The sequence below is a fragment of the Phodopus roborovskii genome, unplaced genomic scaffold (assembly GCF_943737965.1).
Source record: "Phodopus roborovskii unplaced genomic scaffold, PHOROB, whole genome shotgun sequence".
Classification (NCBI taxonomy): Eukaryota; Metazoa; Chordata; class Mammalia; order Rodentia; family Cricetidae; genus Phodopus; species Phodopus roborovskii.
In genome coordinates, this window is record NW_026125397.1 from 18451124 (window position 1) to 18595302 (window position 144179).

Below are 144179 nucleotides of genomic sequence, written 5' to 3' on the forward strand. Positions count from 1 at the left end.
TTTGTATTTGTTGCTTGAACTATTGGTATGTGTGTGACTGTCTCTGTGTGGGTATCTGCATGTGAGTGCCAGTGTCTGGAGACCAGATGAAGGAAGGTGTTAGATCCCCAGAGAATCGAGTTTCAGGCGGTATCGAGGAGCCTGAAGTGGGTGCTGGGAACTAAAATCAGGTCCCCTGCATAGGTGGCACCCCTAGCCGAAGAGTTGCCTCTCTAGCCACAACAAAGGCCTATTTTTCAATTTTTTTCTTTACTTTTTAATCTTATTTTTTAATGTGTGTAAGTGTTCTGCCTATGTATCTTCGCACCATGGTCATGCCCGGTGCCTGTAGAGGCCAGAAGGGGGCGTCCCAGGAACTGGAGTCACATGGTTGCCAGCCCCCAAGTGGGTACTCAGAATCGAACCCCATGTCTTCTGGAAAAACCAATGCTCTTAACTGCAGAGCCATCTCTCTAGTCCAGTGGTTCTCAACCTCCCAAACACGACCCTTTAATACACTTCCTCTTGTTGTGACCTCCAACCAAAAAATTATTTTGGTTGCTACTTTATAACCGTAATTTTGCTACTGTTATGGATCATAATGTAAATATCCGAGATACAGGATAGTCTTGTTCAATCCGTGGAAGATGTCACAACCCACAGGTTGAGAAACCCCACTAGCTCCGTAAATGCCATCTTCAAAATTTCAAATATGTGAGAGCTAAACAGAGAATTTATATTTTATTAAACATGACATTCCAAATTTGTATCTTTCCCTATAGTTACTGAGTAATTGGAAAGAAAAGGGGAAAAAAATCTGAATATAATTCTCTTCCAATTTAGGAGACCTTTGTTTGCACTGGCTGCCTAACCCACAGGTTCACGTAATTAGCCGTAGTTCCTGTCACCCTGTCCACAGCCCCATTCCCAGCCTCGCAGGGGCTGCAGAATTCCTAGGGATGATATATGTAACTCGCATCAGCTTTTTGTCCAGCTTCATGGCAGACTGAATGACTGGGAAACTCTTGGCAAGTTACTCTACAATTAGCAAACAAAGAGAAGAACTCAGTTCCAGGAACCTTAGATAAAAAGGTGTAGTGGCACACTGGAGGGTATTGATGATGTTTATTGTTCCTTCCTCATTTCCAGGGCAGACAGCTTGACGTTAGCACACCATACAATCTGAGTGAGGCGGTGAGTAATTACTTCTGTTGTCAAGAACTTGACAATTTGTGTTGAGTTTAAAAAAAAAAGTGTTGGTCTGTTTTATTACAATAAGACTCATTCCTAGATAAAACCTTATTTATTTATCTTTGGTTAAAAAAGTCTTGAAAATAGTGAGAAGTCTAAATTATAGAATTCATTAAAAATGAAACATATTAAAGCAGAAAAAGCAATGGACTAATATAACCCCATGATTTTGCCTACACAGCTGGGTGACTTGGGACTATGACTTAATATTTTATTGTGTGTTATCTGAGAAGGTTGGGCTATATAAGCTTGTTGTTCTAGTAATTATGTTTTGTGGTTTTATTACTTTTCTGCATATGTATTTATTCAGCAAATTGTTGACTGACTCAACAAACATATGTGGCAGACATTGGTCTAGGCAGATGTCTTGGGTTTCTATTGTTGTGAGGAGACACCATGACCACATCAACTCTTACAAAGAAAAACGTTTGAGACTAGCTTACAGTTCCAGAGGTTTAGTCCCTTATTGTCATGGTGGGTGGCACGGAGGCAGACACGGTGATGGAGAAGGAGCTGAGAGGTCCACATCCTGATCCACAGGCAGCAGAGGCAACTGTGTCACACTGAGCACAGCTTGAGCAAAGGAGACCTCAAAGCCCGCCCCCACAGAGATACACTTCCTTCTTCAAGGTCACACCTCCTCCAATAAAGCCACACCGCCTAATAGTGCCACTTCCTATGGGGAGGGGGGCTAGTTTCTTTCCAACCACTACAGCAGAAGAGGTTCACAGCTGGGACCTGTGTTTGAAGGAACCACAACTTTTTTGAGACACACACACAACTATGGACAAAAAACAGTGTTGTTATGGCGGGAAATTTAAGAGGACACACAGACTCAAAGATCACTTCATTTGCCTGCAAGGTCTTCAGATTAAAAGAGGAAGAGTTTTCTAGACAACTTCTCCCCATTTTAGGCTCTTTATCCTCTGAGGAGATTTCACAGTCTCGGGTGTATATGGGACAATGACGTGGGTCTGAGTTGGAGAAGGCTCAGTGGGGAAAGGTGCTGGCCACTAACTTGACCACCGGAGTTAAATTCCCTAGTCTGTTATGGTAGAATGAAAAAAAACTAACTCCTGTAAGTGGGTGCTGGGAACTGAACCTGTGTCTTCAGCAAGAGCAATAAATGCTCTCAACCACTGAACCATTTCTCTAGCCCTTTAGCTAAATATTTGGTACTACATCTTTAACATTTTCCAGAGTTGACAGATATTTTAATTTTATAATTGTTTATGCTAAAACAGTTCTTTGCATAAGTATGTAGTATAAAATGACGGAAACGTGTTTATGAACATTTTAGAAATGCTTAGAAAAATCTCTCCTAATCCCAAGTCAAAATTTAAAGACCAAACTTAGAAAACCTGAGTTTGTTTTTTTGACAGTTACATGCATATATATGATACATCTGATTATCTCCTCCCCGCTTTTCATCGCCCTCTCATCTCTGTTAAATCCCACTTCATTCTAACAACCTCTGTTCTAGATCTGTGACTTTTGGTTTGTTTTTTTGACCCATTTAGCGTAAATAAAACCAGCTATATGACTATTGGATTGCAACTATGCACTAGAGACTGCTGTAGTCTTGGGTGGGAAAAAAAAAAACTGAATCTCATTTGCAAACAATTCATCAGTGAGAGATAGGACCCCCTGAGCCCTCCTCTATCCATGTCTGACAGTTAGTGGACTCACTCATTCTTGTATATACAGAGTATAGGGATCTTTAGCTTTTTTGAGTTTGTGATTCCAATGGTTGTGTTACTTAGACATAGGGTGCTTTGAAGACATCTTCCTTATCTTCCAGCTCTTACCTTCCTCCCACCAGTGTTATACAATGTTTCCCAAGCCTTAGAGGGGATGGTATAAATGTCTTGTTCAGGGTTGAGCACTCATCTGTCAAGTATTCCTAGCCCATCGGACAGCCACGAGTCTCTGAATTCACTGTTAGCTGGAAAAAGAGGCTTCTGGGGTTAAGGCTGAGAATCACTTTTGCCTATGGATATAAACAACAAATATTTATAAGGTAGTTTGAAAGTATGTCAATTTAGCTAACAATATCCAATTCCCTTATAAGGCCTGTCATCTCTCCCACCATGGATTTTTGACCAGATTTACAATTATAGACTCCTCTTGAGTGAGCCTTAAATACAATTAGAAAGCAGTTGGTTGCTTCCACAACAGTAGGATCACTATTGCACAAGTGGTCAAATATCAATTTTCAAAATCAAGAATTTTAATATAGCTGACCATTGGTGACACACATCTTTAGTCCCAGCACTCAGGAGGCAGAGGCAGGTGGATCTCTGTGACTTCAAGGCCACCCTGGTTTACTGAAATCATACAGTGCAACATAGGCAGATGCTTCTAGAATCACCTTAGATTCATTAAAAATACGATTCTGAGTTAACTTTTGAGCATTTAGAAGTCTTTTAGTGTCAAATTTTTCATGACCACCCCCTCCCATTTAAGGGAGGTTACACCCCATAGTTTAAGAAGCTATGTTCATGCTGAAAGGTGGTGGCACATCTCTTTAGTCCCAGCACTTGGGAAGGAGAGGCAGGCAGTTCTCTTGAGTTTCAGGCCAGCCTAGTCTACAGAGTTCCAGGACAGCCAGGACTATACAGAGAGACTCCATCTCGGAAAAAACCAACAAAACAAAACAAAACCTAAAAGGAAAAAAGAAGCTATGATCAGGCAGAAGAGATGGATCTGCAGACAAAGGCACTTGCCACTACTGGCTGCTCTTCCAGAGGTCCTGAGTTCAATTCCCACCAATCAGGTGGTGGCTCATGACCACCTGTAATGAGATCTGGTGCCCTCTTCTGGCCTACAGGCATACATGCAGGCAAAAGGAAGCTCTATTATAGAAGGAATGGAAAGTGAAAGCATAAGCCAGATAGGAGAGAGCTGTGTGTCAGGTGTTAGAGTAACTTGCCTAGGAAATGAGAGTGCTGAATGCCAGACCTGGTAATTTGGTGTCCGTGTACAAAACAATGGAGAGGGATGAGTTGAAAGTAAAAGAAGGATGTATCCAGTCAGTGATGGCACACGCCTTTAACCCCAGCCCTTGGGAGGCAGAGACAGGTGGATCTTTTTGAGTTTGAGTCCAGGACAGCCAAGGCTACACAGAAAAACCCTGTCCCGAAAAACAAAACAAAGAACAAGCAAACAAACAAATGACGTGGCCAGATATTTTGTTTTTAAGATAAGGCTGTGTAGCCTTGGCTGGCCCAGAAATAGATAACTGGCCTCTGGGTCACAATGGTCTACCTGCCTCTGCCTCCCGGGTGCCAGGATTAGAGTCCTAGGCCATTATGACACATTTGGTTTTAAAAAAGAACTCTCCAAGGAGGCAATTGAGATGGGTCTTCCATGAGTATTTGGCAAGTTGTGAAGGACATATCAGACAGCTGAGAACATGAGTAGGAAGCCAGAGAGAGCTTGGCTAATAACCAGGTGGGTCAGTAGGCCTTGAGTTAGAGAATACATTTTCTTAATGTATTCGGGCTCCTGGTTTAGCTGGTTTAGGGTACTCAAGCATACACGTGGGAGAATGTGCAGGTATGAGGAATTCAGTGTGTCACATGCTGAATCCATAGTTACTCAGGTGTGGGTGTCTAACGCAGGAGTGCATGGGTGAATGGGGCTTGTTAGGAAGTCAGGTACAGTCATGGTTTATCAGCATGTGGCCTGGGAAGGAATGGCCAAGATGGTTACAGACACAGATGAAGCAGAAGCTATGGTCCATCAGCCCAGCAGGAGACCAGGACAGCTGTGGGAGGTCATTTGAGGGTAGCTTTAGGGTAAAAGCAGCCCAAAGTGAACAGATGCCACACTTGGTAATGTGGTGTTGATGTACAAGGTTGATTTACAACGGAAAGAGATGAGTTGACCAACCACTTTTGACATTCTGCCTGGTTGTAGTCCCTGGTTGTGAGTCTTGCTGGTTGTATGAGGACAGCTGGAGACCCATGATATGCTTGATGCCTTGCTGTCCTGGACTCGACTGCTGACACCTACCAAGTGGACAGGGTATTGGGTGTTTTCGGGGTGTCATCTTGCCCAGAGGTTAACTCCACTTTGTAGTGCTGCCAGCTTGCATTGAGCCACACCCAGGGCCCTGGCCTGTCTGTAGATATGCAGCTCTGATTAGAAGCCCCATTCACATCTTCCAGGGGGCCTTATCTTTGTCAATAGGTTAATATTTCTAAAATACAAGGTGGTTTTTCTTCATTCACGCTCTTGTCTTACTATCTCTTGCAGTGCATCCAAGGATGCCAGTTTTGGAACTCCGAAGACCAGGAAAAGTGTGCTTTAAAGTGTGTAAGTATTAATTATGGTTACATGTTTTTGAGACAGGGCCTAATGGAGCCCAGCCTGGCCTCAGACTCATATGTAGCTGAGGATGACCTTAAATTTCTGATCTTCCTGTTCTACCTGGAGTGCTGGGATTACCGTCGTGTACCATCACATCGGTTTATATGGTACTGGGGTTTGAACCCAGGCTAGCAATCTATCAACTGAACCACAGCCCACCTCCCTAATACTTTTTTTCTGTTAGTGAGCTAAATCATGACAATGAAATTTATTTGAGGATGTTAAAGTTGGACTTGGCAACCCATAACTGTGATCCAGCCACTCCAGAGGCAGACACAGGGGTGACTTAGTGTGAGAACCCAGGTTGGGGTATAAAATCATGAGTCTCCATAAAAAACAAATTCTTCTATGAACTGCTCACAGCCTTCCTTGGTGACTTGCTTGCAGTACCTCAGGTCAATATGACAGATATTTCCACAGAATTTGAAGAAGGACAGGCACTGGTCAGTGACATTATTGCAGTCTTCAGTCAAAGCTGGCTGGCTAGAGGCTGTCAGGGATCATCCACCAGCAGGGAAGTACCTGCCTGATAGGATGATCTCTGTCAGAGTCTCGGGGGTTAGTGCCGACTGCGGTGAGCAGGTTGATGGACTGATCAGTGACATGGTTACAGTAACTGAGGTGGAGCTTGGAGAGCAGGGGCATATGGCGGGTAATGCGCCGCAGGGAGGCGTCTGTGACGTTCAGGGTTTTTCTCCAAGCATGAGCTCTTGTATTCTATCTACATAGATCTAATTTATACCGTGAGTCAAGTAGAATAAATGTGTCCATAGCCTTCCTTTCCTTTGAAGTGTTCAGTTCTCACTGAAGCTGGTAACCGGGCTATTTTCTAGTTGTCATGTTCTGCATCAAAAAGTACCATTGTTGTATGGTGGTGTTTCCTAGATTTTCCCTGATGCAGTTTTACCTTTGTTGGAGTTGTATAAATAATTGTACAAAAAAAAAAAAAAAAAAAAATCCAAAAACTCTAATTCTTCATATATGTACTTTCATAATTTTTCTTGCCTTGCAGACCTCAGTCATAAAGGTTTTTTAAAAAATGCCTATTCCCACTTGTGGTTGTGTGAATTACAGACTCAAATTTTGCAAGAGTGTTTGTCATCTGGATCAAGTTATTCTTTCACGCCATTACACATTGCACTTAATTGTTTGTCTAGTTAAGTATTTTTACCATTAATGCCACTATGTAAGTTCTTACAGGGCATAGAGTACTTTGTCTTTTCTAGACCACATCTCCTCCACTGACCAGGGTGGGACACAAAGCAGGTATTAATTCTAGCTGAGTGCATGAGCCGCAATACCATTTGTTGCCAGGCAACCATGCAGGAAGCCAGCAATGTGGGCAGAGGAAATTGCTGGTCTTTGCTAGCTAGAACTCCTAGTTGTTTTCATTTTAGTTTGTCTCCCTTTAGCTTGGGTGAAATTCCCTAGCTTGGTTCATTACAGGCTGCCTCCCAGTTCATTGAGATTTTCTTTCTTTCTTTCTTTCTTCCTTTCTTTGTTTCTTTCTTTCTTCCTTCCTTCCTTCTTTCCTTCCTTCCTTCCTTCCTTCCTTCCTTCCTTCCTTCCTTTCTCTTTACCTATAAGCCCCAACATGATTTATTCTACAAATTTCTGTTTTAATCAAAATACTCTTTCTGGAAAAGCTGGACCAGGGATTGGGGAGATGACTCCATGGTTAAGAGTATATACTGCTCTTACAGAGGTCCCAGACTCAATTCCCAGCACCTACATCCAGCAGCTGACAACTGCCTGTGATTTCAGTCCCAGGGGATCAAATGCCCTCTTCTGAACTTCTTTTTTCTAATGATAATTTTTTAATTTAAATTTGAAACAAGCTTGTTTTACACATCAATCTTAGTTCCCATTCCCTTCCATCCTCCCCTGCCCCACACCAATCCCCTCTCCCATCCTCTTTCTGCTCCCCAGGGAGGGTGAGGCCTTCCATGGGGGATCTTCAAAGTCTGTCATATCATTTGGAACCTGTGTCTAGGCTGAGAGAGTATCCTTCTATGTGGAATCGGCTCCCAAAGTCAATTTGTATACTAGAGACACATTCTGATCCATTACCAGAGGCCCCATAGACTGCCCAGTCCTCCTAACAGACACCCTCATTCAGGGGGTCTGGGTTAGTCCTATGCTGGTTTCCAGCTATCAGGTTGGGGTTCATGAGCTCCCCCTTGTTCAGGTCAACTGTTTCTGTGGGTTTCTTCAGTTTGGTCTTGACCCCTTTGCTTATTACTCCTCCCTCTCTGCAACTGGATTCCAGGAGTTCAGCTCAGTGCTTAGCTGTGGGTGTCTGCTTCTGCTTCCATTGGCTACTGGATGAAGGCTCCAGATGGCTTATAAGGTAGTCATCAATCTCATTTAAGTAGCCTCTCCACTATTGCTTAGATTTTTAGTTGGGATCATCTTTGTAGATCTCTGGACATTTCCCTAGTGCCAGATTTCTCTTTAAACCTATAATGGCTCCCTCTATTGTGGTATCTCTTTTCTTGCTCTCCTCTATTCTTCTCCTGACTCAATCTTCCTGCTCCCTCATGTCCTCCTCTCTCCGCTCTTCTCCCCTTCTCTTTCTCCTAACTCCCCCTCCCCTCCCCCCATGGTCCCAATTTCCATGGGAGATCTAGTCCTTTTTCCCTTCTCCAGGGGACCATGTATGTCTGTCTCTCTTAGGTTCCTCCTTGTTTCCTAGCTTTTCTGGCGGTGTGAATTGTAGGATGGAGAGGGACTTTACATGAATCTCTTAGAATACACCTTATATCCTAGTTCCTCTGATGCTGTGAATTATAGGCTGGTGATCATTTGATCTAGGTCTAAAATCCATATATGAGTGAGTACATACCATGTTCCTCTTTTTGTGACTGGGTTACCTCACTCAGGATGGTTTCTTCAAGTTCCATCCATTTGAGTGTGAATTTCAAGGTTCCATTATTTTTTCTGCTGAGTAGTACTCCATTGTGTAAATGTACCACATTTTCTCCATCCATTCTTTAGTTGAGGGGCATTTAGGTTGCTTCCAGGTGCAGGCGATGAGGTCTCTCCCTCCTGGTGAGTATGGGACCAGGGTTCTCTTCTGGTGGGTGCAAGCGGGTTCAATACTCCGATGGCTCTCCTCTCCCAGTGGGTGGAGGTGGGACTAGGGTGCTGGCAGACTGGAGCTGGGCTGGTCCACTGGGAGGGGTTACCCCAGTACTCAGGAGGCCCCAGTCCTCAAGAGGCTCAGAGCAGAGCACCGGAAGGCTGGCTCCTCCCATGGATGGAGGCAGGTTCTCACTGAGATTTTCTAGTGGATAACTTGCTTAACCATTTTCCTAGTGATGCAAATATCATAATTTTTTTAAATGGGCCCCTGCATAACTTTTGAGTGCTGGGATTACAGGCATGTGCTACCAGGCCCAGGAGCCCCTATTTGTCATTGATTGTCAGTAGTGGGAACAATTTCAGTCGGAGAAAATGCACAGCTGAATCCCTGAAGTTATCGCTTTGTTCAGGATGTTAAGTAACTGTTCTTTCCTTTTGTTTTCTATGCAGAATGATACTTATGCCACCATTTGTGAGGTGAGTTCCTAATCACAAAAAACACAAGTGTGTGTTCTTAGACTTCAAAGGCTATTAAAAGGAAGATGAAGAAATTCTCAGTCATAAATGAGGGTCTAATCCCATTTTGGGACAGACATTTACTGTAAATCTATGTGTATGGGTAAGTCTTTATTACTATGCATGTGCATACACAACTTCATATATATACATAAACAGTCATCTTTTAATGTCTAAGGGGGACCAGTTTTAGGAATTCCCCAAATTAACAAATCCCTGTATATCCAAATCCGTCTTGAAAATGCAGTAGTATACACACAGGACTTCTTTACAGCGGCCATACCTCATCTCTATTTCACTTTTAATAGTTAATACAATGTACATATTGTAGAATCAGCTCACTTTCCCTCCTCCCTCTCCTCCTTCTTTTTGAGACAATATCTCATGCATACTGGACTGAACTCGAACATCCTCTGCAACCAAGGATAACTTTAGACTCCTGCTTCTACAGCCAAGTGCTGTTCCAGTCCTGTGCTGCCATGTTCGGTTTAAATAGCCTTTAAGATATCTTGTTCGTGAAAAAAAAAAAAAAAAAAAAAAAAGACAAAACAAGACTATGTATGCATTCAGTTAAGATGCAATTACAAATATTCTTGATTCTGAGTTGTGTGAATGTGCAAAATCTGCAGAAATGGATAACCTGAATACAAGGGCAAACTGTAACTTGTCTAGTCTAGAAGCCTGTAATTTTCTTTCCTGGAGCAAGGGGAGGCTGAGTCTGGCAGGGAGGAAAGTAGAGAAGAATGCATTCTGGGGTATCTCTGCTGACAGCATTTCCTTTTTCTTTCTTTCTTTTTTTTTAATGTTTACTTATTTATTGTGTGTTTGTGTTGGGTAGGTGGATGTGTGGAAGTTAGAGGACAACTCATAGGAATCGTTTCTCTCCTTTACCTAGTGGGGTTTGGGGATGTAACTCAGCTTCTCAGCTTGGCCACAATCTCCTTAAGTCAGGGTCTTGCTGGCCTGTGATTGCATTTTCTCTCTCCAAGCACAGAGCGCTCTATCATACACATTTACATTACATTACATGAGACCTCTCAGGCCAGGTGTGGTGTGATACATCTGTATTCCAAGCACACAGGAGGCAGAGGCAAGGGAATCACAAGTTCGAGGCCAGTCTGGTCTACAGAAATCCAAAAATAATTGGAACAGAACAAAACCAAACCTCAAAGAGAGACCCTTCTATCCCTTTTGTTCACCAGAGTCCTTTCCAACACTGAGTCGCATTTCCTGCTGCCGGCAGCCAGGCATCCTGGAATAAGTAGTATACAAGTTCCATCTAGAAGCTTTCGGTTCAGGGTCTGTGAACTGCTCTGACACAGCCACTGCATGTTCTCTCCAGGCTTGGGAAATGCAGCATGTTCTCACTTAATGTCTGATGATGCCTTGCTTTCTTGAGTGGGGCAGAATAGTTGACAGCATTGTGTCCCCTTGAAATAGTGTTTAAGCTCTCAGATTGACAGAAAGTTTATTCTGTGTTTCCCCTGGGGGGGGGGGTGAAAGGGAATAATGTAGGAGAAACAGGGTCACAATTTTCTTTTTTCCTCTTTAGAATGGCCTGCATTTCCAAGTAATACACATTTCTAAACAAAGTCTCTTGTTCCTTGGAAGAAAAGCCTCCATTTTATGCAATGTTTTTGTTGCCTCTTGGTTTGTGTCTCCTCTGCAGTGGGTAGATGGGCTAAATGAGCCTTCCTCAAACTTCCAAAGAGGATGTGACAAGTACCTGAACTTTTAAGTTAAACAACCCAAGCCCAAACCATGGTATTTGAATTAATCCTTAACTAAGCAAACCCAGGCTTATCGGGCTCTACTTCCTCTCAGTGCACAGCTCAAACATCTCAAAGTTAATATTTGCATTTTATAGCTCTTTCTTACCCCAGGAGGTGCTGTGTGCCTATCCTCGCCCTGAGACTGACAGCAGCTGCTCCTGGCACTGCAGTAATACACTCAGGGAGACTGAGCACAGCCTCGCTGGATGGAGTTTTACGTGTCCTTTCCCAACACGTTTTTCTTTCCTTTGGAGCTAAGGAAGACACACCTGTTTAGGTGTCTGTCGAGATTAGGCTGTTGCAGATCTTAAAAGTCGGCATTCCTATGAAGATATCCATTAGAATGTTTGGCTATTGTAGAAGCTGCAGTCCGTTTTTAATTCTTAGGGAAAACACAACAAATAGACAATCAAATGCATTTATCTTGGGCTGGAACTTTTAAGTTTCCAGCTCCTCAAATTTTGAACAAGATAAAAATTGATGTATTAAGCTCAGTGTTTTCTCAAACTATAGAATGACAGGGTGGTGGAATGAATTCAGTAAACTGAGAGCCACCTTCAGCAAAACGAAACAGAAGTTGGAATATGTAAGGACATCCTGCCCAGGGGTTTCTTCACGGCACGAGGAGAATGTTCTAAAATCGCATTGTGTTGATGATGGCACCATTTTGGAAATCACTGAAACCGGACAGAACGACCGTGGGCTTTACATGCTGTGGCTCTTTCTTGACCTCTGGGTTTTGAGACAGGCTTTTTGTTTCGCCCCTGTTTTTCGAGACAGTGTTTCTCTGTATATAGCCCTGACTGTGCTGGAACTCATTCTGTAGGCCAGGCTGGAGAGACAGGTTCAGGCTGCCTCAAACTTTTTGAGACGCTAAGGACGGCCTCAATTCCTGCCTTTACGTGGGGTGGGCTATAATGACAGGCACGGGCCGGACGTGCCCCACTTAGGAAGACAGATAAGGCTTTCAGGTTCCAGACGGGAGTTGAAGCTTATTGGCAGAAACAACAGCATCTCATCCCACGTGTCTTCCACAGAGGGAGTCCTGTGAGGTGGGCTGCAGCAAGGCAGAGGGAACCTATGAAGAGGAAGTGCTGGGTAAGACAACACTGATGACGTCATGGAGTAATCTCTGCCTCCTGGGGACCAATGAAAAGATAAGGCAGACCCTCTCACAACATCTACCCTCCTGCATCTCAATAGCATCGAAAATGATTGTAAATGAGAGTTGAGTGGCTCCGGACTGTAGACTGTAGTCCCCGGGGAGGCTGAGGTAGGAGGATTGCAGTGAGTTCAAGGTCAGCCAGGACTGCAGAGTGACATCCTGTGTCAAAAACAAAACACTACCTCTGCCAACATTTGTATATTAAAAAACAAAACAAAACCAAATTTGCAATTTCAAATGTTAAGGCCATGTGGATAGAGAGCCACTAGACTCTTGTAGATAAAATATAGAAAATGTGAAACATGATTGACATTTTGTCTTCAAGGTCAATATATATATATATATATATATATATACACACACACACACACACACACACACACACACACACACACAAACACACACACACACACACACACACACACACACACACACACACACATATATATATATATATATATATATATATATATATATAGGCTCTCAGTCAGGCAGTGGTAGCAGATAACTTTAATACCAGTACTTAGGAGACAGAGACAGGTGGATCTCTGTGAGTTTGAGGCCAGCCTGATCTACAGATTTGAGTTCCAGGATAGGCTTCAAGCTACAGAGAAACCCTGTCTGGAAAAACAAAACAAAACAAAACAAAAAGACAGACAGAAAAATAAATAAAGAAAGAAAAAAGGACAGGATCTCATAAGCTCAAAAGGCCTTGAATTTGATATATATCCAAAGAAGACCTTGAACTCCTGATCCTCCTGCTTCTTGGGAGTATTGGTATGCACCACTGCTTTCAGTTTTATGTGATTCTTGGGATCAAATCCCAGGGTCTCTGTGCATGCCAGGCAAGCACTCTCCCAATGCTCTACACACCCTGCCCAATCCCTGTTGGCTCAATGAGGGGGCACTCCACCTGGGACAGATTTGATATTGAGGAGGGCTGCTGTTTTGCTGACCTTTAGGATTCAGAATAATTTATCTAATGTGGAGTACATCGTTCAGCTAATAGTTACTCAGTAAAGTACTTACTGTGCACATGGCAACTCAGAAAAGACAGTAGGGGCTTGTGTTTAGAAGCCAGGGTTGGATGGGAATTGGTGGGAAAATCCTGGGTATGGCAGCTTCCTTGGCCCAATTTGAAACCAGGCTGTGTGTTTAAGTAAGTGCTTTACTCTGGTGCACTGATTCCCAGTGATGTCTGAAGAGGCAGCAGCAATTTGAAAGTCAACCTGGGTGTTGATGGCTGTCTCCAGTAATTTCCCAGAGCCTCCTCCTACCAGGGGATTTTGGCAGACTGAATTTCCTGACTCTTCTATGAAGAGCTGCCATTCTTGTTGCAGAGGCTAGCTTAGCTCCTTACTCCCAGTGGCTGTTGGGAATCAAGAGGCAAGTGTTTGTTGTCTCAATGTGCTCTTCACTTTAGTGTCTCATAAACACAAGAAACGGAAAACATTTCTGTAAAGGGGTAGAGGCGTAACTTTTTTCAGCTACATTATGAAAGTTACCTATAGATAAAAATCTATATTTGTGCTTTCCAAGTATTGCCCAGCAGCACCCCAAGATACCACAGACTCACCCTAGGGCATCATTGCACTCTCGGGGGAATACAGGACAGTTTCAGGCCTTGAGGATATGGGGATAGTGAACAGCTGTTGGATGCTGTTGGATCTGCTGCTCAGGGGTGGTTCGTGGCATAATGGTAGTCCCTACTATACTTTCCCCCGTGACTTCATTGTTAATAAGGCTGGTATTTTTGTGATTTCTAGTGTAACAAAAACTTGCCTAAAAAGACTCAGTGGGAGATGGGAGGCGACTATGGCAATACATAATCAAATTACATACTTGGAAAAGTTATGAAGCGTTCAAGGGGCACATGATTGCAATTAGCATACAGTAATTCTATTGTAAGGTCCTTTATGTGCTATTTAAAAATTTTAAAGTGCTTTTATTTATTTTAATTTTAAAAGATTTATTTTTCTTAAAAACACCAAAAAAAAAAAAAAAAAAAAAAAAAAAAAAAAGAAAAAGAAAAAAAGTTTTGCTTTAGCTGGGCTGTGGTGGCACACACCTTTAATCCCAGCACACGAAAGACCCACATGATGGAGGATTGCCTACCTGATCATAGTCACATAGTCAGAGGTTATTTATGAGGAACGTGGACTTCCTCCGTCCGTCCGTCCATCCGTCCCTCCCTCTTTCTTCCTTCCTTCCTTCCTTTCTTTCTTTTTTTTTTTTTTCTTTCTTTTTTTGAGACTGGGTTTCTCTGTGTAACAGCTGTGGCTGTCCTGGAACTTGCTCTGTAGACCAGGCTGGCCTCAAACTCACAGAGATCCGCCTGCCTCTGCCTCCCGAGTGCTGGGACTACAGGCGTGCAACAGCAGGCCCAGCAGCTTTATTACTTTTGGTTATGTGTGTATGTTGTGTCTGTGTGTGTGGGCTTGTGTATGTGCCCATGGAGGCCAGAGGGTCAGCTCCCCTGGAGGTAGAGTTACACCCATTGTGAGCCACTAGATGTGGGTGCTGGTGACTGAACTCAGGTCCTCTGTTAGGTTATCAAGTCCTCTTAATCACTGAGCCATCTCTTTAGTCCCTACATTGTGTGTGTGTTTGTGTCTGTGTGTGTGTCTGTGTGTGTCTGTGTGTTTGTGTCTGTATGTGTGTTTGTGTCTGTATGTGTGTCTGTGTGTGTATGTGTGTCTGTGTGTGTGTGCCTGTGTGTGTGTCCGTGTGTCTGTGTGTGTCTGTGTGTGTGTGTGTGTCTGTGTCTGTGTGTTTGTGCCTGTGTGTGTGTCTGTGTGTGTGTGTGTGTGTGTGTGTGTGTGTCTCCATGCTAAAGTGCGTGTGTGGAGGTTAGAGAAGAGCTTGTGGGTGGGAGCTGGTTCTCTCCTTTCTCTTTCTGGGGTAAAAGCAACAGCGTTGTTCATATGAAAATGGTTTGCTGGGGCTGAAGATGTAGTTTGCATGAAGTCCTGGGCTTGATCCCCAGTATCGAATAAAGCCGGCTTTACTCTGTAACCCACCCTGCCTTCTACACTAAGAAATGATATTGTCAGGACCTGCAGTAATAGTAGAATTTGAAAAATGCCTTGGGGTTCCATGCCCTGGATGCTTCTACTGTGCTGCAGACATGGTTTTGGCATCTTCTCCCATTGCCTGTAAGGAAGTGGGACCCGAGAGAAGGCTGGTTAGTCTCAGAGCGCCATGTTGCCCACCTGTGATACAAAGAGAAGACTACTTCGAATGTAATTCATTGCTCAGGTGTGTTATTTAGCAGACAGGGTATAGACAAAACAGTCATGCCCATCATCGGATGGAATAGTGACGGAAATGTGGTTCCCTCCCCAGAAAGCACGGAGTTTCCTACAGCACCCTTTGCGTCTTCCATTGGAAGTCACAATGTGACATTACGATGGAACCCTGCCAATATCTCTGGGGTGAAATACATCATCCAGTGGAAATATGACCAGCTTCCAGGAAGCTGGACTTACACGGAGGTATGCAAAGCTATTTTCTTATCTAAACAAAGACATTTTGTCCCCCGAATTATTCAAAGCTCCAAGATACCCTGCCCCTCTTATCTACAGTTTCGTTTTCCAAAGTTTCAGTCACCCATGCTCAAATATTATTTATAGTTTTCAAACACAGAAGCATTTAAGAAATAAAAGATTGAAGCCAGCTGTGGTGGTACAGGGCTATAATCTCATTACTTGGTGGGCTAGGGCAGGAGGATTCTGAATTTGAGGCCAGTGCTGGCTATATAGGAAGTCCTAGGCTAGCATGAACTACAAAATAAACCCTGCTTGAAAACCAAATCAAACCAAACCAAACCAAACCAAGCCAAGCCAAGCCAAGCCAAGCCAAGCCAAGCCAAGCCAAACCCACCAATGGTACCACCACCACTAAAACGGAGTGGAGGTTTTAAGTCACATGATTCTGAGGAGCATGATGAAGCATCAAGTGATCTTGCTCTAGCTCAATGGAAGGCCATCCTTTGGTTCAATGTACCCACACCATGTACACTAATCATCCATTAGACAGCCTCTACTGAGGTTATTGGGTTGACTGTCACAGGATGGCATCATGGTGCTTATATGTCAGATGTGATACTATCTGAGGTTTCAAGCTTCCACTGGGGGTTTGGGGAATATCTCCTGTGGATATTGAAAATGACTTGTTGACATTAATGCATTCTAGCATGGAGCACAGTGGCTGGATTAAGTGAACGTTAATCTCTGCTACTCTGGAAACCCTTTATGCCACATGTACACCATGATGATGCCATCGGCACAGCATCATACAACCATTCATGCTCTTTAGCTGCACCATCCTCTGAAGTGATTCCAGCTAGTGGGAAGGGCAGGAGGGAGAGTCTTGAAGGGGTTTGTTCTAATTTAGAAGAGCAGGTTTTAGTAGCCTTTCAGGATGGTCCCTTTCAGGAAAGCACGAGCAAGTTCAGGAAAAAAAAAATAGCCCATTGTACGAAGTACAGTAACATGCGACAATTAAAGTAAACCCTAGAGGTAAGTACCTGAAGGGGAGAATAGTGTGAGTGACGCTGACTGTCGTCCGGAAGGTCATTTCCTGGTGTGTGGCACATGCAGCAGGACCCGGGCAGTCCCATCTGCAGTCTGTGTCTCAGTGGGTCGTAGTGGTTGGACAAATGCTGATCTTTGCTCCCTCTTGGCTCTAGACTGTGCCCAAGCTCTCCTACGTGGTGGAACCCCTGCATCCGTTCACTGAGTATGTTTTCCGAGTGGTTTGGATCTTCACAGCCCAGCTGCATCTTTATTCCCCCCCAAGTCCAAGTTACAGGACTCACCCTTATGGAGGTAGGCGTGCAGATGCCATTTGGGGAGTAAGGACATTATTTCGATGTTTTGGTTGAATTTGTTTTTGTTGTAAGCGATGAAAGAAATTGATTTCTTCGGTATTCCGTTTAGTCTTTGAGCCCTTAATTGTGTGCCAGGTAATGTTCACAATTCCTCAGTGATCAAGATTATGAGCCCTGTTCTTGTCAAACCTACATGTGGGAGAGGGGAAACATGGTCACTCGTGAACACATAAATAAGGGGTGCTGGCTAGTTGCTTGACACAAACTAGAGTCACTAAGCACCTGAACTGAAGACCTGGTTACATTAGATTGGCCCATGGAAACATTTTCTTGATTAATGATTGATGTGGGAGGGCCCAGCCTTCTGTGGATGATGCCATTCCTTGGCAGGTTGTTCTGGTTGTGCAAGAAAGAGGTTTGAGCAAGCCAAAGGGAGCAAACCAGTATGTAGCGTTCCTTCATGGTTCATGCTTTACTGTGGTTCACACCTCAGGTTTCTGCCTTGGGTCCCTGCCCTGACTCTTTCATGATGGACACAATTGTAAGCCAGAACAACCATTCTTTATTCAAATATGTTTGGTCAAGATGTTTTTACCACAACCCTGACTCAGACAGAAATCGATACTAGAGAGTTGACAATTGCTGTGACAGATCCGGCCATGTTTTCAGAAAGGTTCTGGAAGGAGCTAGAACTTGGGGCTATTGAGTGTTCAGAGCTCAGTGGGCTGTTCCGTGGGAGCTTGGAGGATGAGAGTGTTGAGAGAGATACAGATAAAACAGGTCTAGCTTGTGAGATTTCAGAGGGAAGCAAAGACTCTATAGGAGCTCATTTTGAGACATTCTGAATCAAGAATTTGTGGCTCTGGCCCCTGGAGCAGAAGAATTGGTTTTGATGAGCACGAGACAAAAGAGAGACTTTTGCCCTTGGGACCATTGATTCTGGTCCCCGGAGCTGAGACATTAGTGGTGATGAAGACGAGATTGTCGCTGCTGGGGTGAAATCTTCTGAACAGTGTTTCTTCAGGGTCAGCACAAACGATGGTACGGAGGCCGCCAAGGCTGTACCTCATCCTTGCAGCCAGACTTGGAAATGTGTAAGAGTATTCTAGGGGATGGCATGATGAAGGCCATGGAGAGCAACTGAGGTTTGGCACTTTGTAAGGCCAGGGGACACCTCTGGTGAAAGTTAGACTTGTGGTAGATGCCCTAGGTTGGAAGGGGCAAGGAGAGATGTTGAGTCTTGGCTTCACGTGGCAGGAGCAGAGTCCCTGACGGAGAGCCCAGGCTATTAGTGAAAGTTCAGCCCAGTTGCAGCAGAGCCCCTAATATTTTGAGGATGTCAGTGCCGTGGAAAGACCATTGGGGGCGGCAGCATCTGTGGAGTAAGGAGGTGTGACACGAGAAGACAAGCTGTGTGACTGCAGGGGGCAGAGAGGGAGAAGTGGGCAGGTCGTTTTGCAGTCTAGAAGACTGTGAGTGAGACCCAGACACCAAGCACTTGACATTTTACAGGGTTGAACTTTGGTTGTGTTTGATTTGATTGTGACTATGCCCTGGCTCTTCCATCCTGGTGTAAGAAAATATTTAATCCCCTGCCCCCCCCCAGGAACCCACAGTTATGAGACACTAGTTATTTTAGAAAGACTTTGAACTTTAAAATAGACTTTTTGTTTGTTTGTTTTTATGAGATAGGGTCTTTCTATGTGTCACTTTCCTGGACCTCTCTAAGTAGACAAGGCTGGCCTTGATCTCATAGAGATCCACCTGCCAATTGAACAATCAACCCACTTAAGGGACAGCTTGAATTTGCAGAGCAGACATTTGTAGCCTGTCTCTCTCCATCCTGCCAGCTCCCAAATAATGACACAGAGACTTCTTATTAATTACGAACGCTTGGCCTTAGCTCAAGCTTGTTTCTAACTAGCTCTTAAAACTTAAATTAACCCATTTCTGTTCATCTGTGTGCTGCCATGTCGATCGTGGCTGTTACCTCCCCTCCTGCACGTCCTGCTCCCTCCGAGTCTAGCTGGTTATACTCCTTTTTTCTCTCTTCTGAGACCTCTCTGTCCCCAGAAGTCTCACCTAACCTCTTCCTGCCTTGCTATTAGTCACCCAGCTCTTTATTAAACCCACCATGGTGACGCATCCTCACACAGTGTAAAGGAATATTCTGCAACAGACATTGCTGCCTTTTGTTAAGTTTGTTAGCCGTGGAAAGATAGGGAGGCTGCACCGCATCTTTCAGGGTCACAATTACTATCTCTGTCCAGTTGAGCACCACAGTGAAATGGCTACTGCCGAGGGGCAGGCCCACATCTTCTCGTAGAGGAAGGAAGAGTTTGAGAAAGGGTTATTTACTAATGATTCCTGGGTGGTAGCTGTGGCGCCAGAAAACAGGGCAGTTGTACAAAGAAGTCAATGCAAAGAAGAAAAAGCGGCATAGGCATAAGGGATGCCTGAGGGTGGGACCCATTTTTGGGTGGCTGGGGTGGGGTCAGAACAGGACTCTCTGAGAAGGCTTTGAATGACTTAAGACAAGAATCTGTGCAAATATTCAGGAGTGAGTTTTCCAGGTAGAAGGAAGAGTAGAGACAAAGGATTGATAGCAGCGGTGAGCTCAGTGTGTCTGGGAAGTGCCCAAGGCGATTGGAAGGTACTGAGCTTGATGGAGAAGGAGATTAGATAGGGCAGGTATGCCGGGTCCCAGCCACACAAGAGTGTAGACTCTAAACTTGATGAGAAACACTGTAATCAGAGGCACTGACAAGCACTTAAGGGAGGTCAGGCAGAGCAGGGAGATGTTATTTCTAGAATGAAATTCCAAAGGCATTTGTCCAGAGGAACTCTCTGTCTCTCTTTCTCTCTGTCTCCCTCTCTCTGTCTCTCTGTCTTGGTCTCTCTCTCTCTCTGTCTCCCTCTCCCTCCCTCCCTCCCTCCGTCTCTCTCTCTCTGGGGACTTTGGAGGGCTGTGAAGGAGGCATCGTCAGGATTGTCAGGGCAGATAGTTATGCTAGTGAGGTACATCATTCTAATTCCTATGTATCCAAAGTCATGTCTTCATCCAGAACCAGCTAGGCCACAGCTCAGAGAGTAAAGAGCCCCAGGACCTGTGGCGGTGAGCTGCTGTTAATCATTGACTCTCCTGCAGACTCTCTTCTCTTGTGCATTCTTGTCTTCTAATGTACCTCCTCCGCACTGTTCACTTAGGTCTCCAGAGGTTTTTGGCAGCTCTTTGTCTAGAATATAGGTCCGATTCGAGTCTCCAGTAATCAATGTTATTTCCTAAGGCAAGAAGGAGGAAGATGCCAGAGTCTTGGTAGGGCTTAGGACTTAGCTACCAGCCCTCTGCGACATTTTCAGTATTAATCAGAAGATTTTATGTCTGTCAACCTTGGAAGCATCCCCCCTCCCCCATCATCCTATTCTAACTGCACAGAAATGTGCACTTTTTACACTCACCATGTTTTCTTTATCCCTCCAGTTCCGGAAACCTCGCCTTTCATCATGAAAATCGAAAGTTCAAGTCCCGATACTGTGGAAGTCAGCTGGGCCCCGCCCCACTTCCCAGGTGGACCTATTTTGGGTTATAATTTAAGGCTGATCAGTAAAAATCAAAAGTTAGATTCAGGGACACAGAGAACAAGTTTCCAGTTTTATTCCACTCTTCCTAACGCCACCTACAGGTAAGGGTTAAACGGTACAGGGAGAAATGACACCAGCATTAACCCAGGCTTGATGATTATCCAAGAAATCTGCTTAAAAATCAGTTAGGTGTATTTAGAGACGTGCCACTGACTCCATTCCATTGTGTTGAAGCTGTACCTTTTCTCAAATTTTCACGTGTGTGACATCACACCATCCTTAAGCAGAAATATTTTTCAGTATATTAAAGGATCCTTATAGATGTGAGGCAATAATAACCTAAGTGTCATGGCTGTAATTTGTTTATTTAAATCGAACATGGAAAAGTTAGGGTGGTAAAATCCTGTTAGTGGTGTTTTATTGATTAACCACGGGGGATTATTTTGTTATGGTTTGCTCCTCTGGCATTTACTAAGTGTTCTTTCAGAAAGGGGAGAAATGGTCATGTAGATAGCAGAGTTTGGCTTTGGACCTCAGTGACCCTGGACTGTTCTGTGGGGAATGCAAACAAGGATGTGATTGATGGTCGCCTCAGTGCTGAGCAGAGACACTGAGTAACTGGATCTATGCGCCGCCACACCATCCTTTAAATAGAATCTCTGTTGCTCCTATATTAATCTCATGTTCATAACATGCCATGTGAAACTCATCTCTCCACATTGTTTTCGGAATAGGTTTTCCATTGCAGCAGTAAATGAAGTTGGTGAGGGTCCAGAAGCAGAATCTGTAATTACCACTCCATCTCTAGCAGGTATGGCCTAGCCTTTTCCTTTTTGTTACCAGGGGATAAAGGTTGACTGTGGTAAAGGACAGAGTTAAGTGGCCATCTAGTAGACCTCAAGAGCCCTCCTCTTTATGCAGTTTTTCTTTTCCTTTTTTAATTGAAATTAGAAACAAGATTTTTTTTAACATGTCATCTTTATGCATTTTTTGGACCTGATAATTTTTAATTTTAAATAATTCTACATATTTGACAAGTAGAAAGTTCGATAGGCATTTGATATTAATGTTTTGAGGCTTAAAAATAGAATGAAAAAACTTTGCATTTTAAGAAAGGTGGCTTTACCAAATTCTTGGTTTTAGTTCAAATCACTAGATATGATTATTTACATTTGCAAATATAAGAGTTATACATACACTTTCCTATCCGAGACTTTAGGAAAAGAGAGGTATTATTATCAGGCATGAAATATGTCCAAAGGGAAAGCTAAATAGAGTAGATTAAGGTAGCTATGTGATTATTGCATACCATCCATTAGTTGTCTTGAAAGTGTCCATCACTCATGGACCTTACAACACTTTCACAGAAACAGGGTATCAGAGTTCTGTAGCCATTAAATATATTTTTCTTAAGAATTGTTTTCCTGCTTGGAAGGGAGAGAAGTGAAGGCAACGCCTTCAAGCTATCTTGTGGTAAGTAATGCCCAGCTTTGGTTGTGGCTGGATTACATCTATTAAGGAAATTCTTCTGTCTGGGGATAATGACCTAACTTCCATTGGAACAAGGATGTTGCAATGGCATACTACATCACGTGATATGTTCTCAGTGCTACTTATTGCCATCGTATTTCCTACCCCCAAACACGGATTTATGGGGTTATGTCACAGATGCAATACCTCTAAGTAACATCAGAAAATGGAATCAGTCTTAAAAAAAAAAAAAACAAAAACGCTATCTCTCTTGTGCTAAAGTACTGAAACCTTTTGTGTTGCTATAAGTATGGCTGGTCAGTCTGCCTGTAAATTATGTTTTCCAGTTCAAGAAGAAGAACAATGGCTCTTTTTATCCAGAAAAACATCTCTAAGAAAGAGGTCCTTAAAGTACTTAGTAGATGAGGCGCAGTGCCTGTGGTCAGATACCATACATCATAACATTACAGGTCAGTCTAACAGAGGCATGTCTCTTCACTGTAAAAGGAAATACTTGCAATTTCTGGATGGAAACTTCTAGAAGAGAGGAATATTAAAAATTGTTCTTGGATGCCAGTGCTACAGGAGTCCCATAGATCCACAAACATTACAGGACATTGCCAATGCTCTTCGTCACCCTCCAGAACTTGATGGAAGACGCTGTTTCTGAAGACACCTATCCATTAGTCAGAACATGGAGAAATAAATCACTGGGTAATGACCCGGAAGCTTTATCCTCGTTGGTAGCTTTCCTGTGCTGAAATGTGCTATGCACACTACAGGGTGTCTATAAGTGATATGACTAAGCAGTTGTACATCTGAACTCACAGTGGCTATGACCAAATGCACAAGACCTGTGCAAGATCAAGCCGGACAAATCCAGAATGGATAGAGAAGGGTACATGAACTCCTCAATCTGAATGAGGAGCCATCGCCAACTGATAGCTGCTGGGAGATGGCGAGTCAGGTTTTTTTTTTTTTTTTTTTAAATAATTTATTTTTATTTTATGTGCGTTGGCATTTTGGCTGATGTATGTCTGTGTGAGGGTGTCAGATCTTGGAGTTACAGACAGTTGTGAGCTGCCATATGGGTACTGGGAATTGAACTGTGGTTCCCCCCAACCCCCCAGTGCTCTTAACCTTTGAGCCTTGTCTCCAGCCCCAAGAGACACTTTCCTTCAATGACCCCTGAGAGGCTGGCTACCCATATTCTTAAAAGGCCCAATACCCATGCATGTACTAGTACATGGGGACTCAGAGGGCTTGAAAAATGAATACACGAAATTAGGAAGGAATAGTGGTTGGGGTAGAGGAGGAATTGGAGGGGAGGGAATGGGGGATGGATTTAACCAAAAACATTTATGAAACTTTTATATTCAAAAATGCTTTTGTGTTTGAGGATGTAGCCCAAGGCTAGGCCGTGAGCTTAAACATGTCTGAGGCTCTGGAGTCTTTTCAGTACTAAACAAACAACCAGACAACAAACCCACTTCGTCCCCATTTTTCCCCAGTGTTTCTAGAATTTAGTCTCTTGAATATTTGTAGACTATACTATTGTAAAAATTTTTAGTGTTTTTTGTATGTTATTAAAATACCCAACATATTTGCACATATAAGCTATGTGTACTAGAAGAATTCAGAAGAATATTTTTAAATTATAAGAACTTTATTTGATTTTATCAAACACTAAAGACAAAGTTACTTCAGTCAGAGTTTTTATGTCCTGTGGACATGTAACCACATGTATACACTTGCTTGGCTCTTCTAGGGATAGCTGTCGATGTCCAGCAGCAAGTGGTTTATTTCTCAGAAGGAACTTTTATATGGATGAAGAAGGCAGCCAACATGTCTGATATGTCTGATCTGAGAACTTTTTACAGAGGCTCAGGTGTCATCTCCTCTATCTCCATAGATTGGCTTTACCGGAGGATGTATTTCATCATGGATAAAATGGTTAGTCTGAGTGAACATTGCTAGCTGTCAATATTAGCATGCATGTTTGGTGGTAAACACAATTCCATCTCACTGACTGCTTACTTCAGATACTAGATTGGTAAGGAATCATGGATCTAGTTTTCAAGAAGGTCTAGCTTTGACCTAGTGTGAGCCAGTTCTGATCTATCATTAAGCCACTGTTATTTTTAGTTTTTTTTCCCCAATGGTTGCAAGTTTTTGTTAATGATAATTTATCTGCTTTAAGAAAGCTCTCATATTTGTGGTATCACTGTGTCAGACTGTCCATTGTGAGCAAAGTCCTCTGCAAGCATCTTTATATAGTAACCTGGATTTATTTTAATAGGTCTCTGGAATCTTTGAGAATATACAATCTTCCTGTGTTTCAAGTTTTCATTTTATAAGTGCATGTTTATTGCAATGAACAAAGGCTACCACCCCACCTGAACCTTAGAAACTTGTAAACAGCACAAATTTTAAAACAGTTCGGTAGCTGGGCGTTGGTGGAGCACAGCTTTAATCCCAGCACTGGTGAGGTAGAGGCAGGTGGATCTCTGTGAGTTCAGGGCCAGCCTGGTCTACAGAGCAAGTTCCAGGACAGGCTCCAAAGCAATAGAGAGAAACCCTGTATCCAAAACCCAAAAACCAACAAACCAAACGAACCAAGCAAACAAACAACTCTCCCAAAACAACTGGGTACCTCCATAAACCAATCAGCCAACCAAGTAACAAACAAAAAAAAATTATACTTACCTATTAATGGTACTAATAGAAATATAAACATATTAGGACATAAAACAAAAAGTTCTTGTTTTTCCAGGCTGAGCATTTCTGTATAGCCCAGGCTGGCCGTTATTCATGATCGTGAAGCCTCAGACTCCTCAGCCCTGTGACTATAGATGTGCACCAATGAAATTACCCATTAAGTGCTCTTCTTCTTGTGTGTTTTGTAAAGCCCATCGTGATTGCGACAATTCCAAGTACTGAACTGTTCAGCAAATACTTGTTGCCAAGATGAATGGAGGCATTAATCCTATTGGTATATTTTTGGTTTTCTAGGTATATGTTTGTGACTTAGAAAACTGCTCAAATTTTGAGGAAATTACTCCATTATCTATTATTGCACCTCGAAAAGTCGTGGTTGATTCTTACAATGGGTAAGTAAGTGTTAGCTTTGTAAATACGGATTCTCTTCCATTGGCAAAAATCCATGTAAAGCTTGATTGTCAGGGCAGCACTACAACACCGGATGAGACCAACTGAATGTCTCATTTCAGGTCAATTTAATTAAAATTGCTTTGGTATGTGATTGCTTCCTCTTCTACAGTAAACTATAGTTACATGGAAATGGCCTTTTGTTAGAGACATTGGGACCATGATTCTAGTCCAATACGCGACACGGCTTTACAATGGGAATCACAATGTAACTGCTCCTCCCTTCTGTGGCCACCCTGAGAAGCTAATTCATCATCTGCCTCTGGCTGAGCCATTCAGCTCCTTTCATCTTCTAGCCTGACTCTTACACGTTCAACAGGCTAGTTTAACAAGTAAGCTGCCAGCATCCACCCTTATGGGATAGTATTTGGTGATTAAGAACAAGTACACACCTCAATTGCAAGACTGCTTTTCCTGATGGGAAAAATGAACACACACACACACACACACACACACACACACAAACACACACACACACGAACCTCATTTGAGCTCAGCTGGGCTGAGCAGTTGCAGAGTGGAATGAATGAAGGTATTTTGTATATGTTAAATGTTCATGAATGTGTTTTGGCAAAAACATAGAAAGCTATTCTTCAGATTATTGGTCTTAAATTTGACCCAAACCCAATGAAGTCTTTACTAATAAGCATGTTCAATGTGGGTAAGATTAAACATTTTTCTTTGCTGTAGAGATAAATTTGCTTTCATTTTTAACTGTATTTATTTATTATGTATACACTGTTGGCCTGAACTCCAGAAGAGGGCACCAGATCTCATTATAGATGGCTATGAGCCACCATGTGGTTGCTAGGAATTGAACTCAGGACCTCTGGAAGAGCAGCCAGTGCTCTTAACCTCTAAGCCATCTCTCCAGCCCTAAAATTTAGAAATTTCTCTCTCTGTGTGTGAACACATGCCATGACAAGCACGTAGAAGTGACAGGGCACATGTGTAAAGGTCAGAGGACAATGTCCAGTGTTAGTCACCCCCCCCCTCCAGTGAGTTTACGACATGTCTCCTTTTTACTGTTCACCAGCTTAGCAGGCTTGTGGGCTTCCGGGTGGCATCAAGACTCTTGGTCCCACCTTGCCTTAGGAGCATGAGCATGCTCTTGCACCCGGATTTACTTGGGTTCTGGTTATCCAAGCAAGAGTCCTTGTATAGAAAGCAATTCATTTACTGAACAATCTCTCTAGCCTCAATAATTTGTTTTCATTTTTGGTTTGAATTTCTGAACTATAGAAACTTTTTGAGCTCAGGCTGGTCTTAAACTCACTAAGTAGTTGAGGATGACCTTGGAACTGCCTTTGTCTCCCAAGTTTTGGGATTACATATGTGTTCGATGATGCCTAGTTTTATGAGGTACTGGGAAACCTAGCCCTTTGTGCATGCTAGGCAAGCAATTTACTAACTGAACCACATCTCTAACCCAAATTATAGATTTATGAAATGAAACGAAACAAAACAAACAAATAAAACCCATAAGCCCTGTGGACTTTCTAGATATTTTCAAATAAAAAAATTTTGAGACAGGTTCTCTATGTAATCCTGGCTGGGGCTGGTACTCACTGTGTAGACCGGGTTGATCTTGAGCTCACTGAGATCTATCTGCCTCTGCCTCCTAAGTGCTGAGATTAAAGGCCACCATCTTCAGTTCTTCTATTGACTTCTTTCTCTTTATAGCTGGGTAGTACTACTAAGCAGCTTTGGCCACTTGATTGCAAAATGAAACATATATAATTATGATTATAATTGCCTGGCTTACTTATAGGTAGATATTGTTAAAAGTTTAGATGACTCCAGATACAAAGTAATTTAGCTAATTATAGCAAATTACAAACAGCTTAAATGTTTTGTTTCTTCTGTTTTTCATTCTCAATGTAAGAGGAAATTTATTGACAGAATTTGACTTAAGAATTTGTATATTTTAGAGGAAACATATTTAGGAATTCATGGTGTGTGTGTGTGTGGTGTGCGTGTGTATGTGTGTGTGGTGTGTGTGCGTGTGTGTGGTGTGTGCGTGTGTATGTGTGTGTGTGTGGTGTGTGTGTGTGAGTGAGTGTGTGTGTGGTGTGTGTGTGTGTGTGTGTGGTGTGTGCGTGTGTATGTGTGTGGTGTGTGCGTGTGTATGTGTGTGGTGTGTGTGTGTTCTTGTCTGTCCCTGCACTCGTAGTGACTAGGGTCAAAGCTGAGTGCCTTTATCATACTCCATGGTTTTTGAGATAGGATTACTCACTGAACCCACAGCTCAGCATTTTCTGACAGCCTTGCTTGCCAATGAGCCTTAAGATTTGCCTCCCCAGTCCCACAGGAGTAATGGTGTGCATATCCGTGCCTGGTCTTACATGGATTCTGGGATCCACACTCAGGTCCTCATGCTAATCTGAGAAGGGCTTTCCTCACGTGGCCACCTCCCTAGCCCTAACTATGTGCTTTGTACATAATATGCTTTCCTGTGAAATCTTTAAAGATACTTTTTAGTCTTAACTCTGATACCTCAAAAAGCCCTTTATAAGAATTATACACAATACAGGGTGGCGTTTTCAACCTTCTAACTTCTATCTGTCATCAGCTGGGCATAGTTCTAGCTTTGACCTCTTTCTCACTCCTGGAAGTCCTGGGATGCACGGTACTGATGTGTAGCAGGCTAAAGCAACTGGCCCAGAAGGTCAGGCAGTTGACCTTGCGCTGACTTACACCTGCCTCCTTTGGTCCATCTGCCAGGTATGTCTTTTATCTCCTGAGAGATGGCATTTACAGAGTCAGCCTCCCTTTGCCATCTGGCAGGCACACCGAAGCCGTGCGCGTTGTGGAGAGTGACGCGTTAAAGGCCTTTGCGGTAAAGCCACAGTCCAAGCGAATCATTTACTTCAATGACACCATGCAAGTCTTCATGTCCACGTTTCTGGATGGCTCGGCTTTCCATCGGGTGCTGCCTTGGGTACCCCTTAAGGACGTGAGGAGCTTCGCTTGCGAAAACAATGACTTCCTCATCACAGACGGCAAGGCCATTTTCCAGCAGGACTCTCTGTCTTTCAATGAGTTCATCGTGGGGTGTGACCTGAGTCACATAGAAGAATTTGGGTTTGGTAACTTGGTCATCTTTGGCTCATCCATCCAGCCGTATCCTCTGCCAGGCCATCCGCAGGAGCTGTCAGTGCTGTTTGGTTCTCAAGAGGCCCTAGTGCAATGGAAGCCTCCTGCTCTCGCCATAGGAGCCAGTAAGTGTACTGTGCTCAGGGTGACTCCTGGCCATCTAGAAGGGAGAGAGACACATCCATGGCTCAGTATAGAGATTCACTTTGGGGAGTCTGCATGTAGTCTTCAGCCAGGAGCAACTACTTAGCTCAAACAGTGTTTTTTTTTTTTACATTTGTCTTGCATTTATTATTAGCCTTGTAATAGGAGGGTCTTTATATTGTATTGGTAGATCCCAACAGAATAGTGCAGCCATTTTTGGACATCTGTTATGAGCTATACTGACTTTCTTAGTCTGAATGACATCGAGTCAGGAGGATAACACAGTTGGGCTGGGGGTGGGGCTTGAATGAAAGTCAGCAATCCCCTGCAGCTTCCTGGGCTTGACTCTCCATCTCTGGACAGACAGAGCTCACATGGTAGGAAGCAAGTGGGCTCTGGAGCTTTTTACTAGAAGAAGGGCAAGCGATTTCAGTCTGGGGACAGACGGTCTCTGTCACAGCAGCCTGACTCTGTGTTGCTGTGGAAGTAGCTGCAGACCAGGTGGAAATGGATAGTTGACGCTGTGCTTTACTATAGCTTTCCAAACAGAAGCAGTGGGCAGCTTCCCTGTGGATCACTTTCTTGCTAGCCTCTGATCCATCATTAGGCATCAATAGTTAATAAACTTGGACAATTGTTACTTTATGACACACTGATCATGCTTATTTGCATAAAAAAAACCCAACAGCTGAGAATGAGGGCTGGAGATGTAGCTCAGTTGACTGAGTGCTTGCCTAGCATGCACCAAGCCCTGAGTTCGATCACCAGCAGTGCACACATTGGACAGGCAGTGGATGCCTGTAATCTCAGTACTCAAGAGGCAGAGGCACAGTGGTTAGCAGTTCAAGGTCATTCTCAGCTATGTAAGAAGTTGAGGCTAGCCTTGGTTACATGAAGACGCCCTCCCCTCCCCCTCTCTCACATACACATTGAGAATGAATTGGCAGCTCCCCCAAGTTGATTTGACTCCTGGTAATTAAGTTGGAAATTAATTTTTTTTATTAAGAACCTGGTTATACCTACTAGTGTAATAGAGAACCCCTCTAACATGATATAGAGTCTACCTGGGTGACAGTCTACCTGGGCATAGAGGCACAGACTTCTGATCTCAGCACTTGAGAGATTACGGCAGGCACATTTTAAATTCAAGGCAAGCCTGGCTATATAGTGAAATCCCAACTTTTTTTTTTTTGTGTGTGTGTGTGTGTTTCAAGACTGTATTTCTCTGTTCTAGAACTTACTCTGTAGACCAGGTTGGCCTCAAACTTATGGAGATCACCTGCCTCTGCCTCCCAAGTGCTAGGATTAAAGGCGCCCACCATCACTTGACCAACTAAAAATGTTCTAAAAGTATACCCTCACAGCTTTACTTGTTGGAAATTCTTTCTCCTTCAATAGTGCTAAGAGAGTGACATGGGAGGTATGGGCACTGCTGTTGCCTTCCCATCAGACTGACCCTGTTAGTAGAGTAAGCATGACTGCTAATTACTCTTCATTTGAGATGGGTTACCCATCAATTTCTGAGACTCTCTTCATCTGCCCTTGCAGTGTCATCCAGGTTAATGACATTATTTAACTTTTTAGGTCCTTCTGCCTGGCAGAACTGGACTTATGAGGTGAAAGTTTCCACCCAAGACCTTCCTAAAGTCACTCACGTTTTCTCTAACCTAAGTGGGACCATGCTTAATGTACTCGACCTGCAGAGTGCTACAAAATACACGGTTTCTGTGAGAGCGAGTTCTCCTAAAGGCCCAGGGCCCTGGTCAGACCCCTCAGTGGGTACCACCCTGGTACCAGGTAAGACTACGATCTGGGTTGGGGAGTGAGTCTAACAAGGAGAGCCTTAGCCGGAGTGGCCTATACAAGTCCTCACTCCAAGTGTTATAAAGAGATAAGAATGAGGTGTGATGACCCCTTGAAGGCGAATTTTTAATCTGAGATTAGGGAATCATACAAATCACCGTGGATATTTATGTGTCTTTCCTGATGCCTTATACACATCAAGACATATTTGAAGAACTATACTTTTCTTCTTCACTGATTTCTTCTCAGTTTATTAAGACATAATATTTCTCACCTCTGAAGGTCTTAGAGAAAGAAGTTGAGGGGTCTGTGAGTGATAATGAATTTCATCATCTTGGCTCAAAGCAATTGAAGGACAACAGCACCATTTGTATAGTTGTTATCACCACTACTTCTGGGCTTTTAGAACCTAGCAAACAGTAACTGTAAGTAGTGAGGATGGTTGTGTGGACAGACCAGCAGTTCTCAACCTGTGGGTTGTGACCACTTCAGGGTTAAACAACCCTTTCACAGGGCCAGATATCCTTTGTATTATGTATTTACATTATGATTCATAACAGTAGCAAAATTACAGGTATGAAGTAGCAACAAAAATGTTATGGTTGGGGGTCACCGCAGCATGAGGAACTGTATTAAAGGGTCACAGCATTTGGAAGGTTGACAGCCACTGTGACAGACTGTGGCATGTCCATGAGTGTCTGGCATGGCATGTTAGACACTTAATGGTGGCAGCATCCCTCTTCATATTCAATTTCAAATATTTGCACAAAACTCAGAAGGACCTTTAACTGGATAGACGGTTCTACTACACAAATGCCAATTGCTTATCTTATTCTATAATATTTTTCAAAATGTTGATGTTTTAAAGAGTATGCATTAGTTGGGCATGTAGGCACACAGGCTTTAATCCCAGCACTTGGGAAGCAGAGGCAAGCAAGTTTGATGCTATGAGTTTGATGCTAGCCTGGTCTACACAGAGAGTTCTAGACCATTGAGTATGACACACTGAGACACTGCCTTACAAAAGTATGCTTTGTGTGACACTCCTTACTAATTCCCTTTTCTTTTACCACATAGCTACTGAGCCACCATTCATCATGGCTGTGAAGGAAGATGGGCTTTGGAGCAAACCACTCAGTAGCTTTGGCCCAGGAGAGTTCCTGTCCTCTGATGTAGGAAACGTGTCAGGTAGATACTGTCACTCAACCAGTTGTAGGTTCCTATTCAGTGTCTTGCCAGGTGACTTGGCCAAAGGAAAAACCAAGTTCTAGCTACCAGGGCTACCAGGAAGGGGAAATTCTGCCAATGTTGTTGTTAAGAAAGCATCTGCCCTTAGGTAGGGATGTTATTTATTACACAAAATGTGTGGTTATTCATTGTGTCCACTTCAGAAGGTCTTTGGTTGATGCTCATGAGCTTTAATTTATCATTTTGTCCTTCCACAGCCTCCTGTCTTTTTCTGCTGAGATAGCTTGTCTATGATTTATGGTGACTTTGGTGTACAATTGAAGCAGGAAGGTTGCTACCTATCATTTTAGACAGAGTGTCAGGAAGAACTGTCCACCAGGAGGACTGTGAGGTTGCGACTGGGCACTATTGCTACAAGTGTTCTTCCTAAAGTGGCGGGACAGTCATCTTGCCTGCAGATGACCTCTTCTATATCATCATCATCTACTTATTTTATATTTCGATTCTGTCCTTTAGTCCACGACAGCATTTCCACCCAACAAGGGTGCTGGACTGAGAAGGCTGGTGTGGCACCAGCAGAAAGGGCGTGACCTGGAGTTGGTGGGGAACTTGGCTCCCTGTCTTTGATCTTTGAGGCCTCAGACAGAATAGACAATCTCATGGAATCCAATTCTACTTGCCATCACTGTTTTAGGAGTTCAATTACGTCGCAAAACACCTGGGACAATACCAGGCAGATGCTCTGTATGGATTTGTTCATCTTCCTGGTTCCAGGGCTTGCTTTACTGAAATATTCTGTGTGTGTATGCGTGTGTGTAAGAGTCTCACTATGAAGTCCTGGTTGACCTGATCTTTCTGTATATGTACCGGGCTGGTCTCAAATGTGAAAACTACCTCTGCCTCCCAAGTACTGGGATTAAGGCTTGTACCACCATGACCAGCCCTTACTTAAATATGCTTAAGTTCTCATGAGTAGCTCTGCCAACACTATACTTCACAGGCATCAGTGTGATTGACTCATCCTGCTTCTTTCTACTAGCACACATGACGATAAGTGCTATTTGTTTGTCTTTGTTTTGAGATATGGATTGGTATAACAACAGCCTCTACTACAGTGACACAAAAGGCAATGTTTATGTGCGGCCACTGAATGGAATGGATGCCTCAGAGAATTATCACATACCCAGCATTGCCGGAGCTGGTGCTTTGGCCTTTGAATGGCTGGGTCACTTTCTCTACTGGGCTGGAAAGACGTATGTGGTAAGTCAGAGTCTGATGTCTTGGCTGCTCTAAAGCAATGCCTGCCCACTTCAGTGACTTGCATGGCAAGGAGCCATTTCTCCAATCATGGGAACTAATATTTTCGGTTGTGAGCCTAGCCTTTAATGGCTGAGCCATATCTCCAACCCAGGAACTAATATTTTAAGAATAAAAAAGTACAGTGTCTGGCATGTAACAGGTACTCAATAAGTATAAGAATTAAAATTAGGGAAATTTGTATAAAGAGGAGCAAGGAGAAGGTTCCTCCTCCATGAAGACATGCATATCCCTTTCAGTCTAAGAAGATTTTCTCTCCTTTTTTTTTTTTTTTTTTTTTTTTTTTGGTATTTATGGGGATGAAGACAGTCTTGTGGCATGTACATGTTGGACAATGCTCTCCCATTGAGCTGCATTCCAGCTCCCAACCAAATACCGAGAATGTCACTGAACATGGTGGTACACGCCTTCAATCACAGCCCAGATACCACCCCAGAGCCGGATGGATCTCTGAGTTCAAGGGCAGTCTGGTCTGAGATCTAGGCCAGCCATGACTATGTAGAGAGATCCTGAAAAAAAAAATAAGGCATCCATGGGCATTTTGACTGAATATATAATTAGGAATAGTGAATGTTTTGACTCAGTTTACCTCTCTTAGACATGAAAAGACAATGAAAGTTCTATTGAGGCAGGTGCTGTATCTGTTTTGTCATTTCCCAAGGTTTAGCCCAATACCCAGCAACCACAGAGTGCTGATAGATATTTGTGTTTGAATGAGTAAATGAACATATAAATGAGTGAAGGACTACACCATCCAGAAATAATTATAATATTTGAAAATAGTTATTTGGCAATGCTGTCATGTTTTCTAGATCCAAAGGCAGTCTGTGTTGACAGGACGCACTGACATTGTTGCTCATGTGAAGTTGTTGGTCAATGACATGGCTGTGGACTCAGTTGGTGGCTATCTGTACTGGACTACACTCTACTCCGTTGAGAGCACCAGACTGAATGGAGAAAGTTCTCTCACACTGCAGGCTCAGCCCTGGCTGTCTGGAAAAAAGGTGACAAGATAAGAATGCCATTATTTAATGATGCTAAATGCTGCCATTCTTTAGTAGTGACAATACTGCCCCTACTTACTCTAGTTAAGGTAAATTTCTAAGGGAAATGCTCTTAGAGTAAGATCACTGTATGACCAGTGTTTCTGTAAACCTTATTTGGTGGTCAGAACTATTTTCTTATTTCAAACATAATACGGAGATTTCTGTAGTTTGCCTTATTCTGAGTGGGTTCGCATTTGGTCAGTTTTTAATGTTAATACATGTATATAATGCATTCACATTACCCCCTCCCTCTCATTTCCCTCCCAACCCGATTAGTCCTACTGTCCCTACCAGCCTCTTAGATTCACAACGTGGCTTTTGCTCTGTGACTGATTTAGTTTAACCAGGACCGTCTGTGTGATCCCTGGATTGGAACTCTGCACCAGGGCCAAGTAGGGTCGCCAGTGGATGCACAACCGAAGTCAATGTTCCTTCTCTTCCTGAGTCTATGGTTGCAAACAGTTCAGCAGTGAGGGGCAGGGCCCCCGAGCTTCTGCTCCATCCACGCCTGACTTGATGGGACCATTCTTGCGTGGACTGAGTGTAGGCTTCATTAACCGCAGGGGTTCATGACTCCAGTGCTGTGTCTCACCCGGAGGATGCCATCTGTAGCCCTTTACTCTCCCTTCTGGCCCTTGTGTTCTTCCCATTTATATTCTTCAGTGTTACCTGAGGCTTAGAGGCGATCATAGATATATATCTTGTAGAAGACTGAGTGCTCATCTACAACTTATTCTAAGCCCTTTGACATTCAGGTGTCTCTCTACATTTGCCATTGCTAATTGGAAAGAAGCTTCTGTGTTAAGGTTGAAAGCTGCCATTATTTATAGTTAAGAATATAAATATTTAGAAGGCAATTTGATACTATCTCAATTAAGCTAAACAACAGAATTAATTTCCTCCCCTCGAGCCTATTAATTCCCTTGATATGGATTTTAACTAGGTTTTCAGTACTGGGCACAGATTCCCTCCCGTGGAGTAGGCCTCAAATGCAGTCATAGAGTTGATTACCCCCCTGCCCTATAATAGAAGTATCACTATTGCACAAGCTGTTTGGCAGGTTTCTCTTGTACTTACTAGGTTTCAAAGGAGGTAAGACTGTTAATGCCTTTCCCCTAAGCAGCGCTGCAAAAACCCTTCCTGGACTGTGAAAGCCAGCTGTCAAGGAGAAAGCTGCTAGCTTAGTTCCAGTTTGATTTTCCCGTTCATGCAGCGAAGATGTGTGTTACCTTCAGCAGCGGGGTCTTATCCTTGAGCTTTCTTCACCTTACTTTTTGAGACTAAGTTTCCTCAGTGAACCTAGAGTTCATCAATTTGGCTAGGCTGGCTGGCCAATGAACTCCAGGGATTGACCTGCTTCTGTTAACCTAGCACTGGGCAGATCTCTACAGCTTAGTACCTTTCCTTCGTGCAAGTGTGCATTTATCACAGACGCAAGCTGCTTCCAGTCAGCAGACGTAAGAAAACACCATCACCTAGTTATCTGTAGAAAGACACAATTATTATATGATGAAGAAAAGAGATGCATCCAACATTATTATTAATCGTTACTATTTTTCTATTTGACAAAGTCAAATTAGAACATTAAACTTCAGTATAAGGGTTTCAGTTTGGGTCAGACTACACTAGATACGATGATGGTTACAGCGATCTAGGCGATCTAGGCAACACCTTAAAAGCTAAAGCTCTATCTAGACGACAGGGCACTGTGGACAGAGGAATGAGATTGGCTGAACACCTGGGAGGTACTTATGGTTGGATACTTTGTTGTATTTGGGCAAAAAGCCTTGTCAAATCTCTTGTTAAAACAGAGATAGTTAATTTGTGGTTTAGGAAGCTCTAGTGCATTTGATTGTAAGTAAGCAAATGAAGAGCTGAAACAGGACCCAGGACCTGAAGAAAAGCCAGGCATGGAGGTGTTCAGCTGTAACCCAGCACTGGGGCGGGGGCAGGGGCGGAGGGCACAGACAGGAGGACCCTGGGGCTTGTTGGCCAGCCACTGTAGACAGAGGATGAGCTCCAGGTGCAGTGAGAGGCTCCGTTTCAAAAAATAGGGTAGAGAAATCCTGGTGGTGGTGGCACACACCAATAATCCCAGCACTCGGGAGGCAGAGGCTGGTGGATCTCTGTTCTGTGAGTTAGAGGCTAGCGTGCTTCAGAGTGAGTTTCAGGACAGGCAGAGTTACACAGAGAAACCCTGTCTCAAAAACCAAACCAAACCAAACCCAACCCAACCCAACCCAACCCAAAAGGAGGAGACTGAAGTAGACAGCAAACATTGACATCTGACCAACATACATACATATGCACACATAATGTACTACACACACACACAACACTGAATAAATAACCAAATAGAACTGACTAGATTTCATGTTAACTGCAAAAAAAAAAAAAAAAAAAAAAAAAAAATAATCAATACAGCCTGAAGCATCAGCAAGTAAAATAAAAACAGGATTAAGATCCAGCTTTTAAAACCTGGAAAGGGCTTTTCCCCTAGAGAAGGAACCAACAGAGTTCTCTGGAGGACAGAGCCCATCTGTGATTACCTGACAGGTGAAAGGTCTTAGAGCAATGGTGATTCTTTTGTAGTAGAGCCAACTGCCAGGAAGGTTTTTTAGTTCTTGGACTTCTTATTGCACCCTTTCAAATTTTTCAGTGACTCGTGATTTCTCTTTCTCTTTTCCAATTCTTCCCTCCTCTTCCCCACTCCCTCCTGTCCCTTCTTCCTTTTTATTCTCTTTCTGGGATGGAGGACCTTCTCTCCTGGCCATCCAACTCCACTTCCCAAGGATTGGGATCCCAGATGTGTCCCTCCACACCGGGCTGTCATCATTCCCTAGTGCTGCCATCGCTTGTTAAGGGTGCTGTCGCCATTTTAACCCTTTATGATGCCCCTCCTGGAACAAGCAAACAATCTCTCCTCAGAACCCACCTAGACAAACAGATAGGAAACTGAAAGATGGGTTTCAATAAGAAGACAAGGAGTCATAATGGGTGGTTTTTGCATTTTACCTGAAAATGATACTTTATATACATCTGATTGTCCACTTAGAACACTCTGTGTATCCATCTATATAAACTGTGTCAGAATGCTTTTGGATTCAGTCAACAGAAAATACATTAATTATTCTTTTGGCGTTGAGTAGAGTCTCACATAGCTAGGCTAGCCTTCAGTTCCCTATGTAGGTGAGGCTGGCCTTGAACTCCTGCTCTTCTGACAAACACCTCCACTTTCTAGATGCTGGGGTTACAGCTTTGTGTGACCAGGTGGTATCCTGGGATTATATGGGGGGAGGTTCATAATAGGGGATCATAATAGGATAGGATGATGCCTATCCTATCATGACAAAACCTCAGAATTCTTAGAGGACAACTGGATAAGCAACAGCAGAACTCATTTTCCTGTGTGGCTAAAGAGCCTAAAGTTACAGCCAGCATTAGGCAAGGCTTGATACAAATTCCATTTCAAACTGAGCAGCTCTGGAGTGGGTTGGGAATTCTATTCTTCAGAAGTTTGGGGTGCTGCCCAGCTGAGAAGCCCACTTCAGTTACCATCAGAAATACCTGTGTAAAACGGAATAACTGGTATTCCCACCTTTTGAAGAATTTCAGGAAATCTTTGCACATTTCCATAAAATATAGTTACATGATTTTGATATTTCGTGAAGGTAAAAATCCTCAAAGAGAAACATATAGCTGGAGTCTGACCTACCAAGGTGTGTTTTAGATCTGTGGTTGATTCACTTTCTTTTTATTTTTGCAGCATGAGGGATTGAACGAGTGTTTTCCAGCATGCTAAGCAAGGACTCTTCTCGAACGGAGCTATTTGCTCAGGCCTGGTTCATTTTCTTTCCTTATTTTCTGTTTAGGTTATTGCCCTGACATTAGACCTTAGTGATGGGCTCCTGTATTGGCTGGTGCAGGACAATCAGTGTATTCACCTGTACACAGCTGTTCTTCGAGGACGGAGGTAAGATGACTTCTGGAAGGCTTGAAGAGTGCCTTGCCTTTCCTAATATGTCTTTTTATTTCCCAAGAGAGCCCCGGTGAAAGGGGGTCAACTTCATCTCCACACAGATTTTTTTTTGGTATTGTTATGCTCATGTTTTATATGGGGTTAAATGAGAAGTTAAGTTATTTGTATGCAGACCTACCTACTGCTGAAGTATCAACCTATATCATTAGAAAATTCATTAGTCCGCAGAGGGTGTATGGGCACAATCAAACAGGCATGTAGACTTTTCTTGTTGGTTTCATGTGAACTGATTTCAGGGGAGCAGGTTGAGTGAAGCTATTAGGTAGACCAGAAGGATGCCCTCCCTGGTTACCTATGTTAACAACACAGTTACTTTGTGTCTCTATGGATTGGGTCTAGAGGCTACTACCCTGGGGGTAAGTGGAGCTTTCTGTCTTAGGTAAACACCCATAAAGTCTTTGGTTTTTGGCTTTTTTTTTTTTTTTTACATCACCTTGAATAGGTTTTCTTTTGTAAAAAGTTACACTGTGCTCGAACCCTAACTCTGTCTCCAGTGTTGTGTTGCTGAATGTCCTTGGTGGTCCCCAGCACTCATGCGCCATCAGTGTGCCATCTTTGAGCCTTTTGCAGGGATGACAAATCGATGCCATTTTTGTGGCTTTCTTTCTGGATGATTGCTTTATCTCTAAGGCCCGGAAGAACCTGGCGCTAGGTTTTAATTCTGCACCTGCAAGTGGAGCGCAAGGCGAAATCAGATGTGAGCTCTGGAGTGCAGGGATGAGAATGAAGGTTGTGGCATCAGTGTCACCCAAAGCACGAGGATATGTTCAAGCCCGAAACGTCTATATTCTTACAATTGCTGTATTATGTTAAGAAGAAAATTTGGTTTAAGCTTAGTAATTTAATAACATTTAAAAAATTTAATATGAAAGTAAAAACATTGAAAATTGTTGATGCAAATAAATTTATGTTGTTCACATGTTCACAGACACACGTATTTATTTAGGAGCACATAATTTGGTGAGTCTAGTACCTACCCGACCTCCCCAAACTCCACATGCCCACTCACTGGCTTTATGTTTTAGCAGTGCTGGGGACTCTACCATCACAGAATTTGCAGCCTGGAGTACTTCTGAAATTTCCCAGAATGCACTGATGTACTACAGTGGTCGACTGTTCTGGATCAATGGCTTTAGGATTATTACAGCACAGGAAATAGGTCAGAGAACCAGTGTGTCTGTTTCGGAGCCAGCAAAATTTAATCAATTCACGATTATACAGACATCCCTAAAGCCTCTGCCAGGTACAGCATTTTATCCATTCCAACTCACTTTTATGTTTCATATAGAAATACATACATATATACACATAGATACATATACATACACATATATATCTATATATATGAAGCAATATACACATACACACACATAGACAAGCACGCACACACACACACACACACACACAGTTTTTTCACGACAGGGTTTCTCTGTGTAACCTGGTCATCTTGGAACTCACTCTGTGGATTGGAACTCACTCTGTGGACCAAGCTAGCCTTGAACTCAGAGATTCGCCTGACTCTGTCTCCTGAGTGCTGGGGTTAAAGACGTGCACCACCATCACACAGCTTTCAGTAGATATTTTGACAGATACTCTCCCTCTTTTAACATACTTCTTAAGAAGAAAAATATTAGTGGTTCTTTTGATTTATTTATAGCAAATTTAATCTTACCTCAAATATATATCCTGCAAAAATTAAAGGTATTTTTCAAGGTATTTTAAAAGGAAAGGAAAAAAATGGCATTTGTATGTTTAGAGTCAAGGTCTCATGTAGTCAAGATGGACCTCGGAATCATTTTATCATTGAAATTGCCCTTGAACTTCTGGTCCCTCTGCCTCTGACTTCTGGTGGGATTACAAGCATGCATCACCACATCTGGTTCTAATTGTAATTATTTGCAGTTTCTGCTGGGTTTCCATGAGTCTGTCTCTAGCTTTCTTGCTGTTTCTTTCTTTTTCATTCCACAGGGAACTTTTCCTCTACTCCCAAGGTTATCCCAGATTCTGTTCAGGAGTCTTCATTTCGGATTCAAGGACACACTTCAAATTTCCAAATCCTATGGAATGAGCCCCCTCCGGTGGACTGGGGCATAGTTTTCTACAGCGTGGAATTGAGCACTCAGTCTAAGGTATGTTGCTGGCCCAGTACCATTTCCCAGAGGCATGTCCTCATTGTGCCAACAGTGTGTGCACACATGTGATTTATACATTTAGCCAAACACATCTTTTTGGTTTCATAGCATTTGGTTACTAACCAGATGCCTGAGAACACTTACACAGATGTCTTTGCTTTGTGCTAATTGTGATGTGGGATGCAGTTTAACTGGCTTATCCAAAGCCATATCAAAAACAATTATCAACGTTTGCATCTCTAAGATTTTAAGTCTTGATTTTAGGAGCAAACCAAAATTCAGAAATTTTAGTTAATTCTGAGTGCAAAAGTCAATACTTTTTCCTCTAAAAATGTTTTGTGCTTATATTTTAGTTCCTGGCTATTGAACAACAGTCTTTACCCATGTTTACTGTGGAAGGGCTGGAACCTTATGGCTTATTTAATCTTTCTGTCACTCCATACACTTACTGGGGAAAGGGCCAAAAGACATCTCTATCACTTCGTGCACCTGAGTCAGGTAAAAAACAAATCGCTTTGTAAACAATAATAAGATGCAGAGTCATACTTGGTCTAGAACGGATAGTTAATAATAGTTAAAATAACTTTCAGTTTGATATGTAGATTCAACACGCTTTCAATGACTTCTTAAAGATTAGAATAGTATCACCAAAATAAGCCTATAAGTATAGTCCCAAAGACGAATATTTGAAAGGCCAAGAACTATTTTTGTTCCACTGTAGTGATATTTAAGAGGCAAAAACACGTTTCAGCTGATTGCAAAGATGGCTCAGCAGTTAAGAGCACTGGCTGCTCTTCCAGAGGTCCTGAGTTCAATTCCCAGCAACCACATGATGGCTCACAGCCATCTACAATGGGATCTGGTGCCCTCTTCTGGCCTGCAGGGACTCACATAGATAGAACACTGTGTATATAATACATAAGTAAAATTTAAACAAATAAACAAAAACCCAAACAAACGCGTTTCGGGGAGTCTGTAAAACATCTCATCGGGTGAATGGGCTCTGCAGGGCAGCAGGTATTGTGTTAACAATGCTGCACCCAGTGTTCTGGGTGTCCAGATTTTATGCTTCTTGGAAACATATTTGAAAAAGAACAGCAGGCTTACCCTCACAGGTGTACAAAGCATGTTTACAGACATCACACTGTTATTCGATGCTTCTTATCTACCGCTGCTGGATCCCCACACAAATCTGAGCTGTTGTGGTCTTAGCTATGGAAATGAGAAAGGAAGCCCAGAGTGGCTCATGTGAAATAGTTGCTAAGTGGCAAGAGCATAATCCAGTTTCTACTGGAGTTTCCGAGAGCTCATTGAGTTATCTTTGCAAACATTGGTAAATGATAGCATCGTATGAATTTCACTTCTATGAACTTCCAATAGAGCAGGTGGTAGGTGATAGCTCAGTAAACACAGTTCCACTCAGCAGTGTGGCAGGAACGTGGTAGAAAGTGGACATGTTCTGCCTCAGTGGCATTTGGATCCAGGTGTGCTCTGAGACTGTCTCGGGCTTCCAGCTTTGGTGGGCAGTTCCGTGGAAATGAATTTGAACTGTATCCCTCAGGGGATCCCCTTAGAGCCCATAGTAAACATCTGATAGACATTCGGAACCATGGAAGAATAATGGATTTGGCCCATACCTCAGAATATTTTTTTTAAAGATTTTTTTTTTATATATACAGTGTTCTGTCTGCATGTATGCCTGTATACCAGAAGAGGGCACCAGATCTCATTGTAGATGGTGTGAGCCATCATGTGGCTGCTGGGAATTGAACTTAGGACCTCTGAAAGAGCAGCCAGTGCTCTTAACCTCTAAGGCATCTCTCCAGCTTACCTCAGAATATTTGTAACATAGCAAACAATATCCAAGCTAACCAATTTTTAGTAAGCACTTATTACATACCACTTCAATACTAGATATGGGGATGTCTTAAATAAGGATAGTGTTTTTTTCCTTTTTTCAAAAAATGGAGTCCATAAAAGAGTTTGGAAATGAAACACATCTGCTTCTAATATAATAGAAATGAGGACATGATAACTGAATTCAGTAGCATGACCTATAGTGTCCAATAATGCTATAAAATCTTCAGCTTTGTCAAGATACTGCAAGCATTCCTAGAAGAGGAAGAGCAGAAACTTTGGCTGGATTGTGAGAGATGGAGTAAGAAGAGATAGATATATCTTAGTCATTGTCCATTGTTATCATAGCAGGGAACATGGTGGCACACAGGCAGGCATGGCCCTCAAGCTGAGAGATTTGTATCCTGATCCACAGGAAGCAGAGAGAGAGAGACACTGGTGTTAAGAGTAGGTTTTCCACCCAGCCTGGTCCCACAGCCGCGCCAGCCCCAAATAGCACACAGAGACGCTGTATTAGATATAAAGCTGATGGCCAGTTACTAGTTTCTTATTGGCTAGCTCTGTCTTAAATATTAACCCATTTCTATTAATCTAAGTGCTTCCACAGGGTCTTATCTTACCAGAGAGAGGGACCGGTGTACTATCCTGTTGGTCCTACATCTTGAAATTCCTCCTACCTCTCCCTGAATCCTCCTCTCCTCAGCCCACCTATCTTGCTTTCCTATTGGCCAACAGTGCTTTATTCATTAATCAATACGAGAAACATATTTACAGAGTGACATCTCCCAACACACTGGGTCTGGCTTTTGAAGGCTCAAAGCCCATCCCCAGTGACACACTTCCTCCAGTAAGGCCAGACCTCCTAATTCTGCTAAGCATTCAAACATATGAGCCTATTCCTATTCCAACCACCACACGGTTTTATACCGTAAGAACAGTACAGTGTAAGGACTGGGAATGGAGTAGATGTGTAAGTGAAGGATATTAGGGAGCGATAGGACTGGGACTGGGGACGTTGTGAGACCTGAGACCTTGCAGAGGACTTCAGACACAGAAGAGAAGTATATGGAGTAGAATGACCTGATAGTGCATGGCTTGGTTCTGCTCTAAGCTGGAGATGCCCAAGCCATACTCTGGGGATATCTGTCAGCCATCTCCACCGCTTTCTGACTTGTTGAGGGGTAGCGTTAAGAGAGCTACATGCTGTATTTTACCTCCTGAACTGAGTGAAGGGCAGTTATAGCCATTGTTTCCCCTCTTAGTAACTGACATCAGCTAAAGCCCTCTAGAGTGAATGAATGTTATATATTCTTAGGGATAATCAGTCTACCTTCATCTGTCTGGGGCACAGAGATGGGAAAGGTGAGTCTAAGTAGTGGTAAGAGGACATTGGGTAGACTGAAAGGACACATTGGGAACTCGCTGAAATACCAAGACGAGCTTCTGGATTACTCTTCTAAACAGAATTAAGAATGAGAGTAATATACTTGGACTGTCTGGAACGAGACATACTTTTCGCCAAGACGTCCAGACCGTGATCATGGGCAGTAAAAGTCAGCCTCATTGTGTCCCACCCTGTCTGTATGTCTACTTTTCAGTTCCATCGGCGCCGGAGAACCCCAGAATATTTATATCGTCATGTGGAAGATGTGCCCACAAGAATGAAGTCGTGGTAGAGTTTAGGTGGAGTACACCTAAGCATGAAAATGGAGTGCTAACCAAATCCGAAATCGCCTATCATATATCTAAACTAAGCGTCACAAACAAAACAGCTGAAGACTGGATTTCTGTCATTATCATGCCCCCCGTGATGTCTTTTCAGCTGGGGGCCATGAGTCCTGGGTATATTGTTGCCTTCCAGGTAGGAGAGAGAAAAAGGGATACACATTTGAGTTATAGAATTTATTTGTGTTGTATTATGTTCTTGCACATGGGCATGGGACTATGTTACGTGTATGTACAGGGAGGCCAGAGATATTGGATCCCTGGAGCAGCAGTTACTACAGGCAGCTGTAAGCCTCCCTGATGGGTACTGGGAACTGAATTTGGGTCCCTTGAAAGAGCAGTAAGTGCTCTTGACTGCTGAGCTCTCTGTAGCTCCAGGGTGATAAATATTGGTATTTTGGTTGTGAGCCTAGAATTTAATGGCTGAGTCATCTTCCAGCCCTGGGATATGAATATATGAATTTTAATAGGGTAATGGATGGTTAATTAAAAGACTGAGTTAAGACATTCCTACTTTGCTAATAATTTAATTTCACTGTGACCAGGGGAACCAAGTGGTCATCAGAAGCACACAGGCCAGGCAGCACAGCTTGGGTAGAGGATGTTTGATAATAGTCTTGCGTTCAGAATACTGCTCACATTTAGAGTAACGCATTATGCATTCATGTCCTCATAAGTTACCTACCACGAGCAATTATTTTGTACTCATTTTCACAGTTGATTCCTGGATCTGCCAGCCAGCTAACTCCCGAGGCTGCATGACTAGGCAGTGACATGCCACATGCAATTTCTGTGGTTCTTGGTAACATGTGACAGCATCCCTGTGAATCACCTGAATGCCCAGACTAGAACTGCATGTGAAAATAGAAGCTGAGGACCTACATAGCTGATATTGCATAGTAATAATCTGTCTGCCAACAAAGCAGAAAGAGATGAGGAGTCAGGAAGAATCTACTGCTATGCCACTGTAATGTTTTAAATTTATGAAATAATTTTTTTTAACTTAAAATAGATGGCTTGATAATTTTCATTTCCTCACCAATTACTGTATTCTTGACAATAGTATATAATTACACTTATTTTCCACATCTTTCCAGCAGAGGCAGAGGCATGTAGATTTCTGAGTTTAAGTCCAGCCTGGTCTACAGATTGAGTTCCAGAACAGCCAGGGCTACACAGAGAAATACCACCACTACCAAGAACAACAAAATACAACAAAATTAAAAACAAACAAACCCCAGAACAAACAAATAAAAAAGAACCGAATAAAACAAAAACCAATCTGGCGCTTTCTTGATAGAGCACATTGGGTCTTGTGCTTTGAGACCATCATCATACATGCCAATTTCCCTTGTAGGCGATTTTACATGCGCAGCGTTTGGGAAGGGAAATGATTAATTACACAATCGAACATCTTTAAAGGCTAAAATGAAAGCTTTCCTGTTAGGATGTAGCGTGACACAGTGAAAGAGAAAACAGGAAAGCCTCAGGTGTGGTCGGTCGTCCGTGGTCCCCACCTGTGTGCCACAGGTGAACTTACACGTAACCCTGATCCAGTTTCCACTCCTAAGCAGCTGTGAAGACCCAAAGAGGATGTATGCGAAAGGCATAATTACTTTAAATACAAGGAGGCTTGACTGTCTTCTCCTTCTAAACCTGCTTTTAGAAAGAAGAGTAAATTTAGCTCACCACAATTTGTACAGTTTTGTATCTGTTAACTATTTCATGTAACCTGACCTTTTATTTATCTAAAAATATTTAATTGATGAGTAAAGATTGCTTGTGTTCCAGGTGTGATGATTAGTGATTAGTTGTACACATATTGGGTAATGATTGACACAATCAAAATAATCCACACATCCATGGTATCTGTGTTACACAATAAGTCCCTAGCCCTTTCCCATGCAATGGGGATATTTATCATTCTTCACACTTTTCTAGGTCAGAAAACCAGTTGTGAGTACAGGTCAATATTTCCCCCTTACTTATTTATTATAATATACTTACGTGTAAAGAATGGTTTTGAACTGTTTATAATGTGTATTAGGTGTATATAGTGAATACTTCATAACTTTTCAGTCTCTGAATTTACTGCTAATGAGGATACCTATGCATACATCTAAAATATTTTCTTCCTGTTCTTTAGGTTCGTGTCTTCACATCCAAAGGACCAGGACCATTTTCTGATACAGTGATGTCTAATACATCAGGTATTTGTTACCTAGGATTCTATAAATAATTATTTGAAAGTATACATTTGTGTTGGTATGTTTAGGAAATGAGTGAGCTCTGATGTGTTAGATGAATCTGAAGTGGCCGATGGATTTCTCCATGACCGGTAGTTTCTGACCTGAGGCTTGTTTCTCATGTGCACTCTCTACTTATTTTTCATTTGCAGAAATCAAACCATTTCCATACCTCATATCTCTTCTTGGCAATAAGATGGTGTTTCTAGACATGGATCAAAATCAAGTTGTGTGGACGTTTCCCACGGAGGGAGACATCGGCTCGGTGGGGTACACAGCAGATGATGAGACAGGGTACTTTGTGCAAGGAGACTCACTCTTCCTTCTGAATCTGCGCAATCACTCCAGCTCCAAGGTACCTCCCTTCGGGATTCTTTGGACGCGAAGGCTGTAGTTAAGATGACTGGCCAGCGAGTGAGCCTTTAAGATTAGAATGACTGAAATAGTAAGTGAATGTATAGTAATTTAGCCACACATAGATACGGAAAGGATTTATGCACGTGCCAGTCAAGACTGGTTGCTGGGTTAAGGTACTGTACTTACTCCTGGGGCCACTGAGGGATGGTAGTGTCTCTTAGAACAAGGATCCGAGAGAATCAAGGTGAAGAGGAGAGAGAAAAGCTTTGCTTTGACTCTCAGGTCTGGAGGCTTCGGCCACAGTTCTTTTGTTGCCCCTGGTGAGTTTGCCCTCCATGGTAGGTAGTGTACTGAGCAGCCAGCTGCTCAACTCTTACTCAAGAGAGACGAGGGTTCACAGACCCACACCCCCATGACCCAGACACGCCTCGCACGGTGCCGCCTCTGAAGGCTCGCCTCTTCCCAGAGTAGCAAGGTTTGGGTCATGCCTTTAACACGTGGGGTTTTGGGGGAACCTTCTAGATCTGCACTCCACCAGGAGGCAAAGCATTGCGGGCCTTGCTCTTCACAAGGCTAGTCTACAGTTACCCTGACACCAGAAGGTCTGTACTGCACAAGGAGTAAGGCGGTGAACGTTAGCATCTGATTTCAGGGACTTAACTTTTGCTTCTACTGCTTGCTGGAGCCTGGGCCAGAGGGCAGGGATTGACTATCTAAGGGGTGTCTGATCTTCGGGTCCCTGTGGAGAGCAAAGGAGGTGATTGATTGACACACACAGCCCGGCCTTCACTAGGTAGGAGGTCAAGGATAGAGCAGCGTAGCCGCGTAGCCGCTGTTCAGGGAGCGGGGTACGGGGAAGTCACAGCCCGGGCTAAGGTGGTGCTCTGCAGGAAGCAGAAATAATTCATCTGTTGTGTCAAGCCGAACCCAGTGAAGTTGGGAGAACAGCAGGGGAGACACAGGGACAGGGGATGCGGAGCCACGGTGATGCTGAGGGTCATAAGGCTGGGCAGGTAGTGGGGTGACAGCTGCCAATCTGGGAAGCTAATGGTAAGCTACTAAAGAAATTCAGAGTCGCTTACTAGTCAAACTGTGGAGTTTCAAGTCATTTAAAATTTTGTTATTATTTTTAAAATTTTTATCTCATGTTCACTGGCGTGAGGGGGTTGGATCCCCTGGAACTGGAATTACAGACAGTTGTGAGCTGCCATGTTGGGTGATGAGACTTGGACCAGGGTCCTCTGGAAGTGCAGCCTGTCAATGCTCTTAACTGCTGAGCCATCAGTCCAGCCCCTTACATTTTCATTTTATTGTATTTTCCTCTCCCCCTTCCTTCCCTTCCCTACCCTCCCCTTCCCTTCCCTCCCCTCCCCTCTCCTCCCCTCCCTTTCCCTTCCCTCCCCTCCCCTCCCCTCCCCTTCCCTTTCTCCCCCCCCCTTTCTTTTTTATGTTGAGATGGAGTCTCACACAGTGTAGGCTGGGCTCACATAACTATGCAGCCGAGGCTGACTTTGGATTTCTGAGTCCCTTCCTTCTACTTGTTCAGTGCTGACCTTGCAGATGTACACCATGGCTTCCAGCTTCAAATTACGCTTTAGGATGCTCTGCTTCAGCGGCGCAAGTCATAGAAACCCGGGAGTTAGGTGACAGACATTGAGTGAGAAAGGAGATGCCAAGCTGGGTGGGATTGTCACAGACACTAGCTCCGCATGTAGTAATAAGAAGAAAACGAAGGGAGAGCCACCCGCATGCAGAATGACTTGTTGCCTTAATACTGGACACCTTTACCAATCTGAAGTGCAAGAGAAAAAGGTTTGGGGTGGGGTGACCAGTTCCTATTTTTGGAGTAACTCACTTGGAAATGTTCGTAAGTTGAGTCCCTAACTGAATGAAACATCTTGTCTAAAGATGAGGAGTTTTAGCCCTGGTCTGCAGATCAGAGCTGAAGCCAAGTGGCCAAAGTAATGTAGGATGGATATACAGTGTGATAAGAAGGCTTGGGTTACAGTTGTCACAGCACAGAGGGAGAGTTCAATGCATAGTGATGCAAGCGGCCACAGCAGACTCCGGGCGGAAAAGGACCCTGTTCCTAGCTGTGCTCTTCCCCCATGTTAAGCTCCTCCAGGATGCACGGCTTTCTGGTGTCGCAGTTACTGCAGTGGACTGGATTGCAAGGCACCTCTACTTTGCACTGAAAACGTCACGAGATGGAACACAGATATTCCATGTTGATCTTGAACACAAGGTGAAATCTCCTAGGGAGTTGAAGATTTGCAAAAGGCATTCAACAATAATTTCTTTCTCCATGTATCCCCTTTTAAGGTATGAGTCTCTTTATTGTGATGAAATAGATAGGTATTAGTATAACATATTTTTAATATTAGCAGCTAATAATGGGGAAGTAAGATGGGGAAAGGCTCATGGGTACCTTTAATTTTTGTTTTGTGAGATGGTGTTATATGACTCGTACTGACGTAGAATTGGTAGTGTAGCCACTGATGACCCTAACCTTCCCACTATTCCTATCTCAGCTCCCAGGTGCTGGGACTACACAGTTGGGAGTTATATTAAATTACAATAAATAATTCCGAGTCAAGTTTGGTGGTTCATGTGTATCATCCCGATCACTCAAAAGTCAGAAGCAGGAACATTGTGGGTTCAAGGCCAACCACAGTGATTTAGTGAGACCCCGCCCCCAACTCACAATCTAGAAAGTAAGAGTAAGAAGTAGGGCTTAGAGACAGAGTTCCCATCCAGTTTCGAGGTTCACTTTACCACATAAACTTTTATTTCACAGCCAACAATTAAGATTATAATCTCAATGAAGGTCAGGAATTTGATTGAACCCACATATAGGCCATAGCAAATTTTCGTATCAGTGAATTTTATAACAGCTGCAGGTGGTAAAAACAAGAAGTAGATGGAAACAAAGATGGGTTGGGCAGCAGCTGTGCCCCAGCAAAAACTCTTCTGGGTGCATCCATCTTCATAAAATTCATGTCTTTATAATGTAGTCCTAGGACCTCCATCCAGCAACTGAGTATCCTGAGTATCAATTCCCCAGCCTGCAAAGGGTGTTTTTTTTTTTTTTTTATTGTACCATAAGCATGGATATAGACCATTTTGAAACCAGGTTGTTTTTTTGGCCTTGAGAAACAGACATAGGAAGAGAGTGGAGAAGAGCATACTGAAAAATATGAAAATACAGTAAGAATTTATAGCCACTGACAGCCACGGAAGGTGCTCAGACTATGAGTTCAGGGTCATTAGAGCCCAGGGCTTTGGCTGTAACACATTATTAGAAAAACCACTGGGCAGCACCTAGTTGGGTTTCTTGTAACCTCCTCCATCTCAGAAGGAAGTCATTTGATATTTGGACAAGCTTACTCCCAAGGTTGCATTTGTCCTTTCATTACTATTGGTGGTTAATCTTCATTAGAAACTAATTTTCCAAGTGTCATGTTTTCCTCATTGAATTCACGGGGTTTCTCCACCTTCCTTATAGTCGCTTGTACTGGACAGAAGTTTCAGACCTGGGCCACCAGATGTTCTACTGCTGTATTAGCAATCACACCTTGCACCAGGTTCTACAACCCAAGGCCTCAAACCAGCGTGGAAGGAGCCAATGTTCCTGTAATGTGACAGAATCCGAGTTAGGTGGCGCAATGGCTGTTGATACCTCTGAGCCAAAGAGACCACGGATATACTTTACCAAAGGGCAAGAGATCTGGGCCATGGATCTGGAAGGTTGTCAGTGTTGGAAAGTCACCATGGTGCCTACTAGCTTTGGTAATGTGCTGCTGTGTGCATATATGTCTTTTCTTTTTCTTCTTCTTTTTTAGGTCTCTTGAAACCCAGGGTGGTCAAAATTGCACTCTATAGCTGAGGATGCTCTTGAACTTCTGACTTTCCTTCTTCTACCTCCCAAGTGCTTGGATTACAGATGTATGTCATCAGGTTCAGTTTTAGGAAGTGCTGGCCATCAAACCCAGTGGTGTGTGCTAGGGAATCTTAACTGAGCTATATCGCAGCATGTACACCCTCATTGTAACAGCAGTCTCTCCCATCCATTGGAAAGAACTTTCAGGGGAGGGGAGGCAGCTCGGTTAATGAAGAACTTGCTGTACAGAAGTGGGGATGGGAGTTTGAGTCACTAGCACCCACATAAAAAGCAGGTGTTGGCGCTCACCCGTAATCCAGGCAGCGGAGAGGTGAAGATCCCCGTGAGTTGCTGCCAGTCAGTGTAGCAGAGTTGATAAACTCTGGGTTTATAAATTTTGATCACACAAGCACCAATTAAAGTTATAATCTTAGTTTGGTGTGCTGGTACATGCTTTTAATCCCAGCACTTGGGAAGCAGAGGCAGGCAGATCTTTGTGAGTTCAAGGCCAGCCTGGTCTACATTGTGAGTTCCAGAATAGTTAGGGCTACATAGAAGTTCCTGTCTGGAAAAATACCACCGCCAACACCAAACCAAACTGAACAACAACAAAAATGTTAATCCTCATTGAAAATTCGACTGACCTAAATATCAGCTAGAAGGAAACCTTAGTGGATTGAGATGGGCTTCCACATACACACATAAGGGCATGCATGTTTATGCGCAAACATACATGGGCATATGCACATATATACACCATAAGACACATACACAGAGCAAAAAAAAAAATAAAAGTATTGTTGCAGGTGTGGATAGATTGATCAATCAGTAAAACACTTTCCTTAACTGCGAGGAACTGAGTTTGGGTTGCTAGGGCATGGTGACACACATCTGTAATCCCACAAGAGGCAAGTGAGTCACTGGAAGATCACTCACTAGTCAGCTAGAACAACCTATTTGGTCAGGCTACAGACCAGTGAACTCTGTCTCAAAGTTGGAAGGCACTCGTGTACAGGTATAAACATAGGTATTTGTTTAGAAGCAATTTGGCAACATTAGCAAGACAATGCAAGTAGTTTCCTCACAGAGGCCTAAGACTTCTGGACCTCGGGCTTTTGGTCAAGTTTGCAACACCAGGCATGAATCCCTTCCTCTGGAGCAGGCCTCCATCAGAAAGCAGTTAACTACTCCCATAGCCTTTGTGCCACTGTTTTCCAGTGGGCATACCTAGCTCTAGGTCAATATTAGAGCTTTCAGGGTGCTCTCCTGGGAAATACCATGGAAGGACTCCCCCCCCCCCACCCGCCACCCTCAGTGGCCTGCACAGCACCTTCTAGTACTATGAAAGCTAGCTAGCTTCAGCTTGATTTCGGTGTGTCTTCTAAGTGTGTGATGTCTTCAACAATAGGGTCTTACTATTTGGTTCTGGTGTAAAATCAAGATCAGTGGCAATTGCCTGTGTTATTTTTGGGGTGTCTAGGACTGGTAGGAAGGCATCCCATGTCAGAGGTGGTTTTTAGACTGCTCTGCTCTTAATGAACCTTGTGGCTGTGAGCAGTGTATCTAATGCCCTGTGCCTTGGCTTTTATTTTTACAAAATGGACTTGGTAATGACAGTGCTTACCTTGACTTTACTGAGTCCAGAAACAAAAATGAAGAAGCATTATTGAGGCAGGTGCCATAAAATAAGGTTTTTTTATATTGTAATGTTTATATTGTAGTATAATTTTTATATGATAATGTTTTCTTGTAGAAAAATAACTTCATATATTATTTAGAGCAGAAAACTTAAGATGTCTAACTTCATTTTTTTTTTAAATTTCTTTATCCTTTATTTTTCTTTTCTTTGTTTTGAATCAGCAGGAAAGAGAATTGTTAGCTTAACAGTGGACAGAGAGTTTGTGTACTGGATCATCACAACAAACGACAACACACAGATTTACCAGGCAGAGAAGGGGAGCGGGACCATGGTCTCCCAGGTGGAGGCCCCTGGGAGTAAGCATATCTGGGCTTACAATTCAGTTCTGCAGCCTCTTCCAGGTAAGCAGCCATCCTAGCCACATGCTCCTTTCCTAGGCTGTCTGTCCCTTCAGTCTCGGGATTAGGCCCTTGCTCCTGTCCCACACTGTCAGGCACGCCCTGTTTCCCGGGGCTCACAAATGCACACAGCTTGAACCGCAGTAGGCAACATTAGGTGCGGGAGCCTGTGACCTGTCCCCTCCTTCTGTCCTCCATATCTCCCATCTGTTTAAGGCCTTTCAGCGGTGTCAAAAGCATTGCACAAAGCCTCTGCTGTCTTTCAAGGTCAAGTGCTGTGTTTATGAACTGTCCTGTATTATGCATTCAGTATGTTAAGTAGACCTGTCTTGTAAGACATAGTAACAGAAGTTGTTTAGAAAGAAGGAAAAATGGCTTGGATCAGAAACTCAGATCTAGGTAATGAAGGAGAAATGTCAGAGAAGCAAGTGGTCAAGGGAAAACAAGAATGAATATTTTTCTCAGTTCACAATAATAGCAGCAGTGAATTTTATCATTCATATCTGTGTGAGTGCTTGTACATGTGTGTATGTTTTTATATCTACCTCACTTGTCTTTTATCTTCTATAGAATTAACCTAGAGGCAGGAGGGAGGGCCCAGTCCCTACTCCAAATGACTTGACAGGTTTTGTTGACCCCTCCTGGAAGGCCTCACCCAGCAAGAAACAAACCAAATTTGCAATAAAAACTTGACTATCTGTATTACCATCTCCCCAATGAAATACTGTGTATAAGTCTAACGAAATATGTATGTATAAGACCTATATGATAAATCCTACAAAATTCTGGTGAGAGTACTTGAAGGATAGTGAAATAAGTGTCCGGATAGTCCACACTCATGGGTATGAAGTTGGGATGTCACTTGCCCCCAGTTTGAGCCATAGATTCAGTGCGGTCTCTTCAGGATCCAGGAAACAATCTTGTGGGCATTGACAAACAAATTGTAGTGTTTAATGGAGATAAAAGAGAGGCCACCAACATCAAAGGGAAGGAATGAAGTTATGAGTTTGCCTGAAGTCTTTCCACAAAGTTACTACAACTTAGGCTGTTTGGCAGTGAAAGACAGATAAACAGATCCCAAGAAATACAGCCACGTGTTTGACCGAGGAACAAAAATAATACAGTGCTGAAACCATTTCTAACAAATAATGCTGGGGGCGGGGAACCTTATAAACATCACAAAAAATTAGCTAACCATGGGCTGCAAAGCTAAGGTAAAATATCTGGAGGAAAAAAAAAAAGATTTGTGAAGTTGTGAAAAGGTGTGGAGAAAGCAGAAAACATACATGCACAGAGGGCAAAAAACCAGACAGACAAAGCCACCTACTATACAATTCCCACCTACATGGCATTCTGCAAACGTGGAAACCATAACCGTGGTTGTGTGGTTTGTTTTTGTCCACTTGACACAAGCTGGAGTCACCTGGGAAGAGAGGTCCTCTACTGAAGAATTATTTCCACCAGACTGGCCTGTGGGTCATTTTAATTTTTTAAAAATCTTTTTAATGAAAATAGTCCCACCCCCACATTCTTTACCCTGATTATGACCCCCACCCCCATCTATTCTTCCCAGCTTCTCCCCACATCAGCCCCCATATGGACCCTATCTCTCCCTCCCGCTCCCTCCCGCCCCCCCCCCCCCCCGTTCTGTCTGTCAGCAGACTGCTGACTTGGTATTATAGGAGGGCCCAGCCCCCTGTGGGCCATGAAGAATAAAGAAGGCAGGGCAGCAAGCCAGAGGAAGGAAGGCAGCAAGTGTGTCCCTTGTCCATCATTGGCTTCAGTTCCTGTCTTGGCTTCCCCAAGTAATGGGCTGTAACATCGATGCCGAATAAACCCTTTCCCATGTTGGTTTTGGTCAGGTTTTTCCGCAACAATTGAGCAACAAACTAGGACAGGCAGTAAGGGAATCAGTGATGAAGGGGAAAGCTAGGGGTGGAGGGTGGGAGGTAGAAGCAGGTGGAGCACAGAGTGTGTTTAAGGCAGTGGAATGCCTCTGTACGGTAAGAGCGGACTCACCATAAGGCATCTTCTTTCTTTTCTTTTTTAAAAGATGTATTTATTATACATACAGTGTGCTGTCTATACATCTGTACATATGCTTGCAGGCCAGAAGAGGGCACCAGATCTCATTGTGGATGGCTGTGAGCCAACGTGATTTCTGGGAATTGAACTCAGGACCTCTGGAAGAGCAGTCTTAACCTCTTAACCTCTGAGCTGTCTCTTCAGCCCCATAAGACATCTTCTAACTCATCAAATATACAACACAACAGAGAGGCCTGATATACTCTGTGGCCTTTAGGTGATAATATGTCCCAGTAGGCTCACTGATTGTAAAACACATGGTACTTTGATGAGCTATTGGTAATGGGGGAGTCTACGCGTGGATTTGGACACATGTGAGAGCTCTTTCCAATTTCCTATCAATTTTACTGTGAATCCCAAACCACTAGAAAATAATGTTGATCAGGGAAACAAAATGAAATTTCTGTTCGATGTTAAATAACAGCCCCAACACATACCTGACAGCAGAAGTCCTCAGGGTAGTTTTTATTACCGAGATTCATTACAGTATAAGAGGCTATCATTAGCTGGGAAAGAAGCATCCTCTTCACCACCCTGTAGGTCCATTTGGGAAGGGTACTTTACCTCCATCTGCTGGAGATTTCAGGAAATTACAGTTTTTTCTCCTGAGGTATTTAGCGGCTTCAAAATGGTTAGGATGTGAACAATGGAAGGGAAGAAGGGAGGAGGGGGAAGGGGTGAGGAAAAGAGGGAGAGAATCTTTCCTTTGGTACCAAGTGACATTTCCAATATTTCAACAGCCTAACATATTAGTTGAGTAAAAATAAATAGCATGAATCGTTGAGTCAGCTTTTGTTCAATGTGGGTATTCCATTTTTCGTTTAGACCAGAGGTCAGCACAAATGAACAGCATCAGCTAACTGTGGCGCTGGTGAAATTGTCCTTCTCCAAATCATTCCTGGTGTCCTCAAAGTTAGATTGACAGGTTCTCTGTGGACTCCCTCTTCCCAGGAATCAAGGGTGTAGGTCTAACTGAGCTTTCTTTGCCATGCTCTGGAATTCATATCTGAAATTGACACATCAGTGTTATTTTCCATAAGCATTCCCAACAGCTTATGATCGATGATATGTAACATTTATTTGAAATGTGGAGCATGAGGAGATAGAATGGTATGTATTTGTGAACTAGATAATTATCTCTGTAGTACTGGGCTCGCCTTCCCAAGGAAGCAAAGGACTGGGTTCGAGCAAATATTTGGTGCTCAGACATTTCTCTCCTAAGTTTCTTAGATGCAAAGGATGCATTTGTAGTTTGAAAATATCAGCTAATAAAGATTGCAGCTAAAATGTGTCAACCTGCCTTCTGGAACATGAGGCAAACCCCGTTTGAATCAGAAGGCTCACATTCTATTAGTGGATGAGAAATAAAGCACCCAGCCCAAACCAAATGTGTCTAATGCCATGGTGGAACGAAACAGGTTTTGGTGGGGACACAGGTGATGGCCTCACCTGCACTGGGGCATACGCAGGGCTTCCCAGGAGATACGATGCACGAGGAAGGTCATTCAAGACTGGAGGGAGCCCACACCAGGGGACAGACAGGTGGAAACCTAGCGTAGCTTGTCAGCAGTGCAATGTGACCAGAGTGAAGTATGACTTTGCAGAGTCAGGAGACAAGACAGAACAGTAGACAGGAGATGTATTGCAAACTCCATTAGGCGATGGGCCACGATGCTGGAGTAAGGTTGCTAGGTTTCAGATTAAATCACACTTTTCAGTGCTTGGCACTTTGCACAATGATGCTGTGTTTTAGAAGGCTATTTACATGGCGCCTGTCAGGTGAATAGATCAGAAATGACAGTCAGCTGCATACGACGGAAGCATTGTTTTAAAGGCCTCGATCCTGGGGAATCACTCTATCAGACTGGCTTGTGAATGTGTCATGGTAGCATCTTCTTGATTGATGATTGATGATTGTGGGAGGGCCTAGCTCTCTGTGGGTGATACCTCCCTTGGGCAGGTGGTCCTGCCCTGTACAAGAGTGCTGGCTGAGCAAGCCATGAGAAGCAAGCCACTAAGCAGCATTCTCCCACGGCCCCCGCTTAAGTTCTTGCACCCACCCATTTCCTTTGCTCAGTCTCCACTGCTGCCTTCTTCTTCTACCTAGCCCAGTTCTGCTAGTTAATATAATTTTTAAAAGCTTTTTTATTTACTACTATTATGTGTGTGTGTGCGAGCTCGTGCGCACTCTCGAGTGCTCATGCACACACATGTGAATGCAGGTGCGTGCTTGCCAAGGTGTGTATGTGGAGGTCAGAGGATGATTTTCAGGAATCTTTTCTCTTCTTCTACTGTGGGTTCTGGGGATCCAACTCAGATCAGGTTTGTAGCAAACCTGCTGTCTTGCCAGACCCCAACCTCACTTTCTATTTTGATTTTTTTTTTGGAACCTAATGAATTTCTTTAGCATTATTTACAGTTGTGTTGGTCAGAGTTTGTTTACAGGAACATGTGTACTTATCAGTGACCGTATCAGTAAAGAAAATGTCTCTTTCTCACCCAACATTATTTGCATGTAAATCCTTAAAGAGACCCTATGAGCCACTCTCACTTTAGTGACTAGTATGAACATGTCTAATTTTGTGGCGGTCTTGTGCATGTGGGCAGAGCATGTTGTACACAGAAGTTAGCATCAAGGGCTTGACCCTCTGCCTCTATCTCCTGAGTGAATACGGTGGAGGCATGTTCCACCATGCCGCCCAGCCTCAAGCTTTGCTAACACGTCTTGTAATAAATTCTTACAAGATTGCTTCTGCTTCCAATGACATGGTGGCTGCATCTCATGCAAGGAGAAGGTAAGGGACAGAAAATTTGCCCTTCCATACCAGTGAGCAAACACCACTTTGGAAGGTTCCCAGAGCAGACATGATTGCGCTTCCTGATCGTCCCAGGTGCAACTGAGCTTCAGAGCTTTCCTCTGGCTGTGCTATCCTAAACAGCATCAGAAGAGCAGACGTGGAGGGAAGGGGGAGGACACTTGGGAGGACACAGGATAGTTTGCACAGCCAGAGTCAGGAGACAAGCCAGTTTTTGCTTCCTCAAAGCAAATATTGTCTCAAAAGCATTTCATATTTATCATTTCAAGTAGAAATCCTGTATACTCTACCAACACTTGTTAGATAAATCTATTACTTTTCTCTACATGTGTCTTTTTCTTATTATTTTAGATAAAGCATATCTGTCCTTAGCTTCGGATATGGTAGAGGCAACTATATTGAATGTCACCAACACCAGCCTCACACTCAAATTACCTCCCGTCAAGACAAACCTCACATGGCCTGGCTTTACCAGCCCCACGCCAACTTACCTGGTCTACTACACAGAAGCTAATAGGACAAACAGCCACAACAGGAAATACAGAATTCTGGTAAGCCTGGAGCTGGCTGCTTTTGTTTTTATATAATTTACTTTCTTGATGCGAACCTTTCAACTATGTGTTCTGATAAAAAGAAGCCCGTTTTAAAACTTTTCCCACTCAACATTTGAGCAAAACATTGGTATCTAGCCTTCTTTCCTGGCAGCAAGTTAAACATAGGGAAATTTCCTAACACTAGCTGAGGGTTGTCATTGTAACTGCTTCTTGCATGTCCTGAGAGAACAAAGTTTGTTCCCTGCCCTGATTGCTCCCAAGAGGGATAGAGCCTTGTCCCTATGTCCTAGCTATCCAACAAAAGAGCAAGGAGTGAATCAGGCAGAGCGAACGCGATTGTCACATGTCCTTTCGGAGCATTTGTCTAATAGAAAGTACGTGTAGTATTTTTGTCTGTTCTGTGTGTTGTGACGCGTACCCCAGGGACTCCATCTACTTGTTATTTGTCATTGTTTCCATAGTTGTTGTGGCATAGTAGGCATGCACTAGAGCTCTTTCACGAGCCCTGTTTGTCTCCGTTTCTCTGAAGCATCATCTAACTGTATAGTGCTAGCCGGTGGGAAACTAGCCCCATTACCCCAAGCCCAAGATTGGCTTGAATTTGCTGCAGAATTCCGTGCCTCTGGAGTCATGGCATTACAGACATATATCACGGTGCTTGGATCTAGCTATTTCTTGGATGAATGAATTGTCACTGTTCACTTCAATACTGGTGCTGGTGTTTGGACTAATCTGTGTGCAATAGTTGGCTTTGCACACACTTTATTTAACCAATTCAAAGAGGGGAGATTGATCATCAGCTTTAGGCATCAGATGCCATGTGCTGCCACAAAGCATACATTTGGGTCATTTGGTTGGCCAGACTGTGCCGTGACACTGGACATTTCTGTTATTAGACCTGCTCTGGTTTCCTGACTGTAAATTGATTAGGGTGAGTGTAAGTCAGTGACTTGCCAAGGTTGGTTCTTGCATGGTTCTAAAGCACAGCCAGCACCCCAGGGGTGCTGTTTACATCATTGGACTTTATTTCTGAGAGTGTTTAACTGCCTTTGTTTGCTCTGTTCATGTAAGTTTCCAAACTTACGTTCCCTTACTTCTGATGCAATGAGAATGAGATACTGTCCTCTCCTGGATCTCTGTGCCCATGTGAAGTGAGTCATTTCTTGTTCGCTGAGAGTTGCCTGCCAATCATTTGTCACTCATTCATGAAGATAGTAAATAAGTCGAGTCTGTTATATTAAGACAGTAGCGTCAAGAATGATCCAGAACAACTGTTTTCTGTCGTTTGTATGAAAGACAGGAATTAAACACTTACTTAAAAAATCGATCGCAGGAATCTCAGGAGAACATAGTCCGCATTGAAGGTCTGCAGCCCTTTTCAGCATATGTGATTCGGGTGGCCGTGAAGAATTACTATTCAGATCCTTTAGGACATTTACCTCTGGGAAAAGAGACGCAGGGGAAGACTACAAGCGGAGGTGAGTTATGGGCTGGTGTGGGCTTCTAGTGTGGCATTTCATGATATGTGTGATGTGCATGTCTGTACTTTTTAATCTGAACACTAATAAATAATCATTATGGGGATGTTTAAAGTTTAATAAGAACAGTGAAGGGGGGGGGGACCCTTTAGCACTTGACCCTGGCTCTAACCCTTGACAGGGCTGAGTCTCACCCAAGGAAAGCACAAAGCAATTGTAGGTAATGCATCAAAATGCACTTTGATGAAGGGGCACATTCTTTGTCCTGCCACACAGAGTCACTCCCCTCATGCATTCATTACTCTCTGCTCATGTGCAGAGACAGCAAACCCAGCTGTAACGTGAAATGCGCTCAGCGTCCTGAGGGGCTCAGGGTACTATAACGTCAGTCTTTAGTAGATGGAAGCTCTGAAGCAGAGAGATGGGCTCTGTCAGCCGTTTTCCGTGATTGCTACATATCTCTCCCGAGCTTTGTAGTTCTTCCCTGACTGTAGACTTGAGCTGGGGTCAGAGAATGGTTTGTTCAGTGGGCAAAAATAGACAGCATCTTTTCAGGCAGCCTGCTCGATTCCCATTATGGAAGAGGCCAATGTTCCTCTGCACCACTTAGGGCATTCGGCTCACATGACAGCATCGTTCCTCAACTGACTCTCTCGATTCTTTCCACCACTTGGTGCTGTTGTGATGTCCCTTGTCCTTTGCTGCTGTTTATTTCAGTGCCCGGGGCAGTTTGTCACATCAAGGCAACTGTGCTGTCAGACACCAGTCTCCACGTAATCTGGACAGAATCGGAGAGGCCAAACGGACCCCGAGAGTCAGTTCGATATCAGCTGGTTATGTCACACCTGGCTCCGATTCCTGAGATTCCTCTAAGACAGGGTGAATTTCCAAGTGCCAGGCTTTCTGTCCTTGTCACTAAACTCTCTGGAGGACAACTCTATGTGTTGAAGGTATTGAGTGATTGAGTGTTCTGAGCACTTCTAATTGCCATATTAGAACACATGTTCCGAGAAGGCTAAGGCACTTCTTCTTTTTTTTTTTTTCATAACAAAAAGGTCCTGGCCTGTCACTCGGAGGAAATGTGGTGTACCGAGAGTCATCCTGTGACTGTTAACATGTTTGACACGCCAGAGAAACCTTCTGTCTTGGTTCCAGACAACACTAGCCTGCAGTTAGATTGGAAAGCTCCATCTAATGTTAACCTCACCAGATTTTGGTTTGAACTCCAGAAGGTAGACCTTTGATGTAAACTCTTGCTTTATGATGTGCAATAAGCTGGGGAGATTTTTTTTTTTTCATGACTAGAATGTTCTCTTGTATACATCAACAATGCTTGCCAAAATTCCTTGGCTCAGATTGGCATGAGAAGCATTAAGTTACTCAGGTAGAGTTCAATTGCTATTAAGGATGACAAGGTGGCTCAAGGGTAAAGGTGCTGTCAAGCTTGAGGGCTTGAGTTTGATCCATGGGTCACACAAGGTAGAAAGAGAGAACCTGTTCCCACAAATTGTCCTCTGAGCTCCGCACCCAAGTCTTGGCACATGTGTACCTTTCCCCCTCTCTTCCAACATTAAAGAAGTATAATAATAAGCGTCTTTAAGAAGACTCATGTATTCCAGGACAGCCAAGGCTACACAGAGACACTCTGTCTCAAAAAAAAAAAAAATAAAATAAAATAAAAAAACAGCGAAACAAATCAAAGACTCACCTAGGGGCTGGAGAGATAGCCCATCAGTTAAGAGCATTGGCTGCTATCTCAGAAGACCTGGGTTCAATTCCCAGCACCCACGTGGCTATTTACAACTGTCCCAGGAGATCCAGTTCCCTGTTCTGACCTCCCAAGAGCATGATTCTTTGACAATTTCGTACATGGATGCTGCGTATTTTGATCACATTGCTCTACTATTCTTCCCTCAGCCCCCCGCCCCCCTTCCTGACATATCTCCCCTCCTTTCAAGTTCGTTTTAGTAACCCACCCTCTGAGTTTAACCAGAGCTGCTTGCATGTGCAGGGTGTGGTTATTTACTGGGTCGTGGGTCAACTTACCCGTGCCTCTACTCTTGAGAAAAGAGACTCTCACTGCAGCCATTGATTATCTTTAGCTTGTCAGCCAGGGGAGGGCCCTCACGTGTCCCTCTCCACTCTGGGCTGAAATATTGACAGTAGGAACATGTCCTCATTCATTCCCTCTACTGCCCTTCCCCTGCCGCCTTCTTTTGTCCCCTCCCCCCATCAGGGACCCCTCTCCTTATGTCACACGCACCCCACTGTTTCCTTAAAGCCCCTCCCTCCCATCTCCTGGTCCCTTCTCTCTTTGTAAAATACACTTTTATATCTGAGACTGAAAAGGGAACATCCAGCATTGAGTTGGTCAAATGAAAGACTCATTTTAAAGCTTTTTTTAAAAAGAAACATTGAGTCTGTTTTAATGATTTGTTACCTGTTTAAAATGGTGACTTTGTAACAATCAGGCTAGATTGGAGACACTAGAGGGTGGTTTGCTTTTAGAATTACTTTTCTTTCTTTCTTTCTTTCTTTTTTTTTTTTTAAGATTTATTTATTTATTATGTATACAGTATTCTATCTGCATGTCTGCCCACAGGCCAGAAGAGGGCACCAGATCTCATTATGGGTGGTTGTGAGCCACCATGTGGTTGCTGGGAATTGAACTCAGGACCTCAGGAAGAGCAGCCAGGGGTCTTAACTGCTGAGTCATCTCTCCAGTTCCCATTTAGACTTACTTAAGTAAGCTTAATGCAGTTCATGTAAAGTCAAGGGGAGGGGATGTTAACGTTGCATCCCAGATAGGAAGATGTGAGGGATAATAATGTGTTGGTACCTCACTTTGCTAATGAGGAGATGGAGATTGAGGTGGATGCTATAATGAGTCAGGTGTCACCAGTTGAGCACAGAAGAGCCGGGACTGGCACATCCCTAGAACTTGGGTGTTGTCTATAGAAGGAGGGTGGGTCATTAAGTTAGCTGTCTCATTCTTCAGAGTCAGGAGAAGACAGCAGACAGGGCCCTCCTGGTCCAGTCCTCATCATTTCAGGAGGTACTTTCTCTGTAGACTTCCTCTGTTCCCCCACTTTTTCAATACAGGTTCCTGAGAGGCCACTTAGACAACCATGAAGCTTCTGGGTTTGTCGATATACACTTTTGATTCCAGCATGTAGGAGGATCATGAATTTGAGGCCATCTTGGGCTGTCCACAGTGAGACCTTTTACAAAAGTATACCATGAAGCTGAAAGCAGTCCTTTCTGCATGCGTGAGCATATGTAGCACAGATTTGTGTGTGAGCATCTGTAGTATGGGTGTGTGTGAGCATCTGTAGTATGGGTGTGTGTGTCTGTGGTACATGTGTGTGTGTGAGCGTCTGTGGTACAGGTTCGTGTGTGTCTGCAGCAAGGGTGCATGTGTGGTGAGTGATGGTAGATACATGACCTCCAGCTGGAAGTTCCATCTCTTTTTGAACAACTTGGACTTGCCCCTTAATGACAAGATTGCTGACAATGACCCATAAATCCACATTGGGACACTTGGAGGGTGAATAGTGAGGGGAGATAGGTAGGTGTTCCTTCTAGTTATTGTTTTTCTTTATAAACAAAGGAACAGCATGGTAGATTTTTGTCGTTCTGACACAGTTTTCTTGCCTGGAAAATAAAGACCACAGAGCATAAGCTAAAGATGTATTTATTTGTTGTTTGTTTTGAGATAAGGTCTTTCCTATACAGCTCAGGCTGGTCTTGAATTCTTCGTATGGCTGAAGATTTCCCATGACCTTGAATTTGTGATTCTTCTGTGTCGCCTTCTGCATGCTAGGATTAAGGTTTGCGCCACCACACCTGGGGTTTTGATACCCACCCAGGGCTTTGAGTATAGTAGGTGGGCACTTTACCAACTTAGCTTACGTTCCAGTCCTCAAGCTAATTTTTAAATTTACATCCTGAATTACGTAGATTTTTAAAAATATCTCAAAAGTGTATAGAGACAGAACATATTCAATTCAAAACAAGGGGAAATAATTTTACTTTGGCTTGTTTTCATAGAAGCCCATTAAACCGTATTTCCCCTTCAATTTTGTTCTCTACTGGCACTATGTATTTCTGAAGTTCTGATCTGAGTTATTACAGGCTAGACAGTCTCCAGCACTGCTCAGATAGCTGGACAATCTCTCTGGGGTAGCCTGCAGCCCCGTGCTTATTAACTTCTGACAAGTGGAAGGTTCCATCTCTGTGTGATTTTTCTGGGATAGCCCACGATGGCTGCCAAGTTGGTGGTTTGCCCGGAACATTCACTACCGCAGTGAGGCCAGTCTGCTGCCAGTTTCCCAGCAAGGACTCTTGGTAAACATCTCCCTTGCATTTTAGGAGCTCTGCTGATTTCCAGATGCTGTAAAATGTGGAGTCTGCTGGGCCAGTCGCTAAAGGCTAATTATATACCGTATCATTAAGAAGGAAGGACCTGACTGGCTTAAGTTTCTAGCTGGGAATAATCTCTCCCTCTTCCTCTTCTCTTCCCTCTCTCCTTACCCTCCCTTCCTCCCTCTTCACACACACACACACACACACACACACACACACACACACACACACAGAGTACACAATGCACATTGAATCACCTGTTTCATTAAGCCATTTCATTGTGCCTCAGTGGGACTGATATAGTCACCAGTTTAGTGCAAGCATCGCCTTGAAGAGCATTTCTGTTTCTTACTGTTTGATTCCCTCCGTCCTTCCATACCCCCTTTTTTGTAATGTGGCGATCTGCTTCCTGAAATTGCAATAGAAGATATTCCTAACTTTATAGAAACTAATGTAAAGTGCTGTCTGATGACATGATGCCGCCCCGTGAGGACTGAATGAAAACGGAGATGCACAGGGATGTTTATTTATGGAAACTGACCTTAGGAAATGCTACCAAGAAAAAGACTATGAGCTCCTGACAGAATGCCACACTCTTTGTCTTCCCGTCCGTATAAAAAACCCTTGCCATTTTCAAGTAATCATTTCTAAGGATCTAAATAGAAAGGTTCTCAAAAAGTAACTCTGCAGAGCAAAAAGCTTCACGTAGCTGCATTGAAAGACTATCAGATACCTAAAGTGGATCGAAGCCAGATTTCCTGTGTTTAACATGCACTTCGCTGCAGAGGATCTGTGCGATGGTGGGCGAGAGTTTGCCCTCCTTGGAGGACTTGGGGCTCCCAGGAATGCATGGAAAGCGTGGCTGGCACACTCTGAAATGGCATTAGAGGAAAATTCCAAATGTTTTTGGTTTGTTTGTGGATTTCAACTAGGAATCAAAACACATTAGATTATGAGTTGAAAATGGGCAAGTCCCTGGAATTGAGGCTGTCCTCGCTTTAGTCCATCCTTGTCCCTACACCATGACTTTCTTTCTTAGGAATCATGCATTTCAGGAGAGCAGCACATCTCAGCTTCAAATCTTCCTCATTGTACGCAGTCAGGGTGCCCACCTCACAGTCAGGTTAAAGGGGTCACTCATCTGATTGTAACCTGACGTGGACAGCAGCGGAGCCATGTGTTTGAGGCTAGCGTTTGGAACTAAACACCATAAAGAAAAAGATTCGCTTCTTTATTTATTTATTATGCAGGCAGTGTTCTGCCTGCATGTATCCCTACAGGCCGGAAGAGGGCGCCAGATCTCATGACAGATAGTTGTGAGCCACCATGTGTTTACTGGGAATTGAACTCAGGTCCTCGGGAAGAGCAGCCAGTTCTCTTACCCTCTGAGCCATTTCTCCAGCCCCTTTATTTTTAGCATACATAAATTTAAGTTTGAATCAAGTTCTTTGTCCACCATTTTCTGAAAAGAATAAAAATCATAGTTGTACTTCTTTTTTCTAGTGGAAATATAATGAGTTTTACCACGTTGAAGCTTCATGCAGCCAAGGGCCGGTCTATATCTGTAATATTGCAGACCTAAAGCCTTATACTCCCTATAATGTCCGAGTGGTGGTGGTCTATATGACAGGAGAAAATAGCTCTTCAAGCCCAGAGAGCTTCAAGACAAAAGGTGGGTGTTAGTATCCTCCCCAGCAATACAGACTTCGCTCGTCTCCTAGTCCCACCAGCCCAATTCTAGAGGCACACACGCTTTCTTAAAAGACAGATTATATTTACCTTTAGTCTATGCTTGTTAGTGTTTTGTCTGAGTACCTGGTACCAAAGTTAGACACAAGAGAGTGTTGGGTCTCCTCGATCTGTAACTGGAGTTACAGGTGACTATGGGTCATTATGTGGGTGCTGGGAGCAGAACCTGGGTCCTCCGCATAATTAGCAAGTGTTCTTAACCTCTGGGTCATCTCAAATGTTTTCCCAAAAGAGTCATTACTATGTCTGTAGCATATGTGAATGATTTGTCGAGTCAGGAGTTGTTACAGGAAGAACCAAAAACATATTGGTTTGGATTTATAGGACCCTGAGACAAGCAAACTATTTATTGTTTCATTTTTTTTTTTTTTGATATCCTTTCCAGCTGCATTGTGTTTTGCAGCAGGAACTATATAAAACGGGGTAGCTGAATGTTCCAGGAACACTTACAAAATAACTTCTACAGTCCAAATGCTAAAATGAAAACAACAAAACAAACCAAATTCTACACATCTCTTCAGTTACCGTTCTGAATACCATAACTCCAGGTTGATTCCTAGGAGGGTAGAGAGGAAAATGCTCCAAAACTGTGATGGCTTCTAAATTTGTGCTTACCACTTATTTGTATCAAGATGAGATCCACAGTGAATCTTCCCACTAACTAGCCAATCCACCACCAACGAAAGCTTCAGATACTCACTTAAAAACACATGTGCTTCGGGGCTGGGGAGGTAGCCCTAGTAGGAAAGTGCTTGCTGTGCAAGTGCGAGGACCTGAGTTCAGTTCCCAGAACTTACACCAGAAATCTGGATATGGCAGAGCATTTGTGATTCCCGTGCTATGCAGGTGGAGAGAGGTGAGTCTCCAGGCTCCTGGGTCAGCCAGCCTGGTCCAATGTCTGAGCACCTGATTAAAGAAAGACCCTCTTAAAAAAAGCAACGTGGGTGGCGCCTGAAGACCAACACTTGAGGTTGATCTATGGTATCCGAATACATAAGCACATGCACACACCCACAGACAGACAGACAGACACACAGGCTTTCTTTGGCGTATCCCTGAGAAAGATAACCAATGCCAAAAATTTTATACTTCTAACATGTCAGTCAATTCTCTCTTTATCCCCATGAAGCTGGAGTCCCAGGCAAACCAGGCATCCCGAAATTACTAGAAGGGAGTAAAAACTCAATCCAGTGGGAACAAGCTGAGGATAATGGAAGCAGACTGATGTACTATATCCTTGAGGTCAGGTACGTATCACATGATGCTTAATGTACCACAGAGAGATAAGCAGTTGGTTACAAGGTGGTCAGAAGTAATAATTTTGTCGAAGTACATTTTATACAGGAAAGGGAATCATTAAGGACTTTTACATGTGTCGCTATGTTCTTCAATCACTTCCTAATGTCAGCTTTGACCTCCTAGTGATAAAACATACCACATGGTTCTCAGAAATATGCGACTGCTCATTCAGACGTCACAGAAACCACTCCATCGAAGCTCATGCCACTGACATTTGCTTAATAGCTATCTGATTAAGAAGCTGAGCCAATGTTTGGTGTCAGATGACAAATAAATGTAAATTTATGGTACACACACACACACACACACACACACACAGTTAAATGCTCTCAGGTGAGAAGAAGTTATGTATTTTTTCAGAATCCGAATCTAGGGATAGGGCTGAACTAATGAGAAATATGTGGGCTTCTCTATCTCTCTGAGGGGAACAGTTTGAATGTGTTTCTAGAGATGGAGAATGTGCTGTCCACTGAAACAGCTCAGCAGCTGAGCCATGCGTACCCTCAGACCCAGCCAGTTTGAGGAGCTCAGTGAGGGAACAGGCCCAGAAGGACCAACCTCATGCCAGCTTGAGGAGAGAATTTCAAATTCCAAAGACACTCCCCTCACGGGACTACGAAGCCATCTTTTAACAGGCTTCAAGGACAAAAGTCACTTCCATAATTATAGTCTGGCAACTTGAGCTGTAGATCTATTTTTGCTTCGTCTCACTCTGGCATCCCCAGAACCTCAGAAAATTTCCTGCTCACATTAGAAAATCTTGGCTATATAATCTTGGCTATATTTTCAGCTGAAGCCTTCAGGAAGTATTTTGTCACTGTATTTCATGCACAGTAAAGAATGTTCTTAGTAGAACTATCTTGGTGGCCTGTGACTAAAATTGTGTGTGACATCCAGGCCACAGCATTATTCTTACTAGGAACCTTTAGTGTGTTCCTCTGAGGAAGACCTTAAATATGTAATTGCACCTAAATAGCTTCCATCCTCTTGCCCTGGTCCACTATTGGTACTGAAATACCAACACTATAGGACAGGAGGAAGTATTTTCACTAAGTCTACTCTTGGGAAAGTTCGACTAGTTAGTCTAGTTAGTTAGCCTAATTCTAGTTAAATGCTATTTTTTATTTTTTTTTACCCCCTACCCAGTCTTGGAGACTAAATCTAGAGCATGCTAATTAAAACCTCTGCCACTGAGTCACATGTCAAGTTACCCTTTAACTTCTTGAGAGCAGACCCTCACTGAGTTGTCCAGACTGGCCTTGCATTTGTCCTGTATAGCCTGGTTATGATGTGAACTTGTCTTCTGCTTGCCTTAGCTGTGAGAGTAGTGGGAAAATACACAAATTTGGCAACTTAAAGCCACATAACTTTCCTCTTACAGTTCACCTGGCTAGAAATCTGACATCAGGCCAGTTGGGGGTGGCACACACCTTTAATCCCAGGGCTGGGGAGTCAGAGGCAGGTAGATCTCTGAGTTTGAGGCCAACCTGCTCTGTAGAGTGAGTTGTAGGACAGCCAGAGCTACACGGAGAAGCCCTGTCTCAAAGAAAACCAAACCCCCCCCCCCACACCCCTCTACCTGACAGAAGGGTAGAAGGAGGGATCACACTCCCGTCTAACTTTCTAGGGAAGACTACTTTCACCGTGCCTTAGCTTCTTGTACTGGGCCTGGTCCCTCAGTGTTGTTTGACTTGCATATGTATCTCAGCCACAGCCTCACACACTCTCTTTTATGTGTCTGGGCTCACCTTGATCTTTTTCTAAAAGAACACTAGGCACCTGACTACAACATGCCTTCATTTAGGATATGTTCATCTTAACATGACCTATGCCACGACCTTATTTCTAGTCAAGGTCACACATAGGTTGAATAGGTATAGATTTCAAGTGTAGGGGGGATGTTATTCATTCTGGTTACTATTTAGATCCTCACTGGTTTGTTTTTCCTGAAACATAAGTGTTTTTTTTTTTTTTTTGTCTGTAAAATGGGAATAATGATGTCTCCCTTTGGGTTGTTATGAAGACTCAATGAAACAAAAGACATAGTAAACTCCACTATGTTGCATCGTATTTGGAAGCTGCTCAACTAATGTCAGGGGTTTCCATTGCCTTTGCCCTCCAGGGGCTGTGGAGAGCACTTCACTAGGGGCCTTTCTGGTTTAAAAATCAAAGTTATTTGATTTAACAATGAAATTGCCAACACTTACCCTTCGGCTGCACAAAATATAAAAGTAGGATGACATAATGATTTGAGCAGGGTGGCCCTGAAGACACCTTGCTCCTTGTTTCCCATTTTCTGTTCTCCTGGGGCTCAGTCCTTGTGCCCTAGTGATTTCTCAAGGCAGCTGTCTGTGACCTGAGACGTTTCAGACCCACCATGTTCTTCCTTGCTACAGAAGACTGGAAGACACTGAACTTGCCTCTCGCAATGGTGCTATTAAAAGTCATTCCAGTTTTATCCTCTGAACGCAGCCATTGTACTACTTTCATGTCCATATGAAGATCAATATGGATTGGCTTCGAGGAGAGTATAGGCCAAAATAAAAGGACTAGATAGATCTTAGCATCTCATATACACTGATGACTTTGGTGGCTGAACTATCTGCCTATAATCAATGTACGGAAGTATTATAACATCCTTTCAATGTGAAATTCTATATTTTACCCACATGTTGCATAAATCAATTACAAGTGACACAGGAGACTGAAAACTTAATGAAGATATAAGCCAAGTATGGTATTTATGTCTTTAATCCAAGTATCCAGGAGCAAAAAACTGGAAGAACATATGTTCAAGGCCACCCTGGCTGCATCAATAGCTCTGTTCCAGAAACCCAGCCAACCAAGCAACCAAGCAAGCAAAAAGACTAGGGAGATGGCACAGTGGGTGGGTGAGGTACTTACTGTGCCATCATGAGGATCTGAGTTTGAACCCCCAGGACCCACATGAAAAAGCCAGCTGTGGCTTTGTACATGCCTGTGACAGCAGCGCCATGATAGGTGGAGACAGGAAGATCTTCCAGGGCTAGCCCAGGTTTAGCAAGAGATCCTGTTGTAAGGAAGAAGGCAGAGAGTAATAAAGCAGGATGCGCAATGTTTCCTTCTCAACTTTGCTACACATGCAGGGCTGCATACATGCATGTACACATACACCATACATACATGCAGGAAAGAAAAGATCAAACAAAAAAAAGGAAAAAAGAGCAAACTTTCTAGCTAAAGAAAATGTGAGGTAAGTATGTGTTTGAGGCTCAGCAGCTTCCTGCATTTTAAACGGTAGGAACAGGCTTATCAGCTTCCTCTTTGCAGTTGATTATCCCTTGCTCTTTTGGTGAATTTAGTTGCTTTGCTCATGGATCACTAAGACTTTGATAAATTTGCTCTGTTCTGCAGCAAATCATATGACAGAAATAAGGTCAAGGGGTCAAGTGTGTGATGGACGGTGAGGGGCTAGAAGTGACACCAGGGTGTCTGGTGTACTGTAGGTGACTATTGATGTACTGCTTTCTTTTGCAGAGAAGGCATCTCAAATGGCTCACAGAACCAGAGTTTACGGTGGAAGATGGTGTTTAATGGGTCCTGCAGAAGCATTTGCACATGGAAGCCCCAAAACCTGAGAGGAACGTTTCAGTTCAGAGCAGTGGCTGCTAATGATATTGGGTTTGGAGAATATAGTGAAATCAGTGAGGATATTACATTCCTGGAAGGTATGTTAACACACTCACTAGCTTATTACATAAACGTCTAGTGCCAAAGACAGAGAGACATTCTTAATATTAGCCACAGAGATGATGACCGAATAGCTTATCATACACACTATTGAATGGCTCAGTTTATCTAATGTGTTCTTAAAACAACATCCTTATCCTTTTACTTTGCTTCTCAATAGTAAGCGGCCACTCTGAATATCTACAACCCCAGTTCCATGCTTTCATAGACTTTTAGTCATCGTAGGTACTTCCTAGTGCTCTCTCTTACATAAGGGGCTTAGAACTACTTCGTGTCTTCCTTCTTACCTAGCTGGTCCACTGTGTATTCTGCCTTAGGTTGTAAACACCCAACGGTTGCAATTTGCTTCCTATTGCCATGGCAAAACCCTGCTCAGAATGAACTTGAGGATGAAAGGGTTTACTTGACTTACAGGTTATAGCCTACTGTCACTCAAGATGACCCAGGTAGAAACTGAAGCAGAAGACACAGAGAAAAGCAGTTTGCTGCCCTGCTTTTTGGCTCATACCTACATAGCTATCTTTCTTATGCATCCTGGGCCAAGCTGCCTGGGGTTGGTACCACAGTGGGCTGGGCCATTCTATCTTAATCTGAAATCAAAAGATGTCCCCACAGACACACCCAGGCATTTGGTAGAGACAATTGTTCAACTGTAGGCCCCTCCTTCCAGGTGTGTCAAGTAGACAACAAAACTCATCAGTACTCACAGGCCAAAAACGTCAGTGACACATTTGAGTTCTCCCTTTATATAGCCAATAACTTCAATTGATTTTTTTTGAAGAGAAACATAAATTTCTCCTTTTAAAAAATTACATTGATTTCTTTGTGTGTGTGTGTGTGTGTGTGTGTGTGTGTGTGTGTGTGTGTGTGTGAATATGTGTGTGTTTGAATGTGTGTGTGTGTGTGTATGGGCATTTGCCTGCCATAGTAATGTGTGTGCAGGTAAAAAATAACTTTTACAAGTTAGTTCTCTCCCACTACATGGGTCACAGGGATCAAACTCAGATTGCCAGGCTTGGTGGCAAACACCTTTACCCAGCGAGCCATCTTGCTGGCCCAGCATCTTAATTTCTCACTGATGCGCTCCCACATTTCCATTTCCACATTGGCTTTCTTGGTATCTTTTCTCGTCTGTTCTCTCAGCTTAACCACACTGCTGAAGACAATCTTGGTTTGCCCATCCTTGAACGATGTGATTTACTGATTTCAGCGTGGCATGTGAGGCCTCCTGGAACCTGCCCCCCAGGCGTTCATTTTCCTAACTTTTGTCCACTGTGATATAGCTTTTGTAACTAGTTCTTTGTCCTGTAGTGCCTTGAGCCTAAAAGACCGGCCTGCACCATCCCACATGTATCCTTTACCTGGGGTTTCCTTTTTGCCATTGGTATTGTTTAAATGATTGTTTCTTTCTGAGTAAATTGCATCTTGGTCTTTATTCCTGTACAGTATCCCTAGCACCTTTACATCTTTGCTTTCTTATTGCATTTGTTCTAAGGGTTACTTTTCATACACGAACTGTAGTAATTATAGTAGGTCTGATTCTCAATTTACATCATGTATGTTGGAAGTAGCCCCTTGATTTACATTCTTCAACAAAAGCAGATTATAATTATGTGAGCTGTTCTCACCTGGCTGCTGGGAGTTTTTTTTTTTTCCCCTCTTTCCCTCCCTCTCCCTCTCTCTCTCTTCCCCCCCTCTCCTCCCTCCCCCCCCCCTCTGTGTGTGCTGTCGGAATCAAACCCTGGACTTTGCACTGATTTTATGTCACATCTTCAGCAATAACAGGGAATTTAACTTCACTCATTTCTTTTATTTCTAGATTCTTACTAGCATATGTTAATTGGAAATCCTAATGGGCTTGTGACGTTTTCACACAAATATATAATATACTTTGATCACAAACACCCCATTACCCTCTCTCATCCCCTTCCTACTCACTAGGCCTAACTTAAATTAACCCAATGCCATGTATAATTGCTATACCTTAGGCAAAAATGAATTATTTGCATTTTACACATACATTTCACATAAAACATCAGTCATTCCGGGTCATCAAGATGGCATTTGATGACCAGAGTTTGTTACCTGGATAAAAGTAGGAGAAAGCCATCTTCCACAAGCTGTTGCTGGTCTCCAAAGTTGTGTCCAGGCAGGGGAAGTTCATGCACATACACACACGGGCAACACACAGAAATACATAAATAAAAAATGTAACAAAATGTTCAGGAGAGCTTGCTCAGCAATTTAGAGCACTCACTCTTGCAGAGGGCCTGGATTTGATTCCCAGCACCCACATGGTGGCTCACAGCCATCTGTACCTCCAGATTCCCCGGGGATTTGATGGCTCCTGGCCTCTGCAGAAACTTCATGCACATGGTGCACAGATACACATGAGTTCAAACCGCTCATACACATAAAATTAAAAGACAAAGCTGCCATCACCCTGATTTATGTTATAGTCTGTCAGTTAGTGCTTGTCTGGATGCTTAGGTTTTGCAAGTTACGTCTGCTCTCTGTAGCTGCCTCGGTTTCCTTACCCTCCTCTTCCTCTTCTTTTTCACCCCCTCACCTTTCTTCTTCCTAAAATAACTTAAAAATGTAAAGTTTGTTCTTTACTCATGGGAAGGTTTTAAGAAGCTGCGTCCAGGTCTGTCCCACAGGCTGGGGTTTGCCAAGCTGTGGCCTGCACACTGTACACTTGTTTCCTCTGTAAACAGCGTGCGGAAGACATCTTACCACACCTTCATGCTGGCAGCCCTTAGATTAATGTAGTGGATTTAAATGGGTATGTAGATATAAAAGGAAAATAATCTTTTTTTTAATATATGGAGCTAGAGACTACTTTGTTCTGAATTCTTTAAAAAGCATATTTTCTTAGTCATCTTAAAACAGAGTGGGTAGGTTGCTTTGCTGAGATTGGTGACATAAGAAATAGGAAGTAACACAGTTGATTTCCAATTGTCAACTGCCAAACAACTGGCTTGTAGAAATCTCAGAGGAGCAGGCTCCTGCCAGCCGCCGTGTTCATGTTTGGGAAGAAGAGGGACAAGTTATTATTATTTTTTTTTGTGTGTATGTGAATTAATGTCTTTCTCCATTTATATCCTTAGATGGCTTTTGGATAACAGAAACAAGTTTTATACTTGCTGTCATAGTTGGGATATTTCTGGTTGCTACAGTCCCACTGACCTTTGGTGAGTACTGTAGATTTTACAAGGATGTAATAAACTGTTTATTAGATCAAACTGACTGGTTTCTCTTTCAGTTTATCTCATTTCCTACATGAAACATAATCTGATTAAATAAGTTAGTAAAGTTTACAACATTGCCCGAGGATGTCTTTTCATAGCTACTAACTTCTATGATTTTTTGTTTGTTTGTTTGATTGATTTTGTTTTTCAAGATAAGGTTTCTGTGTAGTTTTGGAGCCTGTCCTGGAACTCGCTCTGTAGACCATGCTGGCCTTGAACTCACAGAGATCCACCTGCCTCTGTCTCCCGAGTGCTGGGATTAAAGGCATGCACCACCAATGCCTGTCTTTCTATGATTTTTAAAATCAAGGATGCATTAGTTTTCTTTCATGTAAAGGTTTATTTTGGCTCATAGTTTTGAAGGTGTTGATTCCTGATCAGGCGGTTCTGTGGCTGTGGATGTGTGGCAGCCCTTTGTGGCAGGGGTATGATGCAGTAATGTCCCATCTCACAGCAAGGAACAGAAGAGGATGAGAAAAGAGCTGGGTACCCTCATCATCCTCAGGACCCTGTACCAGAGACAGGATCTGCTATGTAGCCCTGGGTAGCCCGGAACTCACTATGTAGACCAAGCTGACCTCAAATTCACAGACACCTGTCTCCTTTGCCTCCTCTGTGCTGGGACTAAAGGCATGTGTCACCCATACATTTCACAAATTTGAAGTTTTTTATGACATTAATTTAACTCTTTAGTGTATTTTTCCCCACATGAAATTTGGTGACTATGCAAATGCTATTATAAATGTTTGGGAAGACCCCTTTTACTTCACAAATCATTCTGAGCCCAAAATATATTTTTTATTGAAAAGTCTTTTCACGCAATATATTTTGAGTATATTCCCCTTACAGATTGTTTTTTAAAAAATTTAAAGAAGAAATTGTAATTTGTTTTTACTCAAAAAATAAAAAGTAAAAACTTTTCTCCATTGACAAGAAGACTTTCCGTTAGGCCCTGATCTCTGTATTCCAAAGATTTCAAGCTTTAACACATGTACCTTTGAAGAATATTCTAGACGCAAACCACAGCATGGTGACCTTTGGTCACCAGGCAGACAGCTCAGTTTGGAATGAACAGGGCCTGTCACAGGAGACCCACTTTTGACCCGTGGGACTCACTCTTGCTTTCTGACAACTGACAGGCTCACTCAAAATCCCTGCTCATTTATAAAGGATCAGAAAGCGGCAGAATTACAGCAGATAGCCATTTCCCATTATATGTTAGTAATGATATTCCTTAAAGCTCTAACCCTTTCTAATGTTTATTTTAATTATGGTTAAAAACACAGAAAACCCTAAATAGATGGTAGGAAGTTGGGCCCAGAGGCTCCTCACCATGATCATACATTCTGGCTTGTTCCTGTTGCATAATACATGTCAACATCTCATGTGCTCAGCTCCCCACGCCTTGGTTTGGGCTATATATAAAATGTATGAACTCTCCATCTACTGCTGATATCAAGACCCGCCCCCGCCCCCAGGATAGTAAGAAGGGCATGGTACCAGGAAAGGAATTTCAGCACACATTCAGGAAGCTGTCAGTTTTTATAAGTGAGAGAAAGTTACCAGGGAAAGGCAAAGAAAGAGCTATGCATAGAATACAAGGCCGGATTCCCTCTGGAAAAATAGAGCTACTGTTTAAGGTTTTCCAACCAGTATTCTTTCTCCAATAGTGGCTGGAGGTAAAAGGTCTCAGACAATTCTTTGAACTTGAGCTGGGGTTTCACTTTAAAAAATTCAATCCAGATAACACACACGCGGCTCCTCTAGCTAAGTGGGGAAGCTAAACATTTCGGTGGGGCCCGCTAGGGTTTTAACCTGTGGTCCCGGGGAGTCTGTGTAACCCACAGCCAATGTTTGTGCCACCAAGCCAGTCTTTCCAGAGTTAGTCTCCGCCTGTGGCATATTTGGCTGCTCCTCTGCTTCTTGCTGGGAGGCGAGTTACATGAGGGAACCCTTCATCTCACCTTTCCTTGGCTTCTTTCTCCATCACCGCTACTTGAACCCATGACTCTAGAGGAAGAAAGTGAGACTATTTCAATGTTTTGTGTGCTTTGGAGACATTCTGCGGGTAGCTGACTTTCTCAGGACTTAAAGGTCTTTAATGCGTTTGGAATTTGTGGAATTGGAGGAGTAACTAAGCTAATTTAGTTTTTGCTTCTATTAGTCGTGCGTGTGGTTTTACTAGTAGGAATGTGTGAGTGCATGAGGAAAGACGAAGTTATTAAAATAATGGATAGCAGCAATTCTTTAGAAATCGTGTTGTTCTGAGGCCTCTGTAAAATTGAAACAACGGCTCAATAAATACCGACAGCCTCTGGGTTAGTGAGAAGCCATGTCTGATGTGTGACATGAACCCTGTTGTCGGGAATGAAGGGAAGAAGCTGTAAACTGTAATCAGTGACTTCAGGAGACCGTCCTTTAGTAACGGAGGTAAGCCACTTCTGTATGAGAAGATGCAGTAGGATGTTATAAGTGACATGAAATGTACGCAACAGTGGCACGGGACGATCGTTGACAGCCACAGTTGGCTCTTTAGGGTCATTGGTGGGAGATGAGCAGAGTTTGCAGAAGAATGAGGTGGCCTCTGTCACTGAGGACGCAAGGACGAGAGCCTAGAATAACGGCTTTGGTAAAGGTGCTGCAATGCTCCTGTGTGCCCCCTCAGATGGGATGTCACTTGAGTGAAGCCCTAATGTCCTTGATAAGCAAGGAACTTTGAAATAATGTGCTTTTTTTGTTGATTGTTTCTGTTTTGTTTTGAGACAAAGCTTATCTAGAGCTACTGCTCCTGCTGCCTCAGCCTCAAAAGTGCTCAGAGTATAGGTGTGTACCACCATGCACGTGTTTAAATCTCATTAATCATTTCCACAGTGTTTTCTACTAATTTTGACCCCTGTATAAATAGGTGATCTTACTGGCATAATTGTATTTTAATATTTATGAAAGAATGTTTTTTAAAAAGATCTATTTATCTGACTGTTATGTATACAATGTTCTCTCTCTCTATGTGTGTGTGTGTCTGTGTGTGTGTGTCTGTGTGCACGAGCATGTGCATATGTGCATAGTGTATATGGGGTCAATGTCTGAAGTCTTTTTATAACCCTATACACTTTAATTTTTTGAGACAGTCTGTCACTGTACCTGGAGCTCACTGATCAGCTAGGCTGGCTGGCTAGCAGGTCTCCAAGATCTACCTGTCGTGGATCTCTACCTGCAACACTGGTGTTACATGTATGTGATGCGACACCCAACTCTTATATGGGTTCTGGGGATCTGAACTCAGGTTTTCATGCTTGTGCAACAATTGTGCACTTTGTCCACTGAGTCATCGCCCCAGCTTGCACACACACATTTGTGCCGTTTGCATCACATTGAAAACATTTTTACATTTGATCTCAGCCAAAAGGCTGGGTAGAGATCAACTGAAAGCATTTAAAATGCAGCGTTGTATTGGAAGCAGTTTCTTGGGTCTACTGGAGTGTGATGGGAATGTCTGGATGCAGAAGTAAGTTTGCTTCATTAATAATTATTTTGCAAGTTTTTAAACTTAGTTTGGTTCTAGTTTACAGTTAACTTCGAGAAGTGCAGTTTAATAAGATACTTCAAAATTTATTTGTAGTAGTGAGAAATATAGTGAATTTTACAATTAAAAGAGTACACATTATATGGGTTTTATATAAAATTTTACCAAGATTTAATTTAAAAAACAATTGTTATAGGAATACCTTAAAGTCAGTCTTTGTTATTCTGTCAAGAGTGTTCACACACATATGTGTGTTTAAAACACACCAACATTTTTTAAGGGGAGAAAAGGAAACACTTACTTAGTAAATTGTCTGTTTTCTTTGTAGTCTGGTATAGAGGCTTGAAAAATCGCAAAGCTTCCAAGGAAGGGCTCTCGGTTCTCAACGAAGACAAGGAGTTGGCGGAGCTGCGAGGTCTGGCGGCTGGAGTGGGCCTGGCCAATGCCTGCTATGTAGTCCAGTATGTGGCCCATGCCGTCTTCTTGGATCACATAGTCCGAGTGTGGGCCCAGTAACAAGGGTGTCCGCATGTCTCATTTCCCAGGATCTCCGGGTATCACTGTCAGTAACATTTGCTTCCAGTCTCATATGTGACTTGGGACAAATGACATTGTGGTTATCCTATGAGCGAAGTAAAAATCCATTGCCTTCCATTGTTTAATCATGTGATTAAAAAAAAAAAAACTTAAGGAGAAATGATTCACTTTGGGAAGAGTGAATGGCAGGGAAAGGAAAATGTTCTAGAGCCTTTGCATGTATTTTCTTATTCTGTTATGGAAGCCACATGGTGCCTGCCCATTATCATTAAGGAAAACAAGCATTTCTTTGCATGAGACACTATGTCATACTCTTTGTAAAAAGAATTCTATGGTCATAGCCTTGCTTGCTGAAATCTTCAAAACAGAATTTAAAATAGATATAAAATAGACACAGAAATGAACCAAACCAGCTCTTCAGAGTAGAGGGTATTTTTTTTTTTTATTTAAAGAAAACACTGGGCATCTGATATTTAACATTCTTGCTGGAACTAGAGAGATAGCTCAGTGGTGAAGAGCATTGGCTGCTCTTCCAGAGGACCCAGGTTCAATTCCCAGCACCTGCATGGCTGCTGAGAACTGCCTATAACTCCAGTTCCAAGGGATCTGACACCCTCACACAGACAGAGACAGACATGCAGGCAAAACACCAATTGATACCCACAAAATAAAAATAAATAAATCATTAAAAAGAAGATTATCAGTTAAAAAAACAAAAGCAAAACCAAACAAACAAAACCCCCAATAAACAAAAAACCCAAAACCTCAACGTGTACTTAATTTAGACTAAGTACCAATGGCAGAACAGTCCAAGGTGAAGACTGGCCTTTTGAAGACTAATGTGGTGGCGGAGGAGCCCACTTTTCGGTCACAGTAAATCCTGTCATGAAAGTCACAGAAGCAGGTATGCGAGCCCGGTGAAGGGAAAGCTCTGGGGCCCAGCTGCTTCTCTTGCTGTTTTCTTTATCTGCAGTGGTTTTTCAGGGATCTGCAACCCTGGAATTTCATAGCCACTCATTTTGAAATAAGCAGCCGCCCCAGGAGCCACGGGAAGCCTCCGCCTTCCTGTTCCTGTAGAAACCATGGGATTCAGAAACAAAGTGACCGTACTTTGCCTAAGAAGTCATAGGACAGGAAAAGTGCAGGAGCACAAAATTCCTCATCACCCCACTGGAATGTACAGTGCTGCCCAGGGCTGAGATTGCTCAGTTTCTTTCAAATACAAATGTATACACCTAAGGTCTTTAGGGAGAACAGACATATTGTTATTTTACAGTACTCTTCCAACCCAAGAAGAGATTGAAAATCTTCCCGCCTTCCCCCGGGAGAAACTGAGCCTGCGTCTTTTGTTGGGGAGCGGAGCTTTTGGAGAAGTGTATGAAGGCACAGCTGTGGACATCCTAGGCGTGGGAAGTGGCGAAATCAAAGTGGCAGTGAAGGTAACGTGTGGCTTTGAACTCCTCTACCATGCATATGACCCGAAAAGCTGAAAAGACGCTTTCTAGTACAGCCAGCAAAATGCACTGCATGTCTCCAAGCAGAATTTCAGCCGACTTACTAATAAGTGGTAAAGGCTGAGGGTGGTGAATATGCTAGTGTCCTGGATCTGATCACTCCCCAATGGATATATAAGTCAAACCAACACACTGCAGAACAAAATTATGTACAAATAGTACACCAACTAAAAAAATAAGATAAATTTGGGGTAGGATGGCTCAGTGGTTAAGAGTGCTTGTTGCTCATGCAGAGGACTTGGGATAGATGGTTCATAAGCATCTATCCGTAACTCCAGAACCACGGGATCCCAGTGACCTCTTCTGACACCCAATGGCACCAGGCACACACGCCATGCACATGCATGCATGCAGACAAAAACACACGCAAAATAAAATGAGCATTTAAAAAGTAAGTCAAAATTTAAGAATGGCAGGATGTAGAAGTCTGTCATTAGCTACAAAGCCATCCATTATTTTTCCCATATCTGCTGGGCTTTTAAAAGGAGACTATAACCAGGGCTTATGTTACTACTAAAGCTATTAATTAGTAAGACCTAGCAGAGTTTTATTTCCCATTGAAAATACTCTAAGAGGGGGCTAGAGAGAATAGCTCAATTTGTAGAGTTCTTGCCGAGTATTTCAAAAGCCCTGGGTTTGATCCCCAGCACCACATAAACCATGGTGTGATGTGCGTGCCTGTATTCCCAGCCCTGCAGAAGAAGAAGCAGGAGAATCAAGTTCAAGGTCATACTTGACTACACACAGATTCAGAGGTCAGCCTGAGCTACAAGAGGTTCTGCTTCAAAACAACAACAGCACCCTTCACATGAACTAGAATTGTCCAACACATCTACCAGGAACCGACTAGAACTTAGTGTACCTTCTCAAACCTACTGGCCCTGGGCTCTGTTTTAACTGTTGAATTCTGCCCCTGAGGCTCACACGGCTTTAGTAAACATTTAAACAAACAAGTATTTCCACTAAACTTTACTTACAAACATTGAAGTCTGAATTATCTATGTCATGAAATACTACTCTCTTCCTGATTTCCTACCCCATTTAGGAACAGTTTTCCTCTTATGTTGTATTCGCTGGAACTGAGATCACAGAGTTTTAGGATAGAATTTTGTGATTAATTTACATCTATTGACTAGTAAAGAGTACCATTCCTCCCAAAACAAAACACCAGGGAGCGACTGCAAGTAAAGTGGGAAGGCTAATATTGCCAAGAAAATCTGCAAAGATGCTGACCTATTTGAACTATTGAATGCCCAAATTAGTGTGTCTTTAAATTTTTCTGTATTTCTATATATGGAAAGAGGGTTCGACCATTAAGAGCACTGGCTGCTCCTCTTGGAGATCCAATTTTGTTTTTGTTTCGTCTTTTTTTAAAATTTAAATTCAAAACAAGGTTGTTTTACATGTCAATCCAGTTCCCTCACCCTCCCACCCTCCCCTCCCCTATCACCCCACCAACCCCCCCACCATCCCTTTTCTGCTCCCCAAGGAGAGTAAGGTCTTTCCTGGGGAGTTTTCAAAGTCTGTCATATCATTTGGGGCAGGGCCTAGGCCCTCCGGCCATGAGTCTAGGATGAGAGAGTATCCCTCTATGTGCAATGGGCTCCCAAAGTCCATTCCTATACTTGGGATAAATACTGATCCATTACCAGAGGCCCCATAGACTGCTCAGACTTCCTAACTAACACCCACTTTCAGGGAGTCTGGGGCAGTCCTGTGCTGCTTTCCCAGCCATCAGACTGGGGTCCATTATCTCCCCATTGTTCGGGTCAGCTGATTCTGTGGGTTGCTCCAGCCTGGTCTTGACCCCTTTGCTCATCACTCCTCCCTCTCTGCAACTGTGGAGATCCAATTTTGATTCCCAGAACCCTTATGGCTGCTCACTTACATCTGTAGCTCTTGTCCCAAAAGATCCAATGTACACATGTGATATACCAACATACATACAAAGAACCATACACATAAATAAACAAAAAATTAATTAAAAACACAAAATAAAAACATTCCATATTTCACAGGGACCTTATATTTTTGTTCCTCAGTCTCTTATCTAGCAGACAGATATTCTTGATTGAACAGCAGTAATTATAGAAGTTTTAGACCACACACAACACCAACAGGGGATTTTCAGATTATAAGCCATGCCATATCTGTGATTTAGTTCCGGATATCATAGTGGATATTGCAACAAAACAAGCAAAACAACAAAGAAGACAAAATAATATAAAAAAAAAATGTTCCCTCTAATCCACCTGGCTCCCAGTGTCTGATTTCTGACTTCTCCATTTCTTACAGACCTTGAAGAAGGGCTCTACAGACCAGGAGAAGATTGAGTTCTTGAAGGAGGCACACCTGATGAGGTATTAGCATAATTCATACAGTAATTTTCTCTGACTAGCATGGATAGAAAGCTTTTATTTGTCTTTGTTGGATTTTTAACACCCCAAATGGCCAGGTCATTCTGAAAATAAATAGGAATAAAATAAAAGGAAATAAATCTGTAGCATTAATTAGTCTATAGACGTAAATCTTCAGAGTCTGGGTAGGTAGTTCCCAGGCAAATGATCCTCCCATCACGTATCTTTAATTAGGAGTGTATTCTGTAAGCAAATTCGGAGGTGCTTCTGCTTTTGAAATGTAGCTGTTCTTAGTGAGGGATAATGAGTCAAGCAGACTCAGGAAGATACCATGTTATGAGATCTGATGTTAGCAAGAACATCTCTTAGAAAACTTGTCAGCAAGGTTTCCATCTGCAGTCATCATGAGAACTGCTCAAAGACATCTTAAGGAGAAAAGGGAGGTAGAGGCTCATGGGAAGTTAAGCTGGGTCCTCTAATTAGTCTGGGGCTTGGTCACTATAATGTCTTCACGAACCAACCAGGTCCAAACCTGAATATCTAAGTTGTTCCCCTAAAAGGGAGAGACTACATGTCATAATTGTGATGACACACACATGCTTCCAAACATCTTTTGAAGAAGGCTATTCGTCAAAATTGCTTTCTCTCCTAATCATAAAACCTCCAAAAACGAGAAACATTATTTCTTCTAAAACCCCATCTGTTCTACTCAGATGCTCTGGCCACTAGGGGTTGCCATGTTCCCTCCTTAAGGCAAGCATACATGTGGGAACTTGGGCCAGGGGAGCTTTCCCATGTTAGAGGGAGTCAGCGCCACTGAGGACTTCAAAAGGACACACTGGGTAAAATGCTTGCTCCATAAAGACCCCAGCTGGGACCGCTGTTACTGTCATGTCATTCAGCGTGTATCTTTTCACCTTTCAGCAAGTTTAATCATCCCAACATTCTGAAGCAGCTGGGAGTCTGTCTGCTGAGTGAGCCCCAGTACATTATTCTGGAACTGATGGAAGGAGGAGACCTTCTAAGCTATTTGCGGAAAGCCCGGGGGACGACGGTAGGTGGGTAGGGAGTGGCATCTGCTGTACTGGGGTTCTAGAGTTCTAAAGCACCGTGCATCACTTTCCTGTTGATTTTCTTCACGTTCAGGGTGCTTTGGCTGGTGGGAGAGAGCTTTGAAGGTGTCTGTGGAAAGAAAGTGCATCTTGTTTCATGTTTAATTAGGGTCATTGGAACCCCGAGCTAATATTTGAGCCTGGTTTTAGTACTGAATGAGAAAACAAACCTCTTATAAACAAAAACATACTCCCAATAAGGCTCCTGTGGAATTGGAAATATGTATCTCTTAATTTCATCTACTCTCTATCCCACATATTTTTTTCAGTCTTGACGTATACTACATTTTGCAGTTAAATAGATCTGCTGACCTTGATCTTGGTAGGCTGAGCTATTCTTCAGGATGACAGAGCTATTTGGACTTTAAAATTTTTGTTCATTTTTCTCTTTTATTGGAAGTAGATTATTTTTGTCATATAATATGCACTGGTTACGGTTTACCCTCCCTCTGTTAACCCCAGCCCCTTCCCAGCTTCACTCCCATCCACATCTACCCCCTTTCTGGCTCTCATCATAAAACAAAGACTTCTAAGGGATAATAATAACAAAATAAACTATAATAAGATAAAACAAAAACTGACAGGTCTGGGGGAAAAAAAGGCCCAGGAATCAGATATGGATGCAGAGACCAACTTGTTCAACACTCATGAATCCCACAAAACACTATATGTACAAATGATCTGCAGGGCGAGAGAGGAAAAAATACATAAATTAAAAAAAAGAAAAAGTCCTGAGATGACATTACAAGACAAGGAATCTCCAAAGATGTTGTTGGCCCTGTTTTCTGTTGGCCATCCAGTGCTGGGCATGCTACCAGCCCTTAGAGGGGTTTGTTTCCCCCGTGAGACTCCCTTGAAGAACAGTAAGCGTGTCATCAGTTGTCGACAGCATCTCCTGTAGGGGTGGGCGTCTTGTGTCCTTTTACCCTTTCAGCTCTAGCACTTTTATCTGGTGCAGACCCTTGCAGGCCCTCAACGCTGTGTCAGTCTCTGTGAACTCCTATGTGATGACTTCGTGCATCCGCTCTCGTTCTACCTACTCAGTGTCCGGTTTGCTCCCCACACCCAGATATCCATCCCTACCATCCCTGCTCTAGAGTTCAGCCTTCCCAGTGTGGTTCGGGTTCATCCATCCTTCCGTTGCCAGTGCCTGGCACACTGCAGATCCTGGAAAGACTCTGGCATGTTGGACAGAGGCAGGAAGTGACCTTCCTGCAGGATGGTACTTTATTCCTCAGATGAGAAGACACGAGGCAGAGCACTTAGTTTAAAAGAATATATTTAAGACACCTTTTCTCCCCCTAATCTAACTGAACACTGTATGGCTAAACGAAGTATACAGCAAGGTGAGTTGTGTAAAAACCAGGAGGCAGTGCATGATCTCACACACACTCCCTGGTCTGCACACGTCTTTTGGTATTTACCCGTTTTCTCAAGTATTCTGCTTATACTGAGGTGTCTCAAAGGGAAACCCACTCACTCCCTAAAGGGGAAGGGACTTTAACATGGACTGCCCCACATCCCTACTGCTGCCCTACTGCTCCTGGCATCACCCACAGGAGAACTTCCCCCATTCTCCAATGGGTACCATGTTTCCCTGCTTAACAGCATCCGGATTTGCATTTGTGTAACTTTTCATCATCACATGCAGCTAGTCAGCCACATTTTATTTATCTATTCTTTGGGTGAGGGACATCTAGGTTGTTTTCAGGGTCTGGCCATTACAAATAAAGCTGCTATGAACACTGTTGAGCAAGTGTCCTTGTGGTATGATTGAGCATCCTTTGGTTGTGTGCCCAAGAGTGGGTCTTGAGGTAGCTTGATTCCCAGTTTTCTGAGAAACCACCATACTGATTTCCAAAGTGGTTGTAGAAGTTCCCCTCTCTCAACATCCTCTTCATCATAGACTGTCATTACTGTTTTTGATCTTAGCCATTCTGACAGATGTAAGATGGTATCTCAGAGTCTTTTTGATTTGTATTTCCCCGATAGTTAAGGATGAACAACTTTTTGAGTGATTAACATTTGCAGAATAGACCTTGATCAAGGTCTAATATGACAAGATTTTAGTAAGATATGACAAGTGGCAAGTGATGGATCCATCTAATGTCAAGAAGGCCAAATATGGGGTGATGGCGGTGTCCCAATTTGTTACAAGGGATAAGGGACACAGAGATTTGCGTAGGCAGGTGGGCAGGCAGCATCATGGAAATCTTATCAGGAGGGAACAGGGTACTAGTCACCAGCATGAAGTTTAAGAGTCATAAAGTGCTTATGAATAAAGTGAGGTTTGCCTATATCAAAGTAGGATTCTATTTGCACAGTAGGTAGCTAGCTAGTTAGGATGCCTGGCACACAGGCCATGACTTAGGTGGACCTGAACCAGATTTGGAAGGGATGTGATTAAGTGCTTGTTATATATATAAGCAATGTTGTGTACCTTACTTTCAATCTTGAAAGGTCAGCTGTCCTATGCTAATTTTATATATGAGAAAATTGCCTACTTAAACAAATTCAAAGAATCGGCAGCAGAACTATATTTCAAATCTATACACATAGTGTATCACCATGTGTATTTGTCTATTTGCCTCATGAGTTCTTGTAATCCTAATAAAGATTCCTTTGGAACAGCAGGCCAGAGCCTGGTGAATCAGCCATGTATAGTGTTGCATGGGGCCCTGCTGGTATTCTGTCCCAGAATATGAAGACGACTTCCACTTTCAGGGTGTGGGCAAAGCATTAGGGTAGCACTTGACAGCACCTTTGCATGAGTAATTGACAGATTGTAAGGTTGTATGGGTTCAGGAGTCATCTGAGATGCTCAGTGAAGGATGTTGGAGATATCAAGAATAAGGGTCTGTTCTACTGAGGAAATAGCAGGAAAAAAGAGGAGCATTGGAAAACAGCAGCTCTATGGAAGGACAGATGGTTCAGGAAAACTGAAGTGCAACTTCCGAGACAGGGAGAAGCGAAGGGGAAATTAATGGGCACACAGAGGGCCTGCTGCAGCCTGGGGCTGCCATGACACTTTGCTCAACATCTGATAATGAGTTCTACATGAAGTTAGGCGCAACAAGGGAGCTAATGGAAAAACAAGAGGCTGGACACATGGGAAGTCTTTGAATACATCAGATCAGGGATGATAAAGACCTGGACCAAGGTAATTGCAGGGATATGGAACGGCTCAATGTATGACTATGGCCTCCAGGCAGGAACTTTGAATTTTCTCCATATGCTACTAATAAAATTTTTGACTGGCTTTTTTTTTTTTCTCCACTAGAATTCCTTTCAATGAGCATAAGCTCATCTATTTCTACTGGCACTTATAGATGAAAAAAAATAATCTGGAAAGATAGTTTTGTCAGCAACTTACAGTGTGGGAGGTCCTATGTGGAACAAGCCCATTGTCCTGACTGATGTCATCAAAGGCCATTGAATCAATCATTAATCTAGCTACCATGCGTTATTTTTTATAGATTATTGGTACTACTATGTGGTCAGATGGCATTTGTTTATTAAGAGCTTATTGTATGCTGGCAATACTGTATATCTTACTTTGAATATTAAAAAGTCTGTTATAATGTGCTCATTTTACATTCAAGAAAATTGCTTAATTAATAAGCAAATTCACATAATGGATAGCAGAACTAGATTTACAAATGTAGTTTGTTACCATGTATAGTTGTATGTTTTCCTTGAGTTCTTATGACTATAAAAATTGTTTTAGAACATCATATACAAAGTATATATTCATATATACATTATGTAGTCATATATATCATGCATATGTGTATGATGTGTATGTATTTTCTGCCAGTTGGGAAAGTACTTATAATAATCCCTTCATCTCTTACAGTTTCATGGCCCTTTGCTCACCTTGGTTGACCTTGTAGAGGTGTGTGTGGACATTTCGAAAGGCTGTGTCTACTTGGAGGAGATGCATTTCATTCACAGGTACTATGATAATCTGGATACAGGCTGTTGGATGGTCACATGACCACCATGTGTAGTTTGGGAAGCCCACAGTAGAGTTATACATTGTCATTCCTTCAAAGGACCAGTATTACTGTAAAGAGCCTCTGTATTAGTCACTTCTCTCGTTACTATGACAAATGGCCCAACAAATGTAACTTAAGGAAGACAGGGTTTATTTTGCTTATAGTTCAAGGGAACAGTGCATCATGGGTAGGTGCCATAGCAGCAAGAGTGTGAGGCAGCTGATCACATTGCATCCATACTTAGGAAGCAAAGGGAGATAACCATGGGCGCTTAGTTGCGTTTCTCTTTTTTATTTAATCTGGGACCCTACCCATAGCTGTCCACAATTAGAGTAGGTTTCTTCCACCTCAACTGACCAGATATGGAAAGTCCCTTGCAGACACATCCAGAGATCTGTTTCCTGAGTGATTCTGGATCCTGTCAAATTGCCAGTCAATGTTAGTCACCAGATGCCTCCCTTCTTTCCAGATCTATTAGCTTTGCTTGTGTGATCTCTGGACTGCTGTTCCTTTTTGTCAAATGTCACTTCTACTATAGGGATCTAGCAGCTCGGAACTGCCTTGTGTCTGTGAACGACTACACCAGTCCTCGGGTAGTCAAGATTGGCGACTTTGGACTGGCAAGGGAAATCTATAAAAATGATTATTATAGAAAGAGAGGGGAAGGCCTGCTCCCGGTTCGGTGGATGGCTCCAGAAAACTTGATGGACGGAATCTTCACTTCTCAGTCTGACGTATGGTGAGCTAAACAGGACACAGGAAAATGGGGGCAACTGTCTAATATCAGGATGTATAATTTTGCTCTTTTTTAAAAAAATTATTTATTTTCTACCCCCTCCCTGTGTGTATGATATATGTGTGTCACCTGTGGCTGGTAGTCAGGAACCATTTTGTGCCTCAAGTCCTTTACATTTCTCTCTCAATCATTTTTTTTTTATCATTTATCTTAAAATCTTTCATGAGCTAGACTCGTTTACTTCACGCATTCTGCTACACACAAAAGGTGTATATGTTTGCAACTAGAAGAACCAGTATTTACCAGTTCCGGAAAGTGCCCTAATACTGACGACAGGGTCTGTGTCAGCAATTACAGACAGACTTGAAGGCATGAAAACATGTAGACACTGGGGAAGCTTGGTCTTTGAGTTTGGCTCATCCCCCCCCCCCCAACTTTTGATTAGAACTGCTAAAAGTACATAGATTTGTCCAGTGAATCTTGAGTATTTTAAGCCACAGGAAAATTGTATAAGAGAAGCAACTTTGCCCTCAGCAATCCGTTTTTATTCATGACTTTGTTCTCCATGTTTATTATCATTTTATCCTCTTCAAATTCAGGGGAGGGGGAGGGAAGTGGTGACATGTATGTCTGCATGTGCTCTTGTGTGATTCTGTGTCTGTGTACACGTGTGCCTGTGTGTGTGCCTGTGTGTATGTCTGGGTCTTTGTGTGTGTGTGTGTGTGTGTGTGTGTGTGCCCTCCCCCTCCCCCTCCCCCGCCCCACTAAGCCTTTCTATCATCTTTGAAATGTGGCTCATCCACAGTGTCTTGTTCTACTTTTTCTTAATATCAACCTCCTTTTAAGTCTCCTATTTGCTTTTTATAAGGCCAATAATGCCAATCACAGAGTAGGCCCTGTAGCCCCGGGAATAATGATGTTGGGGAAGCTACTGTAAACCTGATGTTTGTAATAAATATAATTAAAGAGAACCCTTTACCGTCCTAGGTCCTTTGGAATTCTCGTGTGGGAGATTTTAACTCTTGGTCATCAACCTTATCCAGCGCATTCCAACCTTGATGTTTTAAACTATGTGCAAGAAGGAGGGAGGCTGGAGGCACCAAGAAATTGTCCTGGTGATCTGTAAGTTAATTATGTTAACATAAGCACCCCCAAAGCAGAAACATGTGCACGTGCAGTTTTAGGGCTCACTGGCTTGGCCTGTTAAAAGAAAACCTGGGATTTATATATTTGTACATCCCACATAAAATATAAACTGAGGATGGGAGTTAATTTACCCAATACAGTATGACTTTGTTCTTACTATGCATGTAGCATTTTGCTTCAATATAAAATTTGGAGGAGTATAATATATTTAGAGTCATAGTAAGTAAATTCAAGTAAATAAATCTCTCTCTCTCTCTCTCTCTGTGTGTGTGTGTGTGTGTGTGTGTGTGTACTTCATTTTACTTTGAGAGTCTTTATTTGGATACTATCTGTGCCTTAAATATTCTATTAAATAGGACTATACTAGTTAAAACTTGGATTGTCTTTTTGATATAGCTTATATCGATTGATGGAATATAGTATCACTAAAAATTGTACAGACTGACTTGTTTATACACTTAACACAAAATTACTGTGAGTGTCTTGGTCAGATTGATTCTGGCTACTATTGAGTTCTAATATTGTGAGTGATTTAAACTCAATTATAATCCAAAAGGGGTAAGAAATTTAGCTATGGTGAACACAAATTCACTTCCTGTGGACATTGTCAACAGAAATATTGTCTTGGAACTTTTTCTTCCAAGGGGCGTTTTACTTAAAAGGGTTGTAAAAAAAAAAAAACAAACAAATAACAAGCAAGTGTAAACATTGTTTCCCCTGCCAAGCCTAACATGTGCACAGACATCTGTACTCCAGGGCCACAGGGTCTCGTGCATCTTGGAATGTACTCTGAATGAGACGGTAGAAGCGGCAGTCGGATGGCCAGCCAGCACGTAATAAGTGCTAAACTGTGGTGCAGACAAACGCAGAAGGAATTAGCAGTATGCGGATGCGCACCGTGGTGTGGTTGCACTGCCTTGAGGGTGCCCTGTTATTTCGAGGACTGCTTAGACTTGAGCCAAAGAATGATTAAGAACTGGGCACCTTGGTTGGATGTTGTGCTGGTGAATGTTTTACATGATTTCCATCTTCTGGCTAGAAGATAGAAATTACCAAGCATCTCTGATTCAGCCTTTAAACCATTCAGGTGTGTGCACATTTGGTGACATTTGACAGCAGCTCCTTAAACTGGTTCAGGAGTCTCTTGAGGACAGACAGGGAAAGTCTTTAACTTAAAGAAAGTACATGGAACATCAAATTTAGTGCTAGAGAGAAAACACTAGTATGCACAAACAGGAAATAAATTTTAACCCCATAGTTGGAAAACTCATCACTATTTTTTACCTCCTACTTAACTCTCCAACTCCTAAGTTCCTTCTAGAATCCTAAGTGCACAAAAATTCCTTATGTGCTTATAATTTTGTCTTTCATGTTATTCCCTTCCACCAGGAGTAGGCAACGCATGCCAGCAGAAATCATGCAATATTTTTGGATAGGCTTTTAAAGAACAGGTGACTGAATTATATAGTTTTACTGTGTTCAGGTATTTTGTTTTGGGATGATGGAGATGAGTATAAACCAATAAAGCCGTGAAACAGAAAACATTCGTATCTAAGATTTTGCTCTATTCAAAGGTATAAAAACTCAAGGGGGAGGAGCACTGGCAGGTTATTGTTAGGAGGGGGAGGGTAACACTGTAGCATTGTGTGTACTTTTAAATGAACTTCTCAGTTGAACACATTATTGACCTAGTTGATTTCCTTTTTGTAATTGAAAGTAGGTTTTTATCCATACGATAACTCTGGTTACGGTTCCTCCTCCTCTCACTTCTAGACGATTCCCTCCTCACACACTCAGACCCACTTCCTTCTTGGTTCCTCTCATTAGAAACAACCCGGTGTCTAAAAACTGCAATAATAAGACGAAACCAAAACCCAATGAAACTAAACAAACAAAGGAACAGAAAAACAAAGATCCAGAGGAAGGCACAAGAAACACATTTAGATGCAAAGATACGCACGTACTGTAGAGTTCCCATTACATGCAATGTCAGAAACCATAATGTATAAGATAACAACATTAACAAATAAGAAAGAGAAACCCTCCAAAAATATCACTGAGTATTGACCTACCTTTTATTAAAAATATACTTCCTTGAAACCAAGATTGCCCGTTGATGGTTTTGAAATTCATTTGAACATCATGAGAAAGCAAGCAATACTTCTAGCTGTGTGACTCTGCAGAGCCCGGGGTAGAGTTTAGAGCCACCACGGAAACGGCGTGTCCTGGGAAGTGGAGCTCTCATGCCATTCCATCTGGCCATGGCCTTAAGTTGTCATGATAAAGATTAACTACTCTTCTTGGAGTCTATGGGGAACTAAGTTTTATTTGAAGTGCTCCTCTGAGATCACAGGCCCAGCTTAGAGGCTGACAGTCTGCACTGAGCCAGGTTGCACCTCCACCCACAACCTAAATACCGGACACCTGCGTGCTCTCAGGGTCAGGTGAGCTGGGGGTGTCTTGCTTTCCTTAGCGGTTGCTGGGATGTGGAGTTCAGAGCATTCCTGGATTCTGTTTTCAGGCTCAGGTGTACCGGTTGGGGGTGGGAGCCTGGGGGTGGGAGGCACAGTCAGTGTTTTCTCCCTAACCTTTACTATGAACAACCAGCACATCAATCCTGTGAAGAAACGGGATCAAAGGGAAACCTGCTGCACACCAAGAACTTTCTGGGGCTCTGTGATGGACCCATCACAGAGACAGACCTACTGGAGAGACCCTCAGATGTAGGCCGGGAGTCATACCACATCATTCTGACCCTGAAAAATGTGCAGCAAGTCTCTTTGGGACTGGACACAAGGAAAGGAGGGATTCTTGAAGTTTGTATTTTATGTGTCTTATTTAGTCACAGACACTTGCCTCCTTAAAAAGTAAATGATGCTAGGACATACATTTTCCTTTGTCGAACTTCAATGGCTTCGTGAATCCGAGGACTTTAATAAGCATGAAGAGTAATACTGAACACAGCTAATGAGTCTCATGCTATTTTGGAAGGAAAAAAAAAAAACCACCCAAAACAAAACCAAAGATGCAAAGATCAAAGGGTCACATAGTGAGTGGAAGGGTTTGCAGCCCGGTTCTTAGCCAAATGAATTACTCCAAGCACAGTGAATGCTTTTCTAGGATTAAAACAAGCATCCCCACAAATTTAAAGGAATCCAAGAAATAGAAAATGCATCCAGACCTGGGCATTTGTCACTGTGACTTCCGAGGTGTGTAAAGCACAGTCCTGAACACTGACGTGAGTGTTGGGAAGAAGCCACCCCCTGAGCCACAGCTGTAATTGTTAATTCACATGAAAGACCCAAGTAAAGCTTTCTTAGGATTATTAAATTCTTAAAAGCCTCTCCGCTTCATCCTGTTGCCAGTTTATTGCTATTTGAGGCCCTAGTCTTTACTTTTAGCTGGGACAGCTCCTCTCTCTTTAGTCTGTTGCTGTCTCTGCATACCGGGACGAGCAGGCTTGGAGAAATGTTTGGCCGTCTAGAAGGTCAAGAGTGACGACTGGATTCAATGTACAGTTAAAGTCCTCCTGGACAAAACCATTAAGCGTATCTGAGTAAACAAATTATACAGATAAAACACGAGGCTGCACTTTCCTAGGAGGACAGGTGTGTGGGTGCCGGGCTGTGTTAGCTGGGGGAGAAGGGTGGCCTCTCTGCCTGTCTTCACTCCCTTCTCTTTTCTTCCTTCTGCTTCTCCAAATAGTGTTTATTAAGTAGGTTACAGGTAAGTTAACGCTGTATCTGAAATGCGATGTCTTGACATACTTTTGTCAGTATTTAGGCAATTATCTCTATTTTCAGGAATGCTGCCTTGAAGAATTTATTTTCCCATTTCAATTCTTTGTTGTTGTTGTTTTGTTTTTGGAGACAAGGTTTCTCTGTGTAGCTTTGTAGACCAGGGTGGTCTTGAACTCACAGAGATCCACCTGCCTCCCGAGTGCTGGGATTAAAGGTGTGCCCCACCACAGTCCCTCCTCATTTTAATTCCTAAGAAAACTCCTACATCAGCCATCCAGATTACGTCTTAATTATTGCCTCAAGATCCACAATCTGATGTCAATTATAACTTACCTCTAATGGTCCATTAGTAATATATGTGGGCCAGCTTTGTTCCTCAAAAGCACAGATGGTAAGAAAAGGCTATTGATTTGCTATCGTTCTGTTCTTTCTCAGATATGACTCTAACATAATGAAAACTCTAACATAATGGGATATTCTGTAACCAGACTGTATGTCCCTTGCAGGCATCAGAACAACCCATAGAAAATATGCTTGCTTCTCACAGCACCCCGGTATTAGGCACTGGCGTAGACTCAAGTTACACGTCTAGAAATGAAATAAATACAAGTGGGGTTTTTATTATAATGAATCCAAGGCTGCGTCATAGCCCCTAAAATAGACACTTAAATACCTATGATGACTTCTGGGTAATTGTCACCTAGTAATTGAATACAATGTCTCTTAGTCTACAGCTTTCATTTGGCTCCTGTACAACCCAATATCCATCTATCAGCTAGAACGTTACTTTACAGAATCGAGTGTGCGTACTAAGCTTATGTACTCGGGTACCACCGGCGGTCCTTTGACCTCCACTAGCTCCTTCCCTGATTTGTGAGACCTTCCTGATCCTGATTCCCCTGTGATGCCATTCCTTCCTCTCCCCTCCACGACTGCACTTCAGACATTCTGGCCTTCTTTCAGATTGCAAACCGTGCCAAGTGCTTTCTTTCCAAATTTAGGACTTTGCACATGCTTCCTCCCTTCCAGTGCAACTCCTACGTGTTCCTGGGCTTAAGAGGCATCACTGCTAATGCTTTTAAACGCTTCCCAGTTTATGTTTACTTATCCATTCCTTTGTTAATCCCTAATCTGCTTCATTAGCTCTGGGGAAAAAGAAAAGCAGGTGGTTGATCATAGATAGTGTCTTCTAGACATGGCAGGGAAGCTGTACCCGTGGAATCTTAACAGGATGGCTGCCTAAGCAGGACCTGCATAATGCAATGCCAGTTGATTCGTGAACATGGACTGGAAAAGCATCTAAGGTCCTAACCCTGGATGAAGAGCTGCAGGCAATCAGTAGCTACTAAGAGTTGGAGAATCTTTTTTGTTTTTTGAGTCAGAGTTTCTCTATGTAGCTTTGGAGGCTGTCCTGAAACGTGCTCTTGTAGACCAGGCTGGTCTTAAACTCACATAGATCCACCTGCCTCTGCTTCTGCCTCCCTAGTGCTGAATTAAAGGCATGTGCTACCACCTGGCTAGGGGCTAGGGGAGAATCTTTTTTTTTCCCCCAGGGAGAAGTCCTCTAGTCTTAAGTGGTCAACCCTAAACACATGTATATGTGAGCAATGCTAAATTAACTTAGTAGGTGTGTGTGTGTGTGTGTGTGTGTGTGTGTGTGTGTGTGTGTGAATAACAATTTTTTTGGTTTGGTTTTTCCTGACAGAGTCTCTATATAACCCTTTCTGTCCTGGAACTCACAGAGATCTCCTGCCTCTGCCTCTCAAGTGCTGGGATGTACCAGTACACCTGACTCAATAATAATTTTTTAAAAAAGGCTATAAAGGTGTTGACAGAGAGTGTGGAGCATGGAAGGCATTGGGGGAAAGGATGGAAACAGTGCATATATGGTACTCATATATGAAACTCAAAAACATCAGAAAGTTTGTAGCTTAGAAAACCAACGATGGAAGTAACAGAGCTACCTAGAGTCCGTGGCTCCTTATTAACTACAGGTGTATACAGGGTGAATGGGATCTGCCACTCTGGATTAAATTGCAGATCATCCCTGAAGATTAGCGAGGACCCCTCGAGGTGTCACTACAGAGCAGTATGCCCTTCTTTTCTGGAAGAAATACTAACATTGTTTGGAAGGAACAAAGGAATAGCCCAGAAATAAGACAAACTGAATTATTATAGAGAAATAAGACCATTACCTAAGAACATGGTTTAAGGTGGTGGATTGAACCAGATCATATACTACATACTGTCTTAAATGAAGTAATTGTCTTCTTTTAGGTGAAAACTCTGAAAAAATATTGACAATATTTATAGAGTTACCATTTCCCTCCCTGTTCATTTGAGTTGCAAAGTGATAAAATGTCACTCTTTTTTATTTACTATACATGTCACCTATGAATACAGGAGCCACTCTGCTGGAAATCCTAGTTCCCAACTATTCTACTGGTGTCAAACAAGTGTCTAATAGATCTGTGATGAGTATATATATATATATGTATATTTATGAGTGATCCATAGAAAGTCAGTTAACCTGTTCTGAATGCCTGGGGAGTTGAGCGTATCTGAATTAATCCTGGCAGTGTATGAGGAACAACTCCAGACTCAAATCAGGTTTCCACCTGTCATTCTGTTTCTGGGCATCTCTATAGACTGGAGTAAACCTTAGATTTTGTTATGTCTATCTGTGAAGTTTAAAAAATAATCTCTGCTTCCTTGATAGCTTTCCTTGATTTGCTAAGTAGACATTTCCAAGCATCCATTTACTCGTCTGTCAACTTGAATGGATCACTACTGAGATAATGTCAACTTATCAAAAGGAATGCCTGTGTATTATAGGCAGTAACATTGTAGCCACTCTTAAAAACAAATCCGCACTCTGTTCATCTGTGTTAAACATGGGGGAGTGGGAACAACTTAGGCTTGCTAATATGCCCTTCTCTGCATTATTAGTAATGACTCCCTGGCATCATGTACTTCCCGTCTTCACCCACATGTCCAGGTGGAATTTAATGTCCCAATGCTGGGCTCAAGAACCGGACCAAAGGCCAACTTTCCATAAAATTCATGACCAGCTTCAGTTATTCAGAAATGTTTCCTTAAATAATGTTTCTCAGTGTGGAGAAGAAGCATATGCCTGTGGAGTCGTCAATAAAGGCTTTGAAGGTAAGCTTGATTCTTCAGAATTTCCTCCCCAGTGGGACAGAACAAGGTTACAACGGAATGTACACAGAAGGTACATTAGGGTAGGCAAAGATAATAATATACGGGACCATCATTATCCTGTTTGCTGTATACCTCTTTGAAAAATGCCTTGTATTGTATGTTAAATTTTTAAAACGATCGTGCCTATCTCAGGTAGTAAAAGGAGTCTGCACGCTAGGCTGTTTCCCGTCAGTCTGTTCATGGCCTCCTACCTTTCATCAGTTGTATTCCAAGTGCAGAGTTCAGTTTGGATAATTAGAGACTCTCTGTTTATGGCACATTATCATCATTGGCCTCTGCTGGCTTCTCCGTTATTTCGTTTATTTGTTTAGTCCGTTCGTCTCCATGAGCCTCTCTGGTTCTACTTCCTCTCCCCCCGCCAATTACTAAACATGCTAATTACTTTGATGAATATCTTTCTATTTGTAGGTTTTCCTGAAAATATTTTCTTTGGTATGCATGAATATGAGAGACTGGCACAACAGGTTCATGGGCATTGATAGGAGAAGATAGAAAAGGAAGGAGAAAACCCCAAAGCAGCGTTGTCATGGAAACCCAGAGTACAGAGAGCAGCTAGTGAAGAAAGGAATGGGCAAATGCTACAGAATTAGCCAGACTTCCTGGGGCATGCATGCATACATCTCATGGTTGACCTGCATTTTATCATTTCTTTAATTATTCTTTTTTAATTTTTATTTATTTATTTTTATTTTATGTTTTGGGTTTTTTTTGAGACAGGGTTTCTCTGTATTGCTTTGGAGCCTGTCCTTTTGTTACTTTTTATTCAAGACAGGGCTGCATGTAGCCCAAGCTGGCCTCATGTTCACCATGTAACTGAGGATGACTTTGGATTACCCATGATCCTCTTGCCTTATCTTGAGAGTGCTAAGATTACAAGTGTAATTTAGTCATAGTCTTATTGAGCTCTGCTTACATTATATTTGAAAAGTTTAGGTTTTTGCTCATGGAATCCTTCCAGTGTATTAAGAGTATTTTATAAAAATCACAGAGGCTGCCCCAATGGACCAGAGAGGTTAGCGCTTCCCGAGGCTCTACCAGAGGTTTCCATAGACCTCTCAGTCACTGTGAGACTGAGAGAGGTAGCAAATGATGTTGTCATCAAGGCATCTTCACACGCTCTTTGAATTGTGCTACAATAATGGGCTGTACAATCAGGTAGAATGAAGGAACTTATCCTTGAATGCTTGCTAGAAATGATGCATACCAAGTAAATTTGGATGCTAAGTGATGACAGAGAGAATTGAAGTTCTAAATATTAGCAGTAAAGTCCAATATAGTGACACATGCCTACCATCCCAGCACTTAGTAGGCAGAGGCAGAGATTATCACAAATTCAAGGGCAGCTGGGTCTACATAGGGTGTCCCAGGAAAGCCAAGGTTACACAGTGAGACTTTGTCTCAAAAACAAAACAAAAAGCAAAACCAAAAAGCTCCAAGTAAATATCGTTAACAATATCAGAGAAGTGGACATAACCATTCAGAATAGTTTGATGGGAAAGAATATATTGATTTAGAAATTAATCTGGGCTGATAGAAGCCTAACTGCAGTAAAAGAGAAATCATTACTCTGCCTTTTGAAGAAATGAAAAGAGATATGAGAACCATTAAAGCGTTGACACTCAATGTTATGGCTGAAGAAGAAAGGCAGGGAAGAGAGAAGGAACAGAGTAAGAGTGGGGTTTGCATATTTGCAAAAATGTAAACCCTGGGGCAGTTTCTGTAAGGCAAGCCTGGATGTAATTTTTTTCTTTAAACACAAGAGTAATATATTAAATGATAGCTCTCTGCTTTGCAGATTGATGAGCATATTTAAAACAGCGATGACATGCCCATCTTTGTTGTCAGTGTGGCAGATAAGATACATAAGAAGGTCACTGGAAGGACTTCTCCCATTTTTAAATGAAGCAATGCAGGATTACAGCAACAATAGCAATAATGCTCTGGTCCTACTGACCTAATGGGGGGGGAGGTCAGAAGAGAAAGCTGGTAGAAGGGGAGGAGGGAGAGGGACAGGGGGTAGGGAGGGAGAGAGAGAGAGAGAGAGAGAGAGAGAGAGAGAGAGAGAGAGAGAGAGATTAGTAACATATCTGGGCACCTGGTAAAAATATCCGGGTGACTTCATCCCAACATTTGTGTAAACATCACCTCACCAGCCCAGAGAGCTCTACAGGAAAGAAATCTGAATGCTCTTGTGCCGTTCTAAACATAGCCAGTCAGCCGTTATGTCTCGCCTCTAAATGCCCTGTCTTACTCGGAAGTCTTCCTTTTAATGTTTCCCCTTTAAAGAGGTTGCTGAGTGCCTGCCACCTTGGCTCTGATCTGTAGGTTTAATTGAGAGTACTTTTTAAACAAAAGTATCAAGACAAGCCCTCCCATCACCACTATTTTTCCTGAGCTCTCTTTATGCAACACGATGTATTAATTGCTAAAAGCTTGCCAGGGTCAAGTTACTAAATATTGCTGCCAGCACTCTGAACCAATGAAGTTAGCTGGTTAATGGTTTTTCTTCGGCACACAGAAGCATCATTTGCAAAAAGAAATCTATCTCTTTCATATAAATGATCATTTCCCCCCTCACATCCAACAAAGCAAAAGTAATTAAATTTACGCGTGGTGGGAGCATTCCAATACACTATTGAATGGCTTAAACGGATGGGTGTCAGTGAAGCAGCTAATAAGGGTGGGAAGATGTGAACTGCAGATGTAGTTGTGTGATTCCTCCCAGCCTCCTAACGCCACCTGAGCGAAGAGTGGTTGCTCTTCATTCTGTGGGAGGCGCTGAACAACTTCATGCTAGGTATCTTATTTCCTCTATTTGTTGATATTTCCTATTGCTATTATTATAGGTAGTGAGTTTTCATCGTCTGTAGTACATATTGGCGAGAGTCACAGTAGAAATTGGGTTGTGTCTTGGTGTTCAGCACTTAGGTGCTAGCCAAACTTGATGTCCCCAGAAGGGCACACTGTCTTCACTGTTTCTCACACAGCATGGAAGAGAGACCGCAGGATACAAACTCATTCTTGTGTGGCTTGAACACCCTACTAAGCTCCCCCCCACCCCTCATCTGCCTGGCCTGTTTAGTGCAGACAACGGCAGTACCTAATTAATCAGAAGGAAATGAGTTAATGCATGACTGCCAATCAGTGCATTGCTCAGTGTCCAACAAGGGCTCTCTAAGGGCAAACTTGGACAGTAATCATAATAATCATTAAGGTACTTCATGTCATCGTCCTTCAACCTTGTCACCCAGCCCGGCCAGGTTTGCATTGTCTCCGTGTGTGCGCTGCTGGACCCAACCCCTGCACTGACTTCCTGCTGTTACTTCATCTAGTACACTCCTGCCCAGAGGCCTTCTTCCCTCTCCTTTTGGTGAGAGTAGCCGCACAGCTGAGCCTACAGAGGGCTAAAGGAGGAGGCAGGCCTCGTGCCACAGTTCTGTTACCTCCGCAGTTGGGGGGGGGGGCAAGGCAGGAGGGTTGTGGGTTCAAGTCTTGCCTGGGAAACTCAGGGTAACTTTATCCCCAAAACTTACAGTGGTGGATGACTTGGGTAGGGTGATTGAGGCCCTAGGTTCAAACTCCTGCACCGTGTTGAACAAAAACTAAAAACGAAAGCGCTACATGGGAAGTCCTCTCACTTGATTTGCATTTCTGCTAGCGTTTTACCTCTTTCTGGCATACTCTGTGACTTCATGCTGTTATTCTCTAGGCCAGCTCTTCTCAATCTGTGGGTTGTGACTCCTTTGTGGTTCTAATATCCCTCTCACAGGGGTCACCTAAGACTGTCTGCACATCAGATATTTACATTGTAATTCATAACAGTAGCAAAATTAAAGTCATGAAGTAGCGATAAAAATAATTTTATGGTTGGGGTCACCGCAGCATGAGGAACTGTATTAAAGGGTCACAGCATTAGGACGGTTGAGAAGCACTGCCCGTTGCTTTCCACAGCAACTACTGTCACGTGATGTAGGATCTATCAGTTTACTGCCATCTGTTTCCATCAGAATGCAAACTCTGAAGAGCAATGACTCTGCATTATAGATAACCAGTAATGTGCCTTACGTCTGGTGGGCTGTACGTCTTTTATCTCAGTAAGCAACCAGTAACCTGGCATGATGGTATACACCTGGAGATCCCAGCACTTGGGAGGCTGATGCAGGAGGTTCACTTCCAGTTCATGGCTGATCTGGTTTATAAAGCAGGGCCATGTCTTTAAAAGAGAGAGAGAGAGAGAGAGAGAGAGAGAGAGAGAGAGAGAGAGAAGAAAAATATATTTTGAAAACAAGTAGATAAATTACCAAATACAAAGGAATAAACTTTTAAAGGTAGATAGTAAATTATATGATAAAGTATATTGAAAGTCAAAGGCTATTCTAGACAAGGAGAGCTTCCTAGGGTTTCTAACCTCGATCATAAGGCAGTGACCTATTCTACATGTTTAAATAGATAGAGTCTCTGAGTTCTGGGGTATCTTGGCATTTTATACAGTCCTTTACCACCTGCAGTGATATGCCTACTTTTCCAGAGTGCCGTAGACTAAAGGACAGGAAGCATGCCCCATTTACTTTTGTCCTCTAGCATTTAGCTGTCCTCATTGAAGTCTGCTAAGCAACAACAGAAAGCCAAAGTTGTCTGAGTCCTTATACAGCATTAATTACAAACAAAAGATGTGAGGTGGACACTGCCAATAACTTCCATATTTGTTCACAGGTGAAGATGATAAAATGGTTGCTTTGAATTCGGATGACGCTATGCCAGTTGCACTGATGGAAACCAAGAACCAAGAAGGATTAAACTATATGGTACTTGCCACAAAATGTAGCCAAGAGGAAGACCCGGAGGTTTCCCTAACCCCTAAGGAATCTTTGTCCGGTGGTCTGAAGAAAGATGAGAAGCAGCCACATGCAGACAAAGATTTCTGCCAAGAGCCACAAGGGGCTTCCTGCTCTCCTGGCAGGTCTGAAGGCTTGAACTATGCCTGTCTCACTCACAGTGGACATGGGGATGTGTCTGATTGACAGCATCTCATAGAAAATACAGCCCTGAGATAAGTGCCATGTTAAGTTACTTGCAGAAAAGAATAAACGTGCGGTGGTGGTCCATGGCTTTGAACTGACACAGCGAAGTTCCTGAGTTCTGATCTTGGTTCCAAGAGCCATTTGAGTTCAGCCACAACATCCTCTTTACCCGTGGCCCAACCTTCAGTGATTACGAGAAAAACCTTTGTGAGTTTGGAAATCCCAGGACAATTCCTAAGTCTGGGAAGAAAACAGCCATTTACTTTAGACCTCTGCCTGTTTTGCTGTCTGGGATGCAGCAAAAATATCTTTGCCAAATAGTTAGCATCAGGAATGGGTCCATTCAAGGACCTGAATGGGGGTGGGGATGGGTGGGTGGGAGTCTGTTAATGTCCACCTGTGCTGCAGATTACCTTTAAGGGGATTCAGGAAACAATTCGAAACACATACAGGAGTGGGCCACCCCTGCGTCACCAGAAATCATTGGGCACACTGTTATTCCATTAAAATGTTCTCTTTAACCACCACTGTAAAATAGTCTGTATTTTTGGAAACTCGGATGAACACCTATAGGCATAGTGAAAACAGGACCATGGAAACCTCCGAATCTCAAAGCTGAACATTCTGTGGGCCTCGGGTGGTATAAAAATGATCTTGAGATTAAAGAAAGATTTCATATATAGTTTTTAGTTTGCGTGTGTGTTTGCCCGAGTGTATGGATGTGTACCACATATGTGCTTGGTGCCTTCAGAGGCCTGAAGGGAGTGTTGGATCTCCTGGAACTGGGGTTACAGAGAGCTGTGAGCTGTGGGTGGGTGATGGGAATGAACCTGGGTCCTCTGGAGGAGCAGTCAGCTCTCCTAATTGCTGACTCTACTCTCTAGCCGCTGACTTGTGATTTTCATGCTACAGTGAAGACTAAAGTAAATGTAAAGATGGTTTGGGGAAAGTGACAGATACTGCTCAGTGGAGGGCATTTGACTAGCATGAATGATGCTCTTGTTCTATTTCTAGTATCACACACACACACACCCCACACGTATAGTTTAGCCTTGTCAACTGAACAAGAGTTTACCTAAACAAAACATATATATATATATATATATATATATATACACATATATATATTGTTATAATTCTAATTAAAATGCTCTATTCAGGGCTGGTGAGATGACTTAAGGTGATTACTGCCACCAAGCTTGAAGACCTGAGTTCTTCCACATGCTGGAAGGAAACAACCCACTCCTGGAAGTTTTCTTGTGACCTCTACAAATAAGTGTCATAAAAACAAAAGTTTTACTTAGGATTTTCAGGAGGCAGCCACTCTCCACGGCTGACTCATCCCCGGCTTTCTTGCCTGTGACTTCCTAAGCTCATGTTCCTCTTTACTGGGAAAGCCAACTCCTAATTCCATCACCACTTCCATCTCAGAGCGTCTGCTGTCTTTGTCTTTACGTCTCATGTCAGTAACCATGTGTATTTCCATTCATTTTCTATATATTACCTACACCAATAAATCACAATTGTCCTGAACATAGGGCGGCATTTTTATTCCACTGCATATTTTGTCAGGAAAAGTAAGCATCCATGTTTAGTATGCTGTTGTACAGGTATTCATGTTTAGTCTGTTGTTGGGTATGCTTCATGTTTAGTATGTTGCTGGGCACATTTCAGAACAAGTCCTGGTCCGCAGATCAAATAGCGACATCAGAAAATTAGTGTAAAACCAAGGACTCCTAAGAAGCCTTTGAAGCCTGAGTTGTCTTTGGAGACCGAAATCAATGTGTTAAGTTAGTTGGCATGGGCTGCTTTGATAATCACATTAGATGTACATGAGGCGTTCTAGAAACCCCTGAAGCAATGGTAAACATAGGAAGGAGGAGAGCTCATATCTTCATCCTCAGCTTTCGCACAGTCTCAAGTCCTCGGAATGACCCTCTTGGTCTCGGATAAGCTCCTGGCTTCTCTTTAACACTCCTGTGTTAGCTTTCTTTTTGAAGTTAGTCAGGAATACATGGCGCCTGAACCCAACGATCTGTGCCACTCTCCCCAGGAGTTATTGTGTTCAATTAGAAGACTGGATAAGGTAAAACATACCCTCTAAACATGATTGCAGATATATATTTGGGGTATATCTGTTCAGGTTCTTATTTTAGCACATATAAAATGAGGCGTGCATATAATATTGTTAGGTGCTCTTTAACGCTTCAATCCATGTTCACATGTACACTGTCCTCTAGATCTGTTCCTTCACGTGCGCCTATTTTTATATCTACAGTGATTGTGGTGCAATAAGTAAAGAAAAACACAAACAGTCGAGGAGTGAACACAGCATTCCATAGTGTTACAGGCTCCAGATGTCAGAAACTCGGGGAAGGGAGGACTGATGGGGAAAATCGTAAAACAAAGGACAAAGACATTTTGAGGACACTCCCTCTCCAAATTTAGCTTATCAGACCCTTCAGGTCCCTCAGAATGTGTCAGTGTCCCACCTCTCCATAAAGTAATATCACAGTCCTTTTAGGAGAAGATAAGGAAGGGCCAGTTCCTTCCCCGCTACCTGATCACCTGACTACCAGGTGAAGCATTGCAGTTGAATGCAGGCAGAACTTGATGCAGAGTATGCTGCATCTGAAGAAGGGCATTCTAAGGGTTAACAACATGTGCTGCCAGGAGCTGGGGGATTGTAGGCAGCATGTGAAGTCCAGAGTTAATGCCCACTGTTAACATAGATATAGCCATGTCAAAGAGCCCAGTGTCTCGGACCCATGGGCCTTGCAAAGCCTTTCCCTGTTAGTGGGAGGTGAAACTTAGAAGGAAGGCAAAGCCTCCCTCTGGTCTGTGTGTGGGCATTGACCTTGTGTGCTGAAAATGTCCACCAGAGTTCTCCCCTCCAGATCTTTGCTGCCTGAAGACTCCTGTGCTACAGTGATTGCTCCTACTGAGAGTAGCTAAACTGCCTCCTTGTTCTGCTGCATATGCTAGGCCTGGCTCCTTGTGTAGCTCTATATAATAAACCCTGCACCCTTGTTTATCTGTACGCAGTAGCTGTGCTTTTTTGGTCAGCTGTATGCAGTAATGTCATCCCCCTGTTCAGCCATGTTTAAGAAACACGCTGAGTCTCCTGGGTGTTGCCGCTTTTCCATCAGAGAGCCCACACTACCCAATCCCAGCCTTTTGATCATGTGTCTGTGCATCTATTTTTTTTTTCATTCCTTTGTTGCCCCTAGTCAGGGTTCCAGGACCTAAGCCATGCAAGGATTTGGTAGAGAATTGTGTTAGGATTGTGTTCTAATGCTACTCAGTGAAGGTAAGACTGAACAAGCAAAAATTCATTTATTGGGTGAGATTTTTCATGAACTGAACATGAATTTTATGGCCTGGATAAAGATTCACGGAGATGAGCCACATGTCTGGCCTTAGTCTGGAGCCAATGGGAGCCAGTACTATGCCCTGCAGGAAGGAAGAAGGAACAAAGGCTTGAGGGAAGGGGGGTGCTGGAATGGGCACCTTGTGTGAAGTCAGAAGGCTTCCCGGAGTCCATTAATTTACCAGTCGGTACCTACCAAGATCACTAAGAAGCTCAGTAGTCAGCCGCATGTGCAGACCTCAGTTAATGGCAGGAGACAAGTTCCCAGAGTTGGGGATGCTAATACGCATGGGTGTGATGCAGGCTTGTAGTGAGGGCAACCAGATGGCTCTACTTGGCCATCAGGAGCCATGGGGCCCCTATGAGCATGATTTTGGAGAAGCAAAGTGACTTGTCCATAAAAGACAATGAAATGTTTTAAAAAGTACATTGACTCTATGGCATAATACATCAGTAAGTATTTAACATCTCTAATTAGTGGAAGTCTATTGAATAGGGTTCTTCATTTGGATCTCCTGAAACTAGAGTTACAGGTTGTGAATTACCATGTAGGTGCTGGGAATTGAACTCCGGCCCTCTGGAAGAGCAGCCAAGTACTCTTAAGCGCTGAGCCATCTCTCCAGCCTGAAAAATACAACTTAGCAGGATATACAGATTGATAAGTACATGTCAGAGCATTTATTTCTAAAATGACTTTTACTATTTGACAGTTTCATGTACAGCGTTCTCATTAAATTACCTATTTATCATCTTCTATTTATATGTCATCTATCTGTCATCTATATTCACATGTACATGTGCGGATATGCACATGCCACGAAGCACATGTGTGAAGGTCAGAGGCCAACTTGTGGGTTCAGGAATCAGTCTCAGGTTGTCAGGCTCAGCATCAAGTGCTTTTGCCTGCTAAGCCATCTCATCGGCCACACCCACCCCACCCTCCAGCACACTCCCTCTCACTCCCTTCTTATTTCACGCATAACCCTACATCTATACTGCAATAATTTCCTGTCTCTTCACCTGTCTCCCCTTAGATACCTTGATGGTTAATCTCGATTGCCAGCTTCATGGGTTTGGAGATCGACTAAGGAGACGTGCCTCTGGGCAGACCTATGACAGTATTTCTTGGAGGGATTAACTGTAGGGGGAGGACCCCTCCCTTAGTGAGTGCCTTCTGGTGGGGGGGCCTAGATAAAAAGTGTCTGAGGGAAAAGCAGGGCTGCCTTTGCCTGCCCGCCTTTTCTCCCCGCTGGCAAGTGCATCTACTCTACTGCTCTGTTACTCTTCACTGGCACCAGACTGCAGCTTCTTTAGCTTTCCAACGTGGTCTGAAGACTAGCAGGTCTCTAGGAATCCCCAGGCCTGCAATACCAGGGTGGGGATGCTGAGGCATCTGTCCTTGCAGAATGGACTCCAGTGAGGTCCTCAACCCCTCCGGCATGCAGACAGCCATGGCTGGACTACCCAGTGTGTACTGTGCCAACCCTATGCAGATGTTTCCTTTCTGCCTTGTATTTCCATCTCTACTTTGATTTCTCTCTCTCTAGAAATGAGAGGACTTATTTCTAATTTTTTTTATTACTTGACAACTTCATATCTGTAACAGTTTTATATTATTTATTTATTGAGGGGGGCAGTCCGTATGCGAGAGGACAGAGTGTGTATGTCTTTCTGCATCTTTCATTTAACACGATGATTTCCATCCACCTCCATTCACTTTCCTGCAAATGGCATTACTTCACATCTTTACACAGCTGAATGAAACTCTAATGAGTTTATATATTCCGTATTTTCGTTTTGTGCTGGTGAGCATCTAGACTGGTACCATACGTTAGCCATCATGAGCAGTGTGGTAATGAATGTGTCTCTGGCATGTGGTGCTCAGCTGTGTTCTTGCACACCTGAAAGTTACTACTGCAACATTTGCTTGTTCTACTTGTATGTTTCTGTAGGTCCTCCATACTGATTTCTGTACTGGCTACATAAGTTTGCAAGTTTACTTTCTCAGTGTGCAATGGCTTCTCTTTATCCACATCCCAGCTTCTTGTTGGAGACTGTGGTGAAATGGATTCGCTACATACTTGGGTTTTTGTTTCTTTGTTTGTTGTTGTTAAGGTGGGATTTGGGTCTAGAGAGAAGGCTGGTCTTACTTAACTCAGTGGTTGAAAACACTTGTTGTTCCTGCAGAGGACCTGGATTAGTTCCAAGCATACACGTGGTGGTTCACAACCATCTGTAACTCTGGTTCCTGGGGATCTGATGCTCTCTTCTGACCTCCCTTGGCACCAGGCATGCAGGCAGAATGCACTCATAAAATAAAATAAAATAACCTTTTAAAAAAGGACAGGCTCACATTCCTGACCTTCTTTCCTCCACCTCCCAACTTCTGGGGATTAAAGGTATGTGTTTCTATGCCTACCTTGAAGCTGTTTTAACATACATTTCCCTGATGCATAAGGATAAACTTTTTTTTTCAATTATTTATTGGACATTTCTTCTTCTGAGGACTCGATGTCCAGTTTGTTTGGCTATTTATTGATTAGATAATTTGGATTTTATTGCTCAACGTTTGTCAATCTATATAAATTCTAGATATTTGTCCCTGTCAGACGGTAGATGGGAAGATTTTCTGTCATTCTGCCACCTCTCTTCTCCCTCGGGTGATGGTTGCTCTAGCTAGGCAGGAGCCTTTTAATCTCCTGCACTCTCCTCTGTCAATCCTCCGTATTATTTCCGGAACCATTAGAGTCCTTTTCAGAAGTGGTTTCCCTATGTTTCCTCTGGCAGTTTCGAGTCTTCTATTAGGGGGCTTTGATCCATTTGGAAATGATTTTGGTACAGGGTGAGAGATAATAAAGTTTTCTTGTGTGTGTTATTTTGGCTTTTTAAAGACAGGAAATATTGTAGCCTGTGTTATATAAACGGGAGTGGTCCCCGAGAGAAGGAAGAACAAAGATGTGACAAGGGGAGATACTTCCGTGTGACATCTTTGAGTGGGAGACACAGACTGAGGGGCTACGCACATGTATGACAAAATGACATTTACTATTTGGCCCCTTCCAAGTGTGACAGGCTCTCCCGGCTCCTTTGAATAAGAGGGTTCTCTTTCCCAAAGCAGACTTCCAGATTTTCCTTTTTTTAGCTTGTCTTCCAAATCTCAGGTCAAGCGGGATTTTAAAATTTGTTCATACATAGTTAAATAAAATATTTTACTGCAACGATTTTCTGCAATAGTTGATGGTACGTGTTCAGGGTGGTAGCATCAAGTTTAGGGTTTAAAAAAAAAAAGTCAGGAGTCAAGCATGAGTGAGAAGACCATAGGGCTGTGGCAGCCTCCTCAATCCTGAGTTAGAAACGATGTCATTATTTAAGTGCCAAACAGACAGAAAGATGATTGACAGGAATTCCTGCAAAGGTGTGGTTGCTCACTGTGGTCTAGGATGGGACAAGCTTTGCAGGGGTGCGGGGAGGGGGACTTAAACCTTTGCAACAGCCTTTGGATAAGTGAACCGTGAGGTTCTTTTTCTTTAATACGGTGGGAGCTCACAGAGCCCTTCTGAGGTCTCCTCTCTTCGGGGACAGCAGCCAGCCATAACAGCTATGTTCTGGTAGTCTGGCCATTTCTGAGCTATGGATTATAGCCTGTAATAACATCTGATGGTGAATTTATAGCCTGCCAAATACAAGGAGATGGTAGCATCTCAGAGCTTCTGCAGGATTCTGCAGGCCACAAGGGGCCAGACAGCACTGGAAAACCAGATCATGTGCAAAGCATTTTCTGTTTTCTTGTGCTTACTTCTGATCATCTTGTCTCCATCTTCCAAGTTCAGAAATTGCATGTATGTGTTCCACCACACCCTTACATAGTGCTGGGAATGGAACCCAGAGCTAATCTATGCCAGGCAAGCACCCTACCAACTGAGCCACATCTCCAGTCCTATGGGGGTTTCTCACCGTTACCTTTAGAGTTTATTCTAGTTAGAATAGTAATAATGTGTGTGTAACTGAGTTCAAGTTAGAAATCCTTCTGATTAAGGGGGTGGCAAAAATTACATGGCCTTGAAAAAAACCAAAAATAAATAAATAAATAAATAAATAAATAAATAAATAAATAAATTGCATGGCCGTCCAAATCCCACAAAATGTAAATACTGTGGCGTTGATGGTTAAAAAGCATGTCCTCTCCTCCGTGTGCTGCTGCCCTTCAGGGCGGCAGGGCTGGAACTCGTGTACCCTGTGAGTCTCCTAAGACTGAGCATCTACACTAACCGGTGGCGCAGTGGTGTGTCACCACTGTGGGATCTTGTTCTTTGTTCTTTTTTTCCTTTTTGCTTTTATTACATTTCATTTCTCATGGAGAGAGAGAGAGAGAGAGAGAGAGAGAGAGAGAGAGAGAGAGAGATGCCAATACTCCCTGGTGAATTTAAAATTTTTTTCATGGTTCTTTAAGTGCTCAATGACCAACCCCACATTTTCAATGCATTGAGAAAAAGGGTTATCACTTATGCTCATCTGCTAAATAAATTAATATTGTTAAGTATAAAATTGTGAATGAGTTTTTTTCTAGATAATTCTAATTGAATATAATTTCAACTATTGGATGGTGAGTTTATATCCTCCTGAAAACTAGAAGATAGCTTATAGCTACTCCTACCATCACCCCAGGGTGTGGATCCATTTTCCTGATCTTGTCTACATTAAAAAACTCTGAGTGAAGAATGTGCTTTTAAAAGACACCCTTAAGACAAGTGAAGGGACACTCTCTCAGCCTAGACACACGGGGGAGGGCTGGGCCCTGCTCTAAATGATATGACAGACTTTGAAAATCCCCCGTGGAAGACCTCACCCTCCCTGGGGAGAAGAAAGGGGATGGGATAGGGGGGTTGGTGTGGGGTAGGGGAGGAAGAGAGGGAGAGGGAGCTGGGATTGACATGTAAAACAAGCTTGGTTCTAATTTAAATTTTAAAAAAAGGAAAAAAGAAAAAAAAATGACACCCTTGAACAAGGAAGAACAAATCATACATACACTCTGTTCTCTGTTTCTCACCCAAATTTGTCTACCAATATCATTCTGAGTGTTGACGTAAAAGCGGGATTTCAACAAGAAAGCCAAGGAGACTCATAACAACAAAGCACCTCTTAGGTAGTGTTTGCAAAGATGCCAAGGAATTCCACAAGACAGCCGCCACAGTGGAGGAAATGAGTCCTGTGATACTGGGGTGAAAATACCCCTGCGCTTTCTCGAGATGATTACATAGAGAGAAAAATGTAGGCATGAAGAGAAACGAGACTACACCAAACAAAATAAGGAGCCGCAACTCAAAGTCTTTGGATTTTTTTCATCCTGCTTCTCCGGATTGCCATCTTTGGCACTGGGCCAATAAAGCCGGTCTAAAGAGGCAGCCAAAGGCTGCTGTGTGAGAACTGAGTTTGTGACACTTTTGTCATAAGTGTTATTTCTACAAAGTGTTGGCTTAGATGTTTAAGAGCCTTGGCTTTTTCCTCTCTTGAAGTATTCTAAGGAAGCTAACGTCAATGGAAACATTTCCTATTAGTAAACACATAGAGTATAGAATATAAACTCCAACATAAATTTGCTAATTAGTAACTAGGTTATCGAGCCACACAATTATTGGTAAGAAATCAAATACTAGTTTTGTTTTCTGAAATCAGTGTACCTTTCACATCAATTGATTTTGTGTAAGGGTAATTTTACATATATATATATATATATATATATACACACACACATATATATATATATACACATACACACACATTTATGTGTTTTTTGAAAGGAGGTAGAAATAATCATGAGAAGAATGGGCTAGAAAAATGACTCAGTGGTTAAGAGCACTTACTGCTCTTACAGAGGACCCGGGTTTGGATCCTAGTACATGCAGGGTGGCTCACAAGCACCCATGACTCTAGTTCCATGGGATCCACCTGACCTCCCTGGGCACACGCATGTTGAGCCTGCACGCATGCAACACAAAACATCCACATGTAAAGTAAAATGAATGAAACAAAAATTTTAAGAAGAGAGAATGGATTGAGAAAAATCTATTGAAACTAGTGTCTCCTAAGAGACCATGAAAACAAAACAAAACAGGAAACATGCAGCTGCTGTTCAGGGTAAAGGACAGAATTCTAGCAAAGAGAGGACATTTGTTTGTACATCTTAGCTAACCGAAGCTAGCTTCTAACAAGCACATGGAAAAAATTCGCAGAAATGCTGTGATCTGAGGAAAAAATGATTCTCCTGTGAAAATGCTAGTTTTTGTTTGATTTGAGTTAGTTTTCCTTCGTGAAAAAATTCAAATACATAGTACTATGCTTTACCAAAGTAATGGATATTCTTGTCAATTATCTATGTGTGCACATGTGTGTATGTAACTCTAAAGATATAAAATTTAAAAACAAGTTTCTCAGCAAAGGCATTTGACTCTTTTTGAACGGGAAGTGTGTCTATGGGAAAGTGAACTTGGCTCCAGAGTACCCTGTGTTGTCAGTATGCTCTGTCTGAATGCAGGGCTTGGAGGTCATGGCTGGAAACAACCCTGAGTCCTGGGAGGCTGCCTTGCCTTTTTAGGCAGTGAGGGTCTTTCTGTGTTTAGAGTAAGATGATTGACAGCTCTGCTCCAGCTCCAATTAGCACTCTGTAATTTATTAGCTTCTGCTTTCAGATTATGTGCTAACTTCACAAATATTTCAACCATGGAAACAGCAGCTATCAGGTGTCTGTTTCCCGATCCAGCCCTTTGGGCTGGAGTGAAATACAAGGAAATAACGGTACAGTTGGTCTGACAAGTGGGGATCATCATTTGTGTCTGTGCCTGCCTGAGGGCATGAGGTCTCTGGTTTCTCTTGAGGTGCGTGCGTGTGTGTGTGTGTGTGTGTGTGTGTGTGTGTGTGTGTGTGTGTGTATGCATGCACGCGAGTGCGCACACCCATGTAATTTGTAGATAAATAGGTTCATCTGTAAAGATTCAGGGGTACAGTTTTTGTATTACCAGACTTCATTTATGTATGATGTAGAAGAACCAGTTTCAGAAAACATGAAAATAGTTTGCTCAACCCTTTTCCTTTTGTGAATGTCATAACGTCTATTACACACAAATGGCAACTGTGGTAATGACAGTCATTTAATTCCAGATTTTAGGAATATATTATTGTAAAAGAAAAGAAGCACTCATAAGAAAGATGCCATGACAGCGTTCAAGCATAGGTTTTTTTTTTTTTTTTAATTAGGGAAAGGGATCATAAAAAGGAAAAGGGGGAGGGGAAAGACTGGCTTCCTTTTGGGACAGGAGTAGCAGGAGAGAGGAAAGGGGGGGAGAAACAGAGAGAGGCAGAGAAAGAGAGGGAGAGAAGGATGGGGCGGGCAGGGCCCTTTTAAAAGGGAACATAGCGAATGTGCACAGGTGGTGCTCTTAGTGGCTGCAGCTGAGGGCGTATCCTGTCAGAACCCCAAGGACAGGCCAGTACAGATGCCTGAATACTAACATATATAATATTTTATAAAACTCTAGTAAGGAGAAATGGAATATGGGTGGACAAAGAGTATGAGAATCAAATATGAGCTACTTGTATGTAATATCAAACTTACTAAAATGATTTAAAAATTAATCTCATTTCCAGTTTTGTTTAAAGTCTTTCAAATATCTTTCTACTTTTCTCTCCTGCTGTGACTTCATTCTACAAATTGCATTCAAAATGGATTCTATGGACATGGCATTGGTATTGAAAGGCATTTTATCTTCTTTCTCTAAACCATTGAGCGTTCAATAAGACAGCTTGTTTGCTTATTATGATAGAATTTACATTTACATAAACACAATTTCCAAATTTAAGCAAAATGGAAATTAAAATAACATTGAGTCCCTTCCTCTGATGCAAAATGGCACAAAAACCCACCTAGAGTGAGTGGCTGGAGCACTTTAGTCAGGGAGCCCGAGTCCCTTCACCCACCGGTTCTAGCCTCCTTCCCATCCAAGCCAGGGATCAGTCCTGTTAGAGTTTGCCACACGTTGAAATGTTGAAATAGAACTTCAAAGGGGAAATGAGATAGGATAGCAACCCCTTTTCAACTAAAGGAACAGGGCAGATAGAGTTCCTCTTGCTGGCTGAATCCGTTCTCAGCCCGAGGGCACGGGGCAGGAGGATTACTTGGTGGTGGACAGGAGTCTCTCCCCTTTTCAACACCTCTTACTGTGTTCAGGCCAAGTACAGAAGGGAGGCTGTGGGTGAGCGCGACACAGTGCCAGAGATGTGACTGCTGGCCAACCTAAACGTTCTCAGACCCTCAATCAGGTGTGATAAGACAAAAACACCACACTTGCCTTTTACTGTGGCATCCTTCATTTTCTTATATGTCCTCCAACTACTAGAAATTTTTGGGCCTTTATGAATAGTAACATTAATGAGATGAGTATGGATGTTATTTTACATTGAGACATGATGACCTTACAACATGCCTGCTAGGCTTCTTGCTGCTAAAGTTCTTGTCAATGCTCTCATTACACAGTAGATTGAGATCATCTCGCACTTCTGCTTTGGGAAAGTATAGAGCAGAATGAAACACCATCCCTGCCAGGTTGCTGGAGCCTGGGCTGGCTCAGTAGTCTGGACGGGCTGTTCAAGACTGTCTCAAAGGCCAGTTCCAGTGAAGGAGTCTCCCCACAAGGAACCTGATATTCAGGTCAGATGCCGCTTAGGCAGTTTCAGAGATCAGAACCTCGTGGCTGGGGAAATACTTCTGTCGGTTGTGATCACGGCCTTTAGGAGTGCCAGGGAGGGGGCACACAGGTAAAAAGCCTCTTCCAGTGGGGTGTACACAGAGAGGAGGAGCCTTGTCAGGAGCAGACCATGGGGCCTTCTTCTACGGTGTAGTTAATGGCAGATCCTGAGAAGCACACTGGCATGTCATGCATCATATTTATGCTTGCATATACCAGGGATCCGTGCCAGTGGAACATGGATTTAAAAACCCACAGGCAAGTCCAAAGTTAATTTTAGTTATTGCTTCAGTGTCCAACCCCCAGTCTCTTGCCTGTCTTAGTTAGGTTGGGTGTGAGGAACTTGAGAGCAACGAAGGCTGTTAAATACTGAAATGAATTAATAAGCAGCTGCTCCTTCCTGGAGAAGAATAGACCTGCACCGGTCCGGATAATCGACAGGCAGTGTCTTTTGATGGAGCTCAGACCATGCCCGGGGCTAGCTCCCTTGAGTACCAGAAGCCTATGTGTCCTTCTAAGTCCCTACCTACCTTTACCTCTCTGCCTTGTTCCTTCCCTTCTCTGTCTGCTGGAGAGGATAAAATCAGCTCTCTGCTGAACAGCAAAGAGAACCAGAGTTTTGAGAGGCTGTGACTGCAGTGTGACAGCTTGCCCACCTGGGTATTTAACCCTGAAGCTGCCACTTAGACACTTTATGGTTGAGTAAGGGACTTCCCTGCAGTGTGCCACAGCTTCCTCACAGTGAGAAGATCATAGTAAGACATGGTGTATAAGATGCTGGGCTCTTAACCGAGCTAATCCATCCACAAGCCTCTAGATAAACCATGAGCATTACTTCATTGTTATCACAACAGAATGGACACAGAGTACTTTCCATTTGCACAAAAACAAAGGTAATCATTTTTGTGTTGATTAAGTCTACTTCATAGTTTCCGATAAGATGGAGGAAGTGGATGGATAACTGGCTGGCTTGCACTATGAGTAGGGTCCTTTCGTTTCTTAGATTATTATCCAAGAGATATCATATTTGCCTCTCACATTACAATGAAGGCCAAGATACATGCTAAAATATTTATGCTTTATCGGTGTCAAATTGCAGAGGCAGAGGCAGGTGGATTTCTGTGAGTTCTAGGCCAGTCTGGTCTACGGAGCTAGTTCCAGGACAGGCTCTAAGGCAATACAGAGAAACCGTGTCTCGAAAAAACAAACAAAACAAAACAAACAAACAAACAAAAGATTTAAGAATGAACAGCCAGTCTTTCCTGCAAAGGGATAAATCTGTAGTTGACTAAATGGTCTACAGAGTGGCACCTCTGATCCTGGTTTCCTGAATATCAACAGATGAGCCTTTAGCTTCTTTCAGGCAAGATTTCCTCACACATAAAAAAGGGGTATGTGGGGTGGCAGTGGAGTCATACCTAACTTCTCATCCTTTGGTGACTTGAGAGATGGAAAGGTGTTAACAAGAGTTCATAATTCAGTAATCATTCAGAAAAACAACACACACCCACACCCTGCACAGGATTTCAGACATCAGATCATAATACTATCAATAACAATATTCTATTAAAACCGAGGCATTTATTTTTTATAGAACAATGCAGAATTTTCATAATACACAGACATCATCTCCAGCCCTGCCCCATGTAGTAGACCCTCTCTTTATTCCAACACTAACATCAGCAACCACAACCGTAGAGATGAAGACAAAAAGTGTTTGCTTGCTGACTCAGTGGCCACCTCTCCCCATTGTGATTCCTAGCTCCTCCCCATAGAGACACTTAAGGGTATGTGTGTGTCCTGTTTGCATTTTCACAGAGAGGCAATTGTGGGAGGAAAAGGTGAAACAAAGTATTGTTCTTTTTTTTTTTTTGTGGCAAAATGTTTCTTGTAAAAGTGATGCTATATATACATGTTTATATATAATCTATCCAGTGAGATTACAACTGTCCTGCCAGACACTGCCAAGTTCCACCTTGGTCAGTGTATTTCTGGAGTTTTAAACAGCTGCCTTACAACAGCTGCATTTCAGTAAGACTTGGGCAGGTGGCTCCAGATCAGCCACTTGCCACTCATATGCAGGCTGAGGGGGCTGTGTTCACAGTTCACAGGAAAGAGTGTGTCTTCCATCTGCAGTGGGCTCAGTGGTGAGGTGATCGGCAAGGTGGGAGCTGGAGGCTGGGTCATGAGGAGAAAGTCTGGCTTCTTTGTACTTCCCTATAGTGGTTTTTTTTGTTGCAACTCCACATCAGTGTAAAAAAAAAAAATATTTACAGCAAAAGGTCTCATGTTCTTCATTTCATTCCAAGAGTGCTTATAGTACATCAGCCCGCTAAGCAACCTCACCACAGACATTTCCAGTGCCTTAGCCAAGTCATTAAATGTAACTTAGAAGAGATTAATTGGAGACAATATTTCTGTAAATGCGGTTTTTGCTTTTCCCACCAGACAGGGACTTTTGAAGACTCTGCCTTCCTGCACTCTCACTAAGTGAGAGACAGATGCTGAGTCCCCACCGCGGGTCTGAAGGAGGGAAAACTGTGGCTCAGCAGGTCAGCCCAGAAGATGCTCAGTGAGAATAGCAAGGACCTGCAAACCAAGACCAGAAGCCATTACAAACTCACTCCATGTTAGTTCTGGCTGTCACCAATTGAACTATGCAGAGACCTACAGGAAAGTTGGTGGCCTATCTAAACCCATCCAGATCCTTGCTTTGGTCCTGAGTCTGCAAACCTGAAAATAAATAAATAAAAGATGGGGTCGCAGGATGGGGCAGGATGCTTGAAAGAAATAAAAAAGAGAAATTTACCATTTTTCTTATGAAAGCTACACACTTCATCTACAGTTGGTGAATGGTGAGTGAGAAACACACGGAGAAATAGATCCTTCGTTTGAGGCAAGGGGGGGGGAGGACAAAGAACTAGCCTATAACTGGGCTTGTTTTAAACCTTTCTCATTTGCTCAAGAAAAAATAAAAGATCCCTCAGATCTTTCCAATTCTCATCTGAATGAATGCGCACGTTTGAAGTGGAATTGTAAGCCAGCCAGCCAGGTTCTTAGCATTACCATCTGAATTTTGCTCGTGTAAAATTCCTACTTCATTTGGCAGTTAAGCTGAAGCAAGAGACCCCAGGGGTCACAGGTACTCTGGGTCAAAGCTCTCGCGCCACAGGCATCACCGGAAGAAGAAACAATGAAGCCTTTCAATGGTATATTTTATTTAACCCAATATCACCAATAGGCAACTGCTGGACATATTAGAACATGCAAACTCAGTATAAAATGTTAACGAGGCGAGGTTTTACATCATTTTTTTTTCTTTTGCAGTTTTGGGAATCCAGTGTGTTTTATGTCTGACAGCACGTCGCGGTCCATCCTAACCACAGGGCAAAGGCTTAGTAGTCACGTGTGGTTAGTGGCTACCGTTCTGACCAGCGCAGGCTAGAAACTTTCCACCGAACTTTATTCAACGAACAAAAAGAGTCCTCTCAGTGCAGCCAGGCCGAGGGCAGGTTGCTACCTTCTAGAGACATCTACCCGTAGAAACAAATGATGGCATGCAATCTCTCAGCCGCACGGTCCTGCGGGGGGGGGGTCTCCCAAGGGAAGTCGGGGCGCCTGGGACTCAGCCCAGAGTCGGGTACAGTGCTGGAGGGGCTGCCGGGAGGCTGCACTCCCTCCTCCGCTTACCTGAGTCCACGCTGAGGCCCAGACTCTGGGCTACGTCCCCGGTGGGGCTCACGAAGGCTCCCCCGGGCGCGGCCCACGCGCCGCTCGCCGGCTCGCCCTTGGTCGCGAGCTCGCAGGGCGGGCTGCCGGGAGCGGGCGCCGAGGCAGGAGCCAGGCGGCTGGGGCGGCCCGAGGCTGCGGGCATGAGCAGCGGCCCGTAGCGCGGATCGAAGTGGGGCGCGTAGACCTCGTGCACCGCTGGCCGCGGGTACCCAGAGGCTTGCGCTCCCAGGGCGCCGCCCAGCGCGTAGGGATGGTGCGGGTGCGGGTGTGCGTGGTGCGGGTGTGCGTGGTGCCAGTCGGCCGCGCCCTGGTGCAGGTGGCCGTGCAGCGCGGCTGGAGAATAGGGGTCTGCGGCGAAGGGCAGCTCCGAGTGCGCGGCGGCCAGAGGACTGCCCAGCGGCGCGGGCACCGGCGCCTGGTACGCGCTGTTCCAGAAGGAGGCGGGGAAGCTGCGCTGGCTCATCGGGAAGGTGCTTTCTGCTGGCCCGGGGTGGGAGGCAAGCGAGAAAGGAGTGTGTCACCGAGGCCGTGCCAGCCAACCCTGCCGGAGGCCTAGGGATCTAGGGCAGCCTTCACCTCTGGGCAGTCTTCTAAGAGGTCTGCTGTGGGCGACAAAGAGCCCAGGGCTGCGAGAAGGGAGGCCTGAAAGCCGCAGGCGACATCTGAATCACCCTACGTTCTAGATAGGTTAGCAACAGAATTTCTGATGGTGGAGGAAGTTGGAGATTTTAGGAGAAGAGAGTTTTCTCTCTTCCCTCTGGTCCAGGGCAGACTCGACCTCCCAACTGCAGCGGAAGACCCTTGTCCCTCTGTCTGAGGCCTAGCTACCTCATTACCCTCTCTCACCCTCCATGCTCCAGAAAGTGCTCTGCTTCAAGGTAAGTGTTTATTAGACTGGATAGACTTCCAAGGCTTATTAGCGGTGCTTTTCTAGAGGTCTCCTTTCAAACACTCCTCCTCTTGCAAGAATTCAAGGAGATAAGCGAAGTAAGTGTATTAAAAGAGCATCTGTGTGATTTGCATAGACAGCTTAAAAAAAAAAACCTCAAATTTTTAACAAACTTTCTGATCAAAGTTGCCAGGAATAATGAATAATGATAATAATTCAGTCATGGTAGCATAAGAGGAGAGCGCTAGGGTCAAGTTTGTTGTCTTGGGTAGAGAAGGAGAGAAAGACATTTGATTCAAAGTCCTTTTATGGCACATCTCTTCTGGGGAAATCATGGGTACCACACACTAGAAAATCTAAAACTTGGAAATCACCTCTGAATGGTGTACAAATGTCCCGTTGAAAAAGAATTTAGGCAGCGGGAGGAAAAAAGAGAAAGTTTTGTATCTAAAACGAATGCTTTGAAATGTTGTCTAGGGGCAAGGTTTGTGCAAAATGCCGGATACTGCTGTGGGGGTAATAATGGTTGTGATTCCCGCAAGAACGACAAATGAAAATATCTTTTCTTCTAACAACAAAATCTTCACTTCTCAACTTAGTTACACGTCAAAGGTAACTGAGAGTGTTTATGGATGAGTTTCCCAACCTTATTGTTGTTGGTAATAGAGGGAATTGCAGCTAAGGATGATTCAGGTGACTGGTTCCTAGTTAGAGTGGAGCGGTTCTCAGTGGGGAGTACAAAAACTCCTCCCTGTTTCATGAAACTGTTAAAGGTGCCTTGCTTCCTTGCTACGGATGACTCTGGCTTGAATTATAAAGAATTTCTGCTTTAAGATTTCTCGACTATTTGAAGCCAGGCAAGTGTTAGGAAGTAATCTCAAGCAGATTTTGCTTGCTGGGAGACTGATGGCCAAATAAGGGAAGGGGCCTTATAGATTGTTGGTGAAGGTTCTGCTCAGTTGGCTGTGGAAACCTGAGGTGTCCACCGGACATCAACAGACATTTCAGTTTTGACTCTTACAGTCTTCTCTGGGGATGGTTAGGAGGGCAAGTGTTATTCTAATTTTAGAGAGCAGTAAACACTGACCTCCAAGAGGTTAAAAGACTTGCCCAAGGTCATATTGCTAGGAATCGGTAGAACCAATGCACACCTCTGAGGCCCCCCACTTCCAAGCCTGGTCCCCCCCTCCTTCACTGCCTGCAGACCACGCTTTCCTCTGTGTCTGCAGAGAGGAGCTCACACCGATGCCTCCCCATTGTTCATGCCGCCCTCAGGGGCTACCGCTCACCCCGTCTTAAGCTTAGGGCTCTCTCAGCTGTACTTGGGGACCCTAGAGGTAGGCTGCAGGCAGACAAACCTCCCCTACCCTTCTCAATGGGTCCTACTCACCTCTCCAGGGTCCCGAGCTCCTGTGGGCTTTGCTGCTGGGGGTATAGCTGCTAGGCTGGCTCAGGGCCCTACTGAAGTGTTCATCCACCACAGAGCTGATGTCGCCCTGGAAGTAGGTGAAGAGTACACATCTGGGATTGATGTACTCAGCTTCGGGGGGACGCTCCTTCTCTGGGCTTCCCTCCTCTTCTTTTACGCTGGCTGGGGTTTGGTTGGAAAAGGAGGAGCTCCCACTGGCACTGCTGCTGGGGCTGGCGCCGCACTCTTGGGCTTCCTGCATTTTTGAGTAGTAGGCTAGTTTCTGTCCAAAGAGAGGAAGAGTTAAAGATCAATCTGTGAAGGGATGTCAGTGTAGGTATATTGCTAAGGTACCCATCGAGTAATGGGCATCTCTGCCTAAGCCCTGTGCCTGCTGCAAAGAGCCAGCTATAGATGGCAACACAGTTGCCTCTCTGCCTTCAATAGTTCCTAGAGAAAAACCACCCTGTCCGATGCCCTCTCTCCCTAGTATCGCAGCGGAACTGCAGGAAAACACTCCAAATGTTGGGGTGAAAAATCTCAGAAGACAGTAAATTGACGGATCAATCAAAGAGCACAAAACAAAACAAAGCAAGAAAAACCAAACCAGAGGGTGAGGATTGTAAGTTGACTTAGTCATTCAGAGCTGTGCTCAGGGCAAACAGATTTTTTTAATCAGACGGTAGGGATAATGGGCACCCAAGTTAAGTTGGCAGCTCTTCTCTACATGAGAACTCAGGGCAGAAATACAAGCCACAAGACCAGACATCCTCATGGTGAAACAGAAAAACAATGAAGAAAGGATTCCACGACACATTCGGGATTGAATTGCCACAGAAAACAAGAAAGAGTTCCAGAATCATGACTTGGGGAAATTGTGGACCTTTTTTTTTAAATAAATTCAAGTTGGTTTTTGTATGTGTGCCCACAAAAATCTCCAAAGTCGACATCAGTTGTTTGCATTCGTTTAATTGGTTTTGATGCAAGGTTTCATACAGCCTAGGCTGACCTGAAACTTGCCATGTAGCTAGAGTGGCCTTGAACTAAGATCTTCCTGTCTCAGCCTCCCAAGTGCTGGGGCGGGCAGGCGTATTCTCTGCATTTGTAGTTTTAAAACAGATCATTTAAGTAAGGAAAAGTCAGCAGACGATTAGCAGCACACTAGCATCCCCAAACAGAAAAGTCAGCAGCCCGATTATCATCTCCAAACAGAAGTTATAAAAAAAGGAGCGCGAAGAAGGTTGGATCCCGAGCTAATCACTGTGTCAGTGCAACTTTAAGACCAGATGCAGCTACTGAGCACATTGCCTTAGAAATGAGCCATCGACTGGATACAGAGCTAAATCATTCTCAAGGTAGAGGTGGCCTTGAAGGGAAGGGCAGAATCATATATTTTATGTAGTACACAGGTCTGGGGTCCACGAGGAGAAAGGGCCAGCTAGATCTAACTATGCTATGGATCGTTCCACGCTGGGAAAGGGCGTATCTCCGGAAGCTGGGGGCCCAAAGATTCCAGTTTTTAACATCACCACACCCTGGACGCCACGTTTCCACTTCGTTTACAATGAGAAGCCGGGATGATTCCTGAATCTAACACAAATTAGGTTGGAAAGTTTTCGCAGGCGTGTGTGATTGTGTGTGTGTGTTGGGGGTGGAGAGGACCTAAAGCAAAATCTACTCATCGCATTGTCTGGATACATTGCTGGGGTTTGCAAACAAAACTGTTCGAAGTATTGACTCAAACACTATAGATGGTTTCACTGTTCCCCAAAGGGAAAAGGCCAGCTCTTGTTTTCCAGCCCGGTCCAAAATTCTGCCGCCCCAGGTGTGTGCTTTTGTTCTGCTACCTTCGCTAGGGACACGCGAGGCAACAGTCGTTGGTTGCACACACAACCCGAGGAAAAGAGAATTCAGAAATCGGCAGAATCGAACTTGAGCAGTTTGTAGGAGCGGGGTTAAATTAATCTTAAAAGTGACTTTAGTTTGTCGGATTCTGCCACTTGGGTGCCAGAAAGGCGAGCTCGCGGGGCGGGTCATTCACACCGGAATAAAGCTTCCTAGAACTCGGCAAAGCACAGATCACAAGGCCCGAAACCTCCTGCGACTTTCTCCCGAAGAACTTATCTACCAGTTCCGGAGCTAGTTGGCCCAACCGCCTGAGAACTGAAATGAAGGAGATTATTCCCAGGATGATCTGGGGCTGTCCATCTTAGAACGACAGAGGCAGGCTTTTGATGTTCTTTTGTTTGTATGTTTGTTTGTTTTATTCCTTTGGTAAAGACCAATGTTCGGATTTCCCTCTTTCCACTCGCACCAGACTCTAAGAAGGAAATTGAGTGGAACCATCTCGTCTAACTGTTCAGGGGAAAGGCCTGGGTGCATATTAGCATGACTTTTGGGCTTCTCAAGACAGCAAATGGACCAGCTAAAGAGAATTAGCTGCGGTCCCGGCATCACGGCGTCCCGGCCACTTGGGCTGCCTGCCTGTCTGTCGTTCCTGGCGCGAGGAGGCTCAGGCGACCTTTGGCGGAACGGTTCTTTCCTAGTCTGGGGTGCTCCGCGGGTCCCCGTCCCACCCGAACTGACTCATACCTGGTGGTAGGGAGTGTAGGCGGCTGCGAAATAAGGCTGCGGGGGGCCGTAGACCTGGTACATAACATCCAGACAGCTCATGGCTCCCCGCCGCGGAGGCAGCTGAGTGGTTTCTCATCAACGCTGTTTTGGAGGAGCTCAAGGATGCTGCAGCGGCGACGGTGGCTCCGGAGCCCCAGAGTCATGGGCGGCGGGGCAGTGCTGGGCTGGGGATGCGGCCAGCTCGCTCCCCTCCCACTCCGGGGTTCCAGCCGGGCCGCGCTCCCGGGCAGAAGCGCCCGGGCTCCCGCTTGGGCGCATTTAAACCCCGCAGCCCCTGGCGCGCTGACGCTGCGAGGGGGCGGGGACCAAAGGCTGCTCTGCGGTCCGAGAGTTTCCCGGGGCTCCCTCGCGGGAAGCTTGTGTCACAGACTGTGGGACCCCAAGCTTTCCTCCCGGAGCAGCGATTTTCCCCGTCCCTTGTTTCTACGAGGGACAAAGACGGCAGAAACACGGAGATAGAGAGGCCAGGAACAGTGGCAAAGATGGGGTGCAGGTCAGGCCCGAGCGCAGGTCTTGGGGCAGAACCTCTGCCCGCAGTGCCCAGAAGGGGTTTGGGGAGGGACAGAGCTCTCTTTTGGAAGCTTCGCGGGGCCTAGGTTGTCACAGACGGGTTAAGAAAGGAGACGCAGGACTCCTCGGGAAAATGACCGGCAGAAGCTAAGACTTGTAACCTCTCTAACCTCTCGCCAGTCCCATCTCCCGTGCGCCTTCACTAACCCTCATTTCGGTCACCAGCATCCCACTTCTAATTTAATTCCTTTTTCTTGGGTCGTTGCTTTTTGGGCTTCTAAAGTTCGATCACATCCTATTCCCGGTGATGCACTCAGTGAACTAACTTGATCCCTGCAGAGGGCGTCGGTTCTGTGTGAACTACTTTCCAAGATTCCGAAAGCTCCTACCCAGCCCCCTTATCCCTCGACCTGTTCCTACGTAGTTTCTTAACGTTTAGAGCAAGGGCTCCCTGGTTCTAAGACACACACAGGCAATGCAGTCTGAGTACTTAGGTTGTCTCCATGGTTGGTTATAAAAGCTGTGATGGTCCGTTTCGTTTAAGACGAGCCAGTGTGAAACATGCCCCTTAGTGGTTCCCTTTCTTGTCCAGCGATGCCAGCGGCGTGGGCTCCTATTGTGCAGGGCGGGGGTAGGTTTCTAGGCGTCTGCTTGGCGCTCCATCAGAAACCCTTGGGGGAAGGGATGTAGTGGGGACCGAATTGCCACAAGGCTACTTCGTGGAGGGGTCAAGCAAGCGTTCTTTAGATGGGAAGAGCCTCAGGGAACCGCTGAGAGCCAGTTTGGGGGCTCAGGTGCCCCCAAAAGCAGAACCGAGCAATGGGCATCATGGATAGATAGATTAAAGAGAACAGAAACCTGTTGTCTGCCGGTTTAAATCCCAGAATTCTCATTCAATTGCGAACAGTTAGCTTTTGAAGATCCCCCCCCTTTTTCTTTTCGAAAAGTGGAGTATTTTAAATTAAATTGCTTCTGTATTGGATTTTTGGTTTGTGGTTTTCAAAGAGAGAGAGAGAGAGAGAGAGAGAGAGAGAGAGAGAGAGAGAGAGAGAGAGAGAGAGAGAGAGAGAGAGAGAGAGAGAACTCTAAACGGGAAGCCATCCTGGGGGAATCCTCAACAGACTACAAGGCAATAATGTATTACAAGTTAGAATAATGTCAAGACTGTGCTGGACCGGTTACAAACGATAACACTTCACAGGCTGAGGGAGGAGGGGCACCGGGTGTCTAGCTTACACAACAAGTCACCATCTCAGAAAACCAAAATAAATATGAATAAGTACAGATAACCTCCCAGAACAGTTTTTAGCATCCAGGCACGAGTGGCTCGTCCAGGAGGGCGGGGACACTGGAGTTTTCCTGTGAAGGTGCACAGGTGAAAGGAAACTCCCGCTCAGCTCTGCACTACTCTTGAGATGTGCATTGTGCCCTAAAGCCCACCCCCTCCCCATGGTATCTGGACCACAATCCACTGGATGCAGGAGGCCTTGCTCCTAGATGCTGCAATACTTGTTTCAGGTGGCCACTGGCTCAGTACCGGAAGCTGGGAGTTGGCTCAGGTCACAGGTCTAGGGACACCTTAGTAGGCCAGGTACCAAACAGTCATATCTGTGAAACCCGCCGAGCCTTTGCTGTTTCCAGCCCAGCTTCATATGTTCAGGTCTCCAAATCCATCCTTGAACAGAGAGGCTGCACTTTCAAAGAATGTTTCTTCAGGAGGCTCTGCTACACAGAGCTCTCTCTCTGTCTCTGTCTCTGTCTCTGTCTCTGTCTCTGTCTCTGTCTCTGTCTCTGTCTGTCTCTCTCTCTCTCTCTCTCTGTGTGTGTGTGTGTGTGTGTGTGTGTGTGTGAGAGAGAGAGAGAGAGAGAGAGAGAGAGAGAGAGAGAGAGAGAGAGAATTGGGGAGAAGCTGAGAAAAAAGACAGGGGGAAAAAAAACCTAAAATGGGCTTCTCTGAATTTGTCCTCCTCATCTGCCCCCTTTTAGAGTAAGGGCTTAGCTACAGATGTTTTGGGGGGGGTGTCTCTCTTCTTCCCTCCCTCCCTCCCTCCCTCCCTCCCTCCCTCTTTCTTCCTTTCTTCATTCCTTCCTTCCTTCCTTCTTCCTCAGCCTTGGCTTTCCAGGGAAAAATCAGGACAACTTCTTCAGGTCCAATAAGGTCCAGTACTGTGTTATATCTGGAAAAGATGACGAGAGCTGGGTAGACTGTGGGAAGGAGGGAAAGATGATGCAATGTCCCAAGGCTGCTTTTGGTCCACAAGTCTCCATTCCACTTACAGGAAGTAGTGTATAACTATCTTGGCAAGTAGAGGTGGTCCACACATTTAGAGACACATAGGGAACTGGTCTTAGAATTAGGCAGGAGAGCATTCCTTTCCACCCAAACCACAAAAACAAAACAAAACAAACAAGCAAACAAAAAAGCAGCCTAAGAGTTTCAAAATACAACCCAAAGTGAAGCATATTAAATGTCCTCCTGAAAATCTGCTAGTCACATGCAGGAAGCATTTCTCAACCCTACCAGACTGTCTCTAGTGTGTGATGAAGCACAAAGTTAAACCCAGGTTCCTAACATACTTTTACTATCCCATCTGTTCAAGCTACCAAGTCAGGAATAGAGTGGAAGAAATCGGATTTTAGTCCAGAGGCTTTGGGACTGGGCGACCAATTACTGAAAACCAACGTCCCCTGCTGCTCCTCCTCCCCCTTTTCAGAGGAATGGCTGCAAATTAAATAGTTAAGTGATCGAGAATTGCATTTCCATGTACAAAACGGTCAACAAAACATAGAAAAAGAAACACATAACCAATTGTATCAGAATGCGTTTAACTCTGTAATTACTTTAGGACAGATTCAATTAGTCAAACTGCTAGGATTAGACCAAACTGTTCTTTCAAAAAAAAAAAAAAAAAAAAAAAAAAAAAAAAGACTTATTTTCATTTTTGTGTTTTTGTCTCTCTCTCTCTCTCTCTCTCTCTCTCTCTCTGTCTCTGTCTCTCTCTCTCTCTGTGTGTGTGTGTGTGTTGTGTTGTATGTATCCTGTCCCTGTAGAGGTCAGAAAAGGGCACAAGACCCCCTAAACTGTATGGGTGCTGGGAACTGAACCTGAGTCCTCTGGAAGAGCTCATTAAGGTGTGGTGAGTCATGCTTGAAACCCCACTTTCTCTGGTAGGCTGATGCAGAAGAGTGGTCACAAGTTCAAGGCTAGCCTGGACTGCAGAAGCAGACCCTAAGCCAAAAGACAAACTAAGCAAAGAAAGTGTTCCCTACTCTAGTCTACAATTCTAACGTGATCTAAAACTGTAAAAATAAGTTACCACCCCTCCCAAAGTCTTTCTGAGTGCCCACACAGGGCAGAAGAGGAAGTCAGATGTCCTGGAACTAGAGTTAGCCATGGTTGTGAGCCATGGTGTGTTCTTTGAGTCAAATGCAGACCTTCTCTGCAAGAGCAGTGAGTCCTGTGAACCGCTGAGCTAGCTCTCCACCCCCACGTGGCATAAAAGGACATATGAGTAAAACTAGGTGAGCAAACCACGTCAAGCCAGGCCCTCATTTGCCTGTGGTTTGTTGGGATCACAAGAGCTGGCATCATTTGCTGCCTTATTCTGCCAACCAGACGGTTGAGCACAATGGTAATCTCAGAGATTTCCCTCCCTAAAGCCATCTTGCCACTTTAACTAAAGAGAGATGTGTTTGGACTTAGGAGAGCAGCTGACACGATTTGGTGGATTCAAGTTGTTAATAGTATTAAGTGGAAACTTTTCTGCAAAGCAGGGTTTCCAGGTGTGGCGTGTTACCTACAAATGACAGCCCATTAGTGGGGCATCTGGGTGGTGATTTTATTTTAGAGAAATAAAATGGGGGGAAAAGAAACATAAAGTTTGAAGCCTTATTGAAAATATTTAGTGGAAAAAACAAAAAAATTTGTTTTCATTAAAATTTGGAATGCATTCTAACAGTGTTCAGAAAAAGTCACACATGGTTCAGATCAAATGAGTGATTGAAACTACTTGCTAAGTAAGTGGAAATTTGGGAATGGACAAACACACACACACACACACACACACACACACACTTATTATAAGAGTGTTAAAATTACATGCCTCATATTTTTGAGATTATTTTTTATAATATTTTTATCTTTGATGGAAGAGTTACAGTTTTCTGAAATTCATCTTTCCTCCAGTTTGTGTACCCATTAAGAATGGTTAAAAGTATATTTATCATTCATGAATGAATTTTTATTGAATTTTCATGAAATATTACATAAAACATATAATTATGTAAATTTAACACATATTACAAGGCTTCAAAAATGATGAGTTTACATGTACTAAAATATGCAGTTGAGGCAGATACATATTAAATATTTTGGATTGTCATATTTTTAAGAGAGGAAAAACTGAAAGAAGTTTACATCCTATAATATTTATTTGGATGTGAAGAGTTAAGTCAGACAGCATATGCCAATCATTTGTTGATAGGAAATTGTTTCTATATTCGTTTTTGCTTACAGTCTAATCACCTTTGATTTCTGACTATTTCACTCCTCATCTAAAGACGTAGGGTCTAGAGAAACTATGGTAGTGTGAAAGTTCTCACAGGTGCATCATGATTTGCAGATTGGGAAGTGGAAACTGGCTGAAGGATTCAGACTGGCAACTTAGATGCTTGACAGTATTGGTGTTGATCCATTTCCAAACTTGTGTTTATAAACTTCACTTCAGCAGGATGCTGAAGAGATTAAAAGGAAACCACAGGACTAACAGACAGAAGGTGAGGATATCCTGGAGTATGGAGCATGAGGTCCTGTCGTATGTTCCAAGAGCTCTCGAAACAGCTTCTTAAAAGCTCCTAGGAACTTTCTCTTGGCATGCATGGAAGAATTTTCAAGCAATAAATGACACACTTGTCTGTGTTTTGTTACTTGTTATTATGACTGGTTTTAAAATAAATTTAATAGTGGCAAAAATAAAGCAAGTTTGTGTCTTAAGTATATAAATATGAATTTTTTTTCAGGACTCTCGGTGTACAGTCTAGACCCAGCAAAGCAAATTACACTTACATTTTTGTTCTTAACTTCACATTACCAATGCTCAGTGTCCTGTCTTAAAACAAAAGTGCAGTCATTGAATGTGACATCAAGACTTCACCTAGTGGATCTGTATTTTCATTTTCCTTCAGCACGAGCCAACCAAGGATAGGGTAAATAATCTGACCATAAGTTTATCTGAATTTAACCAAATTAAATGTAAATTTTAGACGGTAGTATACCATTTTTAAAGCCTCATGTAAGTCTTCCCAAAACAAGAATTAAAATGGACAGTAGTTATGCAAGAGGATGGTTTTATAGTTCTAATAATTCTGTTGTACACTTACTTTTTGGTTTTGGTGGTGGATAAGTGAGTACATATATTTTATACTAAAATATAAAATTTAATATGAGGCTTCACAGCCTCACTTGTGACACCAATTTTGTTTAGATGTTTATCAAGTTGAATAGACTTTGAACCTGCTTATTTTGGTGTGTGTTTTTTTTTTTTTTTATTTTTGAGACAGGGTTTTTCCTAGCTGTCCTGGAACTCACTTTGTAAACCAGGCTGGTCTCAAACTCACAGAGATCCACCTGTCTCTGCCTCCTGAGTGCTGGGATCAAAGGCGTATGCCACCACTGCTTGGGTAGTGTGTGATGGTTTTATACTTTTACAAGTTTCTTTAAATAATGAAATTTATATAAACAAACAGAACCCAGGAAAATGCCAGTTGTCTTCTAATTTGGAATGAAACTCAGCTAACCATGACCATGTCAAGTATCAAGCCAAAAGTACAGCTCTCACACTAAGGGCACTTTTTCCTTCTGAGGTCGCAACTGTCTATCTTCTAGGCATAGCTAATTCTTTTTCCAAGCACGTGTGCACTCTGAATATGGTCATGGACGCGCTCTGAATATGGTCATGACCTTAGTAATGTCTGTGAGCGCTTGGAAGTATTTAAAGACAACCGTTCTGCAGGACTTCAGAATAATGGCATGTCCTTAACCTTCACTTACCCCACGGGTACACAGTGGCAAAACGAACCTGAAGCCCTGATCTACATTTATGAATCTGGCTTTTTTTGCCCTTGGGTGAGAGCTATTGCAAGGTAGTGCCCTTTGTTATTTTTGGTAATGAAGGTAGCAAAACAGCCCCACAGTAACATAATATAATAACCCTATTCCTAAACAACTGCTGTTGGACAAATAGGCTGTTTATGTGCACGTCAATAACTAGCCACAGGATTGGCTAGTTATTGAGATGTGGGTCAATGAATACGGGGGCGTTTCAGTTGAGCTGGAGGATAACTTCGAGAGATCTACTGTGGAGCATAGTGTAGTGACTCCAGTCAACAATGATGAATTAATACTTAACGAGTTCTAAGAGGATGTGGTAGAGTGCTTGTCTAGTATGCACAAGGTTCTGGGTTTGCACCCCAGCTCCTTCAAAATTTGCAAACAAAATGGATTTAATGAATTTTTAATCACAAAATCCCAAGTGTATGAAGTAATTTTTTAAATTAGATGTATTTAGCTACTCCAACATGTATATGTTAAATATACTTTACAAATCACCACGTCTGAATTTATGCCAAAACATAAACATTTATTTGTCAGTTGGAAGTAATAAACAAAGTACTAAATTGGAGCACCAAACAGAGAGAAGTAGAGATCGATTTTCCTTGGTGGCAGACATGAAGACTAGAGAATTAACCTCAGCAAAAAGAAAATCCCAATAGTAGGTGACAGAAAGAAGACATGTCAAAGAACTTGTTGTCAACTAGTTTTGTAGGCAAGTAGCCAGACACTGGACCGAGCCCCCAGAGCCTGGAAGGGAGGGGGAGAGGAGAGTTTGCTTCTGGTTGCCACTTTAAAACACACGAAGTGTCAGATCTGATCCCTGGGTGTCCATAGCTCTAAAGGTCACATATTTTTGAAACAGAGCCCACTAGTTTCATTTCAAGGGATGTTGTCCTGCCTTCTCTGAGAAAGCAAGACAGACTCAACCGGATGAAATGAGCTGAGCTACTCTTAGAGGAGGCTGAGAGTATCGTTAAGACAGTTAATGTTGAGGGAAAGTAAGGACCGTTGATTGTTAATTCTTGTTTGTTTTAGATTTGTTGTTGTTGGTGGTATTGTGAGTACATTTGCCTTGCTTTTTCTTTTGGGTTCTGGTAAAGTGGGATTATCTTTGCCTATGTCTTTCTTAGTGTAGTTAACTTCCTTGGGTTGAAGTTTTCCTTCCAGAACTTTGTGTAGGTCCGGATTTGTGGATATGTATTGTGAAAATCTGGCTTTGCCACTGAATATCTTGCTTTCTCCATGTATAGTGATTGAGAGTTTTTCTGGGTATAGTAGCTTGGGCTGGCATCTGTGGACTCTTAGCATTTGTAGAACATCTATCCAGGACCTTCTGGCCTTGAGAGTTTCCGTGGAGAAGTCAGGTATACTTTTGATAGGTCTACCTTTATATGTTACCTGTCCTTTTTCCTTCACTGCCCTTAATATTTTTTCTTTATTCTGTATGTTAGGTGTTTTGATTATTATATGTCGAGGGGTCTTTTTTCTTTGGTCCAGCCTATTTGGGGTTCGGTATGCTTCTTGTACTTTCATGGGCATGTCCTTCTTCAGATTGGGAAAGTTTTCTTCAGTGATTTTGTTGAATATGTTTTCTGCACCTTTGAGCTGGGCTTCTTCGCCTTCTTCTATGCCTATTATTCTTAGGTTTGGCCTTTTCACAGTGTCTCACGTTTCCTGGATGTTTTGTGTTAAGGATTTGTTGGATTTACGGTTTTCTTTGGTCGATGAATCTATTTCCTCTAGTTTATCCTCAGCACCCGAGATTCTCTCTTCCATCTCCTAGTCTGGTAGCCCTGCCTATACTTCCTACCTGGCTACTGGCCAATCGTCGTTTTATTAAACCAGTAAGAGAAACATATATTCACAGCATACAATTGCTGAATAGAATACTTTTTAGCAAATCCCTTTCCCACCATCGAGGCTTTTTGTTTGCTTGGCTTTGATTTTCTTTTGTGACCCACTGAGTTTAGGCAGAACTATCTGTGTGACTCTGAGTTTGGAACTGTTCACTGCAGCCTGATGGGTTCACCAGTGGACATGCTACTGAAGACAATGATTCACCCTTTCCCAGAGTCTGTCAGAAGCCACCAGTTGAGCACTCTTGGGGGCGGGGCCCTGTGTGCTTCTCCTTCATCCATGACAGGACTGGGCCCAGAGAAGGTGACAGCAGTTGTCAGGAGTTTGTGATCACAATGGTCGTCTTTGGCCTACAAGATGGCATTTTGCAGCTGTTTTCCATACTCTCCAGCTCTTTCTGAAAGATCCCCGTAACCTTATGGGCAGTATACATGCCTTGTTTAAGGCTGACCCTCCAATTGCCACTCATTCTCAGCACCTTGAGAAGCAGCAAGCCTCGAATGCTCTACAAAGGGAGACTCTCTGGGTATAGACATGAGTATTCAGAGGGCAGTATGATCCTTTGGCAATTTAAGTAAACAGTAGCGGCGGGTTCTCCCCTCACCCTGCTTGTGGGACCTATAACTCACGGACATGGCATTTTGATTGGGGTGCAATACTAGGAACAGTGTTTGGCTTTCTACTTTTCCAATAATAGATATCCTCTAGTCCACCACCGTATCCGGAGATACTTTTGTTTCTTAAATTTTTGGTTGGTTTTGTTATCAAGACTATGCTAGACTCAAATAAAGAACTGGTGTTTATTTTTTTATTTCCTAAAAATACTTAGGAAATACAAAAGTTGCTGAATCTATTCTTGAAGTCTTTTGAAAATAGGTCGTATCCATCTTTTCAAAGGAAATTGAAATCTTTCTGTCTTGAATGATTAGCATTTTGGTAACTATAGCCGTGGAGTGAGCACACAGAATTGATTTAGCATCCTTTCCTGGTTCTGCCATTGGTCTTGTCTTTAGGAGGGAAGTGATGTCCTTCCTGATTTCGAGTGCTTCATATTTGTGAATGAAATTTCATAAAAATTAGAGTTGGAGAAAAAGTGGATTACCAATTTACTATCTCTTAATTGATTTGCTGTCATAGATTTCAGCATCTTGTGGGGGGAAATCTTGTTTGAATTTCTGGATCTTTTTACAAGATACCGGAGAAGTGACTTGGTAACGAACAGCAATTATACCTTGATCCTCAGCTGATAGAAAATGAAGAAAATCTAATTTAGAGTAGGCAATAAAATACAGCCTAATAAGAAATCCCAGGGACACAGAGCATAACCCATCCAAGAACATAATCTTTTTAAAGGTCATATATGGCTGAAAAAAAAAATAGAGTTGTTAAACTAGATCACCATACCAACTTGATCCAGTGGATTATCATGCCAACCAATCCAAAGAATTTCCCCATAAAACCTCTGTTGTAAAAGTTCAGCCCCTTTCACCTGTCAGAGGATTACGTTTCTGCTTGTAGTAACTGCTCATTTATGTTCTTCATCATCTAACAAGGGCTTTCCAAACATTTTACTTCACACGTTCCACTCCTGCATAAACAAGACAGGCTTCAAGTGAGATGCTTTTCTTGCCAGGGTTAAATCGGAGACACAAGTGCACTTCAGATTTTAAATGGCATAGAATAAGTATTTGAACTGTGCAAGAGAGACCTAACTCATGTCTATAATTCTAGCCCAACTGCTGAATTTTCCAGGAGAGCTTGAAGATTTGCTGCTTACTCACACTTACTCATTTCTAACTTGCAGTTGCTACCCAACTAAATGTCACAGGGTCCAGGAATCGAAGATGCTGGAGCTCAGGGAAAACTTTCCCACCAAACTATGGCACTGTAAAATTTCTTTGTATGCTTTTCTCTTCCTTCCTTTTAAGAATTAAGACAACTGGAGTTTGCGAGTCTGGGGAATTCATGTGGCGGTCAGCGTGAAAGCAGGTGTGAGTGGGTACAGGAGGAATCATGGCTGCCAAAGTGTTTGAGTCCATCGGAAAGTTCAGCCTAACGTTAGCGGTTGCAGGAGGCGTGGTGAGCTCCGCCTTATATAATGTGGATGCTGGTCACAGAGCTGTCATCTTTGATCGATTCCGTGGAGTACAGGACATTGTGGTAGGGGAAGGGACTCACTTTCTCATCCCTTGGGTACAGAAACCTATTATCTTTGGCTGCCGCTCATGACCACGGAATGTACCAGTCATCACTGGTAGCAAAGATCTGCAGAACGTCAACATCACACTACGTATCCTCTTCTGGCCGGTGGCCAGCCAGCTTCCTCGTATCTACACCAGCATCGGTGAGGACTATGATGAGCGGGTGCTGCCATCCATCACCACAGAGATCCTCAAGTCGGTGGTGGCGTTCAATTTGATGCTGGAGAATTGATCACCCAGCGAGAGCTGGTCTCCAGGCAGGTGAGTGACGACTTCACAGAGAGAGCAGCGACATTTGGGCTCATCCTGGATGATGTGTCTCTGACACATCTGACCTTCGGGAAGGAGTTCACAGAAGCAGTGGAAGCCAAACAGGTGGCTCAGCAGGAAGCGGAGAGGGCCAGATTTGTGGTGGAAAAGGCTGAGCAGCAGAAGAAGGCAGCCATCATCTCTGCTGAGGGTGACTCCAAGGCAGCTGAGCTGATTGCCAACTCCCTGGCCACTGCAGGGGATGGCCTGATTGAGCTGCGTAAGCTGGAAGCTGCCCAGGACATTGCTTACCAGATCTCAAGCTCTCGCAACATCACCTACCTGCCAGCAGGGCAGTCGGTGCTCCTCCGGTGCTCCTCCAGCTTCCCCAGTGAGGCCTCCCGGCTTGCACCTTCTCAGGCTAACCAGACTGTGGCCTCAATCGTTCTGAATATGCTTTCCTTCTACCCCACCCTAGAAATCACTGTGACATTTCATGATTGGCTTAACAAGAATGAAATAAAAGCAAAATCACTTCAAGTCTCTAATTATCAAATGAAAAAAAAAAAAGAATTAAGACAACTGTTACTGAGGTATAAAATGCACACAGAGATGCTTACTTTTTGCAGTATACAGTCATATATTTTGACAAATACATACAGAACTCTAATACTCATCACAGTCAAGATGTAGAGCAGCTTGATCACACACAGACCCCAACCAAAAATAAACCAGACCCCCAAACTCTTTTCTTCAAGCTCATTTTCAGCTAACCCCTGCACTCTATCATCATCATCATCATCATCCTCATCATCATCTCTCTAACAGCAGCTGGTGAGACCTTTTCTGTACTTCTCTGCAGGTTTGATCTAGAGAATGCCTCTCTAGAAGAACCATATACACTATATAGCTTTACTTGTGTGGCTTTTTTCATTTGGCGGTATACGTTTGAGAACCAACCAACTTGCAAGATTACACCTTTCCTTTTCAATGTGGAGACATATTCTCTCATAACAACTGTTTCACTGTTTGCTTGCCCACTCACTAGCTGAAGAGTATTTAGATTCCACAATACCTCTGAACTTTAAGTGAACCACCCCAACTAAATGTTTTCCTTTATAAGAGTTGCCATGAATCTTGAAATTTCCAGGCAAATGGATGGAACTAGAAGAAACCATCCTGAGATAACCCAGTCACAAAAAAGACAAACATGGTATGTACTCACTCATATATGGATTTTAGAAATAGAGCAAAGGATCACCAGCATAAATCCACACTGTCAGAAAAGCTAGGAAACAAGGAGGACCCTAAGAGAGACATACAAGGTCCATTGGAGAAGGGGAAAGGGACAAGATCTCCCAAGCAAATTGTGAGCATGGTAGGAGGGAGAGGGAGTTACGAGAAAGAGAAGGGGAGAAGAGGAGGGGAGAGGAGGACATGAGGGAGCAGGAAGATTGAGTCAGGGAAAGAATAGAGGAGAGCAAGAAAAGAGATACCATAATAGAGGGAGCCTTTATAGGTTTGAAGAGAAATCTGGCACCAGGGAAATGTTCAGAGATCCACAAGGATGACCCCAACTAACATTCTAAGCAATGGTGGAGAGGCTACCTTAATGCCCTTCCCCTATAGTGAGATTTATGACTATCTTAATTGCCACCCTAGAGCCTTAATCCAGTAGCTGATGGAAGCAGACACCCACAGCTAACCACTGAGCTATATTCCTGGAATCCAGTTGTAGAGAGGGAGGAGGGACAAACAAAGGAGTCAAGATCGTGCTGGCTGGAGAAACCCACAGAAACAGTAAAGCCGGGGAACCAGCATTGGACCTAACCAAGTCCTCTGAATGTGGGTGCCAGTTAGGAGGCCTGGGCAGTCTATGAGATCTCTGACAGTGGAACCAATATTTATCCCTAGTGCACAAATGAACTTTGGGAGCCCATTCCCTATGGAGGGATATTATTTCAGCCCAGATACACAGAGGAGGGCCTAGCCCCTCCCCCAAATGATGTGCCAGACTTTGATGATTCCCCATGGAAGGCCTCACTATCCTTGGGGAGTGGATGGGCAGGAAGTGAGTGGGCAGTAGGTTGGGGGAGCTCGTTGTGGGGCATAGGAGAATGGGAGGGAGAAGGAACGGGGTGGTGGTGGCTGATAATGTAAAATAAGATTGTTTCTAAATAAAAAAAGGTGTGATCTGTTTTTAGATATGATACTGACCTCTCTGATACCTGTTCTCCTTTGCTATCATGACCACAATGGGTGAGCAATGACGCCCTTGCTTTTACAGAAGCAACAGGAAGTGCTCTCAATGTCACATGCACTGTGTGTTTGTGTGTGTGTTCTTCAGCCCTGGATTATAGACCCCCTAAAGCCTTCAACTTTTAGTAACAATCCTAATTCAGAGAATGTACACAACCCCCTCTGCTGCCAAGGGCTGCTGGTGGGCGGTGCCATGCTGTGCTCTTGGTGATTTGGATGCCGGAAGACTTTTGGCTCAGTTTTAAGATTCCATGCTGCTCTTCAGGCAAGTCTGTGGGGTCATCACTACCATAGGAAAACAAAAGGGGGCTGTTTGGGAGGAAGAAGGAAATGAGCAGAAGTAGGAAGGGAGACAAGGGACGGCAATAGAAAGGACCCAAGCAAACTATAATGACACGTGTGCACGAAAATACCAAATTATTTCTATGATTTTGTGCATTAACTTAAAATCAATTAAAAGGTTATAAATATTTAATCATGATACGTGAAAAGCAATAAGTACATGCACATAATATTGCTGTTTTCTTGTACATTTATTCATTTATTTATTTATTTAGAGTCTTACTATGTAACCTTGTCTGATCCAAGCTTGATATGGAGACCATGTTGGCCTCAGGCTCAGAAAGTTCAGCCTTTCCAGGAGTTTGGTTCTTTTACTTTCTTATACTTCTTTCTGTCTTTCAAATTCTTGTCCTCTTTCTCTTTAATCACACACACACACACACACACACACACACACACACAGATGTAACCTGCTCCATCAGTATTATGTCACTTACATGTATGTTTCATGACTGACCAGTTGGCATCGGACAAATACTTAATGCTCTCTTCTCGGGCCTTTCTCTTTCTTCCGCTCTGCCCTCGCTCTGCCCTCAGCATTCCTTAGTGGCGTGTAGTTAACTCGGAGGCCTCCTTAACTCCCCTGACTTCCACATCAGCGTGCCTATTGGTGTCATCCTTGTTCAGGTCACGTTTAAGACTGCATGCTGGTGAGACTTTATGGGTTTAGTTTCTGACTTTTCTAGGAGGCATAATATCATAGCAAATTACTTGCACCTCTGGCTTTTATGCTTGGGTCTAGCCTCAGCTCAGGTTCTAGTCCTGAAATGGGGAACGGGCACAGACACATGGGAAAATTTTGACCACCAGGCATATTGCACCAAAGTGGCCTGACTAGCTCAAGATGTCTTTATTTATACTTTCACAGGCTTACAAAAATATATATTTTAAGAAATACATCATAATCATTATAAAAAGCCCCCATTGTCCTCTTTATGCTTTCCCGAATATATTTTTCCATACCCTGCATAACCTTATTCTAGACATAGAATTCAGAAACTTTGCCGGCCTTAACTAAATACTGAGCCAGACAAACCCTGATCTCTCAGCACTTGGGTCTGGTGGCCCCCTGGGAAAGGCAGACGTCAATAAGGCAGTCTTCCCATCCCACAATAGCCACTTCTCCTGTGTATGGTAAAGATGGAGCTATCCAGCGCATATTAAAGATGGAGCTATCCAGCGCATATTTCCCATTGCATTTTTTCCATTGGATCATACTAGATCCTGTCATTGATTCTATACGCTTGGTGTCCAGGGAACTTGCTCTCAACAGCTGGCACTATGTGTATTCCTGAGGCTTTCCCCCTAGTCTGTGTATGCGTGCCTTACTCTCCTTTCCAGAACTGTGAGGCACGGTTAATGTTCCAGTGTTGTATTCTCGTATGTACCTGTGCCTATTGAGTCAGAAAGAGTTCCCAGGCTTAGGTGCTGTAGTTAGTAATTCCAGATAGGAGCTCTGAGAAACGTTAGCCCCTTGCTGAATCTTAGGGGGAAATTTTCAGGAAAGAACAGGATTCCCAGCGAGAATTACAGTTGTTGCACGTGTGACTGACATGGTAAAACTAAAAACCTCCCGAAGCATCAGGAGTGTAACAGGTGAGAAAAACACCTGCAAGCTGCATGGATTTGCAGATCCCTCCACTGTCCTGTGGTCCACCGGCCCTTGCCAAGTGAGAACCTGTTTCCAGGGGTGCCTTGCCCCGAGGAACCCCACTGGACAGGAGTCATGCTGATCTGAGAGGACAGTTCATGGCTCCCTCGACACCTTTACAACTTTTCTTCACCTATTCTGAAATGATCTCTGAGCTTTAGGCGCTTGAGTTGTGTTATATACGCATTAGTTGGTACCGGGCTTCTCAGCTCTCCATTTTGACCAGGGTGGTTTTCTGCAATGCCCTTTGTCCATGCAAAGAGACATTTCCTTAATGTGAAGCGAGAGCCACACTTATCTGTGGGTGTAAGGATAGATATTTAGAGTGTAGTTAAAGATTACGTTGATTTAGGAAAGTGATGATTGCAGGTTCTCCTTCAAGATTCATGACTTCACTAGCCTGAGTCGTTGACCAGGTTTCCATCACCAGGCATGTTTCCCTCTTGTCGAGTGCACCTTAATTAGAGCGCTGTTGGTTACTGCTAGGGTATATGTGACACTCTTAGGGGTAAGGTACTGTGCTGGTTATTATTGTGGTTCATAGGGATCATAGCTGGGTAGGGACTCTTGGTTACTTCACTTCTTTGGAAGTGTGTATTGTACCTTCTGATACCGTGAAACTTAATCCTTTATATACCATCTTTAAAATTCTCTCTCTCTCTCTCTCTCTCTCTGTGTGTGTGTGTGTGTGTGTGTGTGTGTGTGTGCGCGCGCGCGCGCGTGTTCTTGTGCGCTCATGAGTACAAACATGAAACATGCTGTTGCCTGTGGAAGCCAGAAGAGTGTGTTGATATCCCGGGGCTGGAGTTACAGGTGGTTGTGAGCTGCCTGATGAAAATTCTGGAATCTGAAGTTCCTCTGCAAGCACTCTTAGCCATTGAGTAATACACTGAGATATCCATCCCGCTCGTACCTGTTGCACTGACCACGCCCACTGGGGCGGGGGGGGGGACGACACAGGTGCAGGCATGACCCTTGTGGGGTCTAGGTCTGGGGTTCCGCCGGACCCTAGCTTGATCTCTTATTTCCTGGTTGGAGACAGAGAACGTCTGGGGGCATCCTTGGAGGGGGAACCTGCGGCGGTTATCTGTTTCTGGTGTAAGTGATTTCTCCATGAATAAACATCAATCAACGTATATTGTGTCCCAGGATCTTATTTCCCATGCAATAGAACAAACATTCCGGTCCTTATAGTTTTTATTTTGAAAACGATCTCTACATCTAAAACATGTTGTATATATTTTTGGTGATGTGAATTAAAACCAGGACCTCGTGGATGGTACGCAATTGTTCTACCAGTGAGCCCCAACCCTGGCTTTATATCTTTAAAAAAGTGAAACTGAAGTTACAACTTTTCTGGAATTTTTTTTTCCAGTAGTATTTGTAGTAATAAGCCACACCCATACAGATAAGCTGTCCAGTAGAAGTTCAGTATTATTTTGTATTCTGGCAATGTACGTGCTTTTTCTTCAGGGACTTCTGTGATCTGCCTTGATTTTCTTTACATCGAGTTTTGCCTGAATTAAATTTAATTGCTTTAACCACTTCAGGCAGGGTTCCTGTTACTTGTTCGAGAATTCTTTAAACTTGCATTTGGCATATTTCGTCAGATGTCCTACCTTTGAACAAATCCTGAAAATGTTTTATGCAATTCTTATCTGGCTCTCTATAGCCATTACTCTGCAAGGTTGATGCTGTGTCTCCTAGTAACACATGCAAAGCATACATTGTATTAGGCAGACAGAGAGCTTCCATTTTCCAGTTAAATTCTGGCTTGTTCACTCTTTTCTTCAACATTATTTTTATTGTTCCATTTCTGAAACCTTTTTTTTTTTTTAAAGAAAAAGTTAAGAATTACCTTTCCATGCTACACACAAGTCAAAATTACAGGAATTATAGCTGTGATAGTCTTGCTTCCTTCCCCAGTAGTTTTCTCCCTTCTCTATTAATCTTTTTACTTTTTCCCCTATGTAACAGGGTTTCATTTATCTCAACCTTAAACTTTTATGGAGCCAAGGATGACCTTGCGCTTCTGATCCTCAAGTCTCTACAAGGGTTACATGCACTCACCACCAAGCCAGGTTTATTCAGTGCTGAGGAGTGAGACCAGAATTTCATGTGTGCTAGGCAAGCACTCACCTGGGCCCCATACTCAGCTCTTCTCCAGGAGTTCAATACACAAAATCAATGCAAAAGTTTCAGCAAACCTTTCATCATTGGTGTAGTCCAATTGCACTACCTTAATTTTTAAAAATTCTTTTTTTTTTCTTTTTTGTGTTTCTACTGGGCATTGAGCTCAGGGATTGACAAACGTAGACACAGTTCCTTACTACTGAGCCACACCTGTTACCCCGATTCTTACTATTAAAAAATCACATCTATAATAAGCTTTTTAAAACAATTACCCATTAACTTGATTGCCAAACCTGACAGCAGTCATTTGCCTTGGTATTATTTCCCATTTATTTAAATGCTGGCGTTCTGAGATTGTACTTTGAAGACCTTTCTTTTAAATCCAGATCCATCTTTGGGTTGTCTTCTGTGTGCAGAGCACCACTGCTGTAATAATGCTCACATATTTTAAATTACACTACATTATTCCATACTAGTCATCTAATTTCTTCATCATCTCCATTGTTTGACTGTTTTTTTTTTTTTTTTGTTCTAGAGATCATCCCATGTGGTTTTTAGTAAATATCAGCAACATTCTGGGTCTCTCAGTTGACTATCTGTTTTGCAGTCAAAGACTAGCTGCCTGGGAAATTCCAGTCTTGTAGGCTGATGGGAAACACAACAGTAATGGTAACACTTTGAGTGTTGTTTTTGCTCAGGCTGGAGGGCTTCTTCAGCCTCCTTCAGCTCAGCTCACATCCTCATGTGGTCCAGGCCTCTGTCCAAATGGCTCCTCATACGGCTCCTTGCTGTTATTTCTAGTCTTTTATTCTGTTTTCTTTATAGCACACATGACTTGCCCGTGTCTCTCCCAATGCAACAGAACCTACAGAAGGGCAGAGATCTGTCTGTTTCCCTCCACCTCAACCCCACACATAAATCCAGGACTAAATTAAAGGTGACAACAGCTTCTGATTTTGCATCTGGGAACCAATAAGATTTCAGCCTTCTACTTAAGGGAATAAATAAAGCAATGATTCAATGCATATTGCAGTTTGTGCTCATGGCAGATGATCGCCTTTCAGGACTAGTTTGTATTTTCCCATTTCCCACCCACTATTCTTTCCTCCTTTTTTTTTTTTTCTAATAATTCTATTTCTGTAACTTGAGAAGAAAACAGATCTGAAGTTAGGGGAAAATTGTGTCCTAAGATCAAGTTAGAAGTTTATTTCTCTTCTTGTAAAGAGAATAACTAATATCTTAATGAAAATTTCATCTTCATGATTTTTTATTATTATTTTTTCTTACTTTACATATCAAGCCCAGTTCCCTCTCCCTCCCATCCTTCCATGTTCCCCCCACCCCTCCCATCCCATCCCCTCCACTCCACAGGGAGGGTGAGACATTCCAGGAGAGGTCATCAAAAGCTATCAAGTCATTGGGGTAGGGCCTAGGTCCTCCCTCCTGCCTCTAGGCCAAGGGAGTATTCCTCCATGGGGAATGTGTTCCCAAAGTATTTTTGAGCACCAGGGATACATTCTGGTTCCACTGTCAGAGGTCCCATAGACTTCCCAGGCCTCCTAACTGAGATCCGAGTTCAGGGGGTCTGGGTTGGTCCTATGCTGGTTTCCTAGCTATCAGTCTGGGGTCCAGCTATCAGGTCAGCAGTTTCTGTGGGTTTCTCCAGCCTGGTCATCAGCTACTACACGAGGGCTCTAGGATGGCATATAAGGTAGTTATCAATCTCATTATTAGGGAAGGGCATTTAAGATGGCCTTTCCACTGTTGCTCAGATTGATAGTTGGGGGTCTGTGGACATTTCTCTAATTTCAGTTTTCAAACCTATAATGGCTCCCTCTACCACAATAGAGGGAGCGTGCTTTTTTTTTTTTTTTGGACAGGATTTCTCTGTTTAACAGATCTGGCTGTCCTAAACTTGCTTTTTAGAATAGGCTGGCCTCAAACTCCTAGAGATCCCCTGCCTCTGCCTCCTGAGTGATGGAATTAAAGATGTGTGCCACCATTACCCAACTCATTTTCATGCATTCTTAATGGTCTCCTAGTCATAATCTTCTAGATACTTAACTAAAGATCAATAATTGTTAGTCTTCTTTCTTATCTGAAGTGGTTTGTGGGTTGTTTCTTTAGTGAGTAACATATTCTGGGGTTTCTGAATCAGTTTGCAGTAAGTACTCAGATGGCCCTGAAAGTCGGTTAGATCTTTGTGTCTAATTCAGATCTCTTAATTGGAGTTGAAAGTCAAAACAGAGAATGTCCTCAAAATAGTGCAATATTGGTTGGTCAAGCTGTTTGACTGTACCTGATTCATCTCAGCAGTGGGCTAGTTCCTTACATATTTTTGAGGGTATGGAGAAATGTTTTATTCTCGTATTTCGTGTTTTGTAAAAAGAGAAGGGTAAAATGGACACTTAGAAGTACAGATCTCAGGTGAAGACGGCAGTAACTGTGGTATTCATTGGAAGCAGGCAGTGACTTCATGACACCTAACTTCTCTGCACATCTCTGCACAAATACCAAGAATTTTTTATGTTCTAGCCAAGTCAGTCACACTGCTGCCTAAATCTCTCAGCACTAGTCCACCGAGTTGCCCATCTTCAGACTGAGGGATTTGCAAAGTTGACACAGATTCTTAACTAAGAAGAGAGACCCTCCATGGAGGGACAGCTAGTCCACAGTGATTGTTACGGTTAGTGGGAAGACTTCAATTTATTCTACTGGGGGCATGGGTGTGGCTTCTGTCATGAAGCCATGATGAGGAGCACCGCAAACAGACTTCTTAGGTGCTATGTGTTTCGCCATGTCCTTACTTCTCCATCACAGTGGGCTGGTGTCATGCAAGGTGCGGGCAGGGCTGTATAGTGTGAGCCATGTGTATAGAAAGGCTCCTGGACACGGGCGCATGACATCTCAGGCCAAGGGCAAGTTGTCCTGAGATGATATGTTTTTCACCTCTCATGTCTTCCTCTCTGAAAAAGAGACTACAATACTTTTTTTTTTTTTAATTCTTATTTCCCAAGACTTTTCAGATGCAGTTGTGAATGTTGAAAATCTCTAGATGTATAAAGTGCTTTTCATGGTTCTCAAGGAAGATGTCCATCAGTAGTAGTAAGTTTTAAAAATAAGAAAGGGATTTGAAATGGAGATGGATAACGGTGAAGTATAGTACTGTAAGAGCACACATCATTTTAAACAAAGTTAAAAAGTGGGATCACGTTAACAGTGTCTGAAGAAGTATACACTGACTGCTTGTCTGATCACTTTGCAGTTTCCCTATGTGACATTTCATGGCTCTCATGGACCCAACACCACCCTGAACATTTCAAATTCATCCCAAGATAGTGAATGAGCGTCAGCTCTTTTTTTTGGGCTGCCACATAACTTCCTTGTCTCTGGATTTCCTTGTTACTTTCCCAAGACTGTGCTGTGTAAGAATGCGGAAACCCTGAACTCCTCCAGTGAAGGGTGAGGGAAAGTGGCTGCACATGGAAAAATGCAAGGCATCTGGAAACAGTGCCCAGAGGATATAATGTGCCTCGGTGACCAACTGGCTGACTGTATCCTGTTCTATCATTCTTTTATTCCCTGCAGACACCGATGGTGTGTGTGTGTGTGTGTGTGTGTGTGTGTGTGTGTGTGTGTGTGTGTGTGTGTGTGTTTCAGCCCCAAGTAGTAACGACTTCTTCATCTGGCACCACCACTGGAGAAAGAGTGAGGGCCTTCCCAGGCCACATTGGTCATGGCCCATTTCTATTGGTTGTGTGGGATGATGGACGAGCAGCAGATGCTGTTGTCAGCCTGGCTCTATGGCTTGGTCCCCAGAGATTATTGATACTCATTAGTGGCAGTCAGCTGCTCAGTAGAGGAACCCGGGGATCAATATAGTGGTTCTCAGAAAGCAATAGCCCCTGAGTTCTGCGCCGTAATATAAGTATCCTCTTAGCTATTTCATTGAAATTTAAAGCCAAATATACTCTGTAAAGCCTGCCCTCCCAGAAAAGCATACATGTAAACTTCACTGCATCTCCCTATTGCAGAGTCTCTGAGATGGGACAATGCCTCCTTTCCGGTCACCTTCTCCTCATTAGCTGAACTCTACTTCATAGATTTAACCATCGCATTATTCTTTTCTTCTTTTTCCATTTCATATCTACCAAGATTGCTTCTTAAATTTAGGAAGACAGAATAATACAATTTCTGCCCAATCATATCTTCTTCTACTTTAGTTTTCTTAAGCCACATCTTTTGAAATAACAGAAATCCAACCTTCAATTTTGAATTTACATAAAACAGGCAAATTCCCATTGCACTCTACTCAGTGCATGCCGGTAAGTGCTGGCAGTGCCAGCTTGAGCAACACGGGTCACAGTGGTCACTGGGCTGCAGGGTATCGAGTTGAACAAAACCTTTGATTTTGCTTAATTTTTCCAATCCAGAAAGATTCAGGAACTAAGGCTGTTCTACCAACCACCAGTTTGCTTAGAGATCTGTGCTATGCCCACGAAGTGAAGACGTGGTCCAGTAAGCATCGCTGGGTTCAGGTAGGGATGGGGGTGGACCCAGACTTGGTTTCTTTATGAATCAGATACCATTAGATCCTGCTCCTGTGTAAGTGCACAGTCCAGAGCCGGATGTGGTTTTTTTACTGAACAGCTGAGCAGTGTCTGGTGCATTTCAGTGAAAATCTTATTAGGCAGAAGGTAGAGTTTGGGAGTGACTACAGGCAACAGCTGTTGTCATCCATCATTCTTCCCCTGACCAATGAGAAGAGTATTAGACCTGCCTGTGGGGGAGAGGGGCCGACTGCTAACTGAAAACGAGGAAATCATTACTCAGGCGTGCAAGAAAAACCTCTGCAGTGTCGTGATGGAACACATGAACAAGCCAGTCTTTTGTTAGATAGGATGCTTTCAGATTCAGAAATACTTTGTTTGCTTACAGCATGGTAATGTCTTAATTTATTATATGATGGCATGGCTTACAGTTAATGTGTTATTTTGGATCAGTTGACACAGCCCACAGGGCTGACTAAATGTACCTTTATTGTGGAGGATTTAAGATATGAAACATTAATTGTCTGAACTAAACCAGATTGCTAAAAGTTGCAATGAATGATCTTATCCGTTATTAGAGTATAAGGAGGCTGAGCTAATGTTTTAAAATAGCATGATAAGAAAACATTTTCTTTTTAGCAGTGACTTCTCTGCAACGTTAAGGTGACTAGGTTTCTGTGGAGAAAAATGTCAGTTGCTCAGTCCTGATGACCTGAGTTCCATCCCTGGAAAGCTACTAAAAAAGGCAGACTCAGTAGAGTGCATCTGTAACTCAATCCTGTGGTTTCTACAAGAGTAGAGACAGAAGGAGGAGACTCTCCTGGAAGTTCACGTATCAGCTAGCAGGAGGTATACAATGGCAGAGACAACAGAACCTCTGGGTCCCATGTAGTTGAGGAGAGATCCAACCTTTGTAGTTGTCTTCTAACTTTCTCAACCCATGCCATGTCAAATAAGTATAATGAAAATGTCAGTCGATAAGCAGATGAACTATACATTTTATGTAAAAATAAAATGATAATGTAGCACTTTTACTCTCCAAACTGGCAAAAATTTATTTCTATTTAAACATTTCCACACAATCTATTTGATCATGTTCTATCCCCTCCCCCAACTTCTTCTAGATCCTTCCCACCACCTTACTCATAAAACTTAATTTTCTCTCTCTCAAAACAAAGCAAGAATGAAAACCAAAATCAAGACCAACAACCAAACAAAAACAGTAAGAAAAAAAAAAGAAGGGAAGAAACAAA

General features: G+C 43.2%; 2 protein-coding genes across 2 annotated transcripts; one reads left to right on the plus strand and one right to left on the minus strand.

Annotated features, from left to right (window-relative positions):
- The first annotated feature begins 308 nt into the window (after nucleotides 1-308).
- Ros1 (ROS proto-oncogene 1, receptor tyrosine kinase) lies at nucleotides 309-100651 on the plus strand. The gene is made up of 44 exons (XM_051175318.1): nucleotides 309-384; nucleotides 1109-1173; nucleotides 5491-5550; nucleotides 9139-9165; nucleotides 12014-12074; nucleotides 15487-15635; nucleotides 16832-16970; nucleotides 20454-20655; nucleotides 21289-21365; nucleotides 22372-22494; nucleotides 23793-23977; nucleotides 25037-25134; nucleotides 27917-28413; nucleotides 30017-30229; nucleotides 31313-31423; nucleotides 32505-32683; nucleotides 33553-33744; nucleotides 37659-37759; nucleotides 38851-39068; nucleotides 39794-39954; nucleotides 40311-40455; nucleotides 43413-43675; nucleotides 45686-45749; nucleotides 45938-46140; nucleotides 48259-48464; nucleotides 49648-49931; nucleotides 51886-52062; nucleotides 57312-57511; nucleotides 58848-58992; nucleotides 59710-59942; nucleotides 60048-60224; nucleotides 64861-65029; nucleotides 66236-66353; nucleotides 69922-70112; nucleotides 73245-73328; nucleotides 77237-77369; nucleotides 78722-78884; nucleotides 81255-81319; nucleotides 82241-82370; nucleotides 86285-86382; nucleotides 86965-87165; nucleotides 88150-88284; nucleotides 95047-95210; nucleotides 99984-100651. Exons 1-44 carry the CDS (start codon nucleotides 309-311, stop codon nucleotides 100289-100291), a joined length of 6990 nt encoding a protein of 2329 aa, XP_051031275.1. The 3' UTR covers nucleotides 100292-100651.
- Nucleotides 100652-115600: 14949 nt separating this feature from the next.
- On the minus strand, nucleotides 115601-121241 carry Vgll2 (vestigial like family member 2). Its single transcript, XM_051175619.1, has 3 exons — nucleotides 121021-121241; nucleotides 118411-118711; nucleotides 115601-116608 (listed from the first exon to the last, which is right to left on the minus strand). Exons 1-3 carry the CDS (start codon nucleotides 121099-121101, stop codon nucleotides 116025-116027), a joined length of 966 nt encoding a protein of 321 aa, XP_051031576.1. The 5' UTR covers nucleotides 121102-121241; the 3' UTR covers nucleotides 115601-116024.
- Between the last annotated feature and the right edge of the window lie 22938 nt (nucleotides 121242-144179).

Excerpts from the sequence above, each read along its gene's own strand:
- Vgll2 (XM_051175619.1), bottom strand. The coding sequence starts at position 121,101 with ATGAGCTGTCTGGATGTTATGTACCAGGTCTACGGCCCCCCGCAGCCT. Across the intron at positions 118,712-121,020 it reads CCTACACTCCCTACCACCAG|AAACTAGCCTACTACTCAAA; the intron begins GTATGAGTCAGT and ends CTCTTTGGACAG. Across the intron at positions 116,609-118,410 it reads GAGCTCGGGACCCTGGAGAG|AAAGCACCTTCCCGATGAGC; the intron begins GTGAGTAGGACC and ends CCGGGCCAGCAG.
- Ros1 (XM_051175318.1), top strand. The coding sequence starts at position 309 with ATGGTCATGCCCGGTGCCTGTAGAGGCCAGAAGGGGGCGTCCCAGGAA. Across the intron at positions 48,465-49,647 it reads TCCATGTATCCCCTTTTAAG|TCGCTTGTACTGGACAGAAG; the intron begins GTATGAGTCTCT and ends CCTTCCTTATAG. Across the intron at positions 65,030-66,235 it reads AGAGAGCTTCAAGACAAAAG|CTGGAGTCCCAGGCAAACCA; the intron begins GTGGGTGTTAGT and ends ATCCCCATGAAG.